The sequence below is a fragment of the Ascaphus truei genome, chromosome 6 (genome assembly GCF_040206685.1).
Source record: "Ascaphus truei isolate aAscTru1 chromosome 6, aAscTru1.hap1, whole genome shotgun sequence".
Taxonomy (NCBI): Eukaryota; Metazoa; Chordata; class Amphibia; order Anura; family Ascaphidae; genus Ascaphus; species Ascaphus truei.
Genome location: NC_134488.1, coordinates 136,849,222 through 136,993,400, shown reverse-complemented (window position 1 = coordinate 136,993,400; position 144,179 = coordinate 136,849,222). Strand labels below are relative to the sequence as shown.

Below are 144,179 nucleotides of genomic sequence, written 5' to 3'. Positions count from 1 at the left end.
ATACGGTACGGGAGAATACGTAGGTATACGGTACGGGAGAATACGTAGGTATACGGTACGGGAGAATACGTAGGTATACGGTACAGGAGAATACGTAGGTATACGGTACAGGAGAATACGTACGGTACGGGAGAATACGTAGGTATACGGTACAGGAGAACACGTAGGTATACGGTACGGAGAATACGTAGGTACGGGAGAATACGTAGGTATACGGTACAGGAGAATACGTAGGTACGGGAGAATACGTAGGTATACGGATACAGGAGAATACGTAGGTACGAGGAGAATACGTAGGTATACGGTACAGGAGAATACGTAGGTATACGGTACGGGAGAATACGTAGGTATACGGTACAGGAGAATACGTAGGTATACGGTACGGGAGAATACGTAGGTATACGGTACGGGAGAATACGTAGGTATACGGTACGGAGAATACGTAGGTATACGGTACGAGGAGAATACGTAGGTATACGGTACGGAGAATACGTAGGTATACGGTACAGGAGAATACGTAGGTTATACGGTACAGGAGAATACGTAGGTATACGGTACGGGAGAATACGTAGGTATACGGTACGGGAGAATACGTAGGTATACGGTACAGGAGAATACGTAGGTATACGGTACGGGAGAATACGTAGGTATACGGTACAGGAGAATACGTAGGTATACGGTACAGGAGAATACGTAGGTATACGGTACAGGAGAATACGTAGGTATACGGTACAGGAGAATACGTAGGTATACGGTACAGGAGAACACGTAGGTATACGGTACGGGAGAATACGTAGGTATACGGTACAGGAGAACACGTAGGTATACGGTACGGGAGAATACGTAGGTATACGGTACGGGAGAATACGTAGGTATACGGTACAGGAGAATACGTAGGTATACGGTACAGGAGAATACATAGGTATACGGTACGGGAGAATACGTAGGTATACGGTACAGGAGAATACGTAGGTATACGGTACAGGAGAATACGTAGGTATACGGTACGGGAGAATACGTAGGTATACGGTACGGGAGAATACGTAGGTATACGGTACAGGAGAATACGTAGGTATACGGTACAGGAGAATACGTAGGTATACGGTACGGGAGAACACGTAGGTATACGGTACGGGAGAATACGTAGGTATACGGTACAGGAGAATACGTAGGTATACGGTACGGGAGAATACGTAGGTATACGGTACAGGAGAATACGTAGGTATACGGTACGGGAGAATACGTAGGTATACGGTACGGAGAATACGTAGGTATACGGTACGGGAGAATACGTAGGTATACGGTACGGGAGAATACGTAGGTATACGGTACAGGAGAATACGTAGGTATACGGTACGGGAGAATACGTAGGTATACGGTACGGGAGAATACGTAGGTATACGGTACAGGAGAATACGTAGGTATACGGTACGGGAGAATACGTAGGTATACGGTACGGGAGAATACGTAGGTATACGGTACGGGAGAATACGTAGGTATACGGTACAGGAGAATACGTAGGTATACGGTACGAATACGTAGGTATACGGTACGGAGAATACGTAGGTATACGGTACAGGAGAATACGTAGGTATACGGTACGGGAGAATACGTAGGTATACGGTACGGGAGAATACGTAGGTATACGGTACAGGAGAATACGTAGGTATACGGTACGGGAGAATACGTAGGTATACGGTACGGGAGAATACGTAGGTATACGGTACGGAGAATACGTAGGTATACGGTACGGGAGAATACGTAGGTATACGGTACGGGAGAATACGTAGGTATACGGTACGGGAGAATACGTAGGTATACGGTACGGGAGAATACGTAGGTATACGGTACAGGAGAATACGTAGGTATACGGTACGGGAGAATACGTAGGTATACGGTACGGGAGAATACGTAGGTATACGGTACGGAGAATACGTAGGTATACGGTACAGGAGAATACGTAGGTATACGGTACGGGAGAATACGTAGGTATACGGTACGGAGAATACGTAGGTATACGGTACGGGAGAATACGTAGGTATACGGTACGGGAGAATACGTAGGTACGGGAGAATACGTAGGTATACGGTACAGGAGAATACGTAGGTATACGGTACAGGAGAATACGTAGGTACGGGAGAATACGTAGGTATACGTACGGAGAATACGTAGGTATACGGTACGGGAGAATACGTAGGTATACGGTACAGGAGAATACGTAGGTATACGGTACAGGGAGAATACGTAGGTATACGGTACAGGAGAATACGTAGGTATACGGTACGGGAGAATACGTAGGTATACGGTACGGGAGAATACGTAGGTATACGGTACGGGAGAATACGTAGGTACGGGAGAATACGTAGGTATACGGTACGGGAGAATACGTAGGTATACGGTACAGGAGAATACGTAGGTATACGGTACGGGAGAATACGTAGTTATACGGTACGGGAGAATACGTAGGTATACGGTACAGGAGAATACGTAGGTATACGGTACGGGAGAATACGTAGGTATACGGTACGGGAGAATACGTAGGTATACGGTACGGGAGAACACGTAGGTATACGGTACAGGAGAATACGTAGGTATACGGTACAGGAGAATACGTAGGTATACGGTACGGGAGAATACGTTAGGTATACGGTACGGAGAATACGTAGGTATACGGTACAGGAGAATACGTAGGTATACGGTACAGGAGAATACGTAGGTATACGGTACGGGAGAATACGTAGGTATACGGTACGGGAGAATACGTAGGTATACGGTACGGGAGAATACGTAGGTATACGGTACGGGAGAATACGTAGGTATACGGTACGGGAGAATACGTAGGTATACGGTACGGGAGAATACGTAGGTATACGGTACAGGAGAATACGTAGGTATACGGTACGGGAGAATACGTAGGTATACGGTACGGGAGAATACGTAGGTATACGGTACGGGAGAATACGTAGGTATACGGTACAGGAGAATACGTAGGTATACGGTACGGGAGAATACGTAGGTATACGGTACAGGAGAATACGTAGGTATACGGTACGGGAGAATACGTAGGTATACGGTACGGGAGAATACGTAGGTATACGGTACGGGAGAATACGTAGGTATACGGTACGGGAGAATACGTAGGTATACGGTACAGGAGAATACGTAGGTATACGGTACGGGAGAATACGTAGGTATACGGTACAGGAGAATACGTAGGTATACGGTACAGGAGAATACGTAGGTATACGGTACGGGAGAATACGTAGGTATACGGTACGGGAGAATACGTAGGTATACGGTACAGGAGAATACGTAGGTATACGGTACAGGAGAATACGTAGGTATACGGTACGGGAGAATACGTAGGTATACGGTACGGGAGAATACGTAGGTATACGGTACAGGAGAACACGTAGGTATACGGTACGGGAGAATACGTAGGTATACGGTACGGGAGAATACGTAGGTATACGGTACGGGAGAATACGTAGGTATACGGTACGGGAGAATACGTAGGTATACGGTACAGGAGAATACGTAGGTATACGGTACAGGAGAATACGTAGGTATACGGTACGGGAGAATACGTAGGTATACGGTACAGGAGAATACGTAGGTATACGGTACAGGAGAATACGTAGGTATACGGTACAGGAGAATACGTAGGTATACGGTACGGGAGAATACGTAGGTATACGGTACAGGAGAATACGTAGGTATACGGTACGGGAGAATACGTAGGTATACGGTACAGGAGAATACGTAGGTATACGGTACAGGAGAATACGTAGGTATACGGTACGGGAGAATACGTAGGTATACGGTACAGGAGAATACGTAGGTATACGGTACGGGAGAATACGTAGGTATACGGTACAGGAGAATACGTAGGTATACGGTACGGGAGAATACGTAGGTATACGGTACAGGAGAATACGTAGGTATACGGTACGGGAGAATACGTAGGTATACGGTACGGGAGAATACGTAGGTATACGGTACAGGAGAATACGTAGGTATACGGTACGGGAGAATACGTAGGTATACGGTACAGGAGAATACGTAGGTATACGGTACAGGAGAATACGTAGGTATACGGTACAGGAGAATACGTAGGTATACGGTACAGGAGAATACGTAGGTATACGGTACAGGAGAATACGTAGGTATACGGTACAGGAGAATACGTAGGTATACGGTACGGGAGAATACGTAGGTATACGGTACGGGAGAATACGTAGGTATACGGTACAGGAGAATACGTAGGTATACGGTACAGGAGAATACGTAGGTATACGGTACGGGAGAACACGTAGGTATACGGTACGGGAGAATACGTAGGTATACGGTACGGGAGAATACGTAGGTATACGGTACAGGAGAATACGTAGGTATACGGTACGGGAGAATACGTAGGTATACGTACGGAGAACACGTAGGTATACGGTACGGAGAATACGTAGGTATACGGTACGGGAGAATACGTAGGTATACGGTACGGGAGAATACGTAGGTATACGGTACGGGAGAATACGTAGGTATACGTACGGGAGAACACGTAGGTATACGGTACAGGAGAATACGTAGGTATACGGTACGGGAGAATACGTAGGTATACGGTACGGAGAATACGTAGGTATACGGTACAGGAGAATACGTAGGTATACGGTACGGGAGAATACGTAGGTATACGGTACGGGAGAATACGTAGGTATACGGTACAGGAGAATACGTAGGTATACGGTACGGGAGAATACGTAGGTATACGGTACAGGGAGAATACGTAGGTATACGGTACGGGAGAATACGTAGGTATACGGTACAGGAGAATACGTAGGTATACGGTACGGGAGAATACGTAGGTATACGGTACAGGAGAATACGTAGGTATACGGTACGGGAGAATACGTAGGTATACGGTACGGGAGAATACGTAGGTATACGGTACAGGAGAATACGTAGGTATACGGTACGGGAGAATACGTAGGTATACGGTACGGGAGAATACGTAGGTATACGGTACGGGAGAATACGTAGGTATACGGTACAGGAGAATACGTAGGTATACGGTACGGGAGAATACGTAGGTATACGGTACAGGAGAATACGTAGGTATACGGTACGGGAGAATACGTAGGTATACGGTACGGGAGAATACGTAGGTATACGGTACGGGAGAATACGTAGGTATACGGTACGGGAGAATACGTAGGTATACGGTACGGGAGAATACGTAGGTATACGGTACGGGAGAATACGTAGGTATACGTACAGGAGAATACGTAGGTATACGGTACGGGAGAATACGTAGGTATACGGTACGGGAGAATACGTAGGTATACGGTACAGGAGAATACGTAGGTATACGGTACAGGGAGAATACGTAGGTATACGGTACGGGAGAATACGTAGGTATACGGTACGGGAGAATACGTAGGTATACGGTACGGGAGAATACGTAGGTATACGGTACGGGAGAATACGTAGGTATACGGTACAGGAGAATACGTAGGTATACGGTACGGGAGAATACGTAGGTATACGGTACGGGAGAATACGTAGGTATACGGTACGGGAGAATACGTAGGTATACGGTACGGGAGAATACGTAGGTATACGGTACGGGAGAATACGTAGGTATACGGTACGGGAGAATACGTAGGTATACGGTACGGGAGAATACGTAGGTATACGGTACGGGAGAATACGTAGGTATACGGTACGGGAGAATACGTAGGTATACGGTACAGGGAGAATACGTAGGTATACGGTACGGGAGAATACGTAGGTATACGGTACAGGAGAATACGTAGGTATACGGTACGGGAGAATACGTAGGTATACGGTACGGGAGAATACGTAGGTATACGGTACGGGAGAATACGTAGGTATACGGTACGGGAGAATACGTAGGTATACGGTACAGGAGAATACGTAGGTATACGGTACGGGAGAATACGTAGGTATACGGTACGGGAGAATACGTAGGTATACGGTACGGGAGAATACGTAGGTACGAGGAGAATACGTAGGTATACGGTACGGGAGAATACGTAGGTATACGGTACGGGAGAATACGTAGGTATACGGTACGGGAGAATACGTAGGTATACGGTACGGGAGAATACGTAGGTATACGGTACAGGAGAATACGTAGGTATACGGTACAGGAGAATACGTAGGTATACGGTACAGGAGAATACGTAGGTATACGGTACAGGAGAATACGTAGGTATACGGTACGGGAGAATACGTAGGTATACGGTACGGGAGAATACTGTAGGTATACGGTACGGGAGAACACGTAGGTATACGGTACGGGAGAATACGTAGGTATACGGTACGGGAGAATACGTAGGTATACGGTACGGGAGAATACGTAGGTATACGGTACAGGAGAATACGTAGGTATACGGTACGGGAGAATACGTAGGTATACGGTACAGGAGAATACGTAGGTATACGGTACGGGAGAATACGTAGGTATACGGTACGGGAGAATACGTAGGTATACGGTACGGGAGAATACGTAGGTATACGGTACGGGAGAATACGTAGGTATACGGTACGGGAGAATACGTAGGTATACGGTACGGGAGAATACGTAGGTATACGGTACGGGAGAATACGTAGGTATACGGTACGGGAGAATACGTAGGTATACGGTACGGGAGAACACGTAGGTATACGGTACGGGAGAATACGTAGGTATACGGTACGGGAGAATACGTAGGTATACGGTACAGGAGAACACGTAGGTATACGGTACAGGAGAACACGTAGGTATACGGTACGGGAGAATACGTAGGTATACGGTACAGGAGAACACGTAGGTATACGGTACGGGAGAATACGTAGGTATACGGTACAGGAGAATACGTAGGTATACGGTACGGGAGAATACGTAGGTATACGGTACGGGAGAATACGTAGGTATACGGTACGGGAGAATACGTAGGTATACGGTACAGGAGAATACGTAGGTATACGGTACAGGAGAATACGTAGGTATACGGTACGGGAGAACACGTAGGTATACGGTACGGGAGAATACGTAGGTATACGGTACGGGAGAATACGTAGGTATACGGTACGGGAGAATACGTAGGTATACGGTACGGGAGAATACGTAGGTATACGGTACAGGAGAATACGTAGGTATACGGTACAGGAGAATACGTAGGTATACGGTACAGGAGAATACGTAGGTATACGGTACAGGAGAATACGTAGGTATACAGTACAGGAGAATACGTAGGTATACGGTACGGGAGAATACGTAGGTATACGGTACGGGAGAATACGTAGGTATACGGTACGGGAGAATACGTAGGTATACGGTACGGGAGAATACGTAGGTATACGGTACGGGAGAATACGTAGGTATACGGTACGGGAGAATACGTAGGTATACGGTACAGGAGAACACGTAGGTATACGGTACAGGAGAATACGTAGGTATACGGTACAGGAGAATACGTAGGTATACGGTACAGGAGAATACGTAGGTATACGGTACAGGAGAATACGTAGGTATACGGTACGGGAGAATACGTAGGTATACGGTACAGGAGAATACGTAGGTATACGGTACGGGAGAATACGTAGGTATACGGTACAGGAGAATACGTAGGTATACGGTACGGGAGAATACGTAGGTATACGGTACGGGAGAATACGTAGGTATACGGTACGGGAGAATACGTAGGTATACGGTACGGGAGAATACGTAGGTATACGGTACGGGAGAATACGTAGGTATACGGTACGGGAGAATACGTAGGTATACGGTACAGGAGAATACGTAGGTATACGGTACAGGAGAATACGTAGGTATACGGTACGGGAGAATACGTAGGTATACGGTACGGGAGAATACGTAGGTATACGGTACAGGAGAATACGTAGGTATACGGTACGGGAGAATACGTAGGTATACGGTACGGGAGAACACGTAGGTATACGGTACGGGAGAATACGTAGGTATACGGTACAGGAGAATACGTAGGTATACGGTACGGGAGAATACGTAGGTATACGGTACGGGAGAATACGTAGGTATACGGTACGGGAGAATACGTAGATATACGGTACGGGAGAACACGTAGGTATACGGTACGGGAGAATACGTAGGTATACGGTACGGGAGAATACGTAGGTATACGGTACGGGAGAATACGTAGGTATACGGTACGGGAGAATACGTAGGTATACGGTACAGGAGAACACGTAGGTATACGGTACAGGAGAATACGTAGGTATACGGTACGGGAGAATACGTAGGTATACGGTACGGGAGAATACGTAGGTATACGGTACGGGAGAATACGTAGGTATACGGTACAGGAGAATACGTAGGTATACGGTACAGGAGAATACGTAGGTATACGGTACGGGAGAATACGTAGGTATACGGTACGGGAGAACACGTAGGTATACGGTACGGGAGAATACGTAGGTATACGGTACGGGAGAATACGTAGGTATACGGTACGGGAGAATACGTAGGTATACGGTACGGGAGAATACGTAGGTATACGGTACGGGAGAATACGTAGGTATACGGTACGGGAGAATACGTAGGTATACGGTACGGGAGAATACGTAGGTATACGGTACGGGAGAATACGTAGGTATACGGTACGGGAGAATACGTAGGTATACGGTACAGGAGAATACGTAGGTATACGGTACGGGAGAATACGTAGGTATACGGTACAGGACAATACGTAGGTATACGGTACGGGAGAATACGTAGGTATACGGTACGGGAGAATACGTAGGTATACGGTACGGGAGAATACATAGGTATACGGTACGGGAGAACACGTAGGTATACGGTACGGGAGAATACGTAGGTATACGGTACGGGAGAATACGTAGGTATACGGTACAGGAGAATACGTAGGTATACGGTACAGGAGAATACGTAGGTATACGGTACAGGAGAATACGTAGGTATACGGTACGGGAGAATACGTAGGTATACGGTACGGGAGAATACGTAGGTATACGGTACGGGAGAATACGTAGGTATACGGTACGGGAGAATACGTAGGTATACGGTACGGGAGAATACGTAGGTATACGGTACGGGAGAATACGTAGGTATACGGTACGGGAGAATACGTAGGTATACGGTACGGGACAATACGTAGGTATACGGTACGGGAGAATATGTAGGTATACGGTACAGGAGAATACGTAGGTATACGGTACGGGAGAATACGTAGGTATACGGTACGGGAGAATACGTAGGTATACGGTACGGGAGAATACGTAGGTATACGGTACGGGAGAATACATAGGTATACGGTACGGGAGAATACGTAGGTATACGTACAGGAGAATACGTAGGTATACGGTACGGGAGAATACGTAGGTATACGGTACGGGAGAATACATAGGTATACGGTACGGGAGAATACGTAGGTATACGGTACGGGAGAATACGTAGGTATACGGTACGGGAGAATACGTAGGTATACGGTACGGGAGAATACGTAGGTATACGGTACGGGAGAATACGTAGGTACACGGTACGGGAGAACACGTAGGTATACGGTACAGGAGAATACGTAGGTATACGGTACGGGAGAATACGTAGGTATACGGTACGGGAGAATACGTAGGTATACGGTACGGGAGAACACGTAGGTATACGGTACGGGAGAATACGTAGGTATACGGTACGGGAGAACACGTAGGTATACGGTACGGGAGAATACGTAGGTATACGGTACAGGAGAATACGTAGGTATACGGTACGGGAGAACACGTAGGTATACGGTACGGGAGAATACGTAGGTATACGGTACAGGAGAATACGTAGGTATACGGTACGGGAGAATACGTAGGTATACGGTACAGGAGAATACGTAGGTATACGGTACGGGAGAATACGTAGGTATACGGTACGGGAGAATACGTAGGTATACGGTACGGGAGAATACGTAGGTATACGGTACAGGAGAATACGTAGGTATACGGTACGGGAGAATACGTAGGTATACGGTACAGGAGAATACGTAGGTATACGGTACGGGAGAATACGTAGGTATACGGTACAGGAGAATACGTAGGTATACGGTACGGGAGAATACGTAGGTATACGGTACGGGAGAATACGTAGGTATACGGTACAGGAGAATACGTAGGTATACGGTACGGGAGAATACGTAGGTATACGGTACGGGAGAACACGTAGGTATACGGTACGGGAGAATACGTAGGTATACGGTACGGGAGAATACGTAGGTATACGGTACAGGAGAATACGTAGGTATACGGTACGGGAGAATACGTAGGTATACGGTACAGGAGAATACGTAGGTATACGGTACGGGAGAATACGTAGGTATACGGTACGGGAGAATACGTAGGTATACGGTACGGGAGAATACGTAGGTATACGGTACAGGAGAATACGTAGGTATACGGTACAGGAGAACACGTAGGTATACGGTACAGGAGAATACGTAGGTATACGGTACGGGAGAATACGTAGGTATACGGTACAGGAGAATACGTAGGTACGGGAGAATACGTAGGTATACGGTACGGGAGAATACGTAGGTATACGGTACAGGAGAATACGTAGGTATACGGTACGGGAGAATACGTAGGTATACGGTACGGGAGAATACGTAGGTATACGGTACGGGAGAATACGTAGGTATACGGTACGGGAGAATACGTAGGTATACGGTACGGGAGAATACGTAGGTATACCGTACGGGAGAACACGTAGGTATACGGTACAGGAGAATACGTAGGTATACGGTACGGGAGAATACGTAGGTACACGGTACGGGAGAATACGTAGGTATACGGTACGGGAGAATACGTAGGTATACGGTACAGGAGAATACGTAGATATACGGTACGGGAGAACACGTAGGTATACGGTACGGGAGAATACGTAGGTATACGGTACAGGAGAATACGTAGGTATACGGTACGGGAGAACACGTAGGTATACGGTACGGGAGAATACGTAGGTATACGGTACAGGAGAATACGTAGGTATACGGTACAGGAGAATACGTAGGTATACGGTATGGGAGAATACGTAGGTATACGGTACAGGAGAATACGTAGGTATACGGTACGGGAGAATACGTAGGTATACGGTACGGGAGAATACGTAGGTATACGGTACGGGAGAATACGTAGGTATACGGTACAGGAGAATACGTAGGTATACGGTACAGGAGAATACGTAGGTATACGGTACGGGAGAATACGTAGGTATACGGTACGGGAGAATACGTAGGTATACGGTACGGGAGAATACGTAGGTATACGGTACGGGAGAATACGTAGGTATACGGTACAGGAGAATACGTAGGTACGGGAGAATACGTAGGTATACGGTACAGGAGAATACGTAGGTATACGGTACAGGAGAATACGTAGGTATACGGTACAGGAGAATACGTAGGTACGGGAGAATACGTAGGTATACGGTACAGGAGAATACGTAGGTATACGGTACAGGAGAATACGTAGGTACGGGAGAATACGTAGGTATACGGTACAGGAGAATACGTAGGTATACGGTACAGGAGAATACGTAGGTATACGGTACAGGAGAATACGTAGGTATACGGTACAGGAGAATACGTAGGTATACGGTACGGGAGAATACGTAGGTATACGGTACGGGAGAATACGTAGGTATACGGTACGGGAGAATACGTAGGTATACGGTACAGGAGAATACGTAGGTATACGGTACGGGAGAATACGTAGGTATACGGTACAGGAGAATACGTAGGTATACGGTACGGGAGAATACGTAGGTATACGGTACAGGAGAATACGTAGGTATACGGTACGGGAGAATACGTAGGTATACGGTACAGGAGAATACGTAGGTATACGGTACGGGAGAATACGTAGGTATACGGTACGGGAGAATACGTAGGTATACGGTACGGGAGAATACGTAGGTATACGGTACGGGAGAATACGTAGGTATACGGTACGGGAGAATACATAGGTATACGGTACGGGAGAATACGTAGGTATACGGTACAGGAGAATACGTAGGTATACGGTACAGGAGAATACGTAGGTATACGGTACGGGAGAATACGTAGGTATACGGTACGGGAGAATACGTAGGTATACGGTACGGGAGAATACGTAGGTATACGGTACGGGAGAATACGTAGGTATACGGTACGGGAGAATACGTAGGTATACGGTACGGGAGAATACGTAGGTATACGGTACGGGAGAATACGTAGGTATACGGTACGGGAGAATACGTAGGTATACGGTACGGGAGAATACGTAGGTATACGGTACGGGAGAATACGTAGGTATACGGTACAGGAGAATACGTAGGTATACGGTACAGGAGAATACGTAGGTATACGGTACGGGAGAATACGTAGGTATACGGTACAGGAGAATACGTAGGTATACGGTACGGGAGAATACGTAGGTATACGGTACAGGAGAATACGTAGGTATACGGTACGGGAGAATACGTAGGTATACGGTACAGGAGAATACGTAGGTATACGGTACAGGAGAATACGTAGGTATACGGTACAGGAGAATACGTAGGTATACGGTACGGGAGAATACGTAGGTATACGGTACGGGAGAATACGTAGGTATACGGTACGGGAGAATACGTAGGTATACGGTACAGGAGAATACGTAGGTATACGGTACAGGAGAATACGTAGGTATACGGTACGGGAGAACACGTAGGTATACGGTACAGGAGAATACGTAGGTATACGGTACGGGAGAATACGTAGGTATACGGTACGGGAGAATACGTAGGTATACGGTACAGGAGAATACGTAGGTATACGGTACGGGAGAACACGTAGGTATACGGTACAGGAGAATACGTAGGTATACGGTACGGGAGAATACGTAGGTATACGGTACAGGAGAATACGTAGGTATACGGTACAGGAGAATACGTAGGTATACGGTACGGGAGAATACGTAGGTATACGGTACGGGAGAATACGTAGGTATACGGTACAGGAGAATACGTAGGTATACGGTACGGGAGAATACGTAGGTATACGGTACGGGAGAATACGTAGGTATACGGTACGGGAGAACACGTAGGTATACGGTACGGGAGAATACGTAGGTATACGGTACGGGAGAATACGTAGGTATACGGTACGGGAGAATACGTAGGTATACGGTACGGGAGAATACGTAGGTATACGGTACGGGAGAATACGTAGGTATACGTATTACAGTCAATTAGACTGTAAGCTCCTCGGGGCAGGGACTCCTCTTCCTTAATGTTACGTTTATGTCTAAAGCACATGTATTACTGCTGTGAAGCGCTGTGTACATTAATGGCGCTATATAAATAAAGACATACAATACAATACAATACAATATACGGTACAGGAGCGCAGAATTACCAACACATATACATGGAGCTTACTGACTACCCAAACTCTGGGAGGGACTCCAAGCACTGAAGGTTTGGTACAGCTATAAATATAGTGAATTTCCGATGTTATGAGAGCGCTGTGTTCCAGCGCGGAGCGGTATTATTATATATATATTATAATGTGCTTTACAGCAGGTCACAGTGCCAGCGAATCCCAGAGTATACACCAGAGAGAGGGAGAGGAGAGGGAGAGGGAGAGGGAGAGGGAGAGGGAGAGGGAGAGGGAGAGGGAGAGGGAGAGGGAGAGGGAGAGGGAGAGGGAGAGAGAGAGAGAGAGAGAGAGAGAGAGCATTTTCCTTCTCTTTTTGTATAACACGTTCGTTGTAAGGCTGATGAATTCATTATAGGAACGTCTGACTATGAAGTAGAGGCGTGGCAGGTATGTGTATAACGTGTGTATAACGTGTATATAGCGTGTGTTTAACGTGACGCTGCTCCCTGCAGAGCGCTCCCTTTTACTAGACGTCTGATGCCAGAAATAGCCTCAGTGTTTCCGGCCCTGTCGCCTGTCTGACCCGGGGGGTAATCCTCGAGGACACGGCCAGGGCGTGTCTGTGCTGTACATGTGTCTGTGCTGTACACGTCTGTGCTGTACACGTGTCTGTGCTGGACACGTGTCTGTGCTGGACACGTGTCTGTGCTGGACACGTGTCTGTGCTGTACACGTGTCTGTGCTGTGCAAGTGTCTGTGCTGTACACGTGTCTGTGCTGTACGCGTGTCTGTGCTGTACGCGTGTCTGTGCTGGACACGTGTCTGTGCTGGACACGTGTCTGTGCTATACATGTGTGTTTGTGCTGTACACGTCTCGTGTCTGTGCTGGACGTGTGTCTGTGCTGTACACGTCTCATGTCTGTGCTGGACACGTGTCTGTGCTATACATGTGTTTGTGCTGTACACGTCTTGTGTCTGTGCTGTACGCGTGTCTGTGCTGTACACGTCTCATGTCTGTGCTGGACACGTGTCTGTGCTATACATGTGTGTTTGTGCTGTACACGTCTCGTGTCTGTGCTGGACGTGTGTCTGTGCTATACATGTGTGTCTGTGCTGTACACGTGTCTGTGCTGTACACGTGTCTGTGCTGGACACGCGTCTGTGCTGGATACGCGTCTGTGCTGGACACGTGTCTGTGCTGTACACGTGTCTGTGCTGTACACGTGTCTGTGCTGTACACGTGTCTGTGCTGTACACGCGTCTGTGCTGTACACGCGTCTGTGCTGTACACGCGTCTGTGCTGTACACGCGTCTGTGCTGTACACGCGTCTGTGCTGTACACGTGTCTGAATTGGCTTTGGGGCTCTGTAAATAATACCAGATTGGTGAAGAAGGTGCGCAGAGCTGTGTCCATCACACAGGGGGGGGGGGGGGGGGCGCTGTGGAGAAAGGGGGGATTCCTAGAGAGCTTTACACAGTGCAACTTTGTATCAATACATCACAGGGCATAATGGCTACAGCAGTCCTGTCTGTGAGCAATATAGTTATATGGGGTAATAGGAGGAGTTATAGGGAGCGGTTATATGGGGTAATTGGAGGAGTTATAGGGAGCGGTTATATGGGGTAATAGGAGGTGTTATAGGGAACGGTTATATGGGTAATAGGAGGAGTTATAGGGATTGGTTATATGGGGTAATAGGAGGAGTTATTGGGCTGGTTATATGGGATAATAGGAGGAGTTATAGGGATTGGTTATATGGGGTAATAGGAGGAGTTATAGGGAGCGGTTATATGGGGTAATAGGAGGAGTTATTGGGAGCGGTTATATGGGGTAATAGGAGAAGTTATAGGGATTGGTTATATGGGGTAATAGGAGGAGTTATTGGGAGCGGTTATATGGGGTAATAGGAGGAGTTATAGGGAGCGGTTATATGGGGTAATAGGAGGAGTTATAGGGAGCGGTTATATGGAGTAATAGGGGGAGTTATAGGGAACGATTATATGGTGTAATAGGAGGAGTTATAGGGAGCGGTTATATGGGGTAATAGGAGGAGTTATAGGGAGCGGTTATATGGGGTAATAGGAGGAGTTATAGGGAGAGGTTATATGGGGTAATAGGAGGAGTTATAGGGAGAGGTTATATGGGGTAATAGGAGGAGTTATAGGGAGTGGTTATATGGGGTAATAGGAGGAGTTATGGGGAGCGGTTATATGGGGTAATAGGAGGAATTATAGGGAGCGGTTATATGGGGTAATAGGAGGAGTTATAGGGAGAGGTTATATGGGGTAATAGGAGGAGTTATAGGGAGTGGTTATATGGGGTAATAGGAGGAGTTATAGGGAGGGGTTATATGGGGTAATAGGAGGAACTCTTTTTATTGAAAAAAAAATTCCAACATTACATTTCATAAATCACTTTACAAACCAAAAACTACACAATATGGACAGACTTACATTATACAAATATTAACCCAGCATTTGTTCCAAACATTCTTTTCTAAAAGCAATTTCTCATTTTCCTTAACTCTTCTTACGGCTTTTATAATGTCCTCAAAAACTTTATCCTCAGAAATGTACACATTTTTGATTGAAACCTGGCACCTAGCCATCCACAAATAATACTTAACAATGGCTATTATCAGGAAAATTGTACCTTCATTATACTTATGTTTATTCTTAAAAATTCCATATATACATTCTGAATATGTAAGTTTCCCCAAAATTGGCGTCTTAAAAAAACAAGCCGTTCTTTCCCAAATCGCTTTGCTAAAGGGTCACTGTAACACAAAATGATCCATTGTTTCTACCTCATTATTACATGAATTTCTAGGACACATTCTGTCTGATACATTCATATGTTTAATATTACTACGTACATATAATTTGCCATGAAAGGCCAACCAGGTAATATCCTTATATTTTGGTGGAATTCTCTTGCTATTCAAATTTTTTAATGCTTTACTCAAATCTTCCCCCGCACAATCTCTCAGGATTAATGGGGAAGAAAAGCATTTCTTAATAATGTTCTCATAAATGTGTTTCCTAGAACACATTTCTATCTCCCTACTGCTTATTTTCCACCTTCTTAAAAGTCTGACACTTTGGGCCACATACTCCGGGGTATAGCCAGATTTCACTCTCATAGTTTTGACTTGTCCCCCACACTCCCACGCCAATACATAAGGACTAACCCATTTCCAAAAGCACATTGGCCAGACCAGGTAATTTTTTCTGCATAATATGGGCAAAATTATATTTCAGAAAAATAACATTAAAAAACACCACAGGGTTTAACATTTTTAAACCTCCCTTCTTCTGATCTAAGTATGTTGTATTCCTTTTGATCAAATTTAGTCGATTTCCCCATAACATCTGGAAAAACAGACTAAAACTTCTAGTGTTCAGATTTTCTGGTATTGGAAAAATATAACTGATATAAACAAAAATTGGTACTAAGAAAGTTTTAATTATTGCCAGTCTTTCCCCTAAAGACAGCTTCCAATTCTTCCATTTCTTAATTTTCTCCTCACCTATTTCTATCTTCTCTTTCCAATTTAGCATTTCTGACTGTTCCTTCCCAAACTTTACGCCCAGAATTTTTATTGGACCGTCACTTATTGGAATCGTTCCTGGAAGTGTAAAACCCGATGTTTCCTGACTTAGCCAAATCGCGCTACTCTTTTCTACGTTAACGTTAGAATTGGAAGCACTTGAAAAATCTCTAATATTTTTAAAAGTCTCTTCCGCAGCTTCTTTTCCCGACACGACAATGGAAATATCATCTGCGTACGCAATACATTTCAGGTTCCGATTTTTTGCTATTTCAACCCCATCAATAAGATTATTTGATTCCAATTTCCTTAAAAATGGATCTACTGCATAAACGTACAGAAGAGGACTCAAAGGACATCCTTGACGTACCCCTGACTTAACGCTAAATTCTTTCCCTATCCAGCCATTTATTTGTGGACATCCCACTGCATCTTTATATAACAAGGATATCCATCCTATGAAGGAATTGGGAATACCATATGTGGATAAGACTTCCCAGAGATACACGTGGTTTACTCTGTCAAATGCCTTAGTTTGATCTAAGCACAAAACATATTTCTCTAATTTATGAGCTTTACAAACCTCAAAAATCTCTCTTACGTGTATGACTGCGTTTGTGATATTACGCCCTTTATGCCACAATACTGAGCCTTACAGATTCGTTTCCCAGATACCTCTCTCAATCTATTAAACAAAATTCTGGCTAAGATTTTCCTATCTGTGTTCAATAAAGAAATTGGTCTCCAGTTCTTTATATCTGCTGGATCATTCTTTTTATGTAACAGAATCAGAAGAGACTTGCACATGGACCCGGGTATCTTACCTTCCTGCAACATTATGTTAAAGACTTGAGTCAAATCAGGAACTAACAAATCACTAAACAATTAAAAAAATTCTGCTGTTAAGCAGTCTGTCCCTGGGGTTTTATTCTTCTGTAACCCATTTATTACATCCCTGACCTCACTATCTAGTACTTCCATTGTCAGGTTTGTTTTTTCTACCTTTGTTAATTTAGGAATAACCAATGTATTAATATAACTATCAATTTCCTTTTTCTCCCTATAGCTGTCCTTAAATAAATCTGCATAGAAATCACTAACTATATCCAAAATGTCCTTACTCTTGGTTCTATAATTACCACCAGAGTCATAAAGCCCATAGATTAGTTTTTTTCCCACCGCTCCTTTACAGCTGAGAAAGGGATCTGGTGAAATATAAGATTTCTGTGAGCCAAAATCTCGCTCTTTTATTAGTGATACATATCTATCATATTGAAGTTGTTTCATTTTATCTTTAACAACCTTTATCTCTCCCTGATCTATTAATTTACCCTCATTCAACTGCGAATAAAGCCGACATAATTTACCTCTTAAGAGTTGATATTTTTTATAATTATTTTGACTTTTCCTGTTTGCTAGTTTCCTTACAAACGAGACTATATTCCGTTTTGTTCCCTCCCACCAATCTGCCAAATCTTCATAAAGTCCTTGTAATGACCTCTGGTCCTCATAAAACATTCTAAATAGGTCTTGTGTCTCACTATGTTCAAAAGTAGAGATGTTTAATTTCCAACTGCCCTTACCCATCCTCAAGGTATCATTGATATTCAGGGTGAATGATAACATTAAATGGTCTGAAAATTCAACCGGAATTAAATTAATTTCTGAAGATACCATATTTTTTTTAATATATACACGGTCAATTCTGCTCTTACTTTGGCCCTTATAGTAAGTAAACCCGGATGCTTCAGTATTATGTTTAATATGAATATCTTCTAAATCCGCTTGCCTGCACAGGTTATTTAGGAAATTACTATCATAATTTAGACTATCATAGATTTTACCTCGATCTTTCAGTCTAGAGATATTATTAAAATCACCACAAAAAATGACCATTTTGGAAGTAAACAGAAATGGTCTTATCTTGCTAAATAATTCCTTACGGTCCTTCATTGTTTGTGGTCCATAGATGTTAATCAAACGGAAGTCTAACTTATTCACAGTAACATCTAGAAGTAAGCATCGCTCTTCCTGAATTTCTAACAGTTTATGGCATCTCATCTCAACCTCTTTAAATAAAATCGCTACGCCTTCATAAGGTGTAACTCCCATGGACCAAAATGAGGGCCCTGCCTGCCAGTCTTGCTTGGCTTCGTAAATATCATTTTTTGTATTTAATCTTGTTTCCTGTAAGAAAATAATATTTGCATCACAATGTTTTAATACGTTGTAAGCTAAAGTTCGGGCTTTCCATGATTTTATACTTGCCACATTAACAGTTATTACCTTTAAGGGATCACTTATGTAAACAGATATTTTTTACCAAAAAAAAGGGTGCATCATTATTTTTTTTTATTTTTTTTCTTTTTCCCCACATTATCCCCCATTGACCCAAACCTCTTAATGGTCACTGAAGGTGGGGTCATGCCCGAGTCTGTCTCTCTGGAAACGTCCATATTATGTTCCTCTTCTGATAAGGAAAGTTCCTGTACATCGTTAGAGTCCTCAGCTCTTGACCCCCAATCCTTCCGAAGAGCAGAAAAACGGTTCTTTGTAGTTACCTGAGGAACTTTACCAGTGGGACCTGCAGAACGTCGAAGAGTCCCTCCAAGTCTTTTTACCGTGCTCTTCTTCCTTTTCTTTTTTCCATGTGCCCTCTCTTGGGTTTCCATCATAGTAGAATCCTCTGATTCCCCAGATTGTTCCCCTGCTGGGTGTAAATTTGAGGAGGTTCCCTCCCAAGGGTTCTTCTGGCATTCCTTGGGTCCCGTTTACACTCTCAATAATTGTTCCTTCTGCAAGTGTATCTGGGCAAACTGCATCCACAGGCGGTTCAGGACAAGCTCTGTCCCCAGGAGGATCAAGGCAGGCGCCATCCCTAGGCCGAACCGGACCAACCCCATCTGCAGGAGGATCTGAACACATTCTGTTTGCAACTTTCAAGGCACGTCATAAAGTTCTTCATTATCTTCAAAGTCCACTTCCTGCTCCCATACTTTTGAAATATTATGCCATGCTTCTGTGCAATTTGTATAGGAATGTCCAAATTTATCGCATAAGTTACATTTGATCATTGTACAGCTTGCCCTCTCGTGGCCCAAGGACTGGCACAAGTTACATTTTAGAACATCACACGACATGCTTAGATGTCTGTTTGAACCACATCTATGGCACAAGGTTGGCTGACCAAAGTAAAAGCAGTTTCCTCTCTCTCTCCCAATAAAGAAAGAATTGGGCAGATGCCTTGTGATATTGCCATGTCGCCAAAGTCTGACTTGTATCTTCCAACCTCCAATCCAAATTTCTTCTGCGTCCATAATTCTCGTAGGTGGAGCCAGTATGTCACATTGTCTGCCAAGCCATACCAGAATATCTGATATTGGGACTGATTCATGTCTGAAGAGAATTGTTACAGACTCTGTTTCCGGTTTAGTCACAGGAATGGCCGCAAAGGGCTTCCACAATTCCGTGTCTTTAAGACTCTCATATCTTATCCAGAAATTATCCAAAGCCTGAGGTCTCTTAAAACTAACATCGTACTCACGGGAACCAGGAATATGGATAAGTGCATAAATTTCTTCTGCATGGAAGCCCAAGGATTCTTTTAATAGGTGTCTCCCTACAAAAATCCTGTCAGGCTTCATCTCCTCTGCGCCCTTATATCTCAACATGACCACATTCCTCCTTTTCAAAGGTTTTGCATTCCTGGTCACAGTGCTCGCAAAGGATCTCCCACTCCAGGCTGAAGGGGGGGCTGTATGAACTGGGGTTACCTTAATGCCATTCGTTTGCATTACCCCATCTTCCGTTTGGGCCACTCTATCAGGAACTGTTTGAATAGGAGCAGCACTTTCAGTCTCCACAACCTTAATTTCACTCCCAGGCACTACAGGGTTAATGCTGTCTCCATTGCTGCTAATTACCACCTGCTGTTCTCCCTTCTCAGAGTTCTGAATCACAGGACCTGCTAATAAGCAGAGGATGGTTCTGTAAGTCCAGGTGAGCATGGTTTCTCTGGCTCACTGCTCTCAGCAGCAGCAAACTCCATTTCCAGCTGCTCCTGATCACCACTCAGGCATTCAAGGTTTTTACTTTGCTGGTCTCCATTCCCTGTAATCTCTGCAACTTCTCCCAGGGTGGGAGTCTGAGGTAACCTAACCTCACAGGTGTCTGCTGCTTTCTTTCCATGTAATGGGCTTTTTACCACATCTTCTGTTGCTTCTGCCATTAACCCCTGGGATGCTGGAAGCTCTAGCACAGATCCATGCTCACAGCCTGTTACACCCTGAGGTGAGTCCCCTTCTCTGAACCCTGTTTCAGGGCTGTTACCTTCACCTGTAGAACGCTCTGCACCATGCTCTGCGCCCTGCTCTGCACCTTGCTCTGCGCCCTGCTCAACACTTTGGGTTAGCATTTCAATTATTTTTGAAAGGGAACGTTTCTGTCTGACTGAAACCCCTGCAATTTTAGCAATCTCACCCTCCAGTTGGGTTACTTCAACATGCAGACGCTGTATTTGCTTCTTGTGCACATCTCTCTCAGAACCACGACATTTCCTTAACTCAATGTTTTCTTCCTCTAACTCAGCCTTCTTACTGTTATACCTCTGCAATAAAGCTTGGTTCTCTTCTTCCTTAAGCAGATTCTGTTCTGCTCTTTCCTTTCTCTCCAAACTCTCCTGTACCTTGCATTCAGCCTCACCAAGGCCTACACCACTGCTGCAGCCTGCAGCCTCTCCTACTTCCATCTCCAACTCACAGCCACCAACCCCTGGGTCTAAGGCCATCCTGGCTCCCCTGCAGGAGCTCACCTGCAGCCCATCCTGGAGGAGTTATAGGGAGCGGTTATATGAGGTAATAGGAGTTATAGGGAGCGGTTATATGGGGTAATAGGAGGAGTTATAGGGAGCGGTTATATGGGGTAATAGGAGGAGTTATATGGTTTGGTTATAGGGGGTAATAGGAGGAGTTATAGGGAGCGGTTATTTGGAGTAATAGGAGGAATTATAGGGAGCGGTTATATGGGGCAATAGGAGGAGTTATAGGGAGTGGTTATATGGGGTAAGAGGAGGAACTCTTCTTTTTTATTGGAAATTTTTTTTCCAGCAATACATTTCACAGAATAATTAATTTACAAACAAACTGCACAATATTGTATTGTATGTCTTTATTTATATAGCACCAAAAGTGTACTCAGCGCTTCACAAAGAATACAGTACAGGGAATTATAATTATACAATAAGCGCAGCTAAATCAGACACTAGGAAAGGAAATCCCTGCCCCGAAGAGCTTACAATCTAAGAGGTTTGGTGGGAAACTTACAGAGACAGCAGGTGAGGGAGTAAGGGCTGTAGATGGCAGTGCTTGGCCACAATGGGTGGTAGGGGTGACTGAGTGGGGGATAATAGCCATGAGTGCAGGCTGTTGGGATGCTTGATTTGTGGGGTGAGATTTAAGGTTAGTCAGTATTAAATGAAAAGGTTCACACCATTTACAGGGGAAGAGATGGCAGGGAGGCATGAGTGAGATCAGGTGTGTATGTCTGACTTCAGGCTATGGGGAGATCCTCAGCAGTGGGAAGGAGTAGATAGAGGGGGTGAATGTTTTTTATTGAGGGGTATAGAAGTTGTTGGGAGAGAGGTGCATAAATAATGGTGCAGTGGGGAGTGGGTATGTTGGAGAGAACAGAGACATTCACAAAGGAGTGAGGAAACAGTAAACATAAAAAACAGCAGGAGGGAGGGCATAGTGAGATGCAGGAGGAGAGACTTCCCAGGTACTGGAGGATAAAAATGAACAAATAATCACAGATGTTAAAAGTGAATGTCTCACTGTGGCAAAGTTGTAATGCAGAGTCCAGATCTTCCTCCAATCTTCACCTCCAAAATTACCTCTTGTAGACACTTTAGATATGACACTTAAGATGTCACTATTTTGATGTGACACAGCCATATGGCTAACAGCCAAGTTACACTGACTTAAGTACCCTAATCACATGGATTTGACTAACACTTAAGGGAGGGGTTTGCCTAATCAACTCAAACATACCAAATAGTTAATTAGATTATCAATTCTCTCTCAATTGATTGGAGTCAGCATACAGAATACAGACACATACCAAATAGTTAGATTATCAATTCTCTCTCAATTGATTGGACGGACTTACACTATACAAATATTAGCCCAGCATTTGTACCAAGTTTTCTCCTCTGAAAGCAATTTCTAATTTTCCTTAACTCTTCTAACGGCTTTTATAATGTCCTAAAAAACTTAATCCTCGGAAATATACACATTTATAATTGAAACCTGGCACTTAGCCATCCACAAATTATACTTAGCAATTCCTATAAATCAGGAATATTATACCTTCATTATAATTATGTTTATTCTTAAAAATTCCATAGATAGATACATTCTGAATAAATAAACTTACATATTCAAACTAAAAAAACAAGCCTTTCTTTCCCAAATCGCTTTGCTAAAGAGATGCTGTAACATAAAATGATCCATTGGTTCTACATCATTATTGCATGAATTTCTAGGACGCATTCTGTCTGATACATTCATGTGATTAATATTACTACGTACATACAATTTGCCATGAAAGGCCAACCAGGTAATATCCTTATATTTTGGTGGAATTCTCTTGCTATTCAAAACTTTTAATGCTTTACTCAAATCTTCCCCCGCACAATCTCTCAGGATTAATGGGGAAGAAAAGCATTTCTTAATAATGTTCTCATAAATGTGTTTCCTAGAACACATTTCTATCTCCCTACTGCTTATTTTCCACCTTCTTAAAAGTCTGACGCTTTGGGCCACATACTCCGGGGTATAGCCAGATTTCACTCTCATAGTTTAGACTTCTCCCCCACACTCCCACGCCAATACATAAGGACTAACCCGTTTCCAAAAGCACATTGGCCAGACCAGGTCATTTTCCTGCATAATATGGGCAAAATTATATTTCAGAAAAATAACATTTAAAAACACCAAATCGCGCTACTCTTTTCTACGTTAACTTTAGAATTGGAAGCACTTGAAAATTCTCTAATATTTTTAAAACTCTCTTCTGTAGCTTCTTTTCCCGACACGACAATGGAAATATCGTCTGCGTACGCAATACATTTCAGGGTCCGATTTTTTGCTATTTCGATCCCATCAATAAGATTATTTGATTCCAATTTCCTCAAAAATGGATCTTCTGCGTAAACATACAGAAGAGGACTCAAAGGACATCCCTGACGTACCCCTGACTTAACGCTAAATTCTTTCTCTATCCAGCCATTTATTTGTGGACATCCCACTGCATCTTTATATAACAAGGATATCCATCCTAGGAAGGAATTGGGAATACCATACGCGGATAAGACTTCCCAGAGATACACGTGGTTTACTCTGTCAAATGCCTTAGTTTGATCTAAGTGTAACACATAATTCTCTAATTTATGAGCTTCACAAACCTCAAAAATCTCTCTTACATTTATAACCGCGTTTGTGATATTACGCCCTTTAATGACACAATATCGAGCCTTACAGATTAGTTTCCCAGATACCTCTCTCAATCTATTAAACAAAATTCTGGCTAAGATTTTCCGATCTGTGTTCAATAGAGAAATGAGTTCTTTGTATCCGCTGGATCATTCTTTTTATGTAACAGAACCAGAAGAGACTTGCACATGGACCCGGACCTCTTACCTTCCTGTAACATTATGTTAAGGACTTTAGTCAAATCAGGAACTAACAAATCACTAAACAATCTTACAAATTCTGCTGTTAAGCCATCTGTCCCAGGGGTTTTATTCTTCTTTAACCCATTTATTACACCCTTGACCTCACTATCTAGTACTTTCATTGTCAGGGTTGTTTCTTCTACCTTTGTTAATTTAGGAATAATCAATTTATTAATATAATATAACATAACATAATTATCAATTTCCCTTTTCTCCCTATTTCTCCCTATTTCTCCCTCCGGTCTTTAAATAAATCTGCATATAAATTACTGACTATATCCAAAAGTTCCTTACTCTTCCTTCTAGAATTACCACCAGAATCATAAAGCCCATAGATTAGTTTTTTCCCACTGCTCCTTTACAGCTGAGAAAGGGATCTGGTGAAATATAAGATTTCTGTGAGAAAGGGATCTGGTGAAATATAAGATTTCTGTGAGAAAGGGATCTGGTGAAATATAAGATTTCTGTGAGAAAGGGATCTGGTGAAATAGAAGATTTCTGTGAGAAAGGGATCTGGTGAAATAGAATATTTATGTGAGAAAGGGATCTGGTGAAATAGAAGATTTATGTGAGAAAGGGATCTGGTGAAATAGAAGATTTATGTGAGAAAGGGATCTGGTGAAATAGAAGATTTCTGTGAGCCAAAATCTCGCTCCTTTATTAGTGATACATATCTATCATATTTGTAGCCCTCTTTCCCCCTAAATAGAGACATTACCGGTGCTGCCGTTACCTGTTGGCACACAGAGGGCCCAAGCCTCTGCCACGGGGAGCCTGGGGTGGTATAATTATCGTCTCGGTGCAGCGCCTCCACCTGCGAGGGATCCCAGCGTAGTGGGAGGAGCCCCTCACAGGAACCAATAGTAATAGTAAACACACACGGTATATAATAACAACCTTTAGTGACAGCACATATAACATAACCGCACAGTATAATGAACTCCCTGCCCAGTACCACCACACGGTTTAGTGAACCGCCCAGTACCACCAGTAAGTGTCCCAAAGTACATCAGGTGCTAGGCACCAATACCCTGATGTCCCATTCACAGTGTCCAGCCCACCCAAAAGTGTAGGGGGTAGCGCTATCCCGTGAACTGTTGGTGCACTTTGTTGAGATACCTGCCGAGTACTCCAGTAATCGGTGCGGCCGACTTAGTAACGAGAATCCATCTGATCCAGCGACGTCCGCCTCTGCGTTGGGTGGACTCCGGTAGGAGGACCTTTAATAGTCTTTGATAACACCGCAGTGTTCTGGTCCCAGGCCACAGGCCGCGATCACCGCACGGCGTCTTCCTTGTGTCCCTGACACTACAGAAAAATGGGGAAGCGTCCCTATCTTAGGTCCTTCCCTGAAGCAGCCACAAGCTACATGTGATTGGGGCCTATCTGGGACCTAAGGGGAATCTCTGGCTTAGTCTGAGTGCCACTGACACTCAGACCCTACCTTCCCCTTGTCTGTCCTGGCTCCAACTGACTAGTGTGGCTCCAAACGCGCGAAAATGTATCTCTTCTCCTCAGAGGATCCTAACAGCCCTATTGGCTGCGCTGCACCCCATGACCTATGCCCCAAAGCACTATGGGGCTTGTAGTTCCCCCTGCAGAGCATGTATGTAATGGCCACCGAAACTTTGTAGCCTCTGCGCATGCGTGAAAATTGTAATGGGCGCCGGGTGCTCTGCTGCGCATGCGCAAGCCTCCCTGACATTGCAAGCCTCCCTTTACTGCCGCTCGCTGCTGGTCTCCGGCAACTCGCCCGCATCAACCTCCCCGCACCCGTGACAATCCCTGCTGCCACCGGAGGGCGAGGAGGAGACGACGACACGCACGGAGGAAACAGGGACCAGCGGGACCTGACTACATATTGAAGTTGTTTCATTTTATCTTTAACCTTTATATCTCCTTGATCTATTAATTTACCTTCATTGAACTGCAAATAAAGCTGGCATAATTTCCCTCTTAAGAGTTGATATTTTTTATAATTACTTTTACTTTTCCTGTTTTCTAGTTTCCTTACAAACGAGATTATATTCCGTTTTGTTCCCTCCCCACCGATCCGCCAAATCTTCATAAAGTCCTTGTAATGACCTCTGATCCTCATAAAATATTCTAAATAGGTTGTAAGGTCCGAGGGAACACCTCTCTCTATTTTCCACTTCCCAGGCGTGTCCCCGTAGCTGTGGGTGCAGTTTGTTACCCATCTCACCTCAGTTTCGGGGTCCCTCCTTGTTCGTGGTGAGCACAGCGTAACATAGATCTTGTGTCTCACTATGTTCAAAAGTAGAGATGTTCAATTTCCAGCTGCCTTTACCCATCCTTAAAGTATCATTGATATTCAGGGTGAATGATAACATTAAATGGTCTGAAAATTCAACAGGAATTAAATTAATATCTGAAGATACCATTTTTTTAAATATATACACGGCCAATTCTGCTCTTACTTTGGCCCTTATAGTAAGTAAACCCAGATGCTTCAGCATTATGTTTAATATGAATATCTTCTAAGTCCACTTGCCTGCACAGGTTATTTAGAAAATTTCTATCATAATTTAGGCAATCATAGATTTTACCTCGATCTTTCAGTCTAGAGATATTATTTAAATCACCACAAACAATGACCATTTTAGGAGTAAACAGAAAAGGTCTTATCCTACTAAATAATTCTTTACGGTCCTTCATTGTTTGCAGTCCATAGATATTAATCAAGCGGAAATCTAATTTATTCACAGTAACATCTAGAAGTAAGCATCGCCCTCCCTGAATTTCTAACAGTTTATGGCATCTCATCTCAACCTCTTTAAATAAAATCGCCACGCCTTCATAAAGGTGTAACTCCCATGGACCAAAATGTGGGCCCTGCCTGCCAGTCTCGCTTGGCTTTGTAAATGTCACTTTTTGTATTTAATCGCGTTTCCTGTAAGAAAATAATATTTGCATCACAATGTTTTAATACATTTTAAGCTAAAATTCAGGGCTTTCCATGATTTTATACTTGCCACATTAACAGTTATTACCTTTAAAGGGTCACTTATGGAAACAGACATTTTTAGCCAAAGAAGGTGCAATATTACTACTTTTTCCCCATATTATCCCCCAATGACGCAAACCTCTTAATGGTCACTGAAGGTGGGATCATGTCCGATTCTGTCACTATGGAAACGTCCATATTATGCTCCTCTTCGGATAAGGAGACTTCCTCTACAACATCAGGGCCTTCAGCTCTTCACCCCCAATCCTTCCTAAGAACAGTACAACGATTCTTTACAGGCGCCTCAGGAACTTTACCAGTGTAGCTATGACACCTTTGGCTACCAGTCTGCTTCCCTCCTGGCAGTAAACCCTGGTACAATCAGGCTGCCAGTAGTTTATATGGGGTTTTCACCCTCTTTGGTACTGCATTTGAGTGACAGCAGGAGGCGGTGGCATCAGGCCAGGGCATGACCAATCCATGAGTCTGACCTGGTGCCCCCCTCCCGGTGTACTCAAATTAAGGAGTGCCTTCCCCCACTTGAGGAAGGCAGGTCACACATTTGAGAGGCTGAGTATTGGGCCTTCTCCAGTCCTCTTCCCTCCTGGGGAGAGTGGGTGTGGACCATGCCTCTGCTAGGGAGATGGGGAAGAGCTAAGATGGCTGCGGGTACCCTTGGCCTGTAGTGACGGTCCAGGGACCATCCTTCAGTGAGAGTTGAGAGTACTGCATTGGGCAGAAGCCTGCCTTGTTTCTCTAACTGTACAGAAGAGTAATAAACCATTCCTGTTATACCTCCTGCCTGATGCGTGACCTTACTGGGAGGAGAGGTAATAGTTCTACTGTGGGAGATCACCTTCAGTTCCTCGAGCCTACGACAGATGGAGGCGCTGCACTGCTAAAGAGATATGTAGGGTATGAACCCCAGAAGCCTAGTCCTGTGTTCCCACTACCATCGGCGGATGACTCAGCCCTCCTGTTGCCAGCAGGTATATGCACCATACACCATAGTAATGGACAAATCTCTGACCGGGTGGGGGAAACACCGCTACACCAGCATAACCTGAAGGATGTCGAAGAGTCCCTCCAAGTCTTTTTACTGTGTCCTTCTTCCTTTTTTTGCCTGTACCCAATCCTGCGCTCTTTTTCTTTATTTTTTTCCCACTTGAATTACCATCATAGTAGGATCATCTATTTCCCCAGATCATTCCCCTGCTGGAAGTAAATTTGAGGAGGTTCCTTCTAAGGGGTCTTCTGACATTCCCTGGGCCATGTTTACACTATCTATAATCGCCATTGCAGCTCCATACATTACAATGGCAGATCTGGCGGTTTTTGGGCCTGTTTCCAGTGAAGACCAGCAGGTGGCGTCCGAGAGGAGGAGCGGCGGTTTCCCATTGTAAGTCAATGGGCTCATTGACTTCAATGGGGATTCCTCGAAGTGACCTCCAGGAATGGGTTGGCAGCCATCCAAACCGCAGACCGCAAGAGCGGATACAATGTCTTTAAAAAGAGCTATATCACTGAGGTCAAGTTCACCTACAATGGCGGAGCGGAGGTCCCATTGAATCCAATGACGGCGCTCGCCCATGCATTGCCTATGGCGGCGCCGGCCATTGATTCCAATGGGGAAAAGCCGCGTGGCGTTAAAACGGCTAAGTCCAAAACGGTAAAAAGTGTAAGTCCATATCTCCGGTTCTGTGAGGACCAGAGGGCTGGGATTTGGGTCGCATGTAGTCACTACTCCGGCATGACTGCATGGCCATTTCCAGCCCTCTCCGAACAACCAGACAGAGTGTAGGCAAATGTAAAGGTTGGTGATGTTCCCCATAGCCTCCAATGGCGGCGTTACTCCATTGAAAGGCTATGGTGGAGAAAGCCTCATAGACTTCAATGGCGGAGTTGCCCCATTGAAAGTCTACGGCGGCGGAACCCATTGACTTAAACGGTGGAGTTGCTCCATTGAAAGCCCATGGCGGTGGAGCCCGTTGATTTCAATGGGAAACGAGTGAAAAGCAGAGATTCATTTTTAAGCGGAGAATCCTGTGTTAAAGAAATAAAAGTTTTAAACTGTATTTGTGTATCTCCGGTTCTGGGGGTCGCAGAGAGCTGAAACTTGACCACCATGGAGAGTCCCCTCCGGCATGAGGGATTGGCAAGTGTCAGCCCACTGGGCCCAGCAGAACGGATTATTTTAATATATGAAGGTATTAAAGTATGAATTGTATTTTGTGTCTGGTATGAAAACTTAGAGCCATATGTTATGTTAATGATCAGGATGGGAGACAAATGGTCGATCATAAACTCCTGATCAAAGACTCCCCCACCCTGCTTGTGTATGCGAGCACACAGAAATGCAGGACATGGGTACTTGATATTAAGTGTTGTACTTCACACCTTAAACAAAGGTATCCTGGCCAAGCTAGACTTTAAGATGCCAGGCTTGTGGGAGTGGGGCTGAGGAACTAAGCTCCCTGATTAGAATAATATCCACCCAGTGGGCGGGTGTTAAGGGCCCCTCAGGTGAGGTGGCAAGGAGAGATTGGGTGCAGGTAATTGTTCTCCAATGGCCTGCACTCAATAATAAGGTATAGACGGGAAATTGCATATAAACCAGTGTCCAGCCTATACTCAGTGTACTTCGTGTTCTTCGTGACTTTGTGTATTTTAGTGATTGCTGCATGAATTGCTAATCGTGTAACCTGATTACTTCATCATTCCAACTCCTAAGTAAGTGTATATTTTGCCTGTTATTTGTATATCTTGTGTGTTCACCTTATTTAAGGAATAAACTCTAATTTATCATATCTAAGTCGTTTTCAGTTTAACCCAGAGATATTTTGGTAGTGTATATTATAAGCCTCTCACAAGTTCCCGTGACACCGTCTGCAGGCGGATCCGGACACATTATGTCAGCAACTTTCAGGGCTCGGTCATAGAGTGCATCATTGTCTTCAAAGTCCATTTCCTGCTCCCATACTATTGAAATATTTTGCCATGCTTCCGCTGTATTCGTATAGAAATGTCCAAATTTATTGCATAAATTACATTTAATCCTTGTACAAATTGCCCTTTCGTGGCCCACGGACTGGCACAAGTTGCATTTCCCATCTTGATTACTGTAACCTCCTGCTGTCCGGCTTCCCTGCCTCTCACTTGTCTCCCCTACAATCTATCCTTAACGCTGCTGCCAGAATCACTCTACTCTTTCCTAGATCTGTCTCAGCATCTCCCCTCATGAAATCCCTCTCCTGGCTTCCGATCAAATCCTGCATCTCACACTCCATTCTTCTCCTCACTTTTAAAGCTTTACACTCTTCTGCCCCTCCTTACATCTCAGCCCTAATTTCTCGTTATGCACCACCCAGACTCTTGCGTTCTTCTCAAGGATGTCTTATTTCTACCCCCTTTGTATCTAAAGCCCTCTCCCACCTTAAACTTTTTTCACTGACTGCCCCACACGTCTGGAATGCCCTTCCACTCAGTACCCGACTAGCACCCTCTCTATCCACCTTTAAGACCCACCTTAAGACACACTTGCTTAAAGAAGCATATGAATAGCACTGTGGATATTCTGAACACATGATACATAAAGCTTGACCCCCTGCAGACGCACTTACCAGAACTCCCTCCTACTGTCTCTGTAAGTTCTTCCTGCCTAACAATTAGATTGTAAGCTCCGCGGGGCAGGGACTCCTCTTCCTTAATGTTACTTTTATGTCTAAAGCACTTATTCCCATGATCTGTTATTTATATTATCTGTTATTTATTCGATTACCACATGTATTACTACTGTGAAGTGCTATGTATATTTATGGCGCTATATAAATAAAGACATAGAATACAATACAATTTTAGAAGATCACAAGAATTGCTTAAGTGTCTGGCTAAACCACATCTATGGCACAAGGTTGGCTGACCATAGTAAAAACAGTTTCCTTTTTCTTTTCCAATGAAGAAAGAGTTGGACAGATGTTTTGTAATATTGCCATGTCGCCAAAATGTGACTTGAACTTTCCAGCCTCCTATCCAGATGTCCTCTTCATCCATGATTCTTGTAGGTGGAGCCAGTACTTCACATTGTCTGCCAAGCCATATCAGAATATCTGATATGGGACTGATTCGTGTCTGAAGAGAATTGTTACAGACTTTATTTCTGGTTTAGTCACTGGAATAGCTGCAAAAGACTTCCACAATTCAGTGTTTTTAAGACTCTCATATCTTGTCCAGAAATAATCCAAAGCTTGAGGTCTCTTAAAGCTGACATCATACTCACAGGAACCAGGAACATGGATAAGTGCATAAATTTCACCTGCTGTGATGCCCAAGGATTCTTTTAATAGAGGTCTTCCAACAAAAATCCTGTCAGGGGTCATCTCCTCTCCGCCTTTATACCTCAACCTTACCACATGTCTCCTTTTGAAAGGTTGGGCATTTCTGGCCACAGTGCTTACAAAGGATCTCCCACTCCAGGCTGAAGGGGGCACTGTATGAACTGGGGTTACTTTAATACCATTACTTTGCTTTACCCCATTTTCTGATTGGGCCAGTCTTTTATCAGGAACTATCTGCATAGTAGCAGCAATTTCAGGCTCTACAACCTTAATTTCACTTCCAGGCACTACAGGGTTAATCCTGTCTCCATTGCTGCTAATTACCACCTGCTGTTCTCCCCTCTCAGAGTTCTGAATCACAGGACCTAATAATAAGCAGGGGTGCGGTTCTGTAAGTCCAGGTGAGCATGGGTTCTCTGGCTCACTGCTCTCAGGTAAAAACTCTATTTCCAGCTGATCTCCACCCAGTGGTTCTAGATTCTCCCTTTGCTGCTCTCCAGCGTTCCCTGTAATCTCTGCAACTTCTCCCAGGGTGGGGGTTGGAGATAACCTAACTTCACAGGTGTCTGCTGCTTTCTTTGCATGCAATGGGCTTTTTACCAAATCTTCTGCTATTAACCCCGGGGATGCTGGAAGCTCTGGAACAGATCCTTGCTCACAGTCTGATACACACTGAGGTCAGTCCCCTTTCCTGAAGTCTTTGGACCCTATTTCAGGGCTGTTACCTTCTCCTGTAGAAACCTTTAGCCGCCGGTCCTTTGCTTTCCTTTCTTTAGCAGCTTTACCCTTTGGGTTTTTCCTGGCAATTGATCTAGTTTCTCTCCGACTTCTTCTTTTAGGCATCTCCAAACTTCTCTTTTCTTGCGAGCTTTTAATGTGGCTCTTACTGGAATTCTGGCTTCTTGTTCCACAACATGAATCAGCACATTCTCTGCATTTTGCTCTGCGCCTCGCTTTGCACTTTGCTCTGCGCCCCGCTCTGCACTGTGAGTTAGTATTTCAATTGTTTTCAAAAGGGAACATTTCTGTTTGACTGGATCCACCGTTATTTTAGCAACCTCATCTGTATTTGCTTCTTGTGCACGTCTCTCTCAGAACCGCGACATTTCTTTAATTTAATGATTTCTTCCTCTAACTCTGCCTTCTTCCTGTTATACCTCTGCAATAAAGCTCGGTTCTCTTCTTCCTTAAGCAGATTCTGTTCTACTCTTTCCTTTTTTTCCAAACTCTACTGTAACTTGCAACCAGGATCCCCAAGGCCTACACCGCTGCTGCAGCCTGCGGCCTCTCCTACTTCCATCTCCACCACACAGCCACCAACCTAAAGCCATCCTGGAGGAGGAGTTATAGGGAGAGGTTATATGGCGCAATGGGAGGAGTTATATGGGGTAATAGGAGTTGCTATAAGGAGTATTATATAATAAAAGCATGTTCTTGTATAGCGCTGCTAGTTTTACGTAGCGCTTTACGAGGCATTTTGCAGGCACAGTCCCTGCCCCGTAGAGCTTACAATCTACGTTTTTGGTGCCTGAGGCACAGGGAGATAAAGTGACTTGCCCAAGGTCACAAGGATAAGAGGAGACAGTATGGGAAGTGATTTATGCATGGATTAAACAGATAAACGAATCCCTTCGCCGCTGTAATAATGTGTTTGGAGGAATTTTACGTAGCTGGCGACTTTTGATTCTGTGAAGGCGATTTCTAAAAGGAACGTATTTATTCTGGGTGGGGGTAAGGCTGGGAGCTAGTTTACAATCCATACATTTCGGGGCTGGAGGCCAGCTGGCACCAAGGGGCCAATCTTGTCCCGTCCCGTTCAGCAGCCAAGGGCAAAAGGGCAAAAGCCAAAAACTGTCAGGCACTGCATCAGTGTGGCCAACTCCAGCCCTCAAGGGCCACCAACAGGTCAGGTTTTGAGGATATCCCTGCTTCAGCACAGGTGTCTCAATCAGTGGCTCAACTGAGCCACCTGTGCTGATGCAGGGATATCCTCAAAACCTGACCTGTTGGTGGCCCTTGAGGACTGGAGTTGGCCGCCCCTGCTCCTTATGTTACTAGGGCTGCTGTTTGTGGTCCCGTTGTCAGTGCAGGGGTTAAGTGTTGAGGGTGATACATGTTCTTTTTCTGCATATTTTGGAGGGGAGGGGGGTCACGGGAAGAAGGCAGCATTTAGCTTGGGGTGTGTCCGCCAGCTTTGTCACCAAACAAGTTCAGAGTTATGTCCTCTGCTCTCCTGAGAGAGTCACTCAGCTGAGAGCCAAGAGAGCAAAGGAGCCTCCTACCCCGAGAGACCTTCCCAAGGGGGAGAATCTGCGGGGGAGAATCTGTGGGGGACAGAGTGTCCGGGAGAGAATCTCCAGGGCAGAGAGTGTCCGGGGCAGAGAGTGTCCGGGGCAGAGAGTGTCCGGGAGAGAATCTCCGGGAGAGTGTCCGGGGGAGAATCTCCAGGAGAGTGTCCGGGAGAGAATCTCCGGGAGAGTGTCCGGGGGAGAATCTCCGGGGCAGAGAGTGTCCGGGGGAGAATCTCCGGGGCAGAGAGTGTCCGGGGGAGAATCTCCGGGGCAGAGAGTGTCCGGCCTCCGCTGGGCACAGGGATAAGATGGGGACACTATGGAGAATGCTACTGCTTTGTCTGAACATCTCACAGGGTGAGTGAGCTTCCTCTCGCTATATACCCCACTGTATTATATGTGTGCCTACTATATACCCCACTGTATTATATGTGTGCCTACTATATACCCCACTGTATTATATGTGTGCCTACTATATACTGTACCCCACTGTATTATATGTGTGCCTACTATATACCGCACTGTATTGTGTGTGCCTACTATATACCGCACTGTATTGTGTGGGTGTGTGTGTGCATACTATATACCGCACTGTATTGTGTGTGTATGTGTGTGTGTGTGTGTGTGTGTATGTGTGTGTGTGTGTGTATACTATATACCGCACTGTATTGTGTGTGTGTGCGCATACTATATACCGCACTGTATTGTGTGTGTGTGTGTGCGCATACTATATACCGCACTGTATTGTGTGTGTGTGTGTGTGTGTGTGCGCATACTATATACCGCACTGTATTGTGTGTGTGTGTGTGTGCGCATACTATATACCGCACTGTATTGTGTGTGTGTGTGCATACTATATACCGCACTGTATTGTGTGTGTGTGTGTGTGCATACTATATACCGCACTGTATTGTGTGTGTGTGTGTGTGTGTGCATACTATATACCGCACTGTATTGTGTGTGTGTGTGTGTGTGTGCGCATACTATATACCGCACTGTATTGTGTGTGTGTGTGTGTGTGTGTGTGTGTGTGCATACTATATACCGCACTGTATTGTGTGTGTGTGTGTGTGTGTGCGCATACTATATACCGCACTGTATTGTGTGTGTGTGTGTGTGTGTGTGCGCATACTATATACCGCACTGTATTGTGTGTGTGTGTGTGTGCGCATACTATATACCGCACTGTATTGTGTGTGTGTGTGTGTGTGTGCGCATACTATATACCGCACTGTATTGTGTGTGTGTGTGTGTGTGTGTGCATACTATATTGGCCATTACAGTTTATGCTGTGCATAAGCTTTGGAGACTGCAGAGGTCTCTTCATCAGACGTGATCTCCACACTGAAGATGGGAGGAATAAGCACATAGCACACACTGTGCATCATTTCTGTGATGGAGAAGATACCCCGCTATCTGTCACTGTGCCTCCCACAGGACTGTTCTCTGTCACTGTGCCTCTCTGTCACTGTGCCTCCCACAGGACTGCTCTCTGTCACTGTGCCTCTCTGTCACTGTGCCTCCCACAGGACTGCTCTCTGTCACTGTCCCTCTCTGTCACTTTGCCTCCCACAGGACTGCTCTCTGTCACTGTGCCTCTCTGTCACTGTGACTCCCACAGGACTGCTCTCTGTCACTGTGCCTCCCACAGGACTGCTCTCTGTCACTGTGCCTCTCTGTCACTGTGCCTCCCACAGGACTGCTCTCTGTCACTGTGCCTATCTGTCACTGTGCCTCCCACAGGACTGCTCTGTCACTGTGCCTCCCACAAGACTGCTCTCTGTCACTGTGCCTCCCACAAGACTGCCCTCTGTCACCGTGCCTCCCACAGGACTGCCCTCTGTCACTGTGCCTCTCTGTCACTGTGCCTCCCACAGGACTGCTCTCTGTCACTGTGCCTATCTGTCACTGTGCCTCCCACAGGACTGCTCTCTGTCACTGTGCCTCCCACAAGACTGCTCTCTGTCACTGTGCCTCCCACAAGACTGCCCTCTGTCACTGTGCCTCCCACAGGACTGTTCTCTGTCACTGTGCCTCCCACAGGACTGCCCTCTGTTACCGTGCCTCCCACAAGACTGCTCTCTGTCACTGTGCCTCCCACAGGACTGCTCTCTGTCACTGTGCCTCCCACAGGACTGCTCTCTGTCACTGTGCCTCCCACAGGACTGCTCTCTGTCACTGTGCCTCCCACAGGACTGTTCTCTGTCACTGTGCCTCCCACAGGACTGCTCTCTGTCACTGTGCCTCCCACAGGACTGCTCTCTGTAACTGTGCCTCCCACAGGACTGCTCTCTGTCACTGTGCCTCCCACAGGACAGTTCTCTGTCACTGTGCCTCCCACAGGACTGCTCTCTGTCACTGTGCCTCCCACAGGACTGCTCTCTGTCACTGTGCCTCCCACAGGACTGCTCTCTGTCACTGTGCCTCCCACAGGACTGTTCTCTGTCACTGTGCCTCCCACAGGACTGCTCTCTGTCACTGTGCCTCCCACAGGACTGCTCTCTGTCACTGTGCCTCGCACAGGACTGCCCTCTGTTACCGTGCCTCCCACAAGACTGCTCTCTGTCACTGTGCCTCCCACAGGACTGCTCTCTGTCACTGTGCCTCCCACAGGACTGCTCTCTGTCACTGTGCCTCCCACAAGACTGCTCTCTGTCACTGTGCCTCCCACAGGACTGCTCTCTGTCACTGTGCCTCCCACAGGACTGCTCTCTGTCACTGTGCCTCCCACAGGACTGTTCTCTGTCACTGTGCCTCCCACAGGACTGCTCTCTGTAACTGTGCCTCCCACAGGACTGCTCTCTGTCACTGTGCCTCCCACAGGACTGCTCTCTGTCACTGTGCCTCGCACAGGACTGTTCTCTGTCACTCCGTCGACTGACACATGACCAAAAAAGGTCAACATGCTAAGCGTAACTACGCAACCAGGCTCTATACATCCCGTGGTGTACAGACTTCAAAACAAAAACATCTTTATTAACACAAATAGTAAAAACACTCGCAATGAGGGAATGCATAAATCCTTTAAAAACAAATAAAAAAATAGATTAAAAACATTTAGAGATAACCTATGATATAAGATTATCAAGATCCTCATAGTTGGTTGCATTATATTGTAAGGGTATGGTGGGAGCACACATATATAAAGAGATAATATAATAATGCATAGAATAATAGCACATAATATGGCTCCACTGCCCAAAGAGATAGTGAAAGAGACCTTTATCTTGATATAATGTAATTTGTTGTTATATCTCCATGAGAGACATTCCATACATATAAGCATAAGTCTAACAATATTGCCTAATAAACATTTTCGTCTTCAGTCACACTTAAAGAAAGCTTGAAAAATTAATATAGCACAAAATCAGGTATCAAACAGAAGAGTCCCAATATCCCAATCTGAATTTAAACCATATGGGATACGTGTTTGTAAGGTAAATATCCAATAAAGTTCTCTTCTGTGTAAAATACCTAGTCTATTGCCACCTCGGATAGGATTTGGTACATGTTCAATACCCTGAACACACATATTATTTGAATCACCCATATTACAATGACTAAAATGTTGGGATACAGGATAAATTTTCATAAATTATTTTTGGCTATACGCATTTTCTTGAGAGCACCACACACATTTTTTCTTAATGAATCAGGGATATCCTTAAAACTTGACCTGTTGGTGGCCCTTGAGGACTGGAGTTCCCCACCCTTAATCTGGATCATTGGTGGGCAACATGCAGACCCCAGAGGCTTCAAGTGCGGCCCACAAACACTCCCCGCCCCCACTGCCCGCTCTCCCTCTCTCCCCAGTACTGCCCGCTCTCCCTCTCTCCCCAGTACTGCCCGCTCCCCCCCTGCGCTGATAAATACAGTATTGCCCGCTCCCCTCCTGCGCTGATACATACTGTACTGCCCGCTCCTCTCCTGCGCTGATACATACAGTACTGCCCGCTCCCCCGCAGCGCTGATAAATACAGTACTGCCCGCTCCTCTCCTGTGCTGATATATACAGTACTGCCCGCTCCCCTCCTGCGCTGATAAATACAGTACTGCCCGCTCCTCTCCTGCGCTGATACATACAGTACTGCCCGCTCCTCTCCTGTGCTGACAAATACAGTACTGCCCGCTCCCCCCCAGCGCTGATAAATACAGTATTGCCCGCTCCCCTCCTGCGCTGATAAATACAGTACTGCCCGCTCCTCTCCTGTGCTGATAAATACAGTACTGCCCGCTCCTCTCCTGCGCTGATACAGACAGTACTGCCCGCTCCTCTCATGCGCTGATAAATACATTACTGCCCGCTCCTCTCATGCGCTGATAAATACAGTACTGCCCGCTCCTCTCCTGTGCTGATAAATACAGTACTGCCCGCTCCTCTCCTGTGCTGATAAATACAGTACCTCCCGCTCCTCTCCTGCGCTGATAAATACAGTACTGCCCGCTCCTCTGCTGCGCTGATACATACAGTACTGCCCGCTCCTCTCCTGCGCTGATACATACAGTACTGCCCGCTCCTCTCCTGCGCTGATACATACAGTACTGCCCGCTCCTCTCCTGCGCTGATAAATACAGTACTGCCCGCTCCTCTCAAACGCTGATACATACAGTACTGCCCGCTCCTCTCCTGCGCTGATACATACAGTACTGCCCGCTCCTCTCCTGCGCTGATACATACAGTACTGCCCGCTAATCTCCTGCTCTGATACATACAGTACTGCCCGCTCCTCTCCTGCGATGATAAATACAGTACTGCCCGCTCCTCTCCTGCGCTGATACATACAGTACTGCCCGCTCCTCTCCTGTGCTGATAAATACAGTTCTGCCCGCTTCTCTCCTGTGCTGATATATACAGTACTGCCTGCTCCTCTCCTGCGCTGATACATACAGTACTGCCCGCTCCTCTCCTGTGCTGATAAATACAGTACTGCCCGCTCCTCTCCTGTGCTGATAAATACAGTTCTGCCCGCTTCTCTCCTGTGCTGATAAATACAGTACTGCCCGCTCCTCTCCTGCACTGATACATACAGTACTGCCCGCTCCTCTCCTGCGCTGATACATACAGTACTGCCCGCTAATCTCCTGCTCTGATACATACAGTACTGCCCGCTCCTCTCCTGCGCTGATAAATACAGTACTGCCCGCTCCTCTCCTGCGCTGATAAATACTGTACTGCCCGCTCCTCTCCTGCGCTGATACATACAGTACTGCCCGCTCCTCTCCTGCGCTGATAAATACAGTACTGCCCGCTCCTCTCCTGCGCTGATACATACAGTACTGCCCGCTCCTCTCCTGCGCTGATAAATACAGTACTGCTCGCTCCTCTCCTGTGCTGATAAATACAGTACTGCCCGCTCTTCTCCTGCGCTGATAAATACAGTACTGCCCGCTCCTCTCCTGCGCTGATACTTACAGTACTGCCCGCTCCTCTCCTGCGCTGATAAATACAGTACTGCCCCCTCCTCTCCTGTGCTGATAAATACAGTACTGCCCGCTCCTCTCCTGCGCTGATAAATACAGTACTGCCCGCTCCTCTCCTGCGCTGATAAATACAGTACTGCCCGCTCCTCTCCTGTGCTGATAAATACAGTACTGCCCGCTCTTCTCCTGCGCTGATAAATACAGTACTGCCCCCTCCTCTCCTGTGCTGATAAATACAGTACTGCCCGCTCCTCTCCTGCGCTGATAAATACAGTACTGCCCGCTCCTCTCCTGTGCTGATACATACAGTACTCCCCGCTCCTCTCCTGTGCTGATACATACAGTACTGCCCGCTCCTCTCCTGCGCTGATACATACAGTACTGCCCGCTCCTCTCCTGCGCTGATATATACAGTACTGCCCGCTCCTCTCCTGCGCTGTTATATACAGTACTGCCCGCTCCTCTCCTGTGCTGATAAATACAGTACTGCCCGCTCCTCTCCTGCGCTGATAAAAACAGTACTGCCCGCTCCTCTCCTGCGCTGATATATACAGTACTGCCCGCTCCTCTCCTGTGCTGATAAATACAGTACTGCCCGCTCCTCTCCTGCGCTGATACATACAGTACTGCCCGCTCCTCTCCTGCGCTGATACATACAGTACTGCCCGCTCCTCTCCTGCGCTGATATATACAGTACTGCCCGCTCCTCTCCTGCGATGATATATACAGTACTGCCTGCTCCTCTCCTGCGCTGATACATACAGTACTGCCCGCTCCTCTCCTGCGCTGATACATACAGTACTGCCCGCCCCTCTCCTGCGCTGATACATACAGTACTGCCCACTCCTCTCCTGCGCTGATACATACTGTACTGCCCGCTCCTCTCCTGCGCTGATACATACAGTACTGCCCGCTCCTCTTCTGCGCTGATACATACAGTACTGCCCGCTCCTCTCCTGTGCTGATACATACAGTACTGCCCGCTCCTCTCCTGCGCTGATACATACAGTACTGCCCACTCCTCTCCTGTGCTGATAAATACAGTTCTGCCCGCTCCTCTCCTGTGCTGATACAGTACTGCCCGCTCCTCTCCTGCGCTGATACAAACAGTACTGCCCGCTCCTCTCCTGCGCTGATACATACATTACAGCCCGCTCCTTTCCTGATACATACAGTACTGCCAACTCCTCTCCTGCGCTGATACATACAGTACTGCCCGCTCCTCTCCTGTGCTGATAAATACAGTTCTGCCCGCTCCTCTCCTGTGCTGATACAGTATTGCCTGCTCCTCTCCTGCGCTGATACAAACAGTACTGCCCACTCCTCTCCTGCGCTGATACATACAGTACTGTCTGATCCTCTCCTGCGCTGATACATACATTACAGCCCGCTCCTCTCCTGATACATACAGTACTGCCAACTTCTCTCCTGCGCTGATACATACAGTACTGCCCGCTCCTCTCCTGCGCTGATACATACAGTACTGCCCGCTCCTCTCCTGTGCTGATACATACAGTACTGCCCGCTCCTCTCCTGCGCTGATATATACAGTACTGCCCGCTCCTCTCCTGCGCTCATACATACAGTACTGCCCGCTCCTCTCCTGCGCTGATACATACAGTACTGCCCGCTCCTCTCCTGTGCTGATACATACAGTACTGCCCGCTCCCCTCCTGTGCTGATAAAAACAGTACTGCCCGCTCCTCTCCTGCGCTGATGTATACAGTACTGCCCGCTCCTCTCCTGTGCTGATAAATACAATACTGCCCGCTCCTCTCCTGTGCTGATACATACAGTACTGCCCGCTCCTCTCCTGTGCTGATAAATACAGTACTGCCCGCTCCTCTCCTGCGCTGATACATACAGTACTGCCCGCTCCTCTCCTGTGCTGATACATACAGTACAGCCCGCTCCTCTCCTGTGCTGATAAATACAGTACTGCCCGCTCCTCTCCTGCGCTGATACATACAGTACTGCCTGCTCCTCTCCTGCGCTGATAAATACAGTACTACCCGCTCCTCTCCTGCGCTGATACATACAGTATTGCCCGCTCCTCTCCTGCGCTGATACATACATTACCGCCCGCTCCTCTCCTGATACATACAGTACTGCCCGCTCCTCTCCTGTGCTGATACATACAGTACTGCCCGCTCCCCTCCTGTGCTGATACATACAGTACTGCCTGCTCCTCTCCTGCGCTGATACATACAGTACTGCCCGCTCCTCTCCTGTGCTGATACATACAGTACTGCCCGCTCCTCTCCTGTGCTGATACATACAGTACTGCCCGCTCCTCTCCTGTGCTGATAAATACAGTACTGCCCGCTCCTCTCCTGCGCTGATACATACAGTACTGCCCGCTCCTCTCCTGCGCTGATAAATACAGTACTACCCGCTCCTCTCCTGCGCTGATACATACAGTATTGCCCGCTCCTCTCCTGCGCTGATACATACATTACCGCCCACTCCTCTCCTGATACATACAGTACTGCCCGCTCCTCTCCTGTGCTGATACATACAGTACTGCCCGCTCCTCTCTTGCGCTGATATATACAGTACTGCCCGCTCCTCTCCTGCGCTGATATTTACAGTACTGCCCGCTCCTACCCTGCGCTGATAAATACAGTACTGCCCGCTCCTCTCCTGCGCTGATACATACAGTACTGCCCGCTCCTCTCCTGTGCTGATAAATACAGTACTGCCTGCTACTCTCCTGCGCTGATACATACAGTACTGCCCGCTCCTCTCCTGCGCTGATACTTACAATACTGCCCGCTCCTCTCCTGCGCTGATAAATACATTACCAACCGTTCCTCTCCTGTGCTGATACATAGAGTACTGCCCGCTCCCCTCCTGTGCTGATACATACAGTACAGCCCGCTCCTCTCCTGCGCTGATACATACAGAACTGCCCGCTCCTCTCCTGCACTGATATATACAGTACTGCCCGCTCCTCTGCTGCGCTGATATATACAGTACTGCCCGCTCCTCCCCTGCGCTGATAAATACAGTACTGCCCGCTCCTCTCCTGCGCTGATACATACATTACCGCCCGCTCCTCTCCTGTGCTGATACATACAGTACTGCCCGCTCCTCTCCTGCGCTGATACATACAGTACTGCCCGCTCCTCTCCTGTGCTGACACATACAGTACTGCCCGCTCCTCTCCTGATACCTGTATATACAGTACTGCCCGCTCCTCTCCTGTGCTGATACATACAGTACTGCCCGCTCCTCTCCTGTGCTGATACATACAGTACTGCCCACTCCTCTCCTGCGCTGATATATACAGTACTGCCCGCTCCTCTCCTGTGCTGATATATACAGTACTGCCCGCTCCTCTCCTGCGCTGATAAATACAGTACTTGCCCGCTCCTCTCCTGCGCTGATACATACAGTACTGCCCGCTCCTCTCCTGCGCTGATAAATACAGTACTGCCCGCTCCTCTACTGCGCTGATAAATACAGTACTGCCCGCTCCTCTCCTGCGCTGATAAATACAGTACTGCCCGCTCCTCTCCTGCACTGATAAATACAGTACTTGCCCGCTCCTCTCCTGTGCTGATACATACAGTACTGCCCCCTCCTCTCCTGCGCTGATACATACAGTACTGCCCGCTCTTCTCCTGCGCTGATACATACAGTACTGCCCGCTCCTCTCCTGCGCTAATACATACAGTACTGCCCGCTCCTCTCCTGCGCTGATAAATACATTACCGCCCGCTCCTCTCCTGCGCTGATAAATACAGTACTGCCCGCTCCTCTCCTGCGCTGATTAATACAGTACTGCCCGCTCCTCTCCTGTGCTGATACATACAGTACTGCCCGCTCCTCTCCTGTGCTGATAAATACAGTACTGCCCGCTCCTCTCCTGCGCTGATATATACAGTACTGCCCGCTCCTCTCCTGTGCTGATACAGTATTGCCCGCTCCTCTCCTGCGCTGATACAAACAGTACTGCCCACTCCTCTCCTGCGCTGATACATACAGTACTGCCTGCTCCTCTCCTGCGCTGATACAAACAGTACTGCCCACTCCTCTCCTGCGCTGATACATACAGTACTACCCACTCCTCTCCTGTGCTGATACATACAGTACTGCCCGCTCCTCTCCTGCACTGATACATACAGTACTGCTCGGTCCTCTCCTGCGCTGATACATACAGTACTGACCGCTCCTATCCTGCGCTGATACATATAGTACTGCCCGCTCCCCTCCTGTGCTGATACATACAGTACTGCCCGCTCCTCTCCTGCGCTGATAAATACAGTACTGCCCGCTCCTCTCCTGTGCTGATAAATACAGTACTGCCCGCTCTTCTCCTGCGCTGATAAATACAGTACTGCCCCCTCCTCTCCTGTGCTGATAAATACAGTACTGCCCGCTCCTCTCCTGCGCTGATAAATACAGTACTGCCCGCTCCTCTCCTGTGCTGATACATACAGTACTCCCCGCTCCTCTCCTGTGCTGATACATACAGTACTGCCCGCTCCTCTCCTGCGCTGATACATACAGTACTGCCCGCTCCTCTCCTGCGCTGATATATACAGTACTGCCCGCTCCTCTCCTGCGCTGTTATATACAGTACTGCCCGCTCCTCTCCTGTGCTGATAAATACAGTACTGCCCGCTCCTCTCCTGCGCTGATAAAAACAGTACTGCCCGCTCCTCTCCTGCGCTGATATATACAGTACTGCCCGCTCCTCTCCTGTGCTGATAAATACAGTACTGCCCGCTCCTCTCCTGCGCTGATACATACAGTACTGCCCGCTCCTCTCCTGCGCTGATACATACAGTACTGCCCGCTCCTCTCCTGCGCTGATATATACAGTACTGCCCGCTCCTCTCCTGCGATGATATATACAGTACTGCCTGCTCCTCTCCTGCGCTGATACATACAGTACTGCCCGCTCCTCTCCTGCGCTGATACATACAGTACTGCCCGCCCCTCTCCTGCGCTGATACATACAGTACTGCCCACTCCTCTCCTGCGCTGATACATACTGTACTGCCCGCTCCTCTCCTGCGCTGATACATACAGTACTGCCCGCTCCTCTCCTGCGCTGATACATACATTACTGCCCGCTCCTCTCCTGTGCTGATACATACAGTACTGCCCGCTCCTCTCCTGCGCTGATACATACAGTACTGCCCACTCCTCTCCTGTGCTGATAAATACAGTTCTGCCCGCTCCTCTCCTGTGCTGATACAGTACTGCCCGCTCCTCTCCTGCGCTGATACAAACAGTACTGCCCGCTCCTCTCCTGCGCTGATACATACATTACAGCCCGCTCCTTTCCTGATACATACAGTACTGCCAACTCCTCTCCTGCGCTGATACATACAGTACTGCCCGCTCCTCTCCTGTGCTGATAAATACAGTTCTGCCCGCTCCTCTCCTGTGCTGATACAGTATTGCCTGCTCCTCTCCTGCGCTGATACAAACAGTACTGCCCACTCCTCTCCTGCGCTGATACATACAGTACTGTCTGATCCTCTCCTGCGCTGATACATACATTACAGCCCGCTACTCTCCTGATACATACAGTACTGCCAACTTCTCTCCTGCGCTGATACATACAGTACTGCCCGCTCCTCTCCTGCGCTGATACATACAGTACTGCCCGCTCCTCTCCTGTGCTGATACATACAGTACTGCCCGCTCCTCTCCTGCGCTGATATATACAGTACTGCCCGCTCCTCTCCTGCGCTCATACATACAGTACTGCCCGCTCCTCTCCTGCGCTGATACATACAGTACTGCCCGCTCCTCTCCTGTGCTGATACATACAGTACTGCCCGCTCCCCTCCTGTGCTGATAAAAACAGTACTGCCCGCTCCTCTCCTGCGCTGATGTATACAGTACTGCCCGCTCCTCTCCTGTGCTGATAAATACAATACTGCCCGCTCCTCTCCTGTGCTGATACATACAGTACTGCCCGCTCCTCTCCTGTGCTGATAAATACAGTACTGCCCGCTCCTCTCCTGCGCTGATACATACAGTACTGCCCGCTCCTCTCCTGTGCTGATACATACAGTACAGCCCGCTCCTCTCCTGTGCTGATAAATACAGTACTGCCCGCTCCTCTCCTGCGCTGATACATACAGTACTGCCCGCTCCTCTCCTGCGCTGATAAATACAGTACTACCCGCTCCTCTCCTGCGCTGATACATACAGTATTGCCCGCTCCTCTCCTGCGCTGATACATACATTACCGCCCGCTCCTCTCCTGATACATACAGTACTGCCCGCTCCTCTCCTGTGCTGATACATACAGTACTGCCCGCTCCCCTCCTGTGCTGATACATACAGTACTGCCTGCTCCTCTCCTGCGCTGATACATACAGTACTGCCCGCTCCTCTCCTGTGCTGATACATACAGTACTGCCCGCTCCTCTCCTGTGCTGATACATACAGTACTGCCCGCTCCTCTCCTGTGCTGATAAATACAGTACTGCCCGCTCCTCTCCTGCGCTGATACATACAGTACTGCCCGCTCCTCTCCTGCGCTGATAAATACAGTACTACCCGCTCCTCTCCTGCGCTGATACATACAGTATTGCCCGCTCCTCTCCTGCGCTGATACATACATTACCGCCCACTCCTCTCCTGATACATACAGTACTGCCCGCTCCTCTCCTGTGCTGATACATACAGTACTGCCCGCTCCTCTCTTGCGCTGATATATACAGAACTGCCCGCTCCTCTCCTGCGCTGATATTTACAGTACTGCCCGCTCCTACCCTGCGCTGATAAATACAGTACTGCCCGCTCCTCTCCTGCGCTGATACATACAGTACTGCCCGCTCCTCTCCTGCGCTGTTATATACAGTACTGCCCGCTCCTCTCCTGTGCTGATAAATACAGTACTGCCCGCTCCTCTCCTGCGCTGATAAAAACAGTACTGCCCGCTCCTCTCCTGCGCTGATATATACAGTACTGCCCGCTCCTCTCCTGTGCTGATAAATACAGTACTGCCCGCTCCTCTCCTGCGCTGATACATACAGTACTGCCCGCTCCTCTCCTGCGCTGATACATACAGTACTGCCCGCTCCTCTCCTGCGCTGATATATACAGTACTGCCCGCTCCTCTCCTGCGATGATATATACAGTACTGCCTGCTCCTCTCCTGCGCTGATACATACAGTACTGCCCGCTCCTCTCCTGCGCTGATACATACAGTACTGCCCGCCCCTCTCCTGCGCTGATACATACAGTACTGCCCACTCCTCTCCTGCGCTGATACATACTGTACTGCCCGCTCCTCTCCTGCGCTGATACATACAGTACTGCCCGCTCCTCTCCTGCGCTGATACATACAGTACTGCCCGCTCCTCTCCTGTGCTGATACATACAGTACTGCCCGCTCCTCTCCTGTGCTGATACATACAGTACTGCCCACTCCTCTCCTGCGCTGATATATACAGTACTGCCCGCTCCTCTCCTGTGCTGATATATACAGTACTGCCCGCTCCTCTCCTGCGCTGATAAATACAGTACTTGCCCGCTCCTCTCCTGCGCTGATACATACAGTACTGCCCGCTCCTCTCCTGCGCTGATAAATACAGTACTGCCCGCTCCTCTACTGCGCTGATAAATACAGTACTGCCCGCTCCTCTCCTGCGCTGATAAATACAGTACTGCCCGCTCCTCTCCTGCACTGATAAATACAGTACTTGCCCGCTCCTCTCCTGTGCTGATACATACAGTACTGCCCCCTCCTCTCCTGCGCTGATACATACAGTACTGCCCGCTCTTCTCCTGCGCTGATACATACAGTACTGCCCGCTCCTCTCCTGCGCTAATACATACAGTACTGCCCGCTCCTCTCCTGCGCTGATAAATACATTACCGCCCGCTCCTCTCCTGCGCTGATAAATACAGTACTGCCCGCTCCTCTCCTGCGCTGATTAATACAGTACTGCCCGCTCCTCTCCTGTGCTGATACATACAGTACTGCCCGCTCCTCTCCTGTGCTGATAAATACAGTACTGCCCGCTCCTCTCCTGCGCTGATATATACAGTACTGCCCGCTCCTCTCCTGTGCTGATACAGTATTGCCCGCTCCTCTCCTGCGCTGATACAAACAGTACTGCCCACTCCTCTCCTGCGCTGATACATACAGTACTGCCTGCTCCTCTCCTGCGCTGATACAAACAGTACTGCCCACTCCTCTCCTGCGCTGATACATACAGTACTACCCACTCCTCTCCTGTGCTGATACATACAGTACTGCCCGCTCCTCTCCTGCACTGATACATACAGTACTGCTCGGTCCTCTCCTGCGCTGATACATACAGTACTGACCGCTCCTATCCTGCGCTGATACATATAGTACTGCCCGCTCCCCTCCTGTGCTGATACATACAGTACTGCCCGCTCCTCTCCTGCGCTGATAAATACAGTACTGCCCGCTCCTCTCCTGTGCTGATAAATACAGTACTGCCCGCTCTTCTCCTGCGCTGATAAATACAGTACTGCCCCCTCCTCTCCTGTGCTGATAAATACAGTACTGCCCGCTCCTCTCCTGCGCTGATAAATACAGTACTGCCCGCTCCTCTCCTGTGCTGATACATACAGTACTCCCCGCTCCTCTCCTGTGCTGATACATACAGTACTGCCCGCTCCTCTCCTGCGCTGATACATACAGTACTGCCCGCTCCTCTCCTGCGCTGATATATACAGTACTGCCCGCTCCTCTCCTGCGCTGTTATATACAGTACTGCCCGCTCCTCTCCTGTGCTGATAAATACAGTACTGCCCGCTCCTCTCCTGCGCTGATAAAAACAGTACTGCCCGCTCCTCTCCTGCGCTGATATATACAGTACTGCCCGCTCCTCTCCTGTGCTGATAAATACAGTACTGCCCGCTCCTCTCCTGCGCTGATACATACAGTACTGCCCGCTCCTCTCCTGCGCTGATACATACAGTACTGCCCGCTCCTCTCCTGCGCTGATATATACAGTACTGCCCGCTCCTCTCCTGCGATGATATATACAGTACTGCCTGCTCCTCTCCTGTGCTGATAAATACAGTACTGCCCGCTCCTCTCCTGCGCTGATACATACAGTACTGCCCGCTCCTCTCCTGCGCTGATACATACAGTACTGCCCGCTCCTCTCCTGCGCTGATATATACAGTACTGCCCGCTCCTCTCCTGCGATGATATATACAGTACTGCCTGCTCCTCTCCTGCGCTGATACATACAGTACTGCCCGCTCCTCTCCTGCGCTGATACATACAGTACTGCCCGCCCCTCTCCTGCGCTGATACATACAGTACTGCCCACTCCTCTCCTGCGCTGATACATACTGTACTGCCCGCTCCTCTCCTGCGCTGATACATACAGTACTGCCCGCTCCTCTCCTGCGCTGATACATACAGTACTGCCCGCTCCTCTCCTGTGCTGATACATACAGTACTGCCCGCTCCTCTCCTGCGCTGATACATACAGTACTGCCCACTCCTCTCCTGTGCTGATAAATACAGTTCTGCCCGCTCCTCTCCTGTGCTGATACAGTACTGCCCGCTCCTCTCCTGCGCTGATACAAACAGTACTGCCCGCTCCTCTCCTGCGCTGATACATACATTACAGCCCGCTCCTTTCCTGATACATACAGTACTGCCAACTCCTCTCCTGCGCTGATACATACAGTACTGCCCGCTCCTCTCCTGTGCTGATAAATACAGTTCTGCCCGCTCCTCTCCTGTGCTGATACAGTATTGCCTGCTCCTCTCCTGCGCTGATACAAACAGTACTGCCCACTCCTCTCCTGCGCTGATACATACAGTACTGTCTGATCCTCTCCTGCGCTGATACATACATTACAGCCCGCTCCTCTCCTGATACATACAGTACTGCCAACTTCTCTCCTGCGCTGATACATACAGTACTGCCCGCTCCTCTCCTGCGCTGATACATACAGTACTGCCCGCTCCTCTCCTGTGCTGATACATACAGTACTGCCCGCTCCTCTCCTGCGCTGATATATACAGTACTGCCCGCTCCTCTCCTGCGCTCATACATACAGTACTGCCCGCTCCTCTCCTGCGCTGATACATACAGTACTGCCCGCTCCTCTCCTGTGCTGATACATACAGTACTGCCCGCTCCCCTCCTGTGCTGATAAAAACAGTACTGCCCGCTCCTCTCCTGCGCTGATGTATACAGTACTGCCCGCTCCTCTCCTGTGCTGATAAATACAATACTGCCCGCTCCTCTCCTGTGCTGATACATACAGTACTGCCCGCTCCTCTCCTGTGCTGATAAATACAGTACTGCCCGCTCCTCTCCTGCGCTGATACATACAGTACTGCCCGCTCCTCTCCTGTGCTGATACATACAGTACAGCCCGCTCCTCTCCTGTGCTGATAAATACAGTACTGCCCGCTCCTCTCCTGCGCTGATACATACAGTACTGCCCGCTCCTCTCCTGCGCTGATAAATACAGTACTACCCGCTCCTCTCCTGCGCTGATACATACAGTATTGCCCGCTCCTCTCCTGCGCTGATACATACATTACCGCCCGCTCCTCTCCTGATACATACAGTACTGCCCGCTCCTCTCCTGTGCTGATACATACAGTACTGCCCGCTCCCCTCCTGTGCTGATACATACAGTACTGCCTGCTCCTCTCCTGCGCTGATACATACAGTACTGCCCGCTCCTCTCCTGTGCTGATACATACAGTACTGCCCGCTCCTCTCCTGTGCTGATACATACAGTACTGCCCGCTCCTCTCCTGTGCTGATAAATACAGTACTGCCCGCTCCTCTCCTGCGCTGATACATACAGTACTGCCCGCTCCTCTCCTGCGCTGATAAATACAGTACTACCCGCTCCTCTCCTGCGCTGATACATACAGTATTGCCCGCTCCTCTCCTGCGCTGATACATACATTACCGCCCACTCCTCTCCTGATACATACAGTACTGCCCGCTCCTCTCCTGTGCTGATACATACAGTACTGCCCGCTCCTCTCTTGCGCTGATATATACAGTACTGCCCGCTCCTCTCCTGCGCTGATATTTACAGTACTGCCCGCTCCTACCCTGCGCTGATAAATACAGTACTGCCCGCTCCTCTCCTGCGCTGATACATACAGTACTGCCCGCTCCTCTCCTGTGCTGATAAATACAGTACTGCCTGCTACTCTCCTGCGCTGATACATACAGTACTGCCCGCTCCTCTCCTGCGCTGATACTTACAATACTGCCCGCTCCTCTCCTGCGCTGATAAATACATTACCAACCGTTCCTCTCCTGTGCTGATACATAGAGTACTGCCCGCTCCCCTCCTGTGCTGATACATACAGTACAGCCCGCTCCTCTCCTGCGCTGATACATACAGAACTGCCCGCTCCTCTCCTGCACTGATATATACAGTACTGCCCGCTCCTCTGCTGCGCTGATATATACAGTACTGCCCGCTCCTCCCCTGCGCTGATAAATACAGTACTGCCCGCTCCTCTCCTGCGCTGATACATACATTACCGCCCGCTCCTCTCCTGTGCTGATACATACAGTACTGCCCGCTCCTCTCCTGCGCTGATACATACAGTACTGCCCGCTCCTCTCCTGTGCTGACACATACAGTACTGCCCGCTCCTCTCCTGATACCTGTATATACAGTACTGCCCGCTCCTCTCCTGTGCTGATACATACAGTACTGCCCGCTCCTCTCCTGTGCTGATACATACAGTACTGCCCACTCCTCTCCTGCGCTGATATATACAGTACTGCCCGCTCCTCTCCTGTGCTGATATATACAGTACTGCCCGCTCCTCTCCTGCGCTGATAAATACAGTACTTGCCCGCTCCTCTCCTGCGCTGATACATACAGTACTGCCCGCTCCTCTCCTGCGCTGATAAATACAGTACTGCCCGCTCCTCTACTGCGCTGATAAATACAGTACTGCCCGCTCCTCTCCTGCGCTGATAAATACAGTACTGCCCGCTCCTCTCCTGCACTGATAAATACAGTACTTGCCCGCTCCTCTCCTGTGCTGATACATACAGTACTGCCCCCTCCTCTCCTGCGCTGATACATACAGTACTGCCCGCTCTTCTCCTGCGCTGATACATACAGTACTGCCCGCTCCTCTCCTGCGCTAATACATACAGTACTGCCCGCTCCTCTCCTGCGCTGATAAATACATTACCGCCCGCTCCTCTCCTGCGCTGATAAATACAGTACTGCCCGCTCCTCTCCTGCGCTGATTAATACAGTACTGCCCGCTCCTCTCCTGTGCTGATACATACAGTACTGCCCGCTCCTCTCCTGTGCTGATAAATACAGTACTGCCCGCTCCTCTCCTGCGCTGATATATACAGTACTGCCCGCTCCTCTCCTGTGCTGATACAGTATTGCCCGCTCCTCTCCTGCGCTGATACAAACAGTACTGCCCACTCCTCTCCTGCGCTGATACATACAGTACTGCCTGCTCCTCTCCTGCGCTGATACAAACAGTACTGCCCACTCCTCTCCTGCGCTGATACATACAGTACTACCCACTCCTCTCCTGTGCTGATACATACAGTACTGCCCGCTCCTCTCCTGCACTGATACATACAGTACTGCTCGGTCCTCTCCTGCGCTGATACATACAGTACTGACCGCTCCTATCCTGCGCTGATACATATAGTACTGCCCGCTCCCCTCCTGTGCTGATACAAACAGTACTGCCCGCTCCTCTCCTGCGCTGATACATACAGTACTGCCGCTCCTCTCCTGCGCTGATAAATACAATACTGCCCGCTCCTCTCCTGTGCTGATATATACAGTACTGCCCGCTCCTCTCCTGCGGTGATAAATACAGTACTGCCCGCTCCTCTCCTGCGCTGATACATACAGTACTGCCCGCTCCTCTCCTGCGCTGATAAATACAGTACTGCCCACTCCTCTCCTGCGCTGATACATACAGTTCGGCCCGCTCCTCTCCTGTGCTGATAAATACAGTACTGCCCGCTCCTCTCCTGCACTGATAAATACAGTACTGCCCGCTCCTCTCCTGCGCTGATATATAGAGTACTGCCTGCTCCTCTCCTGCGCTGATACATACAGTACTGCCCGCCCCTCTCCTGCTCTGATAAATACAGTACTGCCCGCTCCGCTCCTGCGCTGATACATACGGTACTGCCCTCATCTCTCCTGCGCTGATATATACAGTACTGCCCGCTCCTCTCCTGCGCTGATACATACAGTACTGCCCGCTCCTCTCCTGCTCTGATAAATACAGTACTGCCCGCTCCTCTCCTGCGCTGATAAATACAGTACTGCCCGCTCCTCTCCTGCTCTGATATATACAGTACTGCCCGCTCCTCTCCTGCGCTGATACATACAGTACTGCCCGCTCCCCCCCTGTGCTGATACATGCAGTATTGCCCACTCCTCTCCTAATAAATACAGTACTGCCCGCTCCTCTCCTGTGCTGATACATACAGTACTGCCCGCTCCTCTCCTGCGCTGATACATACAGTACTGCCCGCTCCTCTCCTGCGCTGATAAATACAATACTGCTCGCTCCTCTCCTGCGCTGATAAATACAGTACTGCCCGCTCCTCTCCTGTGCTGATAAATACAGTACTGCCCGCTCCTCTCCTGCGCTGATACATACAGTACTGCCCGCTCCTCTCCTGCGCTGATAAATACAATACTGCTCGCTCCTCTCCTGCGCTGATAAATACAATACTGCTCGCTCCTCTCCTGCGCTGATAAATACAGTACTGCCCGCTCCTCTCCTGCGCTGATAAATACAATACTGCTCGCTCCTCTCCTGCGCTGATAAATACAATACTGCTCGCTCCTCTCCTGTGCTGATAAATACAGTACTGCCCGCTCCTCTCCTGCGCTGATACATACAGTACTGCCCGCACCTCTCCTGCGCTGATACATACAGTACTGCTCGCTCCTCTCCTGCGCTGATAAATACAGTACTGCTCGCTCATCTCCTGCGCTGATAAATACAGTACTGCTCGCTCCTCTCCTGCGCTGATACATACAGTACTGCCCGCTCCTCTACTGCGCTGATAAATACTGTACTGCCCGCTCCTCTCCTGCGCTGATACATACAGTACTGCCCGCTCCTCTCCTGCGCTGATAAATACAGTACTGCCCGCTCCTCTCCTGCGCTGATACATACAGTACTGCCCGCTCCTCTCCTGCGCTGATAAATACAGTACTGCCCGCTCCTCTCCTGCGCTGATACATACAGTACTGCCCGCTCCTCTCCTGCGCTGATAAATACAGTACTGCTCGCTCCTCTCCTGCGCTGATACATACAGTACTGCCCGCTCCTCTCCTGCGCTGATAAATACAGTACTGCCCGCTCCTCTCCTGCGCTGATACATACAGTACTGCCCGCTCCTCTCCTGCGCTGATAAATACAGTACTGCCCGCTCCTCTCCTGCGCTGATACATACAGTACTGCCCGCTCCTCTCCTGCGCTGATACATACAGTACTGCCCGCTACTCTCCTGCGCTGATAAATACAGTACTGCCCGCTCCTCTCCTGCGCTGATATATACAGTACTGCCCGCACCTCTCCTGCGCTGAAACATACTGTACTGCCCGCTCCTCTCCTGCGCTGATATAAACAGTACTGCCCGCTCCTCTCCTGCGCTGATACATACAGTACTGCCCGCTCCTCTCCTGCGCTGATATAAACAGTACTGCCCGCTCCTCTCCTGTGCTGATAAATACAGTACTGCCCGCTCCTCTCCCGCACTGATAAATACAGTACTGCCCGCTCCTCTCCTGCGCTGATACATACAGTACTGCCCGCTCCTCTCCTGTGCTGATATATACAGTACTGCCCGCTCCTCTCCCGCACTGATAAATACAGTACTGCCCGCTCCTCTCCTGCGCTGATAAATACAGTACTGCCCGCTCCTCTCCTGCGCTGATAAATACAGTACTGCCCGCTCCTCTCCTGTGCTGATAAATACAGTACTGCCCGCTCCTCTCCCGCACTGATAAATACAGTACTGCCCGCTCCTCTCCTGCGCTGATAAATACAGTACTGCCCGCTCCTCTCCTGCGCTGATATATACAGTACTGCCCGCTCCTCTCCTGCGCTGATAAATACAGTACTGCCCGCTCCTCTCCTGCGCTGATACGTACAGTACTGCCCGCTCCTCTCCTGCGCTGATAAATACAGTACTGCCCGCTCCTCTCCTGCGCTGATACATACAGTACTGCCCGCTCCTCTCCTGCGCTGATACATACAGTACTGCCCGCTCCTCTCCTGCTCTGATATATACAGTACTGCCCGCTCCTCTCCTGCGCTGATACATACAGTACTGCCCGCTCCCCCCCTGTGCTGATACATACAGTACTGCCCACTCCTCTCCTAATAAATACAGTACTGCCCGCTCCTCTCCTGCGCTGATAAATACAGTACTGCCCGCTCCTCTCCTGTGCTGATAAATACAGTACTGCCCGCTCCTCTCCTGCGCTGATACATACAGTACTGCCCGCTCCTCTCCTGCGCTGATAAATACAATACTGCTCGCTCCTCTCCTGCGCTGATACATACAGTACTGCCCACTCCTCTCCTAATAAATACAGTACTGCCCGCTCCTCTCCTGCGCTGATAAATACAGTACTGCCCGCTCCTCTCCTGTGCTGATATATACAGTACTGCCCGCTCCTCTCCTGCGCTGATAAATACAGTACTGCCCGCTCCTCTCCTGCGCTGATACATACAGTACTGCCCGCTACTCTCCTGCGCTGATAAATACAGTACTGCCCGCTCCTCTCCTGCGCTGATATATACAGTACTGCCCGCACCTCTCCTGCGCTGAAACATACTGTACTGCCCGCTCCTCTCCTGCGCTGATACAAACAGTAATGCCCGCTCCTCTCCTGCGCTGATATAAACAGTACTGCCCGCTCCTCTCCTGCTCTGATAAATACAGTACTGCCCGCTCCTCTCCTGTGCTGATAAATACAGTACTGCCCGCTCCTCTCCTGTGCTGATAAATACAGTACTGCCCGCTCTTCTCCTGCGCTGATACATACAGTACTGCCCGCTCCTCTCCTGCGCTGATACATTCAGTACTGCCCGCTCCTCTCCTGTGCTGATATATACATTACTGCCCGCTCCTCTCCTGCGCTGATACATACAGTACTGCCCGCTCCTCTCCTGTGCTGATAAATACAGTTCTGCCCGCTCCTCTCCTGCGCAGATACATACAGTTCTGCCCGCTCCTCTCCTGCGCTGATAAATACAGTACAGCCCGCTCCTCTCCTGCGCTGATAAATACAGTACTGCCCGCTCCTCTCCTGCGATGATACATACAGTACTGCCCGCTCCTCTCCTGCGCTGATACATACAGTACTGCCCGCTCCTCTCCTGCGATGATACATACAGTACTGCCCGCTCCTCTCCTGCGCTGATACATACAGTACTGCCCGCTCCTCTCCTGTGCTGATACATACAGTACTGCCCGCTCCTCTATTGCGCTGATATATACAGTACTGCCCGCTCCTCTCCTGCGCTGATATTTACAGTACTGCCCGCTCCTACCCTGCGCTGATAAATACAGTACTGCCCGCTCCTTTCCTGCGCTGATACATACAGTACTGCCCGCTCCTCTCCTGTGCTGATAAATACAGTACTGCCTGCTCCTCTCCTGCGCTGATACATACAGTACTGCCCGCTCCTCTCCTGCGCTGATACTTACAATACTGCCCGCTCCTCTCCTGTGCTGATACATACAGTACTGCCCGCTCCTCTGCTGCGCTGTTAAATACATTAGCAACCGCTCCTCTCCTGTGCTGATACATACAGTACTGCCCGCTCCCCTCCTGTGCTGATACATACAGTACTGCCCGCTCCTCTCCTGCGCTGATACATACAGAACTGCCCGCTCCTCTCCTGCACTGATATATAGAGTACTGCCCGCTCCTCTGCTGCGCTGATATATACAGTACTGCCCGCTCCTCCCCTGCGCTGATAAATACAGTACTGCCCGCTCCTCTCCTGCACTGATAAATACAGTACTGCCCGCTCCTCTCCTGCACTGATACATACATTACCGCCCGCTCCTCTCCTGTGCTGATACATACAGTACTGCCCGCTCCTCTCCTGCGCTGATACATACAGTACTGCCCGCTCCTCTCCTGTGCTGACACATACAGTACTGCCCGCTCCTCTCCTGATACCTGTATATACAGTACTGCCCGCTCCTCTCCTGTGCTGATACATACAGTACTGCCCGCTCCTCTCCTGTGCTGATACATGCAGTACTGCCCAGTCCTCTCCTGCGCTGATAAATACAGTACTGCCCGCTCCTCTCCTGCGCTGATACATACAGTACTGCCCGCTCCTCTCCTGTGCTGATACATACAGTACTGCCCGGTCCCCTCCTGTGCTGATACATACAGTACTGCCCACTCCTCTCCTGCGCTGATACATACAGTACTGCCCGCTCCTCTCCTGTGCTGATATATACAGTACTGCCCGCTCCTCTCCTGCGCTGATAAATACAGTACTTGCCCGCTCCTCTCCTGCGCTGATACATACAGTACTGCCCGCTCCTCTCCTGCGCTGATAAATACAGTACTGCCCGCTCCTCTCCTGCGCTGATAAATACAGTACTTGCCCGCCCCTCTCCTGCTCTGATACATACAGTACTGCCCGCTCCTCTCCTGCGCTGATAAATACAGTACTTGCCCGCTCCTCTCCTGTGCTGATACATACAGTACTGCCCGCTCCTCTCCTGTGCTGATACATACAGTACTGCCCGCTCCTCTCCTGTGCTGATACATACAGTACTGCCCGCTCCCCTCCTGTGCTGATACATACAGTACTGCCCACTCCTCTCCTGCGCTGATACATACAGTACTGCCCGCTCCTCTCCTGTGCTGATATATACAGTACTGCCCGCTCCTCTCCTGCGCTGATAAATACAGTACTTGCCCGCTCCTCTCCTGCGCTGATACATACAGTACTGCCCGCTCCTCTCCTGCGCTGATAAATACAGTACTGCCCGCTCCTCTCCTGCGCTGATAAATACAGTACTTGCCCGCCCCTCTCCTGCTCTGATACATACAGTACTGCCCGCTCCTCTCCTGCGCTGATAAATACAGTACTTGCCCGCTCCTCTCCTGTGCTGATACATACAGTACTGCCCGCTCCTCTCCTGTGCTGATACATACAGTACTGCCCGCTCCTCACAATGTCTCTTAAAAGTCCACGGCACTGGTAACCAGTTTTTCCCCATCACAGTCCGATTTGGGCATTAGAAGGATAGTCTCTGTAATGGGTCTTAGGAAGGTTTTAACGATCCCATTCTGGGCCACTCGTACTTCCACTTTGCGAACCCTTTCGTCTTCGCTTGGGATAGTTCTTATTATAAGTCCCATGGGCCATTCATTTCTTGCCACCTGTTTATCTTTCAACAAGACCACATCCCCCACTTGGATATCTGGTTTTACTGTTTGCCATTTGTGGCGTTCTTGAAGTGTCACCAGATACTCGCGTCTCCAGCGGTCCCAAAATGTGTTGGCCAAGTACTGCACCTGTCTCCACTGTCGTTTGTACATATCCTTAGAATGGAAGTTTTCGACTGGGGTGGGGATGTTCCCTACTTTCTGGGTTAACAGCATTGCTGGTGTCAGAATACTTGGCGATTCTGGATCTGTTGACACTGGGATTAAAGGCCTAGCATTGACTATTGCTGATATTTCGGCCATGAATGTGGTTAGCACTTCGTGAGTGAGTCGAGTCAGATCGGTTTTTAGCATTATAGAATCCAAGATACGCCGAACCACTCCGATCATGCGTTCCCATGCTCCGCCCATGTGAGAGGAGTGAGGGGGGTTGAATGTCCACGTGCACTCTTGGTCGCGCAGGTATCTTTGGATACTATTGTTTCTATTGTCTTTAGTGTCCATTTGTAATTCCTTGCATGCTCCAACGAAATTGGTGCCACAATCGGAGCGTATTTGTTTAACTGGTCCTCTGACGGCAAAGAACCTTCTGAGGGCATTTATGAAGCTTGAAGCATCCATAGATTCTATAACCTCGATGTGTATAGCTCGTGTGCTCATGCAGGTGAAGAGTACCGCCCATCGTTTGCTGTTTGCTAGTCCGCCCCTAGTTCTACGCGAGATGACCATCCAGGGCCCAAATACATCAAGTCCTACATAGGTAAAGGGGGGTTCTGTATTAAGTCTGTCGACAGGTAGATCCGCCATCCTTTGGTCTTGGCTTTTGCCTCTCAGCATTCGGCACCTAACACATTTGTGGAGATTACTGGCCACGCACCTTTTCATGCCAACGACCCAAATGCCCGCCGCCCTAATGGCGCCTTCGGTGAAGTGTCGTCCCTGATGCATGACTTGTTCGTGGTAGTGGCGCACCAACAAAGTGGCGATGTGCCAGCCGTGGCAACCGGTAGTTTTACCATCTGATGTCTGACGGAAGGTGGAGGCTATATGCCCGAGATGGGCTACTGCTCGCAGAAGGGCCGTCCATCTTGAGAAGCGTTGGAATCGATGTGATCCGAATGCGTTTTTGTGCGATACATTGGTGAGTACCACGGATACTTGTGGGGGCCTTATCTCCGTATCCTTTTCGGGATCCACGAGTTCAAAATCGTCAACTGGGGTTGGTAGCGTTTCCGCAGGCTGCGCAAGAAACGTTGGTCCTGTGAGCCACGACGTATTCTGCAGTTGAGATGCGGGTACTGATCTGGTGGCGTGATCTGCGGGATTTTGCTCTGTGGGCACGTGGTGCCATTGTTCTGGTTGGGTTGACTTCCTGATTCTTTCTACGCGGTTAGCAACGTATACGTAGAATCTCCTTTTCTTATTGTAGATGTATCCCAGTACCACCTTGCTATCTGTGTAGAGTTTGACGGCATCTGGTTTGCTGTCCATCTCATTCTCGATAAGCTCCGCCAGTTCTACTGCTAACACTGCACCACACAGCTCGAGTCTGGGTATAGTATGGTCAGGTTGTGGCGCCAGCTTAGCTTTGCCAAGGATGAACCTGATGTGGCAACTTCCATCCACGTCCGTGGTTTTTAGGTAGGCCACCGCTGCTATAGCTTTGGTGGAGGCATCTGAGAACACGCAAAGCTCTTTGCTGTGTGCGGCGGTGAGAGATATAGGTGAATAGGGGCGTGGGATTTGAAGTTGCTCGAGGGCCTTCAAGGAGTGTTTCCACGTTTCCCACTCTTTCCGTTTTTCTGGAGGTAGTGGGGTGTCCCATTCCTGTTTTTCGAAGGACATTTCTCTGAGGAGGGACTTCCCTTGTATAGTGACAGGAGCCACAAATCCTAGCGGGTCGTAGAGACTGTTAACGGTGGACAGGACTCCGCGACGTGTGAAGGGTTTTTCTTCGATGGCTACCTGGAACGTAAAGGTGTCTGTTTTAAGATTCCAGCTTATCCCCAGGCTCCGCTGTATGGGAGGCGTATCGGTCCCCAGATCCAAATTCTTTAGATCGTTTGCTTGATCATCTGCGTGGAACGCCTTCATCACTGTGGCACTGTTGGAAGCTATTTTGTGCAACCTTAGGTTGGCCTTCGCTAACATCTTTTGTGTCCTCTTGAGTAGATCTACGGCTTCTTCTTCGGTGGGAACTGATTTTAATCCATCATCCACATAGAAGTCTCTTTCGACGAAGCTCCTGGCGTCTTTCCCGAACTCTGCTTCTCCGTCTTGGGCCGTTCTTCTGAGGCCGTAGGCTGCCACTGCAGGTGATGGGCTGTTCCCGAAGACATGTACTTTCATGCGGTACTCCGTGATTTCTTTTTCTACGTCGTCATCTTGGTACCACAGGAATCTTAGGTAGTTACGGTTGTCTTCTCGCACAAGGAAGCAGTGGAACATCTGTTGAATGTCTGCGGTTACGGCGATAGGTTCCTTGCGGAAGCGGATCAGCACTCCCAGAAGACTGTTCGTCAGATCCGGCCCGGTGAGGAGAACATCGTTTAGGGAGACTCCCTGATGCTGAGCGCTGGAGTCGAATACCACTCGGATTTGGCCAGGTTTCTGGGGGTGGTAGATGCCAAACGACGGGAGGTACCAGCATTCTTCGCCTTCTTTCATTGGGGGCGCCGACTCTGCATGGCCACTGTGGAAGATTTTTTGCATGAAGGCCACAAAGTGTTCCTTGGTCTCCGGTTTCCTTTGTAGGTTACGGCGGAGCGAAGCGAGCCTAGACATAGCATGGTCTCTGTTGTTTGGGAGGCGTCTTCTTGGCGAGCGGAAAGGTAGTGGGGCCACCCAACTGCCCAATTCGTCCTTGAAGAGCTCCTTATCCATTAACCTCAAGAATTCTTTGTCTTCCATTGATGGCGCCTGTTTGTCGTCGTCCTTTGTTGTCTGGAACACTGTACTCCCTAGGTTGTTGGGGTATTTTCTTGCCACAGGCGCGTCTCCATAGTTCCTTTTGGTCTCGGGCTTCTCGTGGACCTGAAAGTGGTTCGGACAAGGTTTGAAGTGGGATATACGACCGTTCTCCAACAAGTTCGTCCGTAGGGCGCCTACGTTGTTGGGTCCTCGTATCCTGTCTATGCATACTTCTCCAACTACCACCCATCCTAGATCGAGCCTTTGAGCGCTTGGGCCGTTGTGGTCCCCATTTCGCTGTTCGCGGATCTTGTGTGCTCTCATGACGTCTCTGCCAAGTAGCAGCAGGATCTGGGCATCTTCGTCTAGTGGTGGGATATGATCGGCAATGGTTTTTAGATGGGGATGGTGTCGCGCCACGTCTGGCGTGGGGATCTCAGTCCTATCTTCTGCCATGTGATTGCACTCGATGAGTGTGGGAAGGGGCATGCTCACTTTGCCATCTATTGAGCATATGGTGTAGCCATTCACTCTTCTCCCTGTAGTCTCCATTCGCCCTGCGCACGTTCTGAGAGTGTAAGGAGAAGTACTGTCTTGTATGTCGAACATATCGAAGAATTCTGACCTGACCAGCGATCGGTTGCTCTGGTCGTCGATGATTGCATACATCCGTTTGGCTCTTTGGGGTTGTCCCTCTGGGTGCACTGCTACCAGACATGTTTTAGAGCAAGATCTACCGTCGTTTCCTTCTCCGCATACTTCTGTGCATTTGGATGCTGCTGACGTCGGGGGTGGTGTGTCTCCCACTTCTTCCTCCACGCCCTGCTTTGTTGGAGGGTTAGGGGCTTTGCTTGCTTTGGGCTTCATAGCTTCCGGGTGTAGAGCAGCTATGTGCCTGTCGCTATCGCACTCTGTGCATTTCATAGCTTCTTTGCAGTCCTTGTATAAATGAGTTGTGGAAGCACAACATTTGAAACTGGCTCCCCATTCCCTGAGTAGGTTCTTTCGCTCCTCTATGGGTTTCATCCTGAATCCGAAGCACTTGTTAAGTGGATGCGGCTTTTTGTGGATAGGGCATTCTTTGTTAAGGTCCCTTGGTTTTTTTGTCCCTGTCGGCCGTCTGGCTGGGACTCGCGTGGGTCGTAGGGGGCACGTCCGTCCTGTGGACCGAGATGGGTGTTCTGGAGTCCTTGTACCTTGCTGTTGACCTTTCGTTCCTCGGGTGGCTGGCGCTGGATGTGGTTTGCGCCCCTAAGATGAAGCTGGGGTCGTTCCTTGTCTTTGCTGCTTCGCGAATGAAGCTCAAGAAAACTGAGAATGGGGGGTAGACAACCTGCTTCTCCCTTTTGTATTTGGAACCTTGTGAAAGCCACCTTTCTTGGAGGTTGAAGGGTAGCTTTTCCAGGATGGGTCTCACTCCACGAGCTGAATCTAGGGCGTTGAGACCTATTAAGGAATGGTCTTTCCTTGCGAACTCCAGTTCTTGCAGCAGGTCTCCAAGATCTCGTAACTTCGAGTAGTCTTTAGTTGTGATCTTGGGGAAGCTCTCGATTCTTTTGAAGAGTGAATCTTCGACTGCTTCGGGGCTGCCATAGGACTCTTCTAGCCTTTCCCACACTAGGTCAAGACCTACTTGGGGTTGGTGCGCGTTTGCCGACCGAAGTCTCTGCGCTTGCTCCCTGGATACGTTCCCCAGGAACTTGACTAACAGGTTGAGCTCTTCCCTTGCTGAGAAGTCCAAGCTGTCGATTGCGTCTTTGAACGTGAGCTTCCACGTCCGGTAGTTCTCAGGGCGGTCGTCGAAGCTGATGAGTCCTGTGTGCACCAAGTCGCGCCGGATCATGTACTTGGCTATGTCTGTCAGACCTGAGACATCGGCGCGTTTGTCCCGTTCCGAGGTAGTTGCTGGGACGGTCTGTGCGGTCGCCTCTTCCTTGGCTTGGACGCGTGATGGCTGCTGGCCAGTGTGAGGGGCTGTTTTCTCCCGCGTGGGTGTACCTGGATTGCGAGCCTGTTGTGGTGCATCCGTGTGCGCGCTGGCGTGTGGATCACTCTTGTGGCTGTGGCTATCCCAGGCAGCATGTGCCATTGCAGGAACGGCATCTTCTCCTCGTGGACCTAGCAGGTCTTCGGTATCTGTGGAGTCGCTCCATCCGTGTTGAGATGGTGCGCTGGTGTTTACACTGAAGAGGCTCCTTACGTAGTCTTCAGTGCGTCGGGCTGGATCCTCTGAAGCTATCCGTCTGTACGGTAGCTCCCCGCCGTCCTGTTGTGCGGCTGCTTCTAGGACTTCCGCTTGGGCTATGGCGGCGGCGGCTTCCTTCTCTTGATTAAGTGCCTCTAGATCCGCGTCCAATTCGGCCTTTCTGCGCGCAGCGGCGGCATTGGCAGCGGCGGCGGTAGCAGCATTTGCAGCGGCGGCGGTAGCAGCGGCAGCAGCATTGGCAGCAGCGGCATTCTGCTCCTCCTCTTCTATGCGCGCTTTTTCTGCCCTTACGGCTGCCTCTCTGCGACTATATTCGGCCCTGGCACGTGCGGCCTCTGCGGTGGCTCGCGCCTTGGTGGCGTTTGTGCTCGCGCTAGACGTGTTGGATTGTGCTGATTGTGCTGATCTTGCTGACCTTGATGAGTGCCTTGATGTGCTGGAGCGCTGCGACGCGGTCTCCAGGAGGAGCTCTTTTCTCACGCTTTGCGCGTCTGTGATAGCGGTCCGCACGCGGCTGTCACGTGTAAGGTCAATGTCATTTTGTAATTTTCTTTCTTGCAGGCTTTCGCTGGTGTTGGCCCTGGTCAGGTAAGTAATGTATGCTTCTGACAGTTCTTGATAACGCGAGTAATCGGTCCTTAATTGCGTTATTGCCTGCTCGAGCTGTTGCGCATAGTTGCCAACGCTACTAACGTTGCGTATTCCCAGTGTGGTTGTGCTCCAGGCCAACTCTAATTTAGCGCGGTGCGCTTCAATGTCAGTCTCATATTTTTCGCGCCCCTTTTGTGTCAGTGTGACTGTCCGTTTGGGCCTTGCGCCTGCCTGCGCCTGTTGCAGCTGCGCGGCGGTCTCTGTGTCTGAGAGATCGCTTTCCTGCGTGATGTCTGGTGAGGCTCTGAGTTCTGCCATGCTGTAGGTGTGTGTAGGCCTTTGCCAGTGCGTGTGGCGTGCGGTCTTTTACCTTGTCAGCGATGGGCGTCTGTCTCAGATGATGCCGAGCGGTGTCCTGCAGCGTGCAGCGTTGGGGTAGCTGTACTTACAGGTGTCCGTTGGCTCCTCACTGTGGGGCTGAGCAGCGGGTGGACTCAGGCAGAGAAAAAGGCAGTTAGTAATTGTGAGAGGAGCACTGTTTGTTGCAAGGCTGCTGCGCAGCTTGAGCTACTGGTTGTCTGTGAAAGCTGCAGACTGTGTGCAGTTGCAGAGGCTGCTCTGTGTACTATTAGCAAAGTAAGGCTGCTCACTGTCTTTGCATAAAGCTGTGGTAGTTTGCTGTGTAGAGGCTTTGGCTCTGTGTAGCAACGTGCTTGTGCAATGTGGTGAGAGACTGCTGTTTATTTGCTGTGTAGGCTGCCTGCTTGTTCCTTTAGCATAAAGGCTGTGGGTAGCAGCTCCTCTGTGTGTATTTCCCAAGGCACACGGTCCTCTTTTTACTATTCTGAAGCCAGGGCACGTTGGTATGAATGGCTCCCGATAGCATTAACACAGTTCCCTTTTAAATCACTCCAAGTCCTGTAATATTTCCTCCACTTTATTGGGAAAAGGTAGCAGGGTACAGATACTTGTGGATGGTGTGTAGTGGTGATTATTAGTTAGAAACCGGTAAAAAGAGATGGCCTCACCAAGGGTTATAAACAGAGAAAGGTTCTTTACTCACTGTCTCCAGGGTTGAAAAGGAAGTGAGGTGCGGTGTGGGCAAAGGAATAGTCTAGGGGCAGACCATGTCTGAACAAACAGGAGGGGGGGCAGACTAGCCCATTCTGGTGAGGATCTCAGAAACTGCTGTAGCAGCTCACTGATTCCATGCTGGCAGGCAAGGAATGCAACATTGTTGCAAGCCACACAGGCACAGTATGTGTCTGCAGACTCCATGCAGCTGAGAATAAAATCTGACAGGCAGAAGCTGCAAAGGAGAGAGGGGGGTGAGTCAGAAATGTGGCTCTTGTTCCATAACAACAGTACTGCCCGCTCCTCTCCTGCACTGATACATACAGTACTGCCTGCTCCTCTCCTGTGCTGATACATACAGTATTGCCCACTCCTCTCCTAATAAATACAGTACTGCCCGCTCCTCTCCTGTGCTGATAAATACAGTACTGCCCGCTCCTCTCCTGTGCTGATACATACAGTATTGCCCACTCCTCTCCTAATAAATACAGTACTGCCCGCTCCTCTCCTGTGCTGATAAATACAGTACTGCCCGCTCCTCTCCTGCGCTGATACATACAGTACTGCCCGCTCCTCTCCTGCGCTGATAAATACAATACTGCTCGCTCCTCTCCTGCGCTGATACATACAGTACTGCCCGCTCCTCTCCTGCGCTGATACATAAAGTACTGCCCGCTCCTCTCCTGCACTGACAAATACAGTACTTCCCGCTCCTCTCCTGCGCTGATACATACATTACTGCCCGCTATTCTCCTGCGCTGATAAATACAGTACTGCCCGCTCCTCTCCTGCGCTGATATATACAGTACTGCCCGCACCTCTCCTGCGCTGAAACATACTGTACTGCCCGCTCCTCTCCTGCGCTGATACAAACAGTAATGCCCGCTCCTCTCCTGCGCTGATACATACAGTACTGCCCGCTCCTCTCCTGCGCTGATATAAACAGTACTGCCCGCTCCTCTCCTGCTCTGATAAATACAGTACTGCCCGCTCCTCTCCTGCGCTGATACATACCGTACTGCCCGCTCCTCTCCTGCGCTGATAAATACAGTACTGCCCGCTCCTCTCCTGCGCTGATAAATACAGTACTGCCCGCTCCTCTCCTGCGCTGATAAATACAGTACTGCCCGCTCCTCTCCTGTGCTGATAAATACAGTACTGCCCGCTCCTCTCCTGTGCTGATAAATACAGTACTGCCCGCTCTTCTCCTGCGCTGATACATACAGTACTGCCCGCTCCTCTACTGCGCTGATACAAACAGTACTGCCCGCTCCTCTCCTGCGCTGATACATACAGTACTGCTCGCTCCTCTCCTGCGGTGATAAATACAGTACTGCCCGCTCCTCTCCTGTGCTGATAAATACAGTTCTGCCCGCGCCTCTCCTGCACTGATAAATACAGTACTGCCCGCTCCTCTCCTGCGCAGATACATACAGTTCTGCCCGCTCCTCTCCTGCACTGATACATACAGTACAGCCCGCTCCTCTCCTGCGCAGATACATACAGTTCTGCCCGCTCCTCTCCTGCGCTCATACATACAGTACAGCCCGCTCCTCTCCTGCGCTGATACATACAGTACTGCCCGCTCCTCTCCTGCGCTGATACATACAGTACTGCTCGCTCCTCTCCTGCGCTGATAAATACAGTACTGCCCGCTCCTCTCCTGTGCTGATAAATACAGTTCTGCCCGCTCCTCTCCTGCGCTGATAAATACAGTACTGCCCGCTCCTCTCCTGTGCTGATAAATACAGTACTGCCCGCTCCTCTCCTGCGCAGATACATACAGTTCTGCCCGCTCCTCTCCTGCGCTGATAAATACAGTACAGCCCGCTCCTCTCCTGCGCTGATACATACAGTACTGGCCGCTCCTCTCCTGCGCTGATAAATACAGTACTGTCCGCTCCTCTCCTGCGCTGATAAATACAGTACTGCCCGCTCCTCTCCTGCGCTGATAAATACAGTACTGCCCGCTCCTTTCCTGCGCTGATACATACAGTACAGCCCGCTCCTCTCCTGCGCTGATACATACAGTACTGCCCGCTCCTCTCCTGCGCTGATAAATACAGTACTGCCCGCTCCTCTCCTGCTCTGATATATACAGTACTGCCCGCTCCTCTCCTGCGCGGATAAATACAGTACTGCCCGCTCCTCTCCTGTGTTGATACATACAGTACTGCCCGCTTCTCTCCTGCGCGGAAAAATACAGTACTGCCCGCTCCTCTCCTGCGCTGATAAATACAGTACTGCCCGCACCTCTCCTGCGCTGATATATACAGTACTGCCCGCTCCTCTCCTGTGCTGATACATGCAGTACTGCCCGCTCCACTCCTGCACTGATACATACAGTACTGCCCGCTCTTCTTCTGCGCTGATACATACAGTACTGCCTTCTCCTCTCCTGCTCTGATATATACAGTACTGCCCGCTCCTCTCCTGTGCTGATACATACAGTACTGCCCGCTCCTCTCCTGTGCTGATACATACAGTACTGCTCGCTCCTCTCCTGCGCTGATACATACAGTACTGCCCGCTCCTCTCCTGCGCTGATACATACAGTACTGCCCGCTCCTCTCCTGCGCTGATACATAAAGTAATGCCAGTTCCTCTCCTGTGCTGATACATGCAGTACTGCCCGCTCCTCTCCTGCGCTGATATATACTGTACTGCCCGCTCCACTCCTGCGCTGATAAATACAGTACTGCCCGCTCCTCTCCTGCACTGATAAATACAGTACTGCCCGCTACTCTCCTGCACTGATAAATACAGTACTGCCCGCTCCTCTCCTGCACTGATAAATACAGTACTGCCCGCTCCTCTCCTGTGCTGATACATACAGTACTGCCCGCTCCTCTCCTGCGCTGATACATACAGTACTGCCCGCTCCTCTCCTGCGCTGATACGTACAGTACTGCCCGCTCCTCTCCTGTGCTGATACATACAGTACTGCCCGCTCCTCTCCTGCGCTGATACATACAGTACTGCCCGCTCCTCTCCTGCGCTGATACATACAGTACTGCACGCTCCTCTGCTGCGCTGATACATACAGTACTGCCCGCTCCTCTCCTGCGCTGATAAATACAGTACTGCCCGCTCCTCTCCTGCGTGGATAAATACAGTACTGCCCGCTACTCTCCTGCGCTGATACATACAGTACTGCCCGCTCCTCTCCTGCGCTGATACATACAGTACTGCCCGCTCCTCTCCTGCGCTGACAAATACAGTACTTCCCGCTCCTCTCCTGCGCTGATACATACATTACTGCCCGCTACTCTCCTGCGCTGATAAATACAGTACTGCCCGCTCCTCTCCTGCGCTGATATATACAGTACTGCCCGCACCTCTCCTGCGCTGAAACATACTGTACTGCCCGCTCCTCTCCTGCGCTGATACAAACAGTAATGCCCGCTCCTCTCCTGCGCTGATATAAACAGTACTGCCCGCTCCTCTCCTGCTCTGATAAATACAGTACTGCCCGCTCCTCTCCTGCGCTGATACATACCGTACTGCCCGCTCCTCTCCTGCGCTGATAAATACAGTACTGCCCGCTCCTCTCCTGCGCTGATAAATACAGTACTGCCCGCTCCTCTCCTGCGCTGATAAATACAGTACTGCCCGCTCCTCTCCTGTGCTGATAAATACAGTACTGCCCGCTCCTCTCCTGTGCTGATAAATACAGTACTGCCCGCTCTTCTCCTGCGCTGATACATACAGTACTGCCCGCTCCTCTACTGCGCTGATACAAACAGTACTGCCCGCTCCTCTCCTGCGCTGATACATACAGTACTGCTCGCTCCTCTCCTGCGGTGATAAATACAGTACTGCCCGCTCCTCTCCTGTGCTGATAAATACAGTTCTGCCCGCTCCTCTCCTGCGCAGATACATACAGTTCTGCCCGCTCCTCTCCTGCGCTGATAAATACAGTACAGCCCGCTCCTCTCCTGCGATGATACATACAGTACTGCCCGCTCCTCTCCTGCGCTGATACATACAGTACTGCCCGCTCCTCTCCTGCGGTGATAAATACAGTACTGCCCGCTCCTCTCCTGTGCTGATAAATACAGTTCTGCCCGCTCCTCTCCTGCGCAGATACATACAGTTCTGCCCGCTCCTCTCCTGCGCTGATAAATACAGTACAGCCCGCTCCTCTCCTGCGCTGATACATACAGTACTGGCCGCTCCTCTCCTGCGCTGATAAATACAGTACTGCCCGCTCCTCTCCTGCGCTGATAAATACAGTACTGCCCGCTCCTCTCCTGCGCTAATAAATACAGTACTGCCCGCTCCTTTCCTGCGCTGATACATACAGTACTGCCCGCTCCTCTCCTGCGCTGATACATACAGTACTGCCCGCTCCTCTCCTGCGCTGATAAATACAGTACTGCCCGCTCCTCTCCTGCTCTGATACATACAGTACTGCCCGCTCCTCTCCTGCGCGGATAAATACAGTACTGCCCGCTCCTCTCCTGTGCTGATACATACAGTACTGCCCGCTTCTCTCCTGCGCGGAAAAATACAGTACTGCCCGCTCCTCTCCTGCGCTGATAAATACAGTACTGCCCGCACCTCTCCTGCGTTGATATATACAGTACTGCCCGCTCCTCTCCTGTGCTGATACATGCAGTACTGCCCGCTCCACTCCTGCACTGATACATACAGTACTGCCCGCTCTTCTTCTGCGCTGATACATACAGTACTGCCTTCTCCTCTCCTGCTCTGATATATACAGTACTGCCCGCTCCTCTCCTGTGCTGATACATACAGTACTGCCCGCTCCTCTCCTGTGCTGATACATACAGTACTGCCCGCTCCTCTCCTGCGCTGATACATAAAGTAATGCCAGTTCCTCTCCTGTGCTGATACATACAGTACTGCCCGCTCCTCTCCTGCGCTGATATATACTGTACTGCCCGCTCCACTCCTGCGCTGATAAATACAGTACTGCCCGCTCCTCTCCTGCACTGATAAATACAGTACTGCCCGCTACTCTCCTGCACTGATAAATACAGTACTGCCCGCTCCTCTCCTGCACTGATAAATACAGTACTGCCCGCTCCTCTCCTGCGCTGATACATACAGTACTGCCCGCTCCTCTCCTGCGCTGATACATACAGTACTGCCCGCTCCTCTCCTGCGCTGATACATACAGTACTGCCCGCTCCTCTCCTGCGCTGATATGTACAGTACTGCCCGCTCCTCTCCTGCGCTGATACATACAGTACTGCCCGCTCCTCTCCTGCGCTGATACATACAGTACTGCCCGCTCCTCTCCTGCGCTGATACATACAGTACTGCCCGCTCCTCTCCTGCGCTGATACGTACAGTACTGCCCGCTCCTCTCCTGTGCTGATACATACAGTACTGCCCGCTCCTCTCCTGCGCTGATACATACAGTACTGCCCGCTCCTCTCCTGCGCTGATACATACAGTACTGCACGCTCCTCTGCTGCGCTGATACATACAGTACTGCCCGCTCCTCTCCTGCGCTGATAAATACAGTACTGCCCGCTCCTCTCCTGCGTGGATAAATACAGTACTGCCCGCTACTCTCCTGCGCTGATACATACAGTACTGCCCGCTCCTCTCCTGCGCTGATATATACAGTACTGCCCGCTCCTCTCCTGTGCTGATAAATACAGTACTGCCCGCTCCTCTCCTGCGCTGATACCAACAGTACTGCCCGCTCCTCTCCTGCGCTGATACATACAGTACTGCCCGCTCCTCTCCTAATAAATACAGTACTGCCCGCTCCTCTCCTGCGCTGATACATACAGTACTGCCCGCTCCTCTCCTGTGCTGATAAATACAGTACTGCCCGCTCCCCCCCTGTGCTGGTATATACAGTACTGCCCGCTCCTCTCCTGCGCTGATACATACAGTACTGCCCGCTCCTCTCCTGCTCTGATAAATACAGTACTGCCCGCTCCTCTCCTAATAAATACAGTTCTGCCCGCTCCTCTCCTGCGCTGATAAATACAGTACTGCCCGCTCCTCTCCTGCGCTGATAAATATAGTACTGCCCGCTCCACTCCTGCGCTGATAAATACAGTACTGCCCGCTCCTCTCCTGCGCTGATACATACAGTACTGCCCGCTCCTCTCCTGTGCTGATACATACAGTACTGCCCGCTCCTCTCCTGCGCTGATACATACAGTACTGCCCGCTCCTCTCCAGCGCTGATACATACAATACTGCCCGCTACTCTCCTGCGCTGATACATACAATACTGCCCGCTCCTCTCCTGCGCTGATACATACAGTACTGCCCGCTCCTCTCCTGCGCTGATACATACAGTACTGCCCGCTCCTCCCCGCGCTGATAAATACAGTACTGCCCGCTCCTGCGCTGATAAATACAGTACTGCCTTCTCCTCTCCTGCGCTGATAAATACAGTACTGCCCGCTCCTCTCCTGTGCTGATAAATACAATACTGCCCGCTCCTCTCCTGCGCTGATAAATACAGTACTGCCCGCTCCTCTCCTGCGCTGAAAAATACAGTACTGCCCGCTCCTCTCCTGCGCTGAAAAATACAATACTGCCCGCTCCTCTCCTACGCTGATACATACAGTTCTGCCCGCTCCCCTCCTGTGCTAATAAATACAGTACCGCCCGCTCCCCTCCTGTGCTGATAAATACAGTACTGCCCGCTCCTCTCCTGTGCTGATACATACAGTACTGCCCGCTCCTCTCCTGTGCTGATACATACAATACTGCCCGCTCCTCTCCTGCGCTGATACATACAGTACTGCCCGCTCCTCTCCTGTACTGGTAAATACAGTGCTGCCCGCTCCTCTCCTGCGCTGATAAATACAGTACTGCCCGCTCCTCTTCTATGCTGATACATACAGTACTGCCCACTCCTCTCCTGTGCTGATACATACAGTACTGCCCGCTCCCCTCCTGCGCTGATACATACAGTACTGCCCGCTCCTCTCCTGTGCTGATAAATACAGTACTGCCCGCTCCTCTCCTGCGCTGATACATACAGTACTGCCCACTCCTCTCCTGCGCTGATAAATACAGTACTGCCCGCTTCTTTCCTATGCTGATACATACAGTACTGCCCGCTCCTCTCCTGCGCTGATACATACTGTACTGCCCGCTCCTCTCCTATGCTGATACATACAGTACTGCCCACTCCTCTCTTGCGCTGATACATACAGTACTGCCCGCTCCTCTCCTGTGCTGATAAATACAGTACTGCCCACTCCTCTCCTGCGCTGATACATACAGTACTGCCCGCTCCTCTCCTGTGCTGATAAATACAGAACTGCCCGCTTCTCTCCTGCGCTGATACATACAGTACTGCCCGCTCTTCTCCAATGCTGATAAATACAGTACTGCCCGCTCCTCTCCAGTGCTGATAAATACTGTACTGCCCGCTCCTCTCCTGTGCTGATAAATACAGTACTGCCCGCTCCTCTCCTGCGCAGATAAATACAGTACTGCCCGCTCCTCTCCTGCTCTGATAAATACAGTACTGCCCGCTCCTCTCCTGCTCTGATAAATACAGTACTGCCCGCTCCTCTCCTGTGCTGATAAATACAGTACTGCTCGCTCCTCTCCTATGCTGATACATACAGTACTGCCCGCTCCTCTCCTGCGCTGATACATACAGTACTGCCCGCTCTTCTCCAATGCTGATAAATACAGTACTGCCCGCTTCTCTCCTGTGCTGATAAATACTGTACTGCCTGTTCCTCTCCTGTGCTGATAGATACAGTACTGCCCGCTCCTGTGCTGATAAATACAGTACTGCCCGCTCCTCTCCTGCGCTGATAAATACAGTACTGCCCGCTCCTCTCCTGCGCTGATAAATACAGTACTGCCCGCTCCTCTCCTGCGCTGATACATACAGTGCTGCCCGCTCCTCTCCTGCGCAGATACATACAGTACTGCCCGCTCCTCCCCTGCGCTGATATATATACAGTACTGCCCGCTCCTCTCCTGCGCTGACATATATACACTACTACCCGCTCCTCTCCTGCGTTGATATATACAGTACTGCCCGCTCCTCTCCTGCGCTGATACATACAGTACTGTCCGCTCCTCTCCTGCGCTGATACATACAGTACTGCCCGCTCCTCTCCTGCGCTGATACATACAGTACTGCCCGCTCCTCTCCTGCGCTGATACATACAGTACTGCCCGCTCCTCTCCTGCGCTGATAAATACAGTACTGCCCGCTCCACTCCTGCGCTGATAAATACTGTACTGCCCGCTCCTCTCCTGCGCTGATACATACAGTACTACCCGCTCCTCTCCTGTGCTGATAAATACAGTACTGCCCGCTCCTCTCCTGTGCTGATATATACAGTACTGCCCGCTCCTCTCCTGTGCTGATAAATACAGTACTGCCCGCTCCTCTCCTGCGCTGATAAATACAGTACTGCCCGCTCCTCTCCTGCGCTGATACATACAGTACTTCCCGCTCCTCTCCTGCGCTGACAAATACAGTACTGCCCACTCCTCTCCTGCGCTGATACATACAGTACTGCCCGCTCCTCTCCTGCGCTGATACATACAGTACTGCCCGCTCCCCTCCTGCGCTGATACATACAGTACTGCCCGCTCCTCTCCTGCGCTGATAAATACAGTACTGCCCGCTCCTCTCCTGTGCTGATAAATACAGTACTGCCCGCTCCTCTCCTGTGCTGATATATACAGTACTGCCCGCTCCTCTCCTGCGCTGATTAATACAGTACTGCCCGCTCCTCTCCTGCTCTGATAAATACAGTACTGCCCGCTCCTCTCCTGTGCTGATAAATACAGTACTGCCCGCTCCTCTCCTGTGCAGATAAATACAGTACTGCCCGCTCCTCTCCTGTGCTGATAAATACAGTACTGCCCGCTCCTCTCCTGCGCTGATTAATACAGTACTGCCCGCTCCTCTCCTGCGCTGATATATACAGTACTGCCCGCTCCTCTCCTGCGCTGATAAATACAGTACTGCCCGCTCCTCTCCTGTGCTGATAAATACAGTACTGCCCGCTCCTCTCCTGTGCTGATAAATACAGTACTGCCCGCTCCTCTCCTGTGCTGATAAATACAGTACTGCCCGCTCCTCTCCTGTGCTGATAAATACAGTACTGCCCGCTCCTCTCCTGTGCTGATAAATACAGTACTGCCCGCTCCTCTCCTGCGCTGATATATACAGTACTGCCCGCTCCTCTCCTGCGCTGATTAATACAGTACTGCCCGCTCCTCTCCTGCTCTGATAAATACAGTACTGCCCGCTCCTCTCCTGTGCTGATAAATACAGTACTGCCCGCTCCTCTCCTGTGCAGATAAATACAGTACTGCCCGCTCCTCTCCTGTGCTGATAAATACAGTACTGCCCGCTCCTCTCCTGCGCTGATTAATACAGTACTGCCCGCTCCTCTCCTGCGCTGATAAATACAGTACTGCCCGCTCCTCTCCTGCGCTGATAAATACAGTACTGCCCGCTCCTCTCCTGTGCTGATAAATACAGTACTGCCCGCTCCTCTCCTGTGCTGATAAATACAGTACTGCCCGCTCCTCTCCTGCGCTGATTAATACAGTACTGCCCGCTCCTCTCCTGCGCTGATAAATACAGTACTGCCCGCTCCTCTCCTGCGCTGATAAATACAGTACTGCCCGCTCCTCTCCTGTGCTGATAAATACAGTACTGCCCGCTCCTCTCCTGCGCTGATTAATACAGTACTGCCCGCTCCTCTCCTGCGCTGATAAATACAGTACTGCCCGCTCCTCTCCTGTGCTGATAAATACAGTACTGCCCGCTCCTCTCCTGTGCTGATAAATACAGTACTGCCCGCTCCTCTCCTGTGCTGATAAATACAGTACTGCCCGCTCCTCTCCTGTGCTGATAAATACAGTACTGCCCGCTCCTCTCCTGTGCTGATAAATACAGTACTGCCCGCTCCTCTCCTGCGCTGATAAATACAGTACTGCCCGCTCCTCTCCTGCGCTGATACAGACAGTACTGCCCGCTCCTCTCCTGCGCTGATAAATACAGTACTGCCCGCTCCTCTCCTGCGCTGATACATACAGTACTGCCCGCTCCTCTCCTGTGCTGATAAATACAGTACTGCCCGCTCCTCTCCTGCGCTGATAAATACAGTACTGCCCGCTCCTCTCCTGCGCTGATTAATACACGTATACCGGTTACTATATAGCTCACCTTGTTCATTACACTGTATGGTACATTCCCAATATCTTGTAACATACATAGCCATCTCTCACGATACAATAGCTATTGCTTGCCCTAAAAATGATTCTTCTCATTACACATCTATCTGGACGAGCCCGGCATTGTACGAGTAACGTTATAACTATGTCTCACATTGCAGGGTGACATGGGGACAGAAGTGACACATTACTTACTGAGGATGTTAATCTCACATACTGTACAGTGCACTGAATCCGTCCGTCCCACTCAGGCCAACATAAACCGTAAGACCAAATGGCCTTTTAGTTTCACCCTAAGCCCAATGCAAGGTGACACAGTGACAGGCAGAAGGGACATCCATTAAACATGTCCCACATATAGCAAGGTGACACAGTGACAGGCAGAAGGGACATCCATTAAGCGTGCCCCTCATATAGCAAGGTGACACAGTGACAGGCAGAAGGGACATCCATTAAACATGTCCCACATATAGCAAGGTGACACAGGGACAGACAAAAGGGACCATCCATTAAGCTTGTCCCACATATAGCAAGGTGACACAGTGACAGGCAGAAGGGACCATCCATTAAGCTTGTCTCTCATATAGCAAGGTGACACAGTGACAGGCAGAACGGACCATCCATTAAACGTGTCCCACATATAGCAAGGTAACACAGTGACACCCAGAAGGGACCATCCATTAAGCTTGTCCCACATATAGCAAGGTGACACAGTGACAACCAGGAGGGACCATCCATTAAGCTTGTCCCTCATATAGCAAGGTGACACAGTGACACCCAGAAGGGACCATCCATTAAGCGTGTCCCTCATATAGCAAGGTGACACAGTGACACCCAGAAGGGACCATCCATTAAGCTTGTCCCTCATATAGCAAGGTGACACAGTGACAGGCAGAAGGGACCATCCATTAAGCGTGTCCCTCATATAGCAAGGTGACACAGGGACAGACAGAAGGGACCATCCATTAAGCGTGTCTCTCATATAGCAAGGTGACACAGTGACAACCAGGAGGGACCATCCATTAAGCTTGTCCCTCATATTGCAAGGTGACACAGGCAGAAGGGACCATCCATTAAGCGTGTCCCACATATAGCAAGGTAACACAGGCAGAAGGGACCTGTGTTGTTCTGAACCTGCCTGTGTCACAGAGACGGGCCTCTGTGGTGGGACATTCAGAGATTGCTGAACCTCATAGCACATTAACAAAGTCTCCCGTTCATCCATTAAAGCCGAGGTGGCTAACTCCAGCCCTCGGTCATTGACTGAGCCACTGATTCAGCCAGCTGACCTGTTGGTGGCCCTTGAGGACTGGAGTTGGCCAGTCCTTCATTAAAGGTACGTTCTCGCTCTCTGTTGCCATTGGTCTTTAATACTAGCTGGCAGCAAAGGGGTAACCATGCCTGTAAGGGGTAACCGTGCCTGTAAGGGGTAACCGTGCCTGTAAGGGATAACCGTGCCTGTAAGGTGTAACGGTGCCTGTAAGGGGTAACCGTGCCTGTAAGGGGTAACCGTGCCTGTAAGGGGTAACCGCGCCTGTAAGGGGTAACCGTGCCTGTAAGGGGTAACCGTGCCCGTAAGGGGTAACCGTGCCCGTAAGGGGTAACCGTGCCCGTAAGGGGTAACCGTGCCCGTAAGGGGTAACCGTGCCCGTAAGGGGTAACCGTGCCCGTAAGGGATAACCGTGCCCGTAAGGGATAACCGTGCCTGTAAGGGGTAACCGTGCCTGTAAGGGATAACCGTGCCTGTAAGGGGTAGCCGTGCCTGTAAGGGGTAACCGTGCCTGTAAGGGGTAACCGTGCCTGTAAGGGGTAACCGTGCCTGTAAGGGATAACCGTTCCTGTAAGGGATAACCGTGCCTGTAAGGGGTAACCGTGCCTGTAAGGGGTAACAGTGCCTGTAAGGGATAACCGTTCCTGTAAGGGATAACCGTGCCTGTAAGGGGTAACCGTGCCTGTAAGGGGTAACCGTGCCTGTAAGGGATAACCGTGCCTGTAAGGTATAACCGTGCCTGTAAGGGATAACCGTGCCTGTAAGGGTTTACCGTGCCTGTAAGGGGTAACCGTGCCTGTAAGGGGTAACCGTGTCTGTAAGGGGTAACCGTGCCTGTAAGGGGTAACCGTGCCTGTAAGGGATAACCGTTCCTGTAAGGGATAACCGTGCCTGTAAGGAGTAACCGTGCCCGTAAGGGGTAACCGTGCCCGTAAGGGATAACCGTGCCCGTAAGGGATAACCGTGCCCGTAAGGGGTAACCGTGCCCGTAAGGGGTAACCGTGCCCGTAAGGGGTAACCGTGCCCGTAAGGGGTAACCGTGCCCGTAAGGGGTAACCGTGCCCGTAAGGGGTACCGTGCCTGTAAGGGATAACCGTGCCTGTAAGGGGTAACCGTGCCTGTAAGGGATAACCGTGCCTGTAAGGGGTAATCGTGCCTGTAAGGGGTAACCGTGCCTGTAAGGGGTAACCGTGCCTGTAAGGGGTAACCGTGCCTGTAAGGGGTAACCGTGCCTGTAAGGGGTAACCGTGCCTGTAAGGGATAACCGTGCCTGTAAGGGGTATCCGTGCCTGTAAGGTATAACAGTGCCTGTAAGGGGTAACCGTGCCTGTAAGGGATAACCGTGCCTGTAAGGGGTAACCGTGCCTGTAAGGTGTAACCATGCCTGTAAGGGATAACCTTGCCGGTAAGGGATAACCGTGCCTGTAAGGGGTAACCGTGCCTGTAAGGGATAACCATGCCTGTAAGGGATAACCGTGCCTGTAAGGGATAACCGTGCCTGTAAGGGGTAACCGTGCCTGTAAGGGATAACCGTGCCTGTAAGGGATAACCGTGCCTGTAAGGGGTAACCGTGCCTGTAAGGGGTAACCGTGCCTGTAAGGGATAACCGTGCCTGTAAGGGATAACCGTGCCTGTAAGGTATAACCGTGCCTGTAAGGGATAACCGTGCCTGTAAGGGATAACCGTGCCTGTAAGGGGTAACCGTGCCTGTAAGGGATAACAGTGCCTGTAATGGGTAACCGTGCCTGTAAGGGGTAACCATGCCTGTAAGGGATAACCATGCCTGTAAGGGATAACCGTGCCTGTAAGGGGTAACCGTGCCTGTAAGGGATAACCATGCCTGTAAGGGATAACCGTGCCTGTAAGGGATAACCGTGCCTGTAAGGGGTAACCGTGCCTGTAAGGGATAACAGTGCCTGTAATGGGTAACCGTGCCTGTAAGGGGTAACCATGCCTGTAAGGGATAACCATGCCTGTAAGGGATAACCGTGCCTGTAAGGGATAACCGTGCCTGTAAGGGATAACCATGCCCGTAAGGGGTATCCGTGCCTGTAAGGGATAACCGTGCCTGTAAGGGGTAACCGTGCCTGTAAGGGACACGTGCAGATGTACAGCAGGGAGACAGCATGGGGGAAATGAAACCGTGGCTTTATTCAGGCCGTCACTTTAAACAATGCAGAGCAAAACAAAATAAACAAATTAACAGCCTATCCCTGTGTAAGGGATAACTCACTTCCCCATTCCCTATCTGCAGGGCTGGGGGGATAAGCCCCTTACCACCCATCACCCCAAAGTCTAAAGAGGTACCTCAAAGCCCTTCATGTTCGTCTCTGGGCCTGGGTCTGGATTGGTGTTCGTTGAGAGGTCAGCGGTTTCCCGGGTACCCTGCACCCTGGAATAGAGGCTGGTCCCTGGCGTCTTGATGTCAGCCTCTGGCGGTTTCCCAGGTACCCTGCACCCTGGAATAGAGGCTGGTCCCTGGCGTCTTGATGTCAGCCTCTGGCGGTTTCCCGGGTACGCTGCACCCTGGAATAGAGGCTGGTCCCTGGCATCTTGATGTCAGCCTCTGGCGGTTTCCCGGGTACGCTGCACCCTGGAATAGAGGCTGGTCCCTGGCGTCATGATGTCAGCCTCTGGCGGTTTCCCGGGTACGCTGCACCCTGGAATAGAGGCTGGTCCCTGGCATCTTGATGTCAGCCTCTGGCGGTTTCCCGGGTACGCTGCACCCTGGAATAGAGGCTGGTCCCTGGCGTCTTGATGTCAGCCTCTGGCGGTTTCCTGGGTACGCTGCACCCTGGAATAGAGGCTGGTCCCTGGCGTCTTGATGTCAGCCTCTGGCGGTTTCCCGGGTACCCTGCACCCTGGAATAGAGGCTGGTCCCTGGCGTCTTGATGTCAGCCTCTGGCAGTTTCCCGGGTACGCTGCACCCTGGAATAGAGGCTGGTCCCTGGCGTCTTGATGTCAGCCTCTGGCGGTTTCCCGGGTACGCTGCACCCTGGAATAGAGGCTGGTCCCTGGCGTCTTGATGTCAGCCTCTGGCGGTTTCCCGGGTACCCTGCACCCTGGAATAGAGGCTGGTCCCTGGCGTCTTGATGTCAGCCTCTGGCGGTTTCCCGGGTACCCTGCACCCTGGAATAGAGGCTGGTCCCTGGCGTCTTGATGTCAGCCTCTGGCGGTTTCCCGGGTACGCTGCACCCTGGAATAGAGGCTGGTCCCTGGCGTCTTGATGTCAGCCTCTGGCGGTTTCCCAGGTACGCTGCACCCTGGAATAGAGGCTGGTCCCTGGCGTCTTGATGTCAGCCTCTAGCGGTTTCCCGGGTACGCTGCATCCTGGAATAGAGGCTGGTCCCTGGTGTCTTGATGTCAGCCTCTGGCGGTTTCCCGGGTACGCTGCACCCTGGAATAGAGGCTGGTCCCTGGCGTCTTGATGTCAGCCTCTGGCGGTTTCCCGGGTACGCTGCACCCTGGAATAGAGGCTGGTCCCTGGCATCTTGATGTCAGCCTCTGGCGGTTTCCCGGGTACGCTGCACCCTGGAATAGAGGCTGGTCCCTGGCGTCTTGATGTCAGCCTCTGGCGGTTTCCTGGGTACGCTGCACCCTGGAATAGAGGCTGGTCCCTGGCGTCTTGATGTCAGCCTCTGGCGGTTTCCCGGGTACCCTGCACCCTGGAATAGAGGCTGGTCCCTGGCGTCTTGATGTCAGCCTCTGGCGGTTTCCCGGGTACGCTGCACCCTGGAATAGAGGCTGGTCCCTGGCGTCTTGATGTCAACCTCTGGCGGTTTCCTGGGTACGCTGCACCCTGGAATAGAGGCTGGTCCCTGGCGTCTTGATGTCAGCCTCTGGCGGTTTCCCGGGTACCCTGCACCCTGGAATAGAGGCTGGTCCCTGGCGTCTTGATGTCAGCCTCTGGCGGTTTCCCGTGTACCCTGCACCCTGGAATAGAGGCTGGTCCCTGGCGTCTTGATGTCAGCCTCTGGCGGTTTCCCGGGTACGCTGCACCCTGGAATAGAGGCTGGTCCCTGGCGTCTTGATGTCAGCCTCTGGCGGTTTCCCAGGTACGCTGCACCCTGGAATAGAGGCTGGTCCCTGGCGTCTTGATGTCAGCCTCTAGCGGTTTCCCGGGTACGCTGCATCCTGGAATAGAGGCTGGTCCCTGGCGTCTTGATGTCAGCCTCTGGCGGTTTCCTGAGTACGCTGCACCCTGGAATAGAGGCTGGTCCCTGGGGTCTTGATGTCAGCCTCTGGCGGTTTCCCGGGTACGCTGCACCCTGGAATAGAGGCTGGTCCCTGGCGTCTTGATGTCAGCCTCTGGCGGTTTCCCGGGTACGCTGCACCCTGGAATAGAGGCTGGTCCCTGGCGTCTTGATGTCAGCCTCTGGCGGTTTCCCGGGTACGCTGCACCCTGGAATAGAGGCTGGTCCCTGGCGTCTTGATGTCAGCCTCTGGCGGTTTCCCGGGTACGCTGCACCCTGGAATAGAGGCTGGTCCCTGGCGTCTTGATGTCAGCCTCTGGCGGTTTCCCGGGTACGCTGCACCCTGGAATAGAGGCTGGTCCCTGGCGTCTTGATGTCAGCCTCTGGCGGTTTCCCGGGTACGCTGCACTCTGGAATAGAGGCTGGTCCCTGGCGTCTTGATGTCAGCCTCTGGCGGTTTCCTGGGTACGCTGCACCCTGGAATAGAGGCTGGTCCCTGGCGTCTTGATGTCAGCCTCTGGCGGTTTCCCGGGTATGCTGCACCCTGGAATAGAGGCTGGTCCCTGGTGTCTTGATGTCAGCCTCTGGCGGTTTCCCGGGTACCCTGCACCCTGGAATAGAGGCTGGTCCCTGGCGTCTTGATGTCAGCCTCTGGCGGTTTCCCGGGTACGCTGCACCCTGGAATAGAGGCTGGTCCCTGGTGTCTTGATGTCAGCCTCTGGCGGTTTCCCGGGTACACTGCACCCTGGAATAGAGGCTGGTCCCTGGCGTTTTGATGTCAGCCTCTGGCGGTTTCCCGGGTACGCTGCACCGTGGAAGTGAGGCTGGTCCCTGGCGTCTTGATGTCAGCCTCTGGCGGTTTCCTGGGTACGCTGCACCCTGGAATAGAGTCTGGTCCCTGGCGTCTTGATGTCTGCCTCTGGCGGTTTCCCGGGTACGCTGCACCCTGGAATAGAGGCTGGTCCCTGGCGTTTTGATTTCAGCCTCTGGCGGTTTCCCGGGTACGCTGCACCCTGGAATAGAGGCTGGTCCCTGGTGTCTTGATGTCAGCCTCTTGAGGTTTCCTGGGTACCATGCACCCTGGAATAGAGGCTGGTCCCTGGCATCTTGATGTCAGCCTCTGGCAGTTTCCCGGGTATGCTGCACCCTGGAATAGAGGCTGGTCCCTGGCGTCTTGATGTCAGCCTCTGGTGGTTTCCTGGGTACGCTGCACCCTGGAATAGAGGCTGGTCCCTGGCGTCTTGATGTCAGCCTCTGGCGGTTTCCCCGGTACGCTGCACCCTGGAATAGAGTCTGATCCCTGGCGTCTTGATGTCAGCCTCTGGCGGTTTCCTGGGTACGCTGTATCCTGGAATAGAGGCTGGTCTCTGGCGCCTTGATGTCAGCCTCTGGCGGTTTCCTGGGTATGCTGCACCCTGGAATAGAGGCTGGTCCCTGGCGTTTTGATGTCAGCCTCTGGTGGTTTCCCGGGTACGCTGCACCCTGGAATAGAGGCTGGTCCCTGGCGTCTTGATGTCAGCCTCTGGCGGTTTCCTGGGTACGCTGCACCCTGGAATAGAGGCTGGTCCCTGGCATCTTGATGTCAGCCTCTGGCGGTTTCCCGGGTACGCTGCACCCTGGAATAGAGTCTGATCCCTGGCGTCTTGATGTCAGCCTCTGGCGGTTTCCTGGGTACGCTGCACCCTGGAATAGAGTCTGATCCCTGGCGTCTTGATGTCAGCCTCTGGCGGTTTCCCGGGTACCCTGCACCCTGGAATAGAGGGCTGGTCCCTGGCGTCTTGATGTCAGCACACAGTCCTTCTGTGTGTTCAAGAGTCTCTCCGAGCAGTTTCCAGCAGGAGGCTTTTCTACAGGTGGAGACTGGTTAATTGTCTTTAGTTGCAATTAACCAGATCCCTTCTGGATTCCTCAGATCACTGAGGATTTATTTTGAAGCCTCATTGAGACAGGGTTAATTCCCTGTTACATACCTCCGCTGTTTGTGGGAAGCTCAGGCTAACCATAGCTGAAACCCATCCTTCCACTCTCACTCGAGGTATACCTGTGGATCGAATGAGAATGGTGGAGGAAGAGAACCCTCACTCCCACTAGGATCTGAGCCCTTTCTCCATGTTACCAATGTCTCCTCAAGAAGGTGCTTGAAATCGGCACTCTTCAGTCGCTCAAGGAGGACTTTGCCCAAGCACAGTCTTTCTTCTTCTGACCACTTGGTCCCGCGTTTTCCACTGCGTCAGGCGATCTTTTCTTCTCTGAGTTTATGGTGACTGTCACGGTAGCTTATGACAAGATATAATGAACACCAAATATCTGGGTTGAACTGAACGAGGCTTAGATATAATAAAATATAATTTATTCCTTAAAAAGGTGAACACAGCAATATAGTACAATTAACAGACAAGAAGGTAACACTTACTTAGGGTTGGGGGATAGAGAAGTATCAGCTAGCAATTCTCCAGCAATCCGGTGACATTCCAGGTAGAATCAGAAGAACAACTAAAAACTGTAGGGTTGACACAGTTTATATACCTGTGCAACCCTATTCTTAACATTGAATACAGACTATTGGTGAACAATTATCTGTATCCAATCCCTAACGTGGAGACACAGATTAACCCATGCCCCCCAGCTAATTAGCCCATGTGTACTGGGACTCTATGGGTAGCCCCATAATTAAATCAGGGGCAACGACCAGTCTACCAAATGAAGTATCTGCATTGTTTGCAGGTGTAGATATAACACTTTCAAACCACTCCAGTTTGATGATTCTCCACCCTCAGGTAACAATTAGAGTGGCAGAGTCTGTTGATTAGTACTTGGTCTGTTGATTAGTACTTAGTGTAAACAATCAGGGAAGTTAACATTTGATCACAGTGCTTAGGCTCAATCAGCTGGCTGCCCTTCATGACCTATTAGCATAGCAGATGGGGTCTGCATTTTCAGAGCAGATCCAAAATACCATACATATACACTTTAATATCTACACATATTAATAAGTTCCATTCTGGTGGGCTCAGTGGGTCGAAATTTGCCAGTTCTTAATGCCTACAGTGACTCCACACATTGGCCAAATATCAACTCTCTGCGACCTCCAGAACTGGAGATACAGAAATGCACTTTAAAACATTAAAATTCAGGATTATAATGAAACATGGGAACAGGGGAACATACATTTTCCTGACATGACAAGGTGTAAGCCACATTCCTGGACCGCAGTCCAGTTAACTCCTTGCCTCCGTGGTGAGGTCAGGGGGTGGCCATATGGGGTGCAACCACTTTAATACCGGGCCAACCCCCCTCTCCCTCTACAGTGACCACCTGTATTGGGTACAGTATCCGTTATCACGGGTGATTCCACCAGCCTCTGGTGAGTTCCCAGGTTGTCTGGTCCCTGGTGACTTGATGTCCTTCTGTGTGCTTGAGTCTCACAAAGCAGTTTCCAGCACTAGGCTTTTCTACAGGTATGATTAGCCAGGTGGAGACTGGTTAATTGTCTTTAGTTGCAATTAACCAGCTCCCTGCTGGATTCCTCAGACCACTGAGGCTTTCTCTTGAAGCCTCATTGAGACAGGGTTAATTCCCTGTTACAGTGCTATTAAATCTCAAGGCCCTATACTAGATCTTTGGCCTTTACCTTCCTTTGATATTGACAAATGCAATCAGCCACTGGATGGGTTTCACATAAAGATTCTCATGAGGGAGAATTACGGTTTCCGCTGTAATGAGATGGGGTGTTTGTTAAATGTGGCATTGGAAAGTCTCCATCTTTGCTTATGACACTAAATTGTGTAAGGTAATAGAATCAGAGCAGGATGTAATTTCTCTTCAGAAGGACTTGGAGAGACTGGAAACGTGGGCAGGTAAATGGCAGATGAGGTTTAATACAGATAAATGTAAGGTTATGCATTTGGGATGCAAGAATAAAAAGGCGATTTACAAATTAAATGGAGATATATTGGGGGAATCCTTGATGGAGAAGGATTTAGGAGTGCTTGTAGACAGCAGGCTTAGCAATAGTGCCCAATGTCATGCAGTAGCTGCAAAGGCAAACAAGATCTTATCTTGCATCAAACGGGCAATGGACGGAAGGGAAGTTAACATAATTATGCCCCTTTACAAAGCACCAGTAAGACCACACCTTGAATATGGAGAACAATTTTGGGCACCGCTCCTTAGAAAGGAAATTATGGAACTAGAGAGAGTGCAGAGAAGAGCCACCAAATTAATAAAGGGGATGGACATTCTAACTTATGAGGAGGGGCTAGCTAAATTAGATTTATTTACATTAGAAAGGAGGCGTCTAAGAGGGGATATGATAACTATATACAAATATATTCAGGGACAGTACAGAGAACTTTCAAAAGAACTATTCATCCCACGGGCAGTACAAAGGACTCGGGGCCATCCCTTAAGGTTGGGGGAAAGGAGATTTCACCAGCAACAAAGGAAAGGGTTCTTTACAGTAAGGGCAGTTACAGTGTGGGATTCATTACCCATGGAGACTGTGACCTCATCTACTATGTAACAACATGTATTATTTTCACAGTATGGCTATTATAACAATATCACACTAATACGGGATATATACTAACACTCGTTAGAATATTTTTTAAATACACATAATTCTATTTGAATTTAATTGAACCGATCCGGTATGGCACGGGGCACGGGGCACGGGGCACGGGGCACGGGGCAGGGGGCAGGGGGCAGGGGGCACGGGGCACGGGGCACGGGGCACGGGGCACGGGGCACGGGGCACGGGGCACGGGGCACGGGGCACGGGGCACGGGGCACGGGGCACGGGGCACGGGGCACATGGCACAGGGCACGGGGCTCAAACTTTATTTTAAGCAATGAAACGATGCGTAACCTGCACAGTTCTCCGCACACACCCTGTACAGTACCACGCACACACCCTGTACAGTACCACGCACACACCCTGTACAGTACCACGCACACACCCTGTACAGTACCACGCACACACCCTGTACAGTACCACGCACACACCCTGTACAGTACCACGCACACACCCTGTACAGTACCACGCACACACCCTGTACAGTACCACGCACACACCCTGTACAGTACCACGCACACTCTAGGAAGGTTTGTATTTTTTAGCACTATTCAAGTAAACAGACACTTATACCCCATTAGCTGTGTGTTACCCCGCTTCTCACCTCGTGCAGTACAGGGGCGCTCATCTCTAGTCCTCCAGCCCCCCCCCCCCCAACAGGTCAGGCTTTCAGGTAAGCCCAGCTTCAGCACAGGTGGCTCATTCAGTCTCTGCTGCAGCACAGGTGACTCAACCAGTCTCTGCTGCAGCACAGGTAACTCAACCAGTCTCTGCTTCAGTACAGGTGGCTCAATCTCTGCTGCAGCACAGGTGACTCAACCAGTCTCTGCTGCAGCACAGGTAACTCAACCAGTCTCTGCTTCAGCACAGGTGATTGAGCCACCTGTGCTGAAGCTGGGATATCCTGTAAACCTGTCCTGTTGGGTGGGGATTGAGGACTGGCGTTCACCCCCCTGGTATAGTGGGTTATTTATAGTTGCTGACCCCCATGGTTTGCCATGGGGCGCACGTGATCGGCAATGTTCCCCGGTGAGGCGTTTCCTGGATGTTTAGAAATGACACTTCCGTCCTCTTAAAATATCTGCTTGATCAGCAGGACAGAGCGCTCCCGGCTCCCGGCGACCGTCACGGTGAGGTTAGAAACGGGCGGCCTTTTACTACTGCGCATCCATAATAACGGCCAGCGCCAAACGGGTTTATCCCCAAATGAACACGTCCCCCCAAAACCTTCAACCATTCACTATAGCAAAAGCCATTCAGCACAGGGGTCTGAGACTCAGACCTCAAGGGCCACTAACAGGCCAGCGTTTATGGATATCCCTGCTTCAGCACAGATGGCTCAATCAGTGGCTCAGTCTTCGACACTATATTATATTGTGATATTCGTGACTTATATTCTCTTGGACGGCTGTCGGACCATTCTGGATTTCCTCCGTGGGCAGAGGGACTGAGGCTTTGGGGTCCGGTACTTTAAATGAGAATAATGTTATAATATTGACCCTTCACATGAGAGAGGCACCTTAGGGGTTATTCATTAAACTGCTATAGCGCCAATTGGGAAACTATCGCTCGGAAAGTTCCAGTGCCCCGATCAGCACTATTGCAGGTTAATGAACAATCCCCTATGTGTAATAGAAGGATTATGTGTACAATGCAGATAGAATGAGGTTGGTCCTTATAACAGGTTCTGCGGGAGGCCTATGTCGGGGTATGAATTGATCCTCGATGATTCCTTTCGTAAGACGGGGTGTGTTAGGATTGCGAAGCATTTCCTGGCAGTGAGGGGAAGGGGATGTAGAAGGACAATTAAAGGGATAATAGAAACCTCAGGTATGTAGGTTCGGGTTCTACTTATAGTGATTTCAGAGTCTTAGAGAATGTGTCCTATTGTTTCATTAATACCGCACTAAGAAGTTACCTATTCAACACCTTCTGTCCAACCTTCCGTCCCGCCTCACCGAGTCACCTTCTCCCCAACCTTCTGCCCCCGCCCCACAGAGTCACCTTCTCCCCAACCTTCCGCCCCCGCCCAACGGAGTCACCTTCTCCCCAACCTTCTGCCCCCGCCCCACAAAGTCACCTTCTCCCCAACCTTCCACCCCCGCCCAATGGAGTCACCTTCTCCCCAACCATCTGCCCCCTCCCCACAGAGTCACCTTCTCCCCAACCTTCCACCCCCGCCTCACGGAGTCACCTTCTCCCCAACCTTCCGCCCCCGCCTCACAGAGTCATCTTCTCCCCAACCTTCCGCCCCCGCCCAATGGAGTCACCTTCTCCCCAACCTTCCGCCCCCGCCTCACAGAGTCACCTTCTCCCCAACCTTCCGCCCCCGCCCCACAGAGTCACCTTCTCCCCAACCTTCCGCCCCCGCCCAACGGAGTCACCTTCTCCCCAACCTTCTGCCCCCGCCCCACAGAGTCATCTTCTCCCCAACCTTCCGCCCCCGCCTCACGGAGTCACCTTCTCCCCAACCTTCTGCCCCCGCCCCACAAAGTCACATTCTGCCCAACCTGCTGCCCATGCAGCCACCTTCTGCCCAGCTCTCTGCTCCACGCAGCCACCTTCTGCCCAGCCCTCCACCCCACGCAGCCACTTCTGCCCAGCCCTCCACCCCACGCAGCCCCCTTCTCTCCATTCTTCAGGCCCCACGCAGCCCCCTTCTCTCCCTCCTCAGGCCCCACGCAGCCCCCTTCTCTCCAGCCCTCCGCCCCACGCAGCCCCCTTCTCTCTATTCCTCAGCCCCACGCAGCCCCACGCAGCCCCCTTCTCTCCATTCCTCAGGCCCCCCGCAGCCCCCTTCTCTCCCTCCTCAGGCCCCATGCAGCCCCCTGCCCCACGCAGCCCCCTTCTCTCCATTCCTCAGGCCCCCCGCAGCCCCCTTCTCTCCCTCCTCAGGCCCCGTCCCATTCAGCCAATACTGAAATAATGTCACGTTCTATTTATAGGCCGAGGGAGCGGCTCGGCGAGTAAAGACTCTGACTCTGAAAATGACACCGAGTGTGAATCAGGGAACCTGGTTTAATTCCCGGTGTCGGCTCCTTGTGACCTTTGTTTGTGAAGAGCTTCTGAAACCTCATGGGTCTCTTCGTCATATGTACACACTGTCACACACACACCCTGTTCATGGGGGCTGGAACCAAGGGTGTGGTGGTGGTGAAGTGGTGAGATTTTTACATGACCCACGACCCCTGATTTTCCTCCCCCTGTCCTCCCCAATAACAGACACTGACACATAAAACACCGCACCGTATGCGGGGTACAAAGGACCCCCGCTTTTATTAAACTCCAAACATATAACTGTTACTTATAACCAATGCACTGATCCGTGCCAGACTGCCCGTGGCTGTGTCCTGAGCCCACGCATACACAGGACGCGGGACCCCCGCTGCTGGCCGGATCCCCCCCTCAGCCACCGGAGTATGTTCCGCCTTATGATAACGCTCACTTCTTATCTACCCCGGCGTTATGTCACCGCCCCAAACTCACCCAGACATTAACCCCCACCTGCACCAGGCCGCAGCCCGGCGTCCCCCCAACCACCCGCCACACAGGACAATTCCACAACCAAGACCGAAACCCAAGCAACAAACCTCAACTCTGTGTCTTTTTCCATATATTTCTTTATTAAAGGGTATATAACACACACACACAAATACATACAACACACACACAGATGCATACAACACATATACAGATACATACAACACACACACAGATACATACAGATGCATACAACACACACACAGATACATACAGATGCATACAACACACACACAGATACATACAGATGCATACAACACACACACAGATACATACAGATGCATACAACACACACACAGATGCATACAACACACACACACAGATACATACAACACACATACAGATACATACAACACACATACAGATACATACAGATGCATACAACACACACACAGATACATACAACACACATACAGATACATACAACACACATACAGATACATACAACACATACAGATACACACAGATGCATACAACACACACACAGATACATACAACACACACACAGATACATACAACACACACACAGATACATACAACACATACAGATGCATACAACACACACACAGATACATACAACACACACAGATACATACAACACACATACAGATACATACAACACACATACAGATACATACAACACATACAGATGCATACAACACACACAGATACATACAACACACATACAGATACATACAACACACACAGATACATACAACACACACAGATACATACAACACACATACAGATACATACAACACACATACAGATACATACAACACACACAGATACATACAACACACACAGATACATACAACACACACAGATACATACAACACACACAGATACATACAACACACACACAGATACATACAACACACACACAGATACATACAACACACACACAGATACATACAACACAAACAGATACATACAACACACATACAGATACATACAACACACATACAGATACATACAACACACATACAGATACATACAACACACACACAGATACAACACACACACAGATACATACAACACACATACAGATACATACAACACACATACAGATGCATACAACACACACACAGATACATACAACACACATACAGATACATACAACACATACAGATGCATACAACACACACACAGATACATACAACACATACAGATGTATGTATCTGTGTGTGTGTTGTATGCAACACACACAGATACATACAACACACATACAGATACATACAACACACATACAGATACATACAATACACACAGATAAATACAACACACATACAGATACATACAACACACATACAGATACATACAACACATACAGATACATACAACACACACACAGCGACGAACAGACCAACTGACAAGTCCCGCAGCCACCAACAAAACACTGCTACCGCTAACCCAAAGCATGGCGGCGGTGAGGACATCTTCTGCTGCGGAGAGGAAGTACCCCCCCTCGGATACTTGCCCGTGCCTAACCCCCTCCCCCACCGCCCCATGGCCAATAACAAACTAGGAGAGCGGGGGCCCCCATCAGTCATGGCCGCCCCTCACCATGGCTACCCTTATGGTCATGTATGTTACTGATTGTGTATGTACAACACCCCGTAGCTCCTGCCCTCCTGACCCTATCACTTCTATGAAGAGCTCCCTCGTTTATCCTCCAAGAAGAATCACAACCTACAACACGTGTGGGATGGAGTGATAATAATATAATCGGTTAATTAGCTGCACGGCTGTGTGAACTCGCTATACTTCTGTATTACACCATGAGGGCGCGGGCTCTCCCTGTGTGTGAGCTCGCTATACCTCTGTATTACACCATGAGGGCTATCCCTGTGTGTGAACTCGCTATACTTCTGTATTACACCATGAGGGCTATCCCTGTGTGTGAGCACGGCTACACTTCTGTATTACACCATGAGGGCTATCCCTGTGTGTGAGCACGGCTATACTTCTGTATTACACCATGAGGGCTATCCCTGTGTGTGAGCACGGCTACACTTCTGTATTACACCATGAGGGCTATCCCTGTGTGTGAGCACGGCTATACTTCTGTATTACACCATGAGGGCTATCCCTGTGTGTGAACTCGCTATACCTCTGTATTACACCATGAGGGCGCGGGCTCTCCCTGCGTGTGAACTCGCTATACTTCTGTATTACACCATGAGGGCTATCCCTGTGTGTGAGCACGGCTATACCTCTGTATTACACCATGAGGGCTATCCCTGTGTGTGAGCACGGCTATACTTCTGTATTACACCATGAGGGCTATCCCTGTGTGTGAGCTCGGCTATACTTCTGTATTACACCACGAGGGTTATCCCTGTGTGTGAGCACGGCTATACTTCTGTATTACACCATGAGGGCTATCCCTGTGTGTGAGCACGGCTATACTTCTGTATTACACCATGAGGGCTATCCCTGTGTGTGAGCTCGGCTATACTTCTGTATTACACCATGAGGGCTATCCCTGTGTGTGAACACGGCTATACTTCTGTATTACACCATGAGGGCTATCCCTGTGTGTGAGCACGGCTATACTTCTGTATTACACCATGAGGGCTATCCCTGTGTGTGAGCACGGCTATACTTCTGTATTACACCATGAGGGCTATCCCTGTGTGTGAGCACGGCTATACTTCTGTATTACACCATGAGGGCTATCCCTGTGTGTGAGCACGGCTATACTTCTATATTACACCATGAGGGCTATCCCTGTGTGTGAGCACGGCTATACTTCTGTATTACACCATGAGGGCTATCCCTGTGTGTGAGCACGGCTATACTTCTGTATTACACCATGAGGTCTATCCCTGTGTGTGAGCACGGCTATACTTCTGTATTACACCATGAGGGCTATCCCTGTGTGTGAGCACGGCTATACTTCTGTATTACACCATGAGGGCTATCCCTGTGTGTGAGGATACCACAGTGTACACGGCTATACTTCTGTATTACACCATGAGGGCTATCCCTGTGTGTGAGGATACCACAGTGTACACGGCTATACTTCCGTATTACAACATGAGGGCACGGGCTATCCCTGTGTGTGAACATGGCTATACTTCTGTATTACACCATGAGGGCGCGGGCTCTCCCTGTGTGTGAACATGGCTATACTTCTGTATTACAACATGAGGGCGCGGGCTATCCCTGTGTGTGAGGATACCACAGTGTACACGGCTATACTTCTGTATTACAACATGAGGGCACGAGCTATCCCTGTGTGTGAACACGGCTATACTTCTGTATTACAACATGAGGGCTCTCCCTGTGTGTGAGGATACCGCAGGTTACAGGCGCACGGTATGTACAGTATGTACAAGCGCCCACAGTGTACACGGCTATACCTCTGTATTACACCATGAGGGCACGGGCTATCCCTGTGTGTGAGGACACGGCTATACCTCTGTATTACACCATGAGGGCACGGGCTATCCCTGTGTGTGAGGATACCGCAGGTTACAGGAGCACGGTATGTACAGTATGTACAAGCGCCCACAGTGTACACGGCTATACCTCTGTATTACACCATGAGGGCGCGGGCTATCCCTGTGTGTGAGGATACCACAGGTTACAGGCGCACGGTATGTACAGTATGTACAAGCGCCCACAGTGTACCCGGCTATACCTCTGTATTACAACATGAGGGCGCGGGCTATCCCTGTGTGTGAGGATACCACAGTGTACACGGCTATACCTCTGTATTACACCATGAGGGCTCTCCCTGTGTGTGAGGATACCGCAGGTTACAGGCGCACGGTATGTACAGTATGTACAAGCGCCCACAGTGTACCTGGCTATACCTCTGTATTACAACATGAGGGCGCGGGCTATCCCTGTGTGTGAGGATACCACAGTGTACACGGCTATACCTCTGTATTACACCATGAGGGCTCTCCCTGTGTGTGAGGATACCGCAGGTTACAGGCGCACGGTATGTACAGTATGTACAAGCGCCCACAGTGTACAGGAGAGACCATACAAGTATTAGTATTACAATACAGTGAGTGTAACAAAGTCAGACAATAGGAAAGGAAATCCCTGCCCCGGAGAGCTTACACTCTAAGTGGTCCTTGACAAAGCGTTCCCGAGTGAAACGCGTCGGCACACCTGACTAATGTGCACACGCAGGGCTAATCATTAGCATTGCAGATCCAGACTCCACACGGGAGTACTTGGGTCGCCCTGCTCCGGCGCAGGTAATGCTCCTGTGCAGAAAAGGCTCCTGCGTAGATAAGGCTCCTGTGCAGATAAGGCTCCTGCGCAGATAATGCTCCTGCGCAGGTAATGCTCCTGCGCAGGTAATGCTCCTGCGCAGGTAAGGCTCCTGCGCAGGTAATGCTCCTGCGCAGATAATGCTCCTGCGCAGATAATGCTCCTGCGCAGATAATGCTCCTGCGCAGGTAATGCTCCTGCGCAGATAATGCTCCTGCGCAGATAATGCTCCTGCACAGGTAATGCTCCGGCGCAGATAATGCTCCTGCACAGGTAATGCTCCTGCGCAGATAATGCTCCTGCGCAGATAATGCTCCTGCACAGGTAATGCTCCGGCGCAGATAATGCTCCGGCGCAGATAATGCTCCTGCGCAGATAATGCTCCTGCGCAGGTAAGGCTCCTGCGCAGATAAGGCTCCTGCGCAGATAAGGCTCCTGCGCAGATAATGCTCCTGCGCAGATAATGCTCCTGCGCAGATAATGCTCCTGCGCAGGTAATGCTCCTGCGCAGATAAGGCTCCAGCGCAGATAATGCTCCTGCGCAGATAATGCTCCTGCGCAGGTAACGCTCCTGCGCAGGTAACGCTCCTGTGCAGATAAGGCTCCAGCGCAGATAATGCTCCTGCGCAGATAATGCTCCTGCGCAGATAATGCGCCTGCGCAGATAATGCTCCTGCGCAGGTAATGCTCCTGCGCAGATAACGCTCCTGCGCAGATAACGCTCCTGCGCAGATAACGCTCCTGCGCCGGTAATGCTCCTGCGCAGGTAAAGCTCCTGCGCAGATAAGGCTCCTGCGCAGATAATGCTCCTGCGCCGGTAATGCTCCAGCGCAGGTAAGGCTCCTGCGCAGGTAAAGCTCCTGCGCAGGTAACGCTCCAGCGCAGGTAACGCTCCTGCGCAGGTAACGCTCCTGCGCAGGTAATGCTCCGGCGCAGATAATGCTCCTGCACAGATAATGCTCTTGCTGACCCGGTGGTCTCTCGGAGCCCCTCTCTAGGGCAGAAACAGACATTTATTTCAGGCACAACTGAAAGATATAATAACAGGAACATATGTACCCCCTATATACAATGCAGGAACATACGTACCCCCTATATACAATGCGATCAGCACGGTACTTCCTATTCCCACATCAATATACTTTTAAATCAGTCCCATTTTACTGCACTGCTGCATCAGCACAATAATCCTGCCGCATCAGCACAATAATCCTGCCGCATCAGCACAATAATCCTGCCGCATCAGCACAATAATCCTGCCCTGGGATTATTGACGCATAGTTTGGAGATATAATGGCGGTGTTCCAGTCGGGGAGCAGTATATACTTCTTTACCTGCCTCTGCAGTGCCTTCCCATGGCTATGATTGGACTCACAGACACCATTCAGCTGCAGGGCTCTTCATTGAGAGACTCTTGCTACCGATGTGTATGGCGCTGACGCTGTCTCCTTTGCACAGGGGTTCAAGCTTTGCCTTCACTCTTCACACAGCTGCTTTATCATTAGGAGTTTGCGTGTGTGCACAGAGCTCTCTGCTCCCAGCTCCATGCACAGGTTTGCCTTATACTGCTCAGCAATCAGACACTACTGATTGCTGACAAGACACTGGGGATAAATACACAATACACAATCCCCAGTGTGTTGCAGGTTTTTTGCTCACCTATTATTAGGTTTAAGTGCACTTACCAGGTAGTGTTTGCACAGATCTACTTATCAGAGATCTCGGCTTACACGTCTACTTACCTAATCTCTCCTGGGTGAAACACCAGCGACATGGGCACGTTTTCCCACCTCTACTTGTGCTAACTGGCGTCCAATTATTGTCTCCCTTTGCTACATAACACTAGCGGTAATCAGACCCCACTGATTGCTGACAACACATTTATTTATTTATTTATTTATAAAATATTTTACCAGGAAGTAATACATTGAGAGTTACCTCTCGTTTTCAAGTATGTCCTGGGCACAGAGTAAAACAAATAATACATGGTTACAAATACAGTTACATAAATGAACAAGGTATACATTTATATACAAGACATTGCATTGGGGATATTAGCACAATCCGTAGGGTATTGCATATATGTGGCTACCCATTGTTAGGTCTTTGTGCACTAACCAGCTACTCCTATCAGCTGCGGGCAGTTTATTCGTGCCTTTTAGTCATTCTCCCCCCTCCTTAAGCCTGGTGTATAATTCCATATAGACATAAAGTTGGATAAAGTTTACACACTGTTCTAAGCTATTTTTATGATCAGGGTTTCACTGCCCCTATTGGATCATTTATGCGTTATGTAATTGGTTATTTTAACACCCTGTATTTTATTGTTTGCTCCTAATAATAAAAATTTATATTTAATTTAATTCATTAATCACCCAGTTAGTGATAGTACTACTAAATTGGGGTTCTTGTCCTCTACAGCTGTTGAGTTACAGAGACAGCAGGTGAGGGAAGAAGTGCAGTAGATGGCAGTGCTTGGCCCAATGGTTGGTAGGAGTGACTGAGTGTGGGACAGTAATAAAGAATTAAACACAAAAAATATATATTATAGATTTATTTCCAGTATTTCAGCTTTTAAATCGGAATCTTCACAGGGATGAGGTTGGATGGGGCTGGTTGAGGTTGGATGAGCTGGTTGAAGTTGGATGGGGTTGGTTGAGGTTGGATGGGGCTGGTTGAGGTCGCATGGGGCTGGGTGGGGTTGGATGGGGCTGGTTGAGGTTGGATGGGGCTGGTTGAGGTTGCATGGGGCTGGTTGAGGTTGCATGGGGCTGGTTGAGGTTGCATGGGGCTGGGTGGGGTTGGATGGGGCTGGGTGGGGTTGGATGGGGCTGGGTGGGGTTGGGTGGGGTTGGATGGGGCTGGGTGGGGTTGGATGGGGCTGGTTGAGGTTGGATGGGGTTGGATGGGGCTGGTTGAGGTTGGATGGGGTTGGATGGGGCTGGGTGGTGTTGGATGGGGCTGGGTGGGGTTGGATGGGGCTGGTTGAGGTTGCATGGGGCTGGGTGGGGTTGGATGGGGCTGGTTGAGGTTGCATGGGGCTGGGTGGGGTTGGATGGGGCTGGTTGAGGTTGGATGGGGTTGGATGGGGTTGGATGGGGCTGGATGAGGTTGGGTGGGGTTGGATGGGGCTGGGTGGGGTTGGATGGGGCTGGGTGGGGTTGGATGGGGCTGGGTGGGGTTGGATGGGGTTGGATGGGGCTGGTTGAGGTTGGATGGGGCTGGATGGGGCTGGATGGGGCTGGATGGGGCTGGGTCGGGTTGGATATGGTTTTTAACCTTTGCATAAAGTGGTGACTTGGATGGAGACAGTGGACATGTTTTTCACTTGGAATCAGGTGTGGTCTCGTTCATCAAGATTCACAATAAATAGCGAGCGGAGGGTGCTGTGTGCTTAACCCTCTCAGTGCTGCAGGCTCCAGTGGTCCACTGCACTGCAAACTATTACAGTTACTCAATGTGCATGAAAGAACCCCAGGGGTACACTTACTAAGTGGGGCTAAGCCATGACATCATTTTTTGTTTGTTTTACGTAAAAGTTAGACAAAATCATCAATTAATTGCTAGCGGTTATTATCATATTGCCAATGACTTGACATACTATTGGTACTTCTATCAGATTCCTTATCATCTGTCACTGTATTCCACTCACACTGTACAATGCACAGGTATCTCTCTCTGTATAGCAGTCTATCTCTCTCTCTTTGTAACAATCTCTATCTGTCTATACATTCTCTCTCTCTCTAACAGACTCTCTCTCTGTATAACAGTCTTGCTCTCTTTATAACAATCTCTCTCAGGATATAAGTTTCACTCTCTTTATAACAGTCTCACTCTTTATAACAATCTCTCTCTATATATATAAGTTTCACTCTCTGTATAACAGTCTCACTCGCTTTATAACAGTCTCACTCTCTGTATAACAGTCTCAAACTCTGTATAACAGTCTCTCTCTCTGTCTCTCTATAACTGCCTCACTCTCTTTATAATAATCTCTCTCTGTATAGCAGTCTCACTCTCTTTATAACAGTCTCTCTCTGTCTCTCTATAACAGTCTCTCTCTCTTTAGCAGTCTCACTCTCTCTGTATAAGTCTCACTCTGTATAACAGTCTCTCTGTATAAGTTTCACTCTCTTTATAACAGTCTCACTCTCTCTGTATAAGTCTCTCTCTCTTTATAACAGTCTCTCCCTCTCTGTATAACAGTCTCACTCTCTGTATAAGTCTCACTCTCTCTGTATAACAGTCTCACTCTCTCTGTATAACAGTCTCACTCTCTCTGTATAACAGTCTCACTCTCTCTGTATAACAGTCTCTCTCTCTCTGTATAACAGTCTCTCTCTGTGTATAACAGTCTCTCTCTCTGTATAACAGTCTCTCTCTCTCTCTCTCTCTCTCTGTATAAGTCTCTCTCTCTGTATAACAGTCTCTCTCTCTGTATAATGGTCTCTCTCTCTGTATAACAGTCTCTCTCTCTGTATAAGTCTCTCTCTCTGTATAAGTCTCTCTCTCTGTATAACAGTCTCTCTCTGTATAACAGTCTCTCTCTGTATAAGTCTCACTCTCTGTATAACAGCCTCTCTCTCTCTGTATAACAGTCACACTCTCTGTATAACAGTCACACTCTCTGTATAACAGTCTCTCTCTGTATAACAGTGTCTCTCTCTGTATAACAGTCTCTCTCTCTGTATAAGTCTCACTCTCTGTATAACAGTCACACTCTCTGTATAACATATCGGGCTGCGCTGTTTTCAGTGTATCGGCACTCTCTGTATAACAGTCTCTCTCTTTGTATAACAGTCGCACTCTCTGTATAACAGTCTCTCTCTCCCCCGCAGTGCTCGGGCTGCGCTGTTTTCAGTGTATCGGCACTCTCTGTATAACAGTCTCTCTCTCTCTGTATAACAGTCGCACTCTCTGTATAACAGTCTCTCTCTCCCCCGCAGTGCTCGGGCTGCGCTGTTTTCAGTGTATCGGCACTCTCTGTATAACAGTCTCTCTCTTTGTATAACAGTCGCACTCTCTGTATAACAGTCTCTCTCTCCCCCGCAGTGCTCGGGCTGCGCTGTTTTCAGTGTATCGGCACTCTCTGTATAACAGTCTCTCTCTCTCTGTATAACAGTCGCACTCTCTGTATAACAGTCTCTCTCTCCCCCGCAGTGCTCGGGCTGCGCTGTTTTCAGTGTCAGTGTATCGGCACTCTCTGTATAACAGTCTCTCTCTCTCTATATAACAGTCTCTCTCTCCCCCGCAGTGCTCGGGCTGCGCTGTTTTCAGTGTATCGGCACTCTCTGTATAACAGTCTCTCTCTCTGTATAACAGTCTCTCTCTCTGTATAACAGTCTCTCTCTCTGTATAACAGTCTCTCTCTGTATAACAGTCGCACTCTCTGTATTACAGTCGCACTCTCTGTATAACAGTCTCTCTCTCTGTATAACAGTCTCTCTCTGTATAACAGTCGCACTCTCTGTATAACAGTCTCTCTCTCCCCCGCAGTGCTCGGGCTGCGCTGTTTTCAGTGTATCGGCACCGCGTCTTCCTGCCGCATGACCCGGAAGAAATGCCCCATCTATGAGACCACGTGCATCTCTCTCGCCTACAGATCACAAGGTGAGAAAGTGAGAAGCCCCCCAGGGTGGGAGCGGGGTGGGACGCGGGGTGGGACCCGGGGTGGGACGCGGGGTGGGACGCGGGGTTATTCGCTGTCATTGGCTGGTGACTTCCATCACTATTTTCATGCCCCTTGTTCTCAAAATCTACAGCGTTTTACTAAATCTTCCCAAAGCGACAGGAAGTGACAGACACATTCTGCGGACGAGCGCAGAAATCTAACAAGTACTGTGAATTTCCCCAGAAAGTTGCACCTCACATTTGTCGGATTCTAGATTTTTGTTCACGGATAAAGTCAGAGCCCAAAGTGCCCAGAATATCAGGGAAAGCCGAAGACGGTCACAGCCACACGGAAACAGGGACAGGAGTAATAATAACAATATATATAAATGTTATTTGTGCCATGGATAAAAGGAGGCGACGAATCCTCCAACGCGTTTCACACCAACCTGTGTTTTATCGCGGAGTCTTATTGCAGATCATTTGCAAAGTTCTGTTCTCCGAGGCTGAGGATTTATTAATGGGAACCATAGTTGGGTTTTTCATTTGAAAAAAGACAATCGTTTGGGGAATATGCAATCTTAACGAAGAATATAAGACCCAATAAAATATTAGTTCACCCTTTTCCCCCGTGCGGGGGCCACTATCTTAGCAGTTCTTATTGGGGAGCTATGAGGAAAGTGTTTCCTGAGCACCCACAGACACACGTGTTGCTATCAGAACACAAAGAGCCCTTGGTTCTGGTATCTGTGACATGGATCATGATAAGACATCATGAGGGAGAATTGGGCTGCTAGTAAATCTACGGGTCTGGTGTTGTTTGGGTTCAGGTCCGCGCTGGTTTTGGGAGAGGGACCTGTAAATCCTTCACTGGGTGCCCGGGGCTGAGAGGAGTCAGGTGTTTCATACTCATGGAATGAGCTCAGCAAGCCGTGGAATGCACAGAACCACGTGTGGAATGAATAAACATGCCACATAGTATCACTGTGCATAATAAATCTTCTGACGCGGGGACACACCCTTTGTAGAATGTCACATCGAAGTGTCTGTACAATGTGGAAGACACGGAAATGTAATAACATCAACAAGGTCTCCCCACAAGCTCCATGTTGAACATCGGATTTTGTTGTGTAACTGGAGATCAGAGCGGTAGAAGAGAAGAGGAGCACAGCTCACAGCATCCAGAAATGCAAAAATAAGGGCAACTCCAGACATGGAAAAAATATATATTAACTTTTAATGATCAGTTTGGCAATAGTATAGGACCACGCACCAACGCGTTTCATCCCTCAGGACTTTCTCAAGGTGTGGAGATCAGAGAGGCTGCAGTGTGTTCGGATTCCTTGGTTAGCTGATATTTCCAGATAACTGGATGAGTCGCCATGCAATCCGGATTTACTGACCAGCAGTAATGCCCCCTCCCCAGCGCTGAAGTGGTTACAGCAGAATGTTCCTGGTGTAAAGCAGATTGGGTAGATCAGTGGTTAGGGTGTTGGACTTGCTTGTGTGCGTCTGACCTCAGGGCCCCCACCCCATGAAACATGCCCGTAAATAGAACACACAAGATAAGATCTGCAGGTAAAATACTAGGAACAGAACAGAAAGTGCCACACACCCTGCCAGAGGGCACCCCAACTAGTAACGCCAATGGTGCTCAACCGTGCTGAGAATGGACCCCAGGTACTCACAGCACAATAAGCCTGGCTCACTCCCCAATAAATGTCACAACTAGGCAATTACTCACTCTAACCCGTAATGCAGAGATATGTGTGCTACCTGGGAGATAGTGGGTGTGCAGATACCTGTGTGCTACCTGGGAGATAGTGGCTGTGCAGAGATCTGGGAGATAGTGGGTGTGCAGAGACCTGGGAGATACCTGGGAGATAGTGGCTGTGCAGAGACCTGGGAGATAGTGGCTGTGCAGAGACCTGTGTGCTACCTGGGAGATAGTGGCTGTGCAGAGACCTGTGTGTTACCCGGGAGATAGTGCTGTGCAGAGACCTGTGTGATACCTGGGAGATAGTGGCTGTGCAGAGACCTGTGTGCTACCTGGGACATAGTGGCTGTGCAGAGACCTGTGTGATACCTGGGAGATAGTGGCTGTGCAGAGACCTGGGAGATAGTGGCTGTGCAGAGACCTGGGAGATACCTGGGAGATAGTGGCTGTGCAGAGACCTGTGTGCTACCTGAGAGATAGTGGCTGTGCGAGATCTGTGTGTTACCTGGGAGATAGTGGGTGTGCAGAGACCTGTGTGCTACCTGGGAGATAGTGGGTGTGCAGAGACCTGGGAGATAGTGGGTGTGCAGAGACCTGTGTGCTACCTGGGAGATAGTGGGTGTGCAGAGACCTGGGAGATAGTGGGTGTGCAGAGACCTGTGCGCTACCTGGGAGATAGTGGGTGTGCAGAGACCTGGGAGATAGTGGCTGTGCAGAGACCTGGGAGATAGTGGGTGTGCAGAGACCTGTGTGCTACCTGGGAGATAGTGGGTGTGCAGAGACCTGTGTGTTACCTGGGAGATAGTGGGTGTGCAGAGACCTGTGTGCTACCTGGGAGATAGTGGGTGTGCAGAGACCTGGGTGCTACCAGGGAGATAGTGGGTGTGCAGAGATAGTGGGTGTGCAGAGATCTGTGTGCTACCTGGGAGATAGTGGCTGTGCAGAGATCTGTGTGCTACCTGGGAGATAGTGGCTGTGCAGAGACCTGTGTGCTACCTGGGAGATAGTGGCTGTGCAGAGACCTGTGTGATACCTGGGAGATAGTGGCTGTGCAGAGACCTGTGTGCTACCTGGGAGATAGTGGCTGTGCAGAGACCTGGGAGATACCTGGGAGATAGTGGCTGTGCAGAGACCTGGGAGATAGTGGCTGTGCAGAGACCTGTGTGTTACCTGGGAGATAGTGGCTGTGCAGAGAGCTGTGTGTTACCTGGGAGATAGTGGGTGTGCAGAGACCTGTGCGCTACCTGGGAGATAGTGTGTGTGCAGAGACCTGTGTGTTACCTGGGAGATAGTGGGTGTGCAGAGACCTGTGTGTTATTTGGGAGATAGTGTGTGTGCAGAGACCTGTGTGTTACCTGGGAGATAGTGGGTGTGCAGAGACCTGTGCGCTACCTGGGAGATAGTGGGTGTGCAGAGACCTGTGTGATACCTGTGAGATAGTGGGTGTGCAGAGACCTGGGAGATAGTGGGTGTGCAGAGACCTGTGTGATACCTGTGAGATAGTGGCTGTGCAGAGACCTGTGTGTTACCTGGGAGATAGTGGCTGTGCAGAGACCTGTGTGTTACCTGGGAGATAGTGGCTGTGCAGAGACCTGTGTGCTACCTGGGAGATAGTGGGTGTGCAGAGACCTGGGAGATACCTGGGAGATAGTGGCTGTGCAGAGACCTGTGTGATACCTGGGAGATAGTGCTGTGCAGAGACCTGGGAGATAGTGGCTGTGCAGAGACCTGTGTGTTATCTGGGAGATAGTGGCTGTGCAGAGATCTGGGAGATAGTGGCTGTGCAGAGATCTGGGAGATAGTGGCTGTGCAGAGACCTGTGTGCTACCTGGGAGATAGTGGCTGTGCAGAGACCTGGGAGATACCTGGGAGATAGTGGCTGTGCAGAGACCTGTGTGCTACCTGGGAGATAGTGGCTGTGCAGAGACCTGGGAGATACCTGGGAGATAGTGGCTGTGCAGAGACCTGGGAGATAGTGGCTGGGCAGAGATCTGGGAGATAGTGGCTGTGCAGAAATCTGTGTGCTACCTGGGAGATAGTGGGTGTGCAGAGACCTGGGAGATAGTGGGTGTGCAGAGACCTGGGAGATACCTGGGAGATAGTGGCTGTGCAGAGACCTGGGAGATACCTGGGAGATAGTGGCTGTGCAGAGACCTGTGTGCTACCTGGGAGATAGTGGCTGTGCAGAGACCTGTGTGTTACCTGGGAGATAGTGGGTGTGCAGAGACCTGTGCGATACCTGGGAGATAGTGGGTGTGCAGAGACCTGTGTGTTACCTGGGAGATAGTGGGTGTGCAGAGACCTGTGCGATACCTGGGAGATAGTGGCTGTGCAGAGACCTGGGAGATAGTGGGTGTGCAGAGACCTGTGTGATATCTGGAAGATAGTGGCTGTGCAGAGACCTGGGAGATAGTGGGTGTGCAGAGATCTGTGTGCTACCTGGGAGATAGTGGCTGTGCAGAGATCTATGTGATACCTGGGAGATAGTGGCTGTGCAGAGATCTGTGTGATACCTGGGAGATAGTGGCTGTGCAGAGATCTGTGTGTTACCTGTGAGATAGTGGTTGTGCAGAGATCTGTGTGTTACCTGGGAGATAGTGGCTGTGCAGAGACCTGGGAGATACCTGGGAGATAGTGGCTGTGCAGAGACCTGGGAGATAGTGGCTGTGCAGAGACCTGTGTGCTACCTGGGAGATAGTGGCTGTGCAGAGATCTGTGTGATACCTGGGAGATTGTGGCTTTGCAGAGACCTGGGAGATAGTGGGTGTGCAGAGACCTGGGAGATAGTGGGTGTGCAGAGACCTGGGAGATAGTGGGTGTGCAGAGACCTGGGAGATAGTGGGTGTGTGATACCTGGGAGATAGTGGGTGTGCAGAGACCTGTGGGCTACCTGGGAGATAGTGGGTGTGCAGAGACCTGGGAGATACCTGGGAGATAGTGGCTGTGCAGAGACCTGGGAGATAGTGGGTGTGCAGAGACCTGTGTGTTACCTGGGAGATAGTGGGTGTGCAGAGACCTGTGTGATACCTGGCAGATAGTGGCTATGCAGAGACCTGGGAGATAGTGGGTGTGCAGAGACCTGTGTGCTACCTGGGAGATAGTGGGTGTGCAGAGACCTGTGTGTTACCTGGGAGATAGTGGGTGTGCATAGACCTGTGTGCTACCTGGGAGATAGTGGGTGTGCAGAGACCTGGGAGATAGTGGCTGTGCAGAGACCTGTGTGATACCTGGGAGATAGTGGCTGTGCAGAGATCTGGGAGATAGTGGCTGTGCAGAGACCTGGGAGATAGTGGCTGTGCAGAGACCTGTGTGCTACCTGGGAGATAGTGGCTGTGCAGAGACCTGTGTGATACCTGGGAGATAGTGGCTGTGCAGAGACCTGTGTGCTACCTGGGAGATAGTGGCTGTGCAGAGACCTGTGTGATACCTGGGAGATAGTGGCTGTGCAGAGACCTGTGTGATACCTGGGAGATAGTGGCTGTGCAGAGACCTGTGTGATACCTGGGAGATAGTGGCTGTGCAGAGACCTGTGTGATACCTGGGAGATAGTGGCTGTGCAGAGATCTGGGAGATAGTGGCTGTGCAGAGACCTGGGAGATACCTGGGAGATAGTGGCTGTGCAGAGATCTGGGAGATACCTGGGAGATAGTGGCTGTGCAGAGATCTGGGAGATACCTGGGAGATAGTGGCTGTGCAGAGACCTGTGTGATACCTGGGAGATAGTGGCTGTGCAGATATCTGGGAGATAGTGGCTGTGCAGAGACCTGGGAGATAGTGGCTGTGCAGAGATCCCTTAGCTGGTGCACCATAGATATATAAGAATAACGAGTAGCTGTGTATTGGAGCAGTAAGGTGCTGCTTAGCAGGACCTATGTTACGGTCTATATCGTTCACTGTTTGTGTTCGTTAAGTTGCTTAGTTAAAATGTACAACTTTTAATAAGTTTGTTAAAATAAACATACAAGTGATATACATAATAATAATACACATTATTCAGTGGTTAGATTCCCTGTGAAAGGGTTAATTCTCGGTATGGTAAATAATGTACCGTTTAACCCCAGGGTGACTGTTTCAGTGTAACCAGTGTCAGGTCTTCTTTGTAAATTGATACATGCACAGGAATGAAACAAAGAGTCTGGCTAAATGTCTGTGCCATAGACTCGTTGTATCTTTTGAAGTCCCGGTGAACACAAGTTACTGTTATATATACCGCCTGCAGAGGTGACTGTTATATACACCGCCTGCAGAGGTGACTGTTATATACACCGCCTGCAGAGGTGACTGTTATATACACCGCCTGCAGAGGTGACTGTTATATACACCGCCTGCAGAGGTGACTGTTATATACACCGCCTGCAGAGGTGACTGTTATATACACCGCCTGCAGAGGTGACTGTTATATACACCGCCTGCAGAGGTGGCTGTTATATACACCGCCTGCAGAGGTGACTGTTATATACACCGCCTGCAGAGGTGACTGTTATATACACCGCCTGCAGAGGTGGCTGTTATATACACCGCCTGCAGAGGTGACTGTTATATACACCGCCTGCAGAGGTGGCTGTTATATACACCGCCTGCAGAGGTGACTGTTATATACACCGCCTGCAGAGGTGACTGTTATATACACCGCCTGCAGAGGTGGCTGTTATATACACCGCCTGCAGAGGTGACTGTTATATACACCGCCTGCAGAGGTGACTGTTATATACACCGCCTGCAGAGGTGACTGTTATATACACCGCCTGCAGAGGTGACTGTTATATACACCGCCTGCAGAGGTGACTGTTATATACACCGCCTGCAGAGGTGACTGTTATATACACCGCCTGCAGAGGTGACTGTTATATACACCGCCTGCAGAGGTGACTTTTATATACACCGCCTGCAGAGGTGACTGTTATATACACCGCCTGCAGAGGTGACTGTTATATACACCGCCTGCAGAGGTGACTGTTATATACACCGCCTGCAGAGGTGACTTTTATATACACCGCCTGCAGAGGTGACTTTTATATACACCGCCTGCAGAGGTGACTGTTATATACACCGCCTGCAGAGGTGACTGTTATATACACCGCCTGCAGAGGTGACTGTTATATACACCGCCTGCAGAGGTGACTGTTATATACACCGCCTGCAGAGGTGACTGTTATATACACCGCCTGCAGAGGTGACTGTTATATACACCGCCTGCAGAGGTGACTGTTATATACACCGCCTGCAGAGGTGACTGTTATATACACCGCCTGCAGAGGTGACTGTTATATACACCGCCTGCAGAGGTGACTGTTATATACACCGCCTGCAGAGGTGACTGTTATATACACCGCCTGCAGAGGTGACTGTTATATACACCGCCTGCAGAGGTGACTGTTATATACACCGCCTGCAGAGGTGACTGTTATATACACCGCCTGCAGAGGTGACTGTTATATACACCGCCTGCAGAGGTGACTGTTATATACACCGCTTGCAGAGGTGACTGTTATATACACCGCCTGCAGAGGTGACTGTTATATACACCGCCTGCAGAGGTGACTGTTATATACACCACCTGCAGAGGTGACTGTTATATACACCGCCTGCAGAGGTGACTGTTATATACACCGCCTGCAGAGGTGACTGTTATATACACCGCCTGCAGAGGTGACTGTTATATACACCGCCTGCAGAGGTGACTGTTATATACACCGCCTGCAGAGGTGGCTGTTATATACACCGCCTGCAGAGGTGACTGTTATATACACCGCCTGCAGAGGTGACTGTTATATACACCGCCTGCAGAGGTGACTGTTATATACACCGCCTGCAGAGGTGACTGTTATATACACCGCCTGCAGAGGTGACTGTTATATACACCGCCTGCAGAGGTGACTGTTATATACACCGCCTGCAGAGGTGACTGTTATATACACCGCCTGCAGAGGTGACTGTTATATACACCGCCTGCAGAGGTGACTGTTATATACACCACCTGCAGAGGTGACTGTTATATACACCGCCTGCAGAGGTGACTGTTATATACACCGCCTGCAGAGGTGACTGTTATATACACCGCCTGCAGAGGTGACTGTTATATACACCGCCTGCAGAGGTGACTGTTATATACACCGCCTGCAGAGGTGACTGTGATATACACCGCCTGCAGGTTGTGTGTGATCCCTATGGACTACAACCCACACAATTAGTGGGGATATCTGCCAGAAGGAGACTGGCGCTTCGGCTAGCAGAGGGATCTTAGAGATCTCTGATCTGTGTGTCTGGGGCAGGTGCGCGCAAACTTTTATGCTGCGCCCCCCCCTGGTGGCTTTCCTCTTTGGTGCGCCCCCCCCCCCCCCCCGTTACCTCGCGCGGCGTCAAAAGACGGCACGGGTCGTGTGAGGTCACGTGACCCGCAGCGTCATTTGACGTCACGTTACCATGGCAGCCGTCACGTCACATGACCCGCGGCGTCAAATGCCATGGTCACGTGTCCGGGAGCCGGCTGAATCACGGTAAGTGGAGTGTTGCAGGGTTCTCACAGGGTCCCCCGGCATTTCATTTAATGCCTTTGGGAGAGCACAGGGCCTCTGCAACCACTCGCGCCCCCCCCGAAAAATCTCCCGCCCCCCAGTTTGCGCACCGTTGGTCTAGGGTAATAGACATGGATACTGTCACGTTAGAAGCTGAGAGCACATGTGTTAGGCCTGGGACACAGTAAGTTTAAGCTCGCTGAGCCAGGCTGAGCCGTGCTGAGCAGATGCACAAACCCCCTGCATCTGTCATCAGCGCGGCTATCGTTTCCCCCTCCGCATGCGCGCTGATGCGTGCGGAGGCTGAGAAAATTGGAACAGGCAGGCAGGTTTGAAATTTGCCGCTCGGGGAAGCGGAGGAGTGGTCACGTGACCGCTCCCATCCAATGGGAGCGGGGGACTAGCCCCACCTCCCGCTCTGCCTCCTGACACGCCTCCGCTCCGCCTCCACCCCGCCCCCAGAGCGCGCTCACTGCCTCGCCTGCAAGGACAGGAAAAAGCCCAATTTTCAGCAGAAGAGGCAGAGCAGGAGCGCGCCTCAGCGAGCTTAAACTCACTATGTCCCAGGCCTTAGTGTGCACAGGTGGTATAGTGAGACTCATGCGATCCTGATTGCAGTGTTGACATGTTTACTGCACACCCCATGCATGCTTGCAGTGACACACATGATTACTGCACACCCCATGCATGCTTGCAGTGACATACATGATTACTGCACACCCCATGCATGCTGGCAGTGACACACATGATTACTGCACACCCCATGCATGCTGGCAGTGACACACATGATTACTGCACACCCCATGCATGCTGGCAGTGACACACATGATAACTGCACACCCCATGCATGCTTGCAGTGACACACAGGATTACTGCACACCCCATGCATGCTTGCAGTGACACACAGGATTACTGCACACCCCATGCATGCTTGCAGTGACACACAGGATTACTGCACACCCCATGCATGCTGGCAGTGACACACATGATTACTGCACACCCCATGCATGCTGGCAGTGACACACATGATTACTGCACACCCCATGCATGCTTGCAGTGACACACATGATTACTGCACAACCCATGCATGCTTGCAGTGACACACAGGATTACTGCACACCCCATGCATGCTGGCAGTGACACACATGATTACTGCACACCCCATGCATGCTTGCAGTGACACACATGATTACTGCACACCCCATGCATGCTTGCAGTGACACACATGATTACTGCACACCCCATGCATACTGGCAGTGACACACATGATTACTGCACACCCCATGCATGCTGGCAGTGACACACATGATTACTGCACACCCCATGCATGCTTGCAGTGACACACATGATTACTGCACACCCCATGCATGCTTGCAGTGACACACATGATTACTGCACACCCCATGCATGCTTGCAGTGACACACATGATTACTGCACACCCCATGCATGCTTGCAGTGACACACAGGATTACTGCACACCCCATGCATGCTGGCAGTGACACACATGATTACTGCACACCCCATGCATGCTTGCAGTGACACACATGATTACTGCACACCCCATGCATGCTTGCAGTGACACACAGGATTACTGCACACCCCATGCATGCTTGCAGTGACACACAGGATTACTGCACAACCCATGCATGCTTGCAGTGACACACATGATTACTGCACACCCCATGTATGCTGGCAGTGACACACATGATTACTGCACACCCCATGCATGCTTGCAGTGACACACATGATTACTGCACAACCCATGCATGCTTGCAGTGACACACATGATTACTGCACACCCCATGCATGCTTGCAGTGACACACATGATTACTGCACACCCCATGCATGCTTGCAGTGACACACATGATTACTGCACACCCCATGCATGCTGGCAGTGACACACATGATTACTGCACACCCCATGCATGCTTGCAGTGACACACAGGATTACTGCACACCCCATGCATGCTGGCAGTGACACACATGATTACTGCACACCCCATGCATGCTGGCAGTGACACACATGATTACTGCACACCCCATGCATGCTGGCAGTGACACACAGGATTACTGCACACCCCATGCATGCTTGCAGTGACACACAGGATTACTGCACACCCCATGCATGCTTGCAGTGACACACAGGATTACTGCACACCCCATGCATGCTTGCAGTGACACACAGGATTACTGCACACCCCATGCATGCTGGCAGTGACACACATGATTACTGCACACCCCATGCATGCTGGCAGTGACACACATGATTACTGCACACCCCATGCATGCTGGCAGTGGGGAATACACAGGATTAGAGGAAAAAATAATAATTAAAGCCCCAAAGTCTCTAAGGCGAAGTTGTGCAATCAGTTTAATGTTCATTTCAGAAATACTGTTCATGATTGGTTATATCTGCTGGATATATATATATATATATATATATATATATATATATACCATATGTGATAAAAGTATTGCAATCAGGACAGCAGCTGCAGATTTGCCCTGGAGATAGATCTCTCTGGCAGCTTTCTTGTGGATCATAGAAAGTTTCCTGTGAGGGATGATTGCCAATTAGGATTAGCACTGACTGAGGCAGGATTCCTAGTGATCCGACTCAGACTTCTAGGAGCTTAATTAAGCTTCTGTGCATGCAGCATGTGTAATTGAATGTGGCAGTGAGTGAAGAAAAGTTCCTAGAGGTCTGCTTCAGACACAGCAATTAAGCTGTTGTGAAGATTGTGTATGTGTGTATGTATGTATGTGTGTGTGTGTGTGTGTGTGTATATATATAATGTGTGTGTGTGTGTGTGTGTGTGTGTGTGTGTGTGTGTGTGTATATATATAATATATATATATATATATATATATATATGTGTGTGTGTATGTATGTGTGTGTGTATATATATATAAATATATATATACACACACTACAGAGTGGGGGTAAATGGGGGAGCCTCACCCTATGGTCATAGCGCTCCCATCATATAAAGCTCAGGGTTACTTTCTGGAGATGATTGTTTGATCCTGGGTAAAATGTGCTTTCACGGACATACGGATGATACGGTGTAAAGTATTAACTTAAAATATTCCCTTAATACGTCCCTCTGAACTGTAATATATAACTAAAAGGCACATTCTCTTGAGGAACTCGATGCATGGCTCTTCCTCTCAGAGGTTTACACCTAGTCCCTATGCAGTATGTCGTAGCTAGAATGGACAGGAGCCACATGGCAGAAACGTGCCTGTGCCCTCCTTGCATACTGTATACCACTGCAGGACTGGGGGTAGGGAAGCCGGTCTTGTCCCCTTGTCTTGCTGTCAGCATACAGTCCTTCAGTGGGCATCAAGACATCATCTTTCCCTCGGGGCAGCCCAGTTGTGGGCTAAGGAAATCTCTGCAGTCCTCTTTCTCCCTATGTCAGCCCACATGTGAGCTAAGGAATCTCTCTCCTGTTTCTCACATCAGGCTTTTTCTACGAGTCCTAATCAGCCAGGTGGAGTCTGGTTGATTGCCTGTGTGCACACTGCTAGATTTAGAGGCAGTTTCTCTCACACAGTGATAAGTCCCTGTTACACATTGAGGGCAGGAAACAGCTGCAGCACAGCTGTGTCTCGTGGCGTGTTAGACATGTTAGAAAGGATGGAGCTTGTACAGCCTGTCATTACTGCCCGGGTAATGTGGCTTTTTCTCATCCCTTTCCAGAGGTGCCCGGGGCTGTAACCCGGGGGTAAAACTTTCTATTATCACAGTGACTAGGGTAGTTAATGAAACACGGCACAGTATTGCACGTTGGATATAGTTAAAATAAGGTCAGTTCTACATAAGAGGGAAGTAGCCTGTCCTGTTCATTTCAGGCGCAAGAGGATGGAAATATAATAATATTTAAAGCGAATAATCCAGGACTAGTAAATGAAACCCTCCTGTTGGATAAAGTAAGATTTCACAGCGGATGTGTTAGACATGCATGTTGGGTGTGTAACTCTTAGCATCACTGCCCCAAAGTGCTCTGTGTATCAGCGTTTCACAGTGTGCACCTCATAATAATGTCACAATGCTTTGGGCAGGGACCTGGCTTGTCACCCGCATTAACAAGTCTGGTGCAACCAGTGAGCAGAACATAGTTACACAACCGTGTTATTGAGACGCTCAGTACGCAGCGCCAGGCAGGGCCCCGTGTGCAAAGATGCGGTCCCGGGTGTGAAGTCCCTGTGATAACAGCAGCATTTTCTGTGGGGATAACTCTGCGTGTGTTCTTGCACCAGGGAACCTCTGACACGTGATCACGTGTGTGCGTGTGTTGTGTCATGATTAGGAATTCCAGAGCATTCATTACGCAGCGTCATTTATTAAAAAGTCTCGTTTTATTCCCTAAATAAATGTGTATGTGGGGTCCGTGGAGTGGGACGGGGGACGTGGGGTCCCCACCACCCAGGCATCTCACACCTCGTCTTGTGATGTCCCCAGATATGCAGAGCAGCCAGAACACGGTGATCAAAGGCTGCGCCTCTCCCGTGCTGTGCAACCAGACCTCGGCCGTGGACATCGGCAGGAAATCTATCTACATGAGTGCCACGTGCTGTGACACTGATTACTGCAACATTGACCGTTACTCCAGTGAGTACTCCGGGGGCAGGGTGTGTGTCACCTTGTCACCCTATGGGAGAGCTGTATCCGTCTACATTCTGTGGTAGGAGTGACAGGGTGGGACGTAGGTTCCTCCTGTTTCATTGGGGACAATCTGCGGTGGGAAGGGACAGACTTGGGTACCATTCTGTCATTGTCACCATCAACCGTATTGTGTGACACCATTTATGGGCTGTAGGTCTGCACCGCTTTCACCTTATAGCAGGGGCTCTCAACTCCAGTCTTCAAGACTGGTCAAGTTTTAAGGATATCCCTGCTTCAGCAGAATCAGCTGAATCATGGCTCAGTCAAATAGAGCCTACTTCAACACAGGTGGCCCAGTCTTTGACTGCTGAAGCAGGGATATCCTTAAAACCTGACATGTTGGGGGGTCTTGAGGACTGGAGTTGAGAACCCCGGCCTTGCAGTACGTCTGCAGACCACAGGTGGAGGAACTGACTCGATGGACCACATATATGTTCAGTATTTCCCTCTCGGTCACCCTTCTGTAGAACATTCTCAGTGGGTTGTATTACCCGTGTGTCTCTCCAGTGGGAGGGATAGTATCTATGATAGAGACACTGCAGAATGGATTAGCATTAAGTCCCTGTTCTTCCTTGTCACTATATCACCCCACATCGGGACAATCCTGAGATAGACTCAGGGGGCCGCAGACCATGTGTTTCTGTGTCACCCTGAGGCGGGAGAGGCAGGCGGGGCAATGTCTCGGCTGAGGGTTTCCCCGAACGCTGCTTCTCCTCTCACCCGAATCTGGTTTTTATTCCCTCAGCCGTCCCCGTATTTTCCAACCGGATGGAGTGTTACACGTGTAAAGACCCGAAGAAGGCGTGCAGCCTTCCCAACCTGCAGCCATTGTTCTGTGACCAAGTCAACAACTGGTGTGTGGACGTGATCACCAAGAATATAACAAACCGTGAGTACAGACGTCTGCATGTTACTCGCATGTAATGCACACGCGTGATCCCTGCAGTCCTGAACATGTAAACACAGCAGAAGTTAAACCCTGTACACAGAGGGGACTAAGGGGATTATTTACTAAAGTCTTCTGGCTGAAAAACTGCGGCCATTTTGGCAAATAACTTCCAAGCGCCATTTTGTTGGAAGAATCGCGGTTTGGGTGTTAACAGCTCCCAGGCGCGGGATATCCGCTGCTTCTGTCTGATCTCCCAGGCGCGGGATATCCTCTGCTTCTGTCTGATCTCCCAGGCACGGGATATCCGCTGCTTCTGACTGATCTCCCAGGCGCGGGATATCCGCTGCTTCTGTCTGATCTCACAGGTGCAGAATATCCGCTGCTTCTGTCTGATCTCCCAGGCACAGGATATCCGCTGCTTCTGACTGATCTCCCAGGCGCAGGATATCCGCTGCTTCTGTCTGATCTCCCAGGTGCAGGATATCCGCTGCTTCTGACTGATCTCCCAGGCGCGGGATATCCGCTGCTTCTGTCTGATCTCCCATGCGCAGGATATCCGCTGCTTCTGTCTGATCTCCCAGGCGCGGGATATCCGCTGCTTCTGTCTGATCTCCCAGGTGCCACGCTGCTATCTCCCAGTCGTGGGATATCCGCTGCTTCTGGCTGATTACACAGGTGGCACGCTGCTATCTCCCAGGAGCGGGATATCCGCTGCTTCTGTCTGATCTCACAGGTGCAGGATATCCGCTGCTTCTGTCTGATCTCACAGGTGCCACGCTGCTATCTCCCAGTCGTGGGATATCCGCTGCTTCTGGCTGATCACACAGGTGCCACGCTGCTATCTCCCAGGAGCGGGATACCCGCTGCTTCTGTCTGATCTCACAGGTGCCACGCTGCTATCTCCCAGTCGTGGGATATCCGCTGCTTCTGTCTGATCTCACAGGTGCCACGCTGCTATCTCCCAGGCGTGGGATATCCGCTGCTTCTGTCTAATCTCACAGATGCCACGCTGCTATCTCCCAGGCGTGGGATATCCGCTGCTTCTGTCTGATCACACAGGTGCCACGCTGCTATCTCCCAGGCGCGGGATATCCACTGCTTCTGGCTGATCACACAGGTGCCACGCTGCTATTTCCCAGGCGTGGGATATCCGCTGCTTCTGTCTAATCTCACAGATGCCACGCTGCTATCTCCCAGGCGCGGGATATCCGCTGCTTCTGTCTGATCTGTCTGATCACCCAGGCGCGGGATATCCGCTGCTTCTGTCTGATCTCCCAGGCACGGGATATCCGCTGCTTCTGTCTGATCTCCCAGGTGCAGGATATCCGCTGCTTCTGTCTGATCTCCCAGGCGTGGGCTAACCGCTGCTTCTGTCTGATCTCCCAGGCGCAGGATATCCGCTGCTTCTGTCTAATCTCCCAGGCACGGGATATCCGCAGCTTCTGTCTGATCTCCCAGGTGCAGGATATCCGCTGCTTCTGTCTGATCTCCCAGGCGCAGGATATCCGCTGCTTCTGTCTGATCTCCCAGGTGTGGGATATCCGCTGCTTCTGTCTGATCTCCCAGGTGCAGGATATCCGCTGCTTCTGTCTGATCTCCCAGGCGCCGGATATCCGCTGCTTCTGTCTGATCTCCCAGGCGTGGGATATCCGCTGCTTCTGTCTGATCTCCCAGGTGCAGAATATCCGCTGCTTCTGTCTGATCTCCCAGGCGCGGGATATCCGCTGCTTCTGTCTGATCTCCCAGGCACGGGATATCCGCTGCTTCTGTCTGATCTCCCAGGCGCAGGATATCCGCTGCTTCTGTCTGATCTCCCAGGTGCAGGATATCCGCTGCTTCTGTCTGATCTCCCAGGCGCGGGATATCCGCTGCTTCTGTCTGATCTCCCAGGCGCAGGATATCCGCTGCTTCTGTCTGATCTCCCAGGTGCAGGATATCCGCTGCTTCTGTCTGATCTCCCAGGCACGGGATATCCGCTGCTTCTGTCTGATCTCCCAGGCACGGGATATCCGCTGCTTCTGTCTGATCGCCCAGGCGCGGGATATCCGCTGCTTCTGTCTGATCGCCCAGGCGCGGGATATCCGCTGCTTCTGTCTGATCGCCCAGGCACGGGATATCCGCTGCTTCTGTCTGATCGCACTGTGATTATCAGATGAACCCAGGAAACCACACAGGCAATTTATTCCAATCTCCCAGGTTCCACGCCACTATCCCCCAGGTGCCACGCTGTCTCCCAGGTGCCACGCTGTCTCCCAGGTGCCACGCTGTCTCCCAGGTGCCACGCTGCGATTACATTCCATAGCGTGGTTTTCACAAACCTGGTGCTGTATTTTCTCGTTTTGTTTACAATAGAAATAAATTGCCCCTCCGAACCCTGATACATATTATTAGCAGAGTACTGGGGTCACCCTTCCCAAACCCCTCCTCTTACTCCATGTAACTGATGCCCAAACACCCCAAAACTGATGCAAAAACAGATCCCCGCTCAAAATATCCCTCCTGTACCCAGACCGTCAATCTCTGTAACATGTGGGTGCCAACTGAACGGGGCAAAGACGCCTGAGGCTGCGTCCCCGCTAGCGCTGAGCGGGCGGCGCTTGCGGCGGTTACTTACATAAGTAGATATATGCCAGTCCCTGCTCACGCGGTGCGCGCACGTGCTCGTGCGAGGGCACACACGCTCACCGGCGCTCATTAAACAATTATTTTTTAACTTTCCAGCGTGCTCAATGCACCCCCCCCCCCCCCGCACGTAAATTACAGGACACCCGGCGCTCGTGCTTGGAGCGCTCTCCAAGCATGACCGCGCTCAGCGCCAGCGGGGACTCAGCCTTACTTGAATGCATGTTAACGCCTGTTCAGGTGCGTTAACCGTAAAAGAGCTTGATGAATACCACACTTAATCCCTATTCAATAGAGGTTATGAAGTTGTTTCCCCCTGGTTGGGGAACAGGTGAGCTCCGTTGACATGTCCAGCGCAGGCCCGTGAGATCACAGTATATGGTACGTGGCTCTCTGGGCCCTTCCCATTGGCGTGTCCCAGATGGAGGAAAACCCCGCGAAATCTGGGGGAGTTTTAGTGTCTTTGATGAATGTGGGGCTGTTTTTTGGTACTTTGCCCCAGTTCTGCAGCTGTGGGATTGGGATACAGACCCCCCGCCTCCTCCCACCTGTCCCCCTCTCGTCTCTCTGTGCAGGCACGGACTCTGGCTTCTCCTACACGAAAGGCTGTGGCTCGGGAGAAGCGTGTGCAACACTACAGGCGTATAACACGGGCTCGCACCAGCACTACTCGCAGAATCAGTGCTGCAGAGGAGACAAGTGTAACAATGCACAGGCACCTGGTGAGTATATATGGAAAGGGAGAGGCCTCGGGCACCCGCAGAGCATCGCTTTAACCCATTAACTACCACATAGGTTTTCTTTCTTTGATACAATGGGGTATTATGAGTTTTCAGCCCTAGTATGGCGGTCAGACGTTGACACTTTGGTAACAGACCCCGTGCACAGTGTGTATCCGGACTGACAGGTTCCATGTGTCAGTAATAACTCTCTGTGCCAAACAGTCGCTCATATCCAAGGTATCCAACACCAGAGCCACGGATAGAGCCACGGATAGAGCCCCGTTACAGCTTGGGAGTGAGTGATGGCTTGTTCATGTTTGGTCAGTGTCTAATCCCTAGTTGGTTAATGTCTGAACCTTGTATTGATTGGTTAATGCCTGTGGCTTGGTTTTGATTGGTTAATATACAAGTCTTGGTTTTGATTGGTTAATGCCTGAGCCTTGTATTGATTGGTTAATGCTGAGGCTTGGTTTTGATTGGTTAATATACAAGTCTTGGTTTTGATTGGTTAATGCCTAAGCCTTGTATTGATTGGTTAATGCCTGAGGCTTGGTTTTGATTGGTTAATATACAAGTCTTGGTTTTGATTGGTTAATGCCTGAGCCTTGTATTGATTGGTTAATGCTGAGGCTTGGTTTTGATTGGTTAATGTACAAGTCTTGGTTTTGATTGGTTAATGCCTGAGCCTTGTATTGATTGGTTAATGCTGAGGCTTGGTTTTGATTGGTTAATGTACAAGTCTTGGTTTTGATTGGTTAATGTACAAGTCTTGGTTTTGATTGGTTAATGCCTGAGCCTTGTATTGATTGGTTAATGCCTGAGGCTTGTATTGATTGGTTAATGCTGAGGCTTGGTTTTGATTGGTTAATGTACAAGTCTTGGTTTTGATTGGTTAATGCCTGAGCCTTGTATTGATTGGTTAATGCCTGAGGCTTGATTTTGATTGGTTAATGTACAAGTCTTGGTTTTGATTGGTTAATGCCTGAGCCTTGTATTGATTGGTTAATGCCTGAGGCTTGATTTTGATTGGTTAATGTACAAGTCTTGGTTTTGATTGGTTAATGCCTGAGCCTTGTATTGATTGGTTAATGCCTGAGGCTTGTATTGATTGGTTAATGCCTGAGGCTTGGTTTTGATTGGTTAATATACAAGTCTTGGTTTTGATTGGTTAATGTCTGAGCCTTGTATTGATTGGTTAATGTCTGAGCCTTGTATTGATTGGTTAATGCCTGAGCCTTGTATTGATTGGTTAATACTGAGGCTTGATTTTGATTGGTAATTTCTATGTCCCAGCAGTTCCCATTCTGACCAACAGTAACGGGATCTCGTGCTGGGCCTGTATGGAGTCCGGGAAGAATGAGTGTGCGGTGCACAATCAAGTCCAAGTCCCGTGTAACGGCACGCTCATCCGATGCATGGAGGCATTCGGTAATATAACCTCCTTCCACATACAGGGGCTACTTACTAGTGTTCCAGCTGCAAAACGGGGGCGAAACCCGTGCAAAAAACAGTACCAGGTCTATCAAATGAGTCCCATTGACAGCAATTGGAGTTTAAACCCAGTGCTGTTTCTTGCAACTGGGAGATTTTAGTTAATGGGAGATAGAGGGGTATATGAGCGAAAAAGGTGGGAGAGGGGGTTTTATGAGGGAGAAAGAGAGAGAAGAATGAGGGAGAGGGGGGGGCGTGAGAAAGGAGGGAGAGGGGGCTGCGAGAGAGAAAGGAGGGATAGGGGGGTGTGGGAGAGAAAGGAGGGAGAGGGGGGTGTGGGAGAGAAAGGAGGGAGAGGGGGTGTGAGAGAAAGAAGGGAGAGGACGTGTGAGTTACGTGAGAGGGGAGGGGGAGGGGGACGTGTGAGAGGAGGGGGAGGGGGACATGAGAAAGGAGGGAGAGGGGTATGTGAGAGAAAGAAGGGAGAGGGCGTGTGAGGGGACGTGAGAGAGGAGGGGGAGGGGGACATGAGAAAGGAGGGAGAGGGGTATGTGAGAGAAAGAAGGGAGAGGGCGTGTGAGGGGACGTGAGAGAGGAGGGGGAGGGGGACATGAGAAAGGAGGGAGAGGGGTATGTGAGAGAAAGAAGGGAGAGGGCGTGTGAGGGGACGTGAGAGAGGAGGGGGAGGGGGACATGAGAAAGGAGGGAGAGGGGTATGTGTGAGAAAGGAGAGGGATGGTGATGTGAGAGAGGAACGAGGGAGAGGGTGTGAGAGAAAGCAGGCAGAGAGGGGTGTGAGAGAGAAAGGAGGGAGAGGGGGATGTGAGAGAGATAGGGGGGTGTGAGGGAGAAAGGAGGGAGAGGGTGTGGGAGAGATAAACGAGAGAGAGGAGGCTGTGAGAGAGGGAGATGGAGAGTGGGATGTGAGAGAAAGGAGGGAGAGGGTGTGGGAGAGGAAGGAGGCAGAGGAGTATGTGAGAAAGGAGGGGGGTTAGAAAGGAGGGAGAGGGGGGTGTGGGAGAGAAAAGAGGGAGAGGAGGCCCTGAGAGAGAAAGGAGGGAGATGGGGATGTGTGAGAGGACAGAGAGGGGGTGTGAGAGGAAGGAGGGAGAGGGGGATGTGAGAAAGGAGGGGGGTTAGAAAGGAGGGAGAGGGGGGTGTGGGAGAGAAAAGAGGGAGAGGAGGCCCTGAGAGAGAAAGGAGGGAGATGGGGATGTGTGAGAGGACAGAGAGGGGGTGTGAGAGGAAGGAGGGAGAGGGGGATGTGAGAGAGAAAGGAGGCAGAGAGGGGTGTGAGAGAGAAAGGAGGGAGAGGAGGCCGTGAGAGAGAAACGAGGGAGAGGCGGGCGTGAGAGAGAAAGGAGGGAGATGGGGATTTAGGAGGGAGAGGCGGACGTGAGAGAGAAAGGATGGAGATGGGGATTTGTGAGAGAGGACAGAGAGGGGATGTGAGAGAGAAAGGCGGGAGAGGGGAATGAAGGAGGGAGAGGGGGTGTGAGGGAGAGGAGGATATATGAAAGAAAGGAGGGAAGGGGGGATGTGAGAAAGGAGGGAGAGGGGGTGTGAGGGAGAGGAGGATATATGAAAGAAAGGAGGGAGGGGGGATATAATAGGTAAAGTAGTGGGATATGCTATAGTGAGAAGTGGGGTAACACACAGTTAACAATGTATCAACTCCCATTCAATTCAACAGAACTGGATACATTGTCACCTGTGTGCTCCTGCACTCGGGGGCTGATCAGCCTAACGGTCCGGGCGATTCTTTCACCAGCGGCCCTCCTCCTCCAGCATCGTGGCGTCATGTGATGTCACATTGTCATGGCAACGCAGCGCCATGTGACGTCGCGGTGTCATTTGGCGCTGGGTCGACGCAGGATGAGATGCCGCTCAGGGGAAGGTAACAGAGGCCCTGGGCTCTCCCCGGCAATCAGCTTAATTATTGTGGGGTAGAGCGCAGTGCCTCTGTAATCCATTCCCCCCCTAGCTCTCCCCCCCCCACTCACTCACACACAGACACCCCCCCCCCCAATAATCTTATCTGGGGGTGAGGAGGTCTCAGTGCGGGGACTCTGCAGCTCCCTCCTCCGGCCGAGTAGACATTGGATCTTCTAACGCCGACAGGAGGGAGAGTATTGTAGGGACCGCTGGGCTACTGCATGAGGAGCCGTGGCACTGGACCACAGTACTGGTGTACTGGCCTCCCGGGGCAACCCCGCAATCAGCCCCTGCCTGCACCCCTCACTATATGTAGTCAGCGGGTAAGAAAGAGATGGAGAATGAAGAGAGGGAAGAGAGACAATGAATCAGAGAGAGTTTGAGGACTTGGGCTACACCTGGTTTGTGTAACAAATTCTCTGTTGTCCCCAGACCGCGACCGCCGGACACTGATGAAAGGCTGCAGCACGGTGACCTTTTGCTCGGCCACCACTATCGCCCTGCAGGTGCCCAACATTTCGGAGGTACAGTGCTGCGCGGGGAACTTGTGTAACAACTTCAGCCGTGAAACCTCCGTCCCAGCGGTCAGCAGCGCCTGGAGCCCACACACAGACTTCAAACTCTTCCTCCTCATCTTCTTCTTCTTCTGCACGGCTATACAGCACCTGTCCTAATGCCTCCCAGCAGGCGCTGGGCTAATTTATACACAAGACTTGCTATTTAACATGGGGTGGCAGCAGGGACCCAAGACCCAGTCCTGGGAGTAAAGGGCGAGTCCCACCCTCTCCCACACGCCTCTAGTTCAGTGTTAATTGCTTGCATGCCAAGGGCACTGCAGAGCCAGGTGGGGGAGGGGGGTGATCGCAGTGATCTGGATGGAACTTAGAGATGGAGTCACGGCCCAAACACCTGACGCCCTTCCCAACGCTATTTACTGAGTTGGGGAGGCTGACCTGCTGAACAGATCTGGGTGAAACCTCCTCCCAAGTTCGCGAACGTGGGATATATCTCGCTGGAGAAAGCCGGGAAATGTGCCCCAAGTTCATCAAGCGTCACCCGCGTCATTTCTCACCAGAGACCCGTGAGATTCAGCGACAGACTGTTCCTGGCTCCGCTCGTGGAAAGTAATAGGAAAAACGGCGGTGCATCTTCTGCTCGTGGAAGCAAACATCTGTAACAGCGCGGCTTTGCACAATTTCTGGGCTTGCAGCCCTGAAAATCTTGCACTCATAAACTCACTCATTCACTCACACACACATTCACTCACACTCTGACTCACGCGCATTCACTCACATGCACATTCACTCACACACATACGCACATTCACTCACACTCACCCACACACATTTACTCACACACTCACTCAACACTCGAGCACACACATTCACACACAGATTCACACACAGATTCACATTCACTCATGCACATTCCCTCACACACAGATTCACACATTCACTCGCAGATTCACACATTCACTCACACGCACATTCACTCATACTCGCACACATACGCACATTCACTCACCCACATTCACTCACTCAGACATACGCACAGTTATATAGCAAAGTCTCTCGAGTGAAAAACTGGTGGAGCACCATATTTACCAAAGCATCGTGCTACTGAAAGCCCTGGGGTTCCTGTAATGAATTATTTGACACTTTGTGCCTCTGTTCCCTGCCCCGGGACTTGCTGAGTGATAACACGGTGCTTGAAGCTGAGCTGAGCGTGCCTGACCTGACTCACAGCCCGCTCTATGCTACAGGACTCCCTGCGGCACTGCACCTCCACCCTCCCCTATAGCCCCCTCTGCTATTCCAATACTGACCTACTACTCTTCGGAGGACCGTCTCCTACCTGCAGCCCCTCGCTAACCCACATCACAGGGGAATGCCCATGAGCATATGTAACACGTGTGTGTGATGCCCTTTCTCTGTGACGTGGCGGGACACGAGCACATACCACGGCATTTCCAATGAGATACGTTGCTTTGCCATTTAACCCCGTTAATGTCATGTATATGGTCCTGATGCTAAACTACTTTTTGCTATATTGAACAAAAACGTGAAGCAGGAATGTATACCCACGTGACCACGCCAATGTATATCCACGTGACCACGCCAATGTATATCCACGTGAATGTATACCCAGGTGACCACGCCAATGTATACCCAGGTGACCACGCCAAGGTATGTCCACATGACCACGCCAACGTATACCCAGGTGACCACGCCAATGTATACCCACGTGACATGCAGGTATACCCATGTGACATGCAGGTATACCAGACACCAGCCATCGTAAAACACTGATACCAAAAATCCCTTGTGTTTTTACACCAACGCTGGAACAATATTCCCCTTGTGTTGGTCCCAGACAGTGTGGGGCGAGGGGCGGGGGGCGAGCAGGTTTCTGTCTTCTGTCCACGCAGCCACGGCCTGGCTCACCCGCTGCTCCTGCGGCTGTATACAAAGTGCGGGGACATAGTTACACACTGTAGTACTCACACACACGTGTCTAGTTACACACTGTAGTACTCACACACACGTGTCTAGTTACACACTGTAGTACTCACACACACGTGTCTAGTTACACACTGTAGTACTCACACACGTGCCTAGTTACACACTGTAGTACTCACACACGTGTCTAGTTACACACTGTAGTACTCACACACACGTGTCTAGTTACGTACTGCAGTATTCACACACACACACACGTGTCTAGTTACACACTGTAGTACTCACACACACGTGTCTAGTTACACACTGTAGTACTCACACACGTGTCTGGTTACACTGTAGTACTCACACACACGTGTCTAGTTACACACTGTAGTATTCACACACACGTGTCTAGTTACACATTGTAGTACTCACACACACGTGTCTAGTTACACACTGTAGTACTCACACACACGTATCTAGTTACACACTGTAGTACTCACACACACGTGTCTAGTTACACACTGTAGTACTCACACACACGTGTCTAGTTACACACTGTAGTACTCACACACACGTGTCTAGTTACACATTGTAGTACTCACACACATGTCTAGTTACACACTGTAGTACTCACACACGTGTCTAGTTACACACTGTAGTACTCACACACACGTATCTCGTTACACACTGTAGTACTCACACACGTGTCTAGTTACACACTGTAGTACTCACACACACGTGTCTAGTTACACACTGTATTACTCACACACACGTGTCTAGTTACACACTGTAGTATTCACACACACACACGTGTCTAGTTACACACTGTAGTACACACACACGTGTCTAGTTACACACTGTAGTACTCACACACACGTGTCTAGTTACACACTGTAGTACTCACACACACGTGTCTAGTTACACACTGTAGTACACACACACGTGTCTAGTTACACATTGTAGTACTCACACACACGTGTCTAGTTACACACTAGTACTCACACACACGTGTCTAGTTACACACTGTAGTACTCACACACACGTATCTAGTTACACACTGTAGTACTCACACACACGTGTCTAGTTACACATTGTAGTACTCACACACGTGTCTAGTTACACACTGTAGTACTCACACACACGTGTCTAGTTACGTACTGTAGTATTCACACACACACACGTGTCTAGTTACACACTGTAGTACTCACACACACGTGTCTAGTTACACACTGTAGTACTCACACACGTGTCTGGTTACACTGTAGTACTCACACACACGTGTCTAGTTACACACTGTAGTACTCACACACACGTGTCTAGTTACACACTGTAGTACTCACATACACGTGTCTAGTTACGTACTGTAGTATTCACACACACGTGTCTAGTTACACATTGTAGTACTCACACACACGTGTCTAGTTACACACTGTAGTACTCACACACACGTGTCTAGTTACACACTGTAGTACTCACACACACGTATCTAGTTACACACTGTAGTACTCACACACGTGTCTAGTTACACACTGTAGTACTCACACACACGTGTCTAGTTACACACTGTAGTACTCACACACACGTGTCGCTGCCTCGCTGGCAGTGACGGGGTTAGGAAAGGAGTGTTTGGGAACGTTGCATTTTTACGGACACACGTTCTTTGTGAATATGTTCTACATTATATTGTATTACCTTCTGACAAAAACGCAGCGCCGCCAGATCCAGACCGGAAAACCTGCCGCGGCTTCCATTCGCCTTTCCCCCATGATCAATCCGGTGCTGCTTTTCTCTTATAAATACACCGACATTGGACCCATGTATAAAAGACCCAGACTCACTAGCGTGTGATAAGCTTTAGCACACCTTACCTCCGTTATTTGAATGGGAATAAACGTGCGAACGCTTGGCACCATTTTGTGAATCTGGGCCAAAGTCTCCCGGTAGCAAAACTGGAGCAAAAAAACAGCACTGTATTTATCAAAGAAAATGCCAGTATGGTATGGGACCTTGTTCTCGATAACTCCGGTGCAGTCTATGGGTATTCTGTAGTAATTCAGGTACGAACGCAGCAGCAAGAAACGATAGCACCCTCTGGTGGGCACTGATATACTGCTAGGGGGCCAGACTCCTTAAGCCAAGCGTGGCTCCAGTCTCCAAGAGCCAGCAGCAGGTAAGGTTTTAAGGCTATTCCTGCTTCAGCACAGGTGGCTCAATGAGCCACTGATTAAGCCACCTGTGCTGAAGCAGGGATATCCTGAAAAACTGACCTATTGGTGGTCCTTGAGGACTGGAGTTGGCCACGCCTGCACTAAGCTAACGTGATGTTATCCTCGTGTAACGAACCATTAATCATAATGCAGTGTTGACTAAAGGAATTTGTGTGGCTTTAACCATGATTTACTTTCCTAAAAAGAATAGCGGGTTTTTTTTTTAATGTCCTTTATTCCTAAGGAAATGTTAATGAGTCTAAACTGATATTCCTGCCATGGTCACGTTAAGGACGTCAGGGGGAAAAACATTATTTGTCATAACTCTGGTGTCACTCCCATCCGGACCCTGGCATAAGGCTTTTGCTTTCAGTGGGACTTTTTCTTTGATTGATCTAGTTTTGTGCTCCAGAACGGCACCATATTTGCACTGAAGTAATATTTGTAAAATGACTTCAAAACGCACAAGTCCCAGAAACCAGCGTCACCGAGAACGCCGTCCTGTCACTCGATATCTGAGGTGCACACTGTTAGATCTGATCTATGAGAGCATGTCTTGCAGAGTGCATCCCTCAGGGGCAGATTCATCAAGCTCTCATGTGCCTCTTTGCGCCTGACCCCGGATTTAACTGCCCTTGACTCGAATGGCCGGTAATGCCAGATTAGGGATTAGAGCTGGATGAATCCAGGCGTTTGAGTTTTATCTGTGCCTCAGAATCCCTGGCTCTGTATCCAACGCATCATTTCCTCTTCTCTGATGCAGAGAGCAGTCTGAGCCTGTTATAGGGTCAGGCCTCCTGTCTGCCAATATCCCAAAGCTGATGGAAATCCCCACACCCCATTTGCTTTCCCATATTTATGGTCTCCTTGGGTTTATCCCAAGGAGCTGCCACGTCCTTTACGGTAGCATTCCCACCTCCCCTGAGTGGCTGTTTCATGCACACCCCACTATTTCAGGAAAGATGTACGTCCGCCCACCTCCCCTGGGCCTCCCACCTCCCCTGAGCCTCCCAACTCCCCTGGGCCTCCCACCTCCCCTGGGCCTCCCACCTCCCCTGGACCTCCCACCGTTCCGCTTCAGAGAAAGGCACCTTGTTTCTCTCTCTCATAACGCTTCCGTCCATTGATGACATCCCTCCTCTCTCCTCCCCCTCCTCTCTGTCTCATACTTCCCCCTCCTCTCCATCTCATACCTCCCCCTCCTCTCCGTCTCATACTTCCCCCTCCTCTCCATCTCATACCTCCTCCTCTCTTCCCTTCTCTCCGTCTCATAACTCCCCCTCCTCTCCATCTCATACTTCCCCCTCTTCTCCGTCTCATACCTCCCCCTCCTCTCCATTTCATACCCCCTCTCCTCTCTTCTCTCCGTTTCATAACTCCCCCTCCTCTCTACCCTTCTCTCCATATCATTCCTCCCCCTCCTCTCTTCCCTTGTTTCCTCTCCATCTCATGCTTCCCCATCCTCTCTTCCCTTCTCTCTTCTCCATCTCATTCCTCCCCCTCCTCCCTTCTTTCCACTCCATCTCATACCTCCCCCTCCTCTCTTCCCTTCTTTCCTCTCCATCTCATGCTTCCCCATCCTCTCTTCTCCATCCCATACCTCCCCCTCCTCTCTTCCTTGCTCTCCTCTCCATCTCATACCTCCCCCTCCCCACCCAGAGCTGAATCTACTCTAAACAGGGAGCATCTTGAAAATACTTGTGGCAAACAGAATATACAGGTACCCTACACCAGCGGTGCGCAAACTGGGGGGCGCGCCCCCCTGGGGGGGCGCAAGATTGTTTAGAGGGGGCGCAGGAAGCAGCGGCGATTTTGCCAGGAGCAGAGGGAAAAAAGCCGTCTGCAGCTGCAATTTTTCTTTTGGCCATTAGGTGGCGCTGTGCTGCGCTGTGCTACAGTACACAGCAGCATCTCGTTGCTTCCTGCATAAGCGTGTGACATGGGGAGAGGGGGTGAGTGAGACTGGCACATGGGGGAGTGAGACTGGCACATGGGGGAGTGAGACTGGCACATGGGGGAGTGAGACTGGGACATGGGGGAGTGAGACTGGGACATGGGGGAGTGAGACTGGGACATGGGGGAGTGAGACTGGGACATGGGGGGGAGTGAGACTGGGACATGGGGGGGAGTGAGACTGGGACATGGGGGGGAGTGAGACTGGGACATGGGGGGGAGTGAGACTGGGACATGGGGGGGAGTGAGACTGGGACATGGGGGGGAGTGAGACTGGGACATGGGGGGGAGTGAGACTGGGACATGGGGGGGAGTGAGACTGGGACATGGGGGGGAGTGAGACTTGGACATGGGGGGTGAGACTGGAACATGGAGGAGTGAGTGTGAGACTGAGGCATGGGGAGGGTGTGAGTGACATGAGGGGGGTGTGAGATGGGGAGGGGGGTGAGAGTGAGTGTGACATGGGGAGGGGGGGCTGAAAGAGCTACATGGGGATGGGGAGGAGAGAGACATTGGTGGGAGGGAGGGAGACACTGGCAGGAGGGAGAGAGACACACAATGGCTGGAGGGAGAGTGTGAGAGAGACACCGGGTGGAGGGAGAAACAATAGCTGGTTGGAGAGTGCAAGAGAGACACTGGGGGGAGGGAGAGGCAATGGCTGGAAGGAGAGTGAGAGACAATGGAGGGAGGGGGACACTAGGGGGAGGGAGAAAGAGAGAGAGACACACAGGGGGAGGGAAAGAGAGTGGGGGGAGACACTGAGGGGAGGGATAGAGAGGGACTGGAGGAGGAGTGAGAAATACAGGGAGTTGGAGAGACTGGAAGAGGAGTGTGAGACTGGAAGAGGGGAGAGAGTGAGAGACAATGGGGGGAGGGAGAAAGAGACACACACTGGGGGGAGGGAAAGAGAGTGGGGGGGGAGGGGGAGACACTGAGGGGAGGAATAGAGAGGGACTGGAGGGGGAGTGAGAAATACAGGGAGAGACTGGAAGAGGTTAGAGAGGTCCTGAGGTGTTCTAATGTGGTGGGAAGAGAGAGATTAATAATACAGCAGAAATGGGAACGCTATTAGACAAATATTATAATATTTATTTTTAAGTTATGTAATTTGTGCTATAAATACTTTTTTTGTAGACGCGTGGCGGGGGCGTTACAAAGCTGGTTCGCCCTCAATGGCTGAACCAGCTCACGTGCGCTGACGTCATGTGATTTTGATTACATCAGGCAGGGGGGGCCCGAGAAATTTCATGGATGAAAAGGGGGGCTCGGCATAAAAAGTTTGCTCACCCCTGCCCTACACCCTTCAGGAAGTGATGCCCAGCAGGGCAGCGACGCCGGTGGCAGTGACCATTCATTGTGTGAGCCACTGAATCCTGTTTAACTGCTCCCGTCAAACGCCCAGCCCCGACCTCCTGCTCTATCATGACATCGTGTAATTGCATATGATGTTATGACCTTTTGCACATTACGTATGTATTGCATAGACACACTCTACATGGGGGGTGGCCAACTCCAGTGCTCAAGGGCCACCAACAGGTCAGGTTTTCAGTATCTCCCTGCTTCAGCACAGGTGGCTCAGTCAAAGACTGGACCACCTGTGCTGAAGCAGGGAGGTCCTGAAAACCTGATATATATATATATATATTTATTAAACTGGTTTTTAATCCCCGTTTCTGGCTGAATGTTGGCAAGGAGAGGAGACACAGCACGGTCTCATTTTGGGAGCCTCATTCTGTTAGGATTCCGCCGGTCGCCATATTGAAAATCTGCTACCGAACCAATGCAATGTTAATAAAAAAAAAATCATTCGAATAAAGAGATATATTAGCTGCCGATTTTCTCGTGGTGTTTGCTTTCATACTGCACTATAAACCCGTTGACACCCTTCCTTTCTCCTGCCACGGCACAAGCAGAATGAAGGAGACACGGAATTAACGTGGCTGGAATAATGGGACAATATTCTATACATCTCATATGCACTGACCGCCGCCTCCTAGGGAGGTGTCTCCGGAGGCACAGGGTCCCCGGAGCTGAAATTAACAGGGCTCCGCTCCAGAGACCACCAGCTTCAAAACGCAGCAAAATGTGCCCCCTTGGGTTATGGCGTTAAAGTATTATAGTGTCATTGTTCTATACCGACGAATACACACAATAAAAGCAAAGAGTAACAGAGTAACAGAGTAATGTGTCAAAGGAAATCAAATATAAAATGTTACCGGGTCTCGTGGGAGGGCGGGAGGCGGCGTAAAGCAGAGTAAACATGGTGATAACATTAACACATGTAGACAGGATAGTGCTAAATACGCTGCAATAAAGGAGACTCCGTGAGGGCTTTATATTAACACGCGAGCAACAGGGGCGCGTTAAAAACCTTAATATGGGATTGGAACGGAGAACGTGCAATCATGCAGACTCCCAGCTAACGGGCTTAACGAGCGCTCGGAGGCAGTGAGTGATTGCAGAGTTACTAACGAAGGAAGTCGAAGTGCCTGGAAAACGTCCAAAATAAGACTCAGATAAGAACTCAGCAATTAGAAAAGGATAACTGTTCTGACCACGGGAATTGTGATATAAATTGCACAGTGTTAATGCACCTTTAAGTTAATCTAGGTCAGGGGCGGCCAACTCCAGTCCTCAAGGGCCACCAACAGGCCAGGTTGAGGATATCCCTGCTTCAGCACAGCTGACTCGAGCCACCTGAGCTGAAGCCGAATATCCTGACTTGTTGGTAGTCCTTGAGGACTGGCGTTGGCCAGTCAATGACTGAGCAACCTGTGCTGAAGCAGGGATATCCTGAAATGCTGATAGCCCTTGAGGATTGGAGTTGGCTTCCCCTAATCTAGGTCTTCCAGAAGTCCTACTTGATGCAGGTGATCTGGAAATCATTGTGCGGGACGTGGCACAGATAGAAATCATTGTCCGGGACGTGGCACAGATAGAAATCATTGTCCGGGACGTGGCGCAGATAGAAGCCATTATCCGGGACGTGGCGCAGATAGAAGCCATTGTCCGGGACGTGGCGCAGATAGAAGTCATTGTCTGGGACATGGCGCAGATAGAAGTCATTGTCCGGGACGTGGCGCAGATAGAAGTCATTGTCCGGGACGTGGCGCAGATAGAAGCCATTGTCCGGGACGTGGCGCAGATAGAAGTCATTGTCCGGGACGTGGCGCAGATAGAAGTCGTTGTCCGGGACGTGGCGCAGATAGAAGTCATTGTCCGGGACGTGGCGCAGATAGAAGCCATTGTCCGGGACGTGGCGCAGATAGAAGCCATTGTCCGGGACGTGGCGCAGATAGAAGTTATTGTCCGGGACGTGGCGCAGATAGAAGACATTGTCCGGGATGTGGCGCAGATAGAAGTTATTGTCCGGGACGTGGCGCAGATAGAAGTTATTGTCCGGGACGTGGCGCAGATAGAAGTTATTGTCCGGGACGTGGCGCAGATAGAAGCCATTGTCCGTGACGTGGCGCAGATAGAAATCATTGTCTGGGACGTGGCACAGATAGAAGTAATTGGCCGGGACGTGGCGCAGATAGAAGTCATTGTCCGGGACGTGGCGCAGATAGAAGACATTATCCGGGACGTGGCGCAGATAGAAGTCATTGTCCGGGACGTGGCGCAGATAGAAGCCATTGTCCGGGACGTGGCGCAGATAGAAGTTATTGTCCGGGACGTGGCGCAGATAGAAGACATTGTCCGGGATGTGGCGCAGATAGAAGTTATTGTCCGGGACGTGGCGCAGATAAAAGTTATTGTCCGGGACGTGGCGCAGATAGAAGTTATTGTCCGGGACGTGGCGCAGATAGAAGCCATTGTCCGTGACGTGGCGCAGATAGAAATCATTGTCTGGGACGTGGCACAGATAGAAATCATTGTCCGTGACGTGGCGCAGATAGAAGTCACTGTCCGGGACGTGGCACAGATAGAAGACGTCCGGGACATGGTGCAGATAGAAGACGTTGTCCGGGACGTGGCGCAGATAAAAGCCTTTGTCCGGGACGTGGCGCAGATAGAAGTCGTTGTCCGGGACGTGGCGCAGATAGAAGACGTTGTCCGGGACGTGGCGCAGATAGAAGACATTGTCCGGGACGTGGCGCAGATAGAAGCCATTGTCTGGGACGTGGCGCAGATATAAGTTATTGTCCGGGACGTGGCGCAGATAGAAACCATTGTCCGGGACGTGGCGCAGATAGAAGTCATTGGCCGGGACGTGGCGCAGATAGAAGCCATTGTCCGGGACGTGGCGCAGATAGAAATCATTGTCCGGGACGTGACACAGATAGAAATCATTGTCCGGGATGTGGCGCAGATAGAAGTCACTGTCCGGGACGTGGCGCAGAAAGAAGACGTCCGGGACGTGGCGCAGATAGAAGACGTTGTCCGGGACGTGGCGCAGATAGAAGTCGTTGTCCGGGACGTGGCGCAGATAGAAGACATTGTCCGGGACGTGGCACAGATAGAAGACATTGTCCGGGACGTGGTGCAGATAGAAGATATTGTCCGGGATGTGGCGCAGATAGAAGACATTGGGCGGGACGTGGCTGTCACGCCTGTATGCCCACAGACCTGGCAAGACCCCAATACTGAGGTGGAAACGGTATTACCACAGACCCACAGCAGTGGGGGCAAGCCCGGAGTGTGGTATGGCGTTGCTGGGCCTGTAGAGAAAGTAGTTAGTATACTTGCAACGTCCTTGACGTCCTTAACGTAAGAATAGCCATGTTCGTGCGCCAAAGTCCGGGGGTTCCAGAGATCAGAATAGTCAAAGTTTGTAAGCCAAGTCCGAGGACTCCAGAGGTCAGCAAGGTAGAGTTCGTAGCAAGGTTCAAAGGGTACAGAGAGCAGGATAGTCCAGGACGAGCAGGGGTCAAAGCCAGGGAAATCCAAAGATACACAGGAACAGGTACAGGCTGGAACACAAGGAGAGCAAAGCATAGGACTGCACACACAGGGATAACAGGAACTATGCAGAGCGATGATAGAGAGGGCAGACAGGGATTATAAAGGAAGGGACACCAATGGGAGAGAGAGGAGGAGCAGAGAGGGAAGTGGGAGACAATCGGGATAGGTCAGGAGGAGAGAAGGAGGAGACAAGATCGGTTGGACAGAGAGATGGCTTGCAGGGCATGGGAGGAGGAGTCCAGAGATTGGCAGGCCTTAGAAGAGGAGCGTGTGCGCGCACCCTCTGTAAGCCGAGAGTGCGCGCGCATAGCCTGCGTCACTAGACGCGCATAGCACCGCGCCGCAGGTACACCAGCGGAGGGAAACGGAGGAACGGATGAGACCGCTACCGGAGGTGAGGGAATGACAGTGGGTAATGAGGAGGTCTGAGAGCGGGGAGCGTTGCCGCAGGGGCTTGGGGACCGCGCGGGTGCGCGAGACTTGCGGGGCATGCATTGGGGTAAAGGGACAGGATCAGGGGTAGCCGGAGCGGGACAGGAGTGGTAAGCGCAGGGAGTTTGGCAAGGGAAGGGACAGAGGGAGTGAAAGAAGGGGAAGGAATCCCCTGAACCGTCACAGTATCCCCCCCTTGAGGATCGATCTCCGAGCGATCCATCCAAGGTTTTTGTGGAAATTTTTGGTGGAATTGTTTGAGAAGTCTTGGAGCATGAATATGCCGTGCTGGCACCCACGATCGTTCCTCCGGACCATAGCCCTTCCAATGGACAAGGAACTGGAGTTTGTTTTTTGACCAGCGGGAATCAATAGTGATTGGACATCGTACTCCTGTTGTCCTAAGGTAGAGACTGGGTTAGGTTTCCGAGAAGGGTCAGAGAAATGAGAACTTTGAATAAAGGGTTTAAGGAAGGAATCCTCATGGTGGGGTGTAGGTCCAGCCGAAATGCGACATGGTTAATCTTCTCTAAGATTTTGAAAGGCCCTAGGAATCTTGGAGATAGTTTAGGTGATGGTGTCTTGAGCCTGATATTCCTTGAGGCTAACCACACCCTGTCACCGGGTTTGAAAGAAGGCCCAGGTTGACAGTGACGATCCGCCTTGGTCTTTTGCTTGGCAACCGCAGATTGAAGAGATTTGAGGATCTTTTTCCAGGATTCCTGTAGAGTAGTAACATGAAAGTCGGCTGCAGGAACGCCCGAAGGGGAAGAAGAGAGAGGAAGACTTCTGGGATGGAAACCGAAATTAACAAAAAAAGGGAGACTCCTGGGTAGACTCGTTTTTGAGAGAATTGATCACAAATTCGGCCCATGGCAAAAGATCCACCCATTTATCCTGTGAGTCGGATATGAAGCATCTTAGATATTGTTCTAGGGTTTGATTCATCCTTTCGGTTTGACCATTGGTTTGAGGATGATATCCCGAGAACAAGAGAGAGATTCTGAGTCTCTGGGAAAATGCCCGCCAGAATTTAGAGACAATAGAAATGGGAACGCCATGTAGTCTGAAAATTTCTTTGGAAAAAACATCAGCCAGTGTAGCAGAGTTAGGGAGACCCTTGAGGGGAATAAAGTGTGACTGCTTAGAGAATCTGTCTACTACAACTAGAATGGTGTTCATTCCTTTGGAATTGGGCAATTCGACAATGAAATCCATTGAGATATGTTTCCAGGGTTGTTCCGGAATGGGGAGCGGTAAGAGAAGTCCAGACGGTTTGTGATAAATAGTTTTACTCTGGGCACAGACAGGACAGGCACTCGTAAAGTCGAAAATATCTTTGTTCATCTTTGGCCACCAAAATGTCCGTTTAATGAGATCTGCTGTCCTTTTGAAGCCTGGATGACCGTCTGCTCTTGAAGAATGACCCCAAAGTAAAATTTTATGGCGAAAGCATGGAGCTGCGTATAAGCGTCCTTCTGGTACCCTGGACCTGCTGGGAATGTGAGCTTGAGCTTTGTTGATTTCGTCTAACACATCGAAGTTGTTAGCGGAAATTATACATTTGGCAGGGAGAATAGGTTCCGTGGTTTCATTAGCTTCGGTTTCCATGGCGAACTGACGAGACAGGGCGTCTGCTTTGACATTTTTGGTACCAGGAATGTATGAAATGGTGTCGTTAAAGCGGGAAAAGAAGAGAGACCACCGAGCTTGGCGGGATCCCAGACGTCGGGCCCCCTCGATATACAGCAAATTTTTGTGGTCAGTGAGGATAGCAACTGGTTCCTTGATACCCTCCAAAAGGTGCCTCCATTCTTGGAGAGCCAGTTTTATGGCCAAAAGTTCACGATTACCAACATCATAATTCCTTTCGGCAGATGAAAATTTCCGCGACAAAAAACCACAGGGGTGTAGTTTTTCTTGGGGAGAAGCCCTCTAGGAAAGAACTGCGTCACCTCCTACGTCTGAGGCGTCGACCTCCAAAGTGAAGGGGAGGGAGGTGTCCAGATGGCGTAGGATAGGTGCGGAAACAAAAGCTTTCTTGAGCACTTCAAAAGCGAGAATAGCCTCTGGGGACCAGGAAGTAATATCGGCACCCTTCTTTGTCAATGCAGTGATGGGAAGAGCAATAGAAGAAAATTTTTTGATGGATTTTCTGTAATAGTTGGCAAAGCCGAGAAAACGCTGCACAGCTTTGAGTGAGTTAGGCAGCGGCCAATCAAGAAAAGCTTTTAGTTTCTCTGGATCCATGGAGAAGCCTTAGATGGAGATGATGTAGCCTAAGAAGGCAGTAGAGGTCTGGTGGAACAAACATTTCTCCATCTTGGCATATAGGCGGTTAGAACATAGCCAAGAAAGCACTTGTTTAGTATGTTGAATGTGTTCCTCCAGGTCTTTAGAGAAGATAAGAATGTCATCCCGATAAACTATGATGAATGTTCCCAACACATCGCAGAAGGTGTCGTTCATAAATTCTTGGAAGATGGCCGGAGCGTTGCATAAACCAAAGGGCATAACAAGGTATTCATAGTGTCCTGAACGTGTATTAAATGCTGTTTTCCACTCGTCCCCCTCCCTTATGCGAATGAAATTATAGGCACCCCTCAAGTCAAAATTGGAGGCCCCCTGAAGACGGTCGAACAGTTCAGAGATAAGCGGAAGGGGATACCGATTCTTTACCGTGATCTTATTGAGTCCGTGAAAGTCAATGCACGGCCTAAGTGATCCATCCTTCTTCTTCACAAAGAAGAAGCCAGCCCCGGCAGGGGAGGTAGAGTTGCGGATGAATCCTTTCTCCAAGTTTTCTTGAATGTAGGACGTCATGGCCTAGGTCTCCGGAACGGAGAGAGGGTAAGACTTAGATTTAGGTAGGATGGTCCCAGGCATCAGGTCGATAGGACAATCGTAAGGACGATGTGGAGGCAGGACCTCTGCTTGCACCTTGTTGAACACATCCAAGTACTCATGATACACGGTAGGCAGGATCGATAGATTAGAAGGCACGGAATCCAGGCCGGCGAGTACCGCAACAGGAGACGCCGCAGGAACAGAATCTGTTGACGAAGGCCACTGGAGAGGCAGGGTACCGGACCAATCAATGCGCGGATTGTGAAGTTGAAGCCAAGGCAATCCTAAAATAATTTGGACACTAGGAGATTGGAAAATATCGAAGGTTATTACCTCCTTATGACCGTCGGCCAAGGTCAGTGTGAGGGTAATAGACTCCCAAATGATAAATGCAGGCCTCGAGACCAATGGGAGTTTTCCTTCTGACCATAGGAATTTGATTCTCCGAAGCGAAGCTCTGGTCCAGGAAGTTACCGCCTGATCCAGAATCAATGAACGCTTTCACCTGCACGAAGAGGTTAGGACCCTCCAAAGTGGCAGGAAGCAAAAACTTCTTTGGGAGAGTTTCGGGGAGAGAGGGGCGAGAGACAGTACCCAGGAGAAGCCCCTTTACCTTTACTGGGTGTGCCCGTTTCCCGATTTCAGGGGACAATTCTGGAGACGATGTTCCGGAGAAGCACAGTAGAAGCAGAGTCTATTCAAACGACATCACGTTCTCTCCATGGCCCGAAGTTGCTGACTGCCGACCTGCATCGGTTCTGGAGACTCCAGTGCCAGGAGGGGTGTTGTAGGCGACCTGTGAGAGATAACAGAGGAAGAGAGAGAGCGAGAACAATGTCTCTCGTGCCGTCGCTCCTGAGTACGCTGATCCATGCGTACGCTCAGGGTAATCAACTCCTCCAGGGACGAAGGCCGGGCATGAGTAGCAAGATCGTCTTTCAAGGTATCTGAAAGTCCGTAAGACTTCCCCATCGTGAAGGAAGGAACTTCGATTTCGAGCTGGTCTCTTTGATCCTAGGTCTCTGCTACCAGAGGAAGGAAACCCAAGCCTGCACACCGTGTTCCTGTGTTGCTGTCTCGCCGAGTGGTAACATGTCCCTAACATGTCATGCTGTGTATTTTTTATCTTTATGTACGTGCAATCCCCATCGTGAAGGAAGGAACTTCGATTTCGAGCTGGTCTCTTCGATCCTGGGTCCCTGCTACCAGAGGAAGGAAACCCAAGCCTGCACACCGTGTTCCTGTGTTGCTGTCTCGCCGAGTGGTAACATGTCCCTTACATGTCATGCTGTGTATTTTTTATCTTGATGTATGTGCAATATCCCCATCGTGAAGGAAGGAACTTCGATTTTGAGCTGGTCTCTTCGAACCTGGGTCCCTGCTACCAGAGGAAGGAAACCCAAGCCTGCACACCGTGTTCCTGTGTTGCTGTCTCGCCGAGTGGTAACATGTCCCTAACATGTCATGCTGTGTATTTTTTATCTTGATGTACGTGCAATACTCACCTTTGTTATAAAATATTATCTTTTAATATACTACACTATGAGGTTTTTTGAGCTGTTTTTCTTTTTGTTTTGTACTAGTTTGGAGTGCTGAGCCATCCCACAAGAACAGCGGCATAAACCTCACCCTAATCAGGTTGTTTTATTTCCCATAAGGGTCACCCAATCACAAACCACTATTAATACAATTTATGAGCGCAGACTACACTTTTGTATCAATCTGAAAGTCCGTGCCAGTACGCGGCGGTGAGTGCCTCATCATTCCATTGGGTTATAGCGGCAAGCATACGGAACTCAATGGCGTACTTGGCAGCAGATCTTCGGGCCTGAGAAATATGAAAAAGAGAGAATGCGGCTGTCTCGCGCCGTGCAGGAGTATCAAACACATGTTGAAACTCGCGTCTGAACAGAGGGTAATCTTGAGTTAATTTGGTTCTGCGCTCCCATAGGGCGAGGGTGTCTCCGGTGAGCAAGGCGTAGATGTACGCTACTTTAGAACGACCAGTGGGAAACAGGGAGGGGGACATCTCGAATTGCACCTCGCATTGGTTTAGGAAACCGCGGCAGGTGAGGGGTCCCCGTCATAGCGATTAGGTGAAGGAATACGGGGCCCAGAGCCGGTATAGGTTGTGGCTACTGGTGGTGCTGGAACCATGAGACTCTCCTGAGGGGAGAATTTGGCCAATTGCTGGGAGACAGTAGACAACTGATTGCTCACAAATTGTAAGGCCTCTATAGAAATACATGTACCCACCTCAGGGGGGTCTGCGTTTGTTGGTCTCTGAATTATGTCACGCTTGTATGCCCGCAGACCTGGCAAGACCCCAATACTGAGGTGGGAACGGTATTACCACACACCCACAGTAGTGGGGGCAAGCCCGGAGTGTGGTATGGCATTGCTGGGCCTGTAGAGAAAGTAGTTAGTATACTTGCAACGCCCTTGATGGTAAACGTAAGAATAGCCATGTTCATGCACCAAAGTCCAGGGGTTCCAGAGATCAGAATAGTCAAAGTTCGTAAGCCAAGTCCGAGGATTCCAGAGGTCAGCAAGGTAGAGTTCGTAGCAAGGTTCAAGGGGTACAGAGAGCAGGATAGTCCAGGACGAGCAGGGGTCAAAGCCAGGGAAATCCAAAGATACACAGGAACAGGTACAGGCTGGAACACACGGAGAGCAAAGCATAGGACTGCACACACAGGGATAACAGGAACTATGCAGAGCGATGATAGAGAGGGCAGACAGGGATTATAAAGGAAGGGACACCAATGGGAGAGAGAGAAGGAGCAGAGAGGGAAGTGGGAGACAATCGGGATAGGTCAGGAGGAGAGAAGGAGGAGACAAGAGGGGTTGGACAGAGAGATGGCTTGCAGGGCATGGGAGGAGGAGTCCAGAGATTGGCAGGCCTTAGAAGAGGAGCGTGTGCGCGCGCCCTCTGTAACCTGAGTGCGCACGCACAGGCTGCGTCACTAGACGCGCGGAGCGCCGCAGGTACACCAGCGGAGGGAAACGGAGGAACCCGCTACCGGAGGTGAGGAAATGAGTGGGTAATGAGGAGGTCTGAGAGCGGGGAGCGTTGCCGCAGGGGCTTGGGGACCGCGCGGGTGCGCAAGACTTGCGGGGCATGCGTTGGGGTAAAGGGACAGCATCAGGGGTAGCCGGAGCGGGACACGAGTGGGTAAGCGCAGGGAGTTTGGCAAGGGAAGGGACAGAGGGAGTGAAAGAAGGGGAAGGAATCCCCTGAACCGTCACAATGGCGCAGATAGAAGTCATTGTCCGGGACGTGGCGCAGATAGAAGTCATTGTCCGTGATGTGGCGCAGATAGAACACATTGACCGGGACGTGGCGCAGATAGAACACATTGACCGGGACATGGCGCAGATAGAACACATTAGCTGGGACGTGGCGCAGATAGAACACATTAGCTGGGACGTGGCGCAGTTAGAACACATTAGCTGGGACGTGGCGCAGATAGAACACATTGGCCTGACGTGGCGCAGATAGAACACATTAGCTGGGACGTGGCGCAGATAGAAGATGCCTTCCTGCTATTTCAATGTATTTCCTCAACAAGCGGAATATAGTAAATACAGCAGTGCTGCTTCATCTAGACCACACCGTCTAATGTCGCCTATCACCAAATCTGGCCGGGCCAGACCTTCTAGTCGCCTATTTTCTGTCTCTGACCCTGTCTGCCTGTAATATACTTTCTGTCTCTGACCCAGTCTGCCTGTAATGTACTTTCTGTCTCTGACCTTTCAGCCTGTCTTATACTTTCTGTCTCTGAACCTGTACGCTTGTAATATACTTTCTGTCTCTTAACCTGTACGCCTGTAATATGCTTTCAGTCTCTGAACCTGTACGCCTGTAATATACTTTCTGTCTCTTAACCTGTACGCCTGTAATATACTTTCTGTCTCTTAACCTGTACGCCTGTAATATGCTTTCAGTCTCTGACCCTGTACGCCTGTAATATGCTTTCTGTCTCTGACCCTGTCTGCCTGTAATATACTTTCTGTCTCTGACCTTGTACGCCTGTATTATACTTTCAGTCTCTGAACCTGTCTGTCTGTAATATACTTTCTGTGTCTGACCCTGTCTGCCTGTAATATACTTTCTGTCTCTGACCCTGTACGCCTGTAATATACTTTCTGTCTCTTAACCTGTACGCCTGTAATATGCTTTCAGTCTCTGAACCTGTACGCCTGTAATATACTTTCTGTTTCTGACCCAGTCTGCCTGTAATATACTTTCTGTCTCTGACCCGGTCTGTCTGTAATATACTTTCTGTCTCTGAACCTGTACACCTGTAATATACTTTCTGTCTCTGACCCGGTCTGTCTGTAATATACTTTCTGTCTCTGAACCTGTACACCTGTAATATACTTTCTGTCTCTGACCCAGTCTGCCTGTAATATACTTTCTGTCTCTGAACCTGTATGCCTGTAATATACTTTCTGTCTCTGACCCTGTCTGCCTGTAATATGCTTTCAGTCTCTGAACCTGTACGCCTGTAATATACTTTCTGTCTCTGACCCTGTCTGTCTGTAATATACTTTCTGTCTCTGAACCTGTACGCCTGTAATATACTTTCTGTCTCTGACCCTGTCTGCCTGTAATATGCTTTCAGTCTCTGAACCTGTATGCCTGTAATATACTTTCTGTCTCTGACCCTGTCTGCCTGTAATATGCTTTCAGTCTCTGAACCTGTACGCCTGTAATATACTTTCTGTCTCTGACCCTGTCTGTCTGTAATATACTTTCTGTCTCTGAACCTGTACGCCTGTAATATACTTTCTGTCTCTGACCCTGTCTGTCTGTAATATACTTTCTGTCTCTGACCCTGTCTGCCTGTATTATGCTTTCAGTCTCTGAACCTGTACGCCTGTAATATACTTTCTGTCTCTGACCCTGTACGCCTGTAATATACTTTCTGTCTCTGACCCTGTACGCCTGTAATATACTTTCTGTCTCTGAACCTGTACGCCTGTAATATACTTTCGATCTCTGAACCTGTACGCCTAGAATATTCTTTCTGTCTCTGACCCTGGATGCCTGTAATATACTGTCTCTGACCCTGTACACCTGTAATATACTAGGCCTGCCTAAGCTATTAACATACCATAAACCCACTATTTGTACTTTTCAAATCCAACTTCAATTGAGTTCCCTTTGAAATCCAACCCAATAAATGAAATCTTTAACCCCAAATGGCCGCCCATTAACCCCTGATGCATCAGATGGATTAAAATACCTAATATCTCATGATATTATCATGACACCATTATACAAATGTAACCCCCCCTTGTGGGTTTACTAGTGTACTGCAAGCTATTAATGGTGAGCTAGGTCGATGCAAGGCTCCACACTATGGTGAGACAGAGGTACTGTGTCACAGGAGGTATAAAGGAAGAAGCAGAGAGTTCTGGGAGTTAGGTTCTAGCATGGCAGAAGGAGAGGAACCGCAGGTAGTAGGGGTATGGGGATATGTTCCCTAAAGTATAGTATAGATCATGCCCTCCCGTAATTATGTTGCAGTTGGGGGTAGCGTCCCATCAGTTAGAATCCCATAGTATGGCCATATGAGAAGAGCATGTCCCAGTAACGGGAAAGCAGACATGCCTCTGGGCAAAGCAGAAAAGCAAAAGATGTCTGGGGATCAGCCCTACAAGCAGATCCCCATCCACAGTATTCAGTACCCCCAGTGAAGTGGCAGTAACAGAACGGGGCTGGAAAGTAACAGTAATGTTACACAGAACAGGCTGGATCTCAGCAGGCGCCCACGTAAAAGAAACCATAAGGATGTTGCCAAAAAGGGGGGCCCGGTTCACAATATGAACTCAGAACAGTAACAAGAAAATGCACCTCCCATGAGTATTAGGAGTGCTCATTTAGGGAAGAAATGTGTCAAGAATGATAGCAGTATGGATGAGATGAAGAATAACTATGTCAATCTAAATGTAACTTTGACAGCAGTGTTTCCAAACATGGGAACATGAATAAAGCTAAAGATTGAAGTTGTACTATAAAAACTCCTGGTGCTCATCTTTTCCACTGCCCAGCCGACCACACTACCACGATGTAACCCCCACAGGTGTACGTGGGTGTCCTGGGGTCATCGGGTGGTCCTGGCGGGTGTCCGGGGGTCATCGGGTGGTTTCGCGGGTGTCCGGGGGCCCCGCGGTTCCTCGGGTTGTCCTAGCGGGTGTCTGGGGGGCTCCGGATGGTCCCCTCGGGTGTCATGGGGCCCTCTTGTGGTCCCTGCGGGTGTCCTGGAGCCCCACTGGTGTCCGGGTGTCCTAGGGTCATCCCCGCAGGTGTCTGGGGGACCCGCGGGTGCCCGGGGCCTTCGCCAGCCTGCGGTATCAATCCTGTGCAGAAAAAAAAAGTGCAATACATTCAAATAAATACACCCCCCCCCCCCCCTAATACATAAAGTACAGTAATGGGCAAAATTACTATTATCCAGATATGGATAATAGTGCATTTGCCCATTTATAAACAAAACATCAGCCAGCATAAAGTAAATAAAACTTGCACTTAGCCCTGCCATTATAAAGGCTTTCCTCATCACCGTCCTTGTCCTCTGTGGGAACCAACAGTACAATAAAAAAATACAAACGAATGGCCCCTAACCCCTTAATCACCTTGGCGGTTAGTACGGGAGTCCGGGGTTCTTGCGGGTGTCCGAGGCCCCGTGGACGTCCAGGGGCCTCCGGATGGTCCCATGGGTGTTCTGGGATCATCAAGGGGGTCCTCGGATGGTTCCCACAAGTGTACGGGTGGTCCTAGCGGGTGTCCGGGGGCCCCTCGGGTTTCCAGGGGGGCTCAGGTGTTCCCTGCGTGTGTCCGGGGGTCCTCTTGCGGTCCCCGCGGGCAGGGCTGCCAACAGAAATCATGGGGCCAAGGACAAATTAAAGGAGCAGCACCCCCCCCCCAACCCATAGCACACCTACCATGAAAAAACATTTTTTTAGTGCGTAACTTTTACTTGTATTGTATGTCTTTATTTATATAGCGCCATTAATGTACACAGCGCTTCACAGTAGTAATACACGTGGTAATCAAAAAATAACAGATAATATAAATAACAGTTTTACTTAACTGTTTTCTTGTTATGTAACGGATTTTCTGGCCCACCCCAACCACCCAATCTCACATTGGCCCCTGTGGTCTACTGGCCCCATTACATGGATGTGTATGTTGTGGTGCACCTGCCTGCTTACAGGACTCCTGAGTCTCCCGCTGGGTGTTAGTGGGGATATCAGCAAGACAGGCATCTGAGGTAGTGCGATCTGAGTCTTACTCACACACGATGCAGCGCCTCCACCCCATCAGGATCTCAGCGGCCGCAGGGGGGGGTGTCTGATGGGGACCTCCTCTGTGGTACGTCCTTCTGCAGAATGACTCCACACTCACACAGAAGGGTTGTAGTGAACAAGGGCATCTTTATTTGCATGTCGATAGGCAGACTGCCATCGCGGTCATACTTAGCCGCACATTGTGTTGGAGTCCTTCCCTTCCAGAAGGTTCATCCCCTCTCTCAATAGAGTGGGCTCACCTCTCCCCTAAGGGAGATCACCATCTGTGTCAGGTCCCAGAACACAGTGGGTAATCAGCTTGTACTTAGGTCTGACAGCTTTGAACTGCTGCACTCTCCTGAACGTGAACACAGGCTGAACCTTTCTTGACACTAACTTTTGGCAGTGCAGTGTCTTATATAGACTCAGAAAACAGACACACCTCTTGTGTCACTAACAGTGGACACAGAGCATGTTGTCACTTCCCTTGTTACACACCAGGGTGTGAGGGCAAACCTCCATGATTGTTGCTGGCAACCCTGCATACTTACCAGGTTTACTGCCAGCATGAGAAAGAGCTGTATACCATTTTTATACATGGCTACAGTTAATACGGAAAAAAACATAACAATGCAATCTGTTTATTTTAATATTTTCAACAAAAGACAAAGATACCCAATGCTACATCCTGTGTGACAAAAGGCCTGGGGGATTAAATATGGGCCTGGGTGTCACGGTGGAACAGAACTTATCAACTCAAAATCACTGGGAACTGATTGGAGCAGGACAGCGATAAAATAAACCTGTAAGTTTATTTCTTTTCAGAATAACACACACAGTAAAACGAATAACATGGTATAAAAACACTTACAAGATGGTATAGGACGAAACATCCCGATGCAGGGATAGCAGTTCACCCTTGAATTCAGGACATCATCAACAGCCCAGGGATGAGGCTGCAGACACATTTTAAAGTTAAGGGACCTGGTTTTTAACATGAGCCTCATCAGATTGGCAGTGAATTATCTTGCACCTATCAAATCCTGCCAGGTAACGTGGGAAATGGTCATAAGGCCAGCCCAGGTAACTCTGAGCATGCTCAGTGAGCAGCTTGGTAGCACTGCTTAGTAAAAAGGACCCAGAATATCTGGAGACAGTGAGTCTGGCTGAAGTGTCAGTGGACTGTCAAAGCTTTGTCTCAGGGCGTCACCTTTGACAAGCGAAATGGTTATCACCTAGTTGTGAGACCTGGTCTGCATATTCAATGGGATGAGTCATAGCCCATTTGATCAGCATATTGTCTCACCTCTGGTGTTACTTATCCACAGGGGTCGGGAAGTGTAGGACATCACAAAAGGACTTTAAGTGTTCTCCCCTTGCATACACTTAACACATCAAAGCTCCATTTGGTGAGTTTTGGCCCTGTACTATAACTTATAGCAAAAACATTGACACGTTCTAAAATACATTTTCCAGTGAAGGAATTGCGTTTTAGGGCAGGGAAACACAGGATTATATACCCAATACAGTTAACCCTTTCCCTCCCAAGATGATTTAGGGGACACACCGTTTAAAACACATTGCAGCTGGGAAATTCAGCTGCAATCTGGGACAAATAGATGGTGAAGAGGAATGCAAGTTATTACACACAGTTTACACATTAACCCCTTCAGTCCCAACACTATTTAGGTGCTCGATCGTCACACTGGGGGAAGGGTTTTTATATATATATAGATAAAGAAGAAAATAAGTAGCGCCACTAGTGAACTGGTATAAAGTGTATATATACAAATATATGTGCAGTGTATAAAGTGATAAATAAAAATTATTATAATAATTAAATGTGCCTGTGTATTATAAAATAATAAAATACACAATTGATGAATACTAAACAAACTAGAAAATTATACTCTAACATACATGAAAGAATATAAATGCATAAAATAAATTAAAACAAATAAAAATAGTGCAAAAGTCCAACCCTAAATGAGTCCTGATAGGTTCAACAGAACAATAAAAATTCCAGGGGTCCACAGCTGCTCTCAATTGGAAGAACCAGTTCCAAAGGTGATTCTATAGAAACAAAAAAAGAACAGAGAGCGCACGCCCCATAGCGTAAAATTGTACATTTAATAAAAATAGGGTTAGGGAGAGGGATTAAAAACACTCACAAAGGTAGTAATTAAACAGGCAATTTGTGATTATATCACTACATACGAGGTAAGCAGCGTCCCGGATATCATCAACAGTCCAAGGATGGTTCCTGCTGGATCACCAGTAAAATTCATCCTCTGTGTGGTTCCGCAGATGGTATTCCGTGTGTCAGCTTGCAGTAAAGCTTGCGAGTAAAACAGCCTCAACACAGCTCCCTACACACTCCCGCCGTAAAGCGTGCACTTGCGTGATGACGTAGTGTCGTGATTGGCATACCCTGACGCGTTTCGTCACACTATGCGACTTTCTCAAAGGGATTATTACGAACATGGAGGACTGTATATTTATATCTAAGCGTCTGGGGTGATTGGTGGTGACCCCTTATAGGCCACTCCCCTAGCACAATCGAACAATGAGAGGCATCGAAAACTAGCCACTGAGGGGAAACCAGCAAAAACCTCCCTAACATACATAGTATAAAACCAATAACAATGCAAACATGTATCAATTCCAAATAATTAAATAAAGAAAGAAAACTAAGCATAAAACAATGAAGGATTATCATAAGGTACAGAAATGTAAAAAAACACAATTAGTAAGTATAGGAAATATGATGAAAGTGCTAGAAACAAATAAATTATACATTCATCTATAACATAAGGAGTATATATAGATTGGTGAAGCAATTAGTAAACAAAAAAATTGTGCATGGAATTACTAGTATTCATAATTAATTTATTTCATTATTAATATAAAAAATAATATCAATATTATATACTAATGAATAATGAAAGAGGTATATGTGTACATGTGATAAATACATGTTTATATGAAAAATGGATCCATGATGGTAAACCTAATCTAAAGAGCCACAGGGATTGTAAAAATGTATATATTTATAGTAAGAATAAAATGAAAGAGTATTAAGAGTGGTAAAAATAGGGATAAGAAGGGGAGGAAAGGAATAGGTAAGGGTAGAGTGGGGGGAGGG

At 49.7% G+C, this 144,179-nt stretch overlaps 1 protein-coding gene across 2 annotated transcripts; it reads left to right on the top strand.

Moving 5' to 3' along the window:
• The first annotated feature begins 34,209 nt into the window (after positions 1–34,209).
• Positions 34,210–120,246, top strand: LOC142496615 (urokinase plasminogen activator surface receptor-like). Of its 2 annotated transcripts, none has more exons than XM_075603279.1 (7): positions 34,210–34,609; positions 98,329–98,442; positions 111,145–111,294; positions 112,094–112,237; positions 115,435–115,581; positions 116,878–117,009; positions 119,380–120,246. In XM_075603279.1, the coding sequence occupies exons 1-7, from the start codon at positions 34,561–34,563 to the stop codon at positions 119,619–119,621; spliced, it is 978 nt and encodes a 325-aa protein (XP_075459394.1). In that variant the 5' UTR covers positions 34,210–34,560; the 3' UTR covers positions 119,622–120,246. The 2 variants fall into 2 exon arrangements, with proteins under 2 accessions (XP_075459394.1, XP_075459393.1); XM_075603278.1 differs by having other exon boundaries at positions 116,875–117,009.
• The last annotated feature ends 23,933 nt before the right edge of the window (positions 120,247–144,179 follow it).

Coding starts and splice junctions, on each gene's coding strand:
- LOC142496615 (XM_075603278.1), top strand. CDS start 34,561: ATGGGGACACTATGGAGAATGCTACTGCTTTGTCTGAACATCTCACAG. Junction 34,610..98,328: donor TTGTCTGAACATCTCACAGG/GTGAGTGAGCTT, acceptor TCTCCCCCGCAG/TGCTCGGGCTGCGCTGTTTT. Junction 117,010..119,379: donor CCGATGCATGGAGGCATTCG/GTAATATAACCT, acceptor TGTTGTCCCCAG/ACCGCGACCGCCGGACACTG.